This window comes from Lontra canadensis, unplaced genomic scaffold (assembly GCF_010015895.1).
Source record: "Lontra canadensis isolate GAN:19392208 unplaced genomic scaffold, GSC_riverotter_1.0 scaffold14, whole genome shotgun sequence".
Taxonomy (NCBI): Eukaryota; Metazoa; Chordata; class Mammalia; order Carnivora; family Mustelidae; genus Lontra; species Lontra canadensis.
The window spans coordinates 26,502,254-26,628,359 of NW_022631008.1; the positions used below are offsets into that span (position 1 = coordinate 26,502,254).

General features: G+C 43.6%; 4 protein-coding genes across 5 annotated transcripts in view; all 4 read right to left on the bottom strand.

Annotated features, from left to right (window-relative positions):
* The window catches only part of METTL24 (methyltransferase like 24), a 99,330-nt gene extending 87,853 nt beyond the window's left edge, over window positions 1-11,477 (bottom strand). The window contains exon 1 of the mRNA XM_032858311.1: window positions 11,126-11,477. Within this exon, the coding sequence (XP_032714202.1) occupies window positions 11,126-11,443 (318 nt within the window). The 5' untranslated portion in view covers window positions 11,444-11,477. The remainder of the gene's footprint in view (window positions 1-11,125) is intronic.
* Window positions 11,478-36,488: 25,011 nt separating this feature from the next.
* DDO (D-aspartate oxidase) lies at window positions 36,489-63,153 on the bottom strand. 2 transcript variants are annotated; one of them, XM_032858312.1, is made up of 5 exons: window positions 63,075-63,153; window positions 61,059-61,234; window positions 58,006-58,114; window positions 53,911-54,087; window positions 36,489-37,706 (listed from the first exon to the last, which is right to left on the bottom strand). In XM_032858312.1, the coding sequence occupies exons 2-5, from the start codon at window positions 61,228-61,230 to the stop codon at window positions 37,145-37,147; spliced, it is 1,020 nt and encodes a 339-aa protein (XP_032714203.1). In that variant the 5' UTR covers window positions 61,231-61,234; window positions 63,075-63,153; the 3' UTR covers window positions 36,489-37,144. The 2 variants fall into 2 exon arrangements, with proteins under 2 accessions (XP_032714203.1, XP_032714204.1); XM_032858313.1 differs by lacking the exons at window positions 58,006-58,114; window positions 61,059-61,234.
* Window positions 63,154-69,084: 5,931 nt separating this feature from the next.
* LOC116868188 (U6 snRNA-associated Sm-like protein LSm3) lies at window positions 69,085-69,393 on the bottom strand. Its single transcript, XM_032858356.1, has one exon. The coding sequence runs from the start codon at window positions 69,391-69,393 to the stop codon at window positions 69,085-69,087; it is 309 nt and encodes a 102-aa protein (XP_032714247.1).
* A 1,159-nt stretch (window positions 69,394-70,552) lies between these two features.
* On the bottom strand, window positions 70,553-112,855 carry SLC22A16 (solute carrier family 22 member 16). Its single transcript, XM_032858315.1, has 8 exons — window positions 112,728-112,855; window positions 99,181-99,660; window positions 89,150-89,267; window positions 83,852-84,383; window positions 80,464-80,591; window positions 77,620-77,729; window positions 76,475-76,574; window positions 70,553-70,918 (listed from the first exon to the last, which is right to left on the bottom strand). Exons 1-8 carry the CDS (start codon window positions 112,778-112,780, stop codon window positions 70,709-70,711), a joined length of 1,731 nt encoding a protein of 576 aa, XP_032714206.1. The 5' UTR covers window positions 112,781-112,855; the 3' UTR covers window positions 70,553-70,708.
* Window positions 112,856-126,106: the final 13,251 nt, after the last annotated feature.

Here is a 126,106-nt window from a genome sequence, read left to right on the forward strand (position 1 = left end):
AGAACTAGAACAAACAATCCTAAAATTTGAATGGAACCACAAAAGATCCCAAATAGCAAAAGCAACCTTGAAAAAAGAAAAACAAAATAGAAAGTATCACGACTGTAGACTTGAAGTTATATTACAAAGCTGTAGTAATCAAATATAGTATGGTTCTGACACACACACACACATACACACTAAAAAATGATGTTAGGAAAACTGAACAGCTACATGCAAAAGAATAAAACTGAACCATTTCCTTACACCAACACAAAAATAAATTCAAACTGGATCAAGGACCTAAACATGAGACCTGAAACCATAAAAATCCTAGAAGAGAACACAGGCAGCAATTTCTCTGACATTGCCATAGCAACATTTTTCTAGATATGTCTCCAGAGGCAAGGGAAACAAAAGCAAAAATAAACTATTAGGACTACATCAAAATAAAAAAAACTTGGGTACAGCAAAGGAAATAATCAACAAAACAAAAAGGCAACCTACTGAATGGGAGAAGATATTTGTGACAATTCCAATAAAGGGTTAGTATACAAAATATAAAGAACTGATATGGGACACCTAGGTGGCTCAGTCAGTTGGGTGTCTGCCTTCAGCTGAGGTCATGATCTCAGGGTTCTGGGGTCGAGCTCACATCAGGCTCCTTGCTCGGCAGGGAGTCTGCTTCTCCTTCTCACTCTGTCCCTCTGCTCATGCTCTCTTTCTCAAATGAATAAAATCTTTAAAAAAAAAAAGTACTGATACAATTCAATACCCAAATAAACAATCAATTTAAAAACAGGCAGAAGACATGAGCAGACATTTCTCCAAAGAAGACATCCAGATGGTCAGCAGACACACGAAAAGATGTTCAACATCACTCATCATCCAGGAACTGCAAATCAAAACCACAATGAGATACCACCTCATACCTGTCAGAATGGCTAAAACCAAAAATGCAAGAAACAAACAGCACTGGCAATGATATGGAGGAAAAGAAATACTCCTGCACCATTGGGAATGCAAGCTGGTGCAGCCACTGTGGAAAACAGTATGGAGTTTCCTCAAAAAGTTAAAAATAGAGTTCCTCTATGATCCAGTAATCACACTATTGGGTATTTACCAAAAAATACAAAAATACTAACTCAAAAGGATACATGCACCCTGACGTTTATAGCAGCATTATCTACAACAGCCAAATTACGGAAACAGCCCAAGTGTCCACCAACTGATGAATGGATAAAGAAGATCTGGCATATATACACAATGGAGTATCATTCAGCCATTAAAAAGAATGAAATCTCGACATTTGCCACAACATGGGATGAAACTACAGTGCATTATGCTAAGTGAAATAAGCTGGTCAGAGAAAGACAAACACCATAGGATTTCAATCATATGTGGAATTTAAGAAACAAAAGAAAGGAGCAAAGAAAAAAAAGAGAGACAAACTCTTAACTATAGAGAACATACTGATGGTGACCAGAGGGGAGGAAGGGGGAGAGGATGGGTGAAATATGGTTGGTGGGGATTAAGCAGAACACTTATCCTTGTGAGCACTGAGTACTATATGGAATTGCTGAATCACTGTATTCCATACCTGCAACTAATACAATATTGTATGTTCATAATACTGGAATTAAAATAAAGATGTAATAAAAATAAAATAAATTTTATTAATAATAATAATAATATAATAAATATAAAATTAATAAAAATAAACAATAAATATTTTATTTTTTATTTTTATGTTATATTTAGATATTATATTTAATTTTTATATTATTTATATTTGATTATTATAAAAATTAAAAAATGTCAAGAGTAAAAGAAATATTAAATATCCCAATGAATATTGGGCTAAATTTATACCCCACAGACATACATGCCTATAGCTTTCTGATGTCCAGGAGCCTGCTTCCCAGCCAGCAACACAACGGAGACCTTCTGCATTGAAGGAACTATTCCCACAGGCTAGGGGTTTCCACCTACATGTTCTAGTTTACTCTACACAACTACCTTGTGGGTTAAGCACCACTGCTCTTCACAGAGGAGGAACCTGAAGTTTAGACCAGGTATGCCACATCCAGTGAGCAGCTGAGCAGAATTTAAACTTCCAACGTCAAGTATAAAAAGGTGAGCCCATCTCACAGGGGAGGATTGATCATAACAAAGTATTTTCATGACATTTGCAAATCCGCATAAATAGGCCTCCGGGATCTCATGCGTTACCTTCACTGGCTTCCCATATTCTACCCCCAAATCTGCTGGGCGATGAGGCCTCCTTCCACATGTGATCTAATCCCTGGGCTCAAGAAGCATCTCATTAATTAGTACTTTTGAGTGATTTGTTGTGCTCCACTCAAAGTAGATGAAAAATAAAAACACTTGCTGTCATATTGTGCCCAACAGCCAACACTACACAACATGAGAATGGCCTCTGATTTGGGGCCAGTCCCGAAAACAAGTCTTTCAACTTGCTCCAACTAAAAGTAAGCGGTCTCCAAGAAGATGGCTTTAAACATGGAGTTTGAATCATCTCCCCAGAGGCTCATCTAGATGCATGGCTTCATTTACTCAAAACTTGCTTTTCTTTTCCCCAGGGGAAAAAAAAAAAAAAAAAAAAAAAAAACCCTGCAGACCGTGATCCCATCACTACCCTGTGCGAGGAATCTAACATAAACAATGTCAATGAGAACCATTATATTTAACAAACTCCAGGACGCGCCCCAGCACTGTTTATAAGATCTAAATCGAGTCTTGTTTTAGTTCTCTGTTCTGCTAAATTCGGATGTCTGCTTCATTTTAGATCCAAGGCCCCTTGAAGAGAGCTTCCCGGGCTTTATTCAACATTGTCAAATGTGCATATTCAGAGAGGCGTTCAGAACAGCGAACGAGAAACATGACCTCGACCATGCTCGTTCAGGTACAGATGACTGAAGGGCTCCCATACTGTGGTGGCGGAAGGGCTGCTACCCGGCTCCTCCAGCTCGCTGACTTCTGAGCCCATGGCAGGCCTCTGTCCTCCCCTACTGAGTCTCTGGCCCCTGGAGCATAAGCAGGAATGCTGGACATGGCTTCCAGCTGGGACATTTTACATTTACTAATGCCAGGCAAAATCCTCCAGAGTACTCAGCCCTCTGCCAAGGGGACCGGCAAGGTTCCAGATGGGGACTGTGCTGCCAGCCTGGGGTCCAAAAGGAGGATGACAATGGCATCGGGCGTCACCCCAACCCCACCCACCAGCAATGGACACACAGCACAAGCAAGAAACACACTTGTGTTAGTTGGAGCCCTGAGATCTGAAAGTTGTTTGTGATCTCAGCATAGACTCACCCCGCCTGCCCGATACCCCAGACAAAGGGAGCCATGAACAAGGGCTTGATGTCTCTCGTGATAAGTTAGCAGATCTGTGTAATTTAGTATCTGAAGCTAAATGTAATTATCTTGTCAGGGAAAGATCCCTTGGCCCATAGTTCACTTGAACCCCAATCACCATGTTCTAAAATCTGAATTAAACGGACCAAGCAAAACTGGAGAGAGAAAATTACAGTTGTAACCTTCCAAACCGCCAGTTCTAATTTATCGATCTGTCAAGGTTCTTAGTTGTAAACAACAGAAACCACTCCGGCCAGTTTAAGTAGAAAAGGAATTGATTAAAGATTTATTAGCTTGCAGAACCTCAAGGACAGGAGTATCACCCTCCTGCCAGCGTAGACTGCACTGGCCCACTGCTGGGCACGGACACTGTGGCTCCTTTCACCACCCTGGGCCCTGGATATCCCCACTGGAACCTCGGCCACCACGCCCCTCTGCCATCCTCAGGCCACTTGCTTCTTCAGATCCCTAAGGTACCAACCAACCTCTCATGCAGGTATATCACGAATGCCGTCCAGGTGCTGGTGGAGTGAGAAAATTATCGTCTGGCTTTTTTTCTTGGAAAGGTAGAGAATTCCTCAAACACAGGAGGGAAATTCAAAGGTGTGGTCAAAAGGAATGATCAATACCCAGTCCCTATGGGGTCACGAGTCATAGGAAAAAGGAAGGTCTTCAAGGCTCATTTCAGCCCATAATCAGGTGCCCGTAATCAGGTTCCCTGCCCCTTTCTGGTCTCTGCAGCTCTTCCCCAGAACCACTCAGGCCTTCTTCCAGTGAATCACCATTTTCACCAGTCTCAGTTGACTTCTGTCACTTGCAACCCAGAGACTCTGAATACAGAAGTAATTTCATGTTAAAAAGTCTCAAGCTAGCCAGTTGCAAACAGGGCTGTAAATATTCAGATGCACTGAAGAATTTTTCAGATTTTTTTTTTTTTTTTTTTTTTTTGCAAAGTAACTTCACATGGACAGGGAAAAAAATGAAAGAACATAAGACTCTAACTTTGGTTGGAGAACCCCAGTTGGGATAATGGGCTGCATAATGATTACATTTACTTTGTCTACTAAAAGTCCTCACAAATAACTTTTTACTTAAAAAAAAAAGGAAAATACTGCGTCTACAGAGTTCTTGTGCGCATGTACCCAACTGAATAAAAAAATGACAAATATGCAGAAGATGTCAACTTATTGCCAAATGCTACATGAAAATAAGGTTATCTATAAGAATATATCTAGAGTGATCTAGCTAACCAATAAATGAATAGCTAACCAATAAAGAAACACACACACAGAGGCACAGATGCTATTCACACAAACAAAAAACCTACACTCTGTTCCTAGGGGCTCAGGTTCAAGATCCCTGGACTGGACTAGTTAGAATAATAGAATAAAAAACGAGAAAAACAAAACCCTAAGGGCGAAACTGTACGATACTTACACTAAGTCGTTAAGCAATGTCAAGGACTTGGCTTCTTAGAGTAACTTACAGAAGGTTTCCTATTCTCTATGAATGGCTTCTGGGACAGGAAGGGGACTCCTGGGCTCTGTTTCTGGCTTGTGGCTAGAGCTGGCTGACCCAAGGTGAGTATCTGAAGACATCAAGCTGGAGTCTTATTACCGTAGCACTCTATCTAGGGAGAAGGTCAAGGAGAGCTGGGATTTCCCAAGCAGCCCTGCTCCTTCTCTGCCCAGAGCGGTCACTTAACGCTTCCTCTAATTCAGTGAGATATTCTAAGTTTTCCCAATATATTTCTTCATTTTTTTGTCTGTTTTGGCTTTTTTTGCTTAAGCTAGGTCACAGTCCATTCTTTCTTGTTTACAACCAAAAGAACATTACATTGACTAAGTATACTCCTCTACCATCTTACTCTCCCCATTAACCAACTCCAGCCTTAGGGAACTCAACTTTCTTTACTAGGAATGATGAAAAAGGACCTCTGTTCCTCTAATTTTTGTGTGCCCTGTGGACATTGCACTTAGCAGCATTGACCTCGCTTGTCACTTTTTAAGAAAAACAATTGTTAATTTCAACATCTGGCTAAGAGGTTGCAACTTCAAATGCCTTCTGAGATCAGATAGGTAAAGTAGATGGAGAAAGCGCTGAGCTGGATTCCGCTGGACACTATGCGTCCCATCTAACGACCCTTACACTCAAATACTTCAAACACTGTACCGTAAAGTTCAAAATGAAATTCCTCATGGGCCAAATCTACCTCCTGAGCCATCTACTAACAACCCAGCTGGCTATTAGTTTAAGTTACAGATGGTCCTACTCTGTAAGACTCCTACAACTCAATTTTGTTTCAGTCATTGGAATAGGATAAAAATGCTTCTTGCACAGCAAATTTTCCCACCCTCTCATAGAGAAAACTCCACAGGCGGGGTGCCTGGGTGGCTCAGTCATTAAGTGTCTGCCTTAGGCTCAGGTCATGATCCCAGGCTTCTGGGATCAAGCCCCACATCGGGCTCCCTGCTCAGCGGGAAGTCTGCTTCTCCCTCTCCCACTCCCCCTGCTTGTGTTCCCGCTCTTGTTATATCTCTCTCTATCAAAGAAATAAATAAAATCTTAGGAAGGAAGGCAGGCAGGCAAGCTCCACAGGCCAGTAAGGGGATCCAAGTGAGGTCTCCAGAGAACTCGAGCGCTGCTTTTGAAAGAAGTTTATCAATGCTGGTAGATTCCTGCTTTCATGGATCTCACGGCAAGTGAAGCAGGCTCTTGTTACTTTCTATGAATCACAGAATAAAGAGCCAAACTCCTTGGAAGCACAAGGACTCCAAAGGTGTCATAGCACAGATGGAAAAACCCAGATGCCGACCACCCTTGACAGTCTCCAGTTTAACTACACAGCTCTGATTCTCTTCACAGACTAAAAGGGAAATCCAATTTGAGAAAACGGATAGGGTTTTCTTTTCCTTGGAAAATGGACTGGACAAATGGCACACAAGAACCTAAAATTGTTGGAAAACAATGGCGCTTCCGTCAGCAGTTCCTTCCCCCACAGAATGCTCTCCGAGGAGCTGTGGGGTTTGGAAGGAGTGCAGAGGCCTACTCCCCGGTCTCAGGCACATCAAAGTTTTAATCAAAACCTGCTTTTCTTTCTGAAACCAAACAACTGCTATTTCACACCCACATATTGCTGGGGCTCATTCAATTACCCTGAACAACTTTGTTTAAAATGAAAATGCTTTCCCTCCTGAGGACAGTGTGAGAGGACTGATTAATGCTGTTCCCTGAGGGACAGAAATTTAAGTACACGGCAAAAATCCAGGTAGCTGGAAACTACTGCTGGGTCGTATTTTACAAGCCATTCAAACCTACCTCCCAAGTATTTGGTAAGAATAAGGACTTATAGAGCAGTTGGCTCTAGCAAGGGGATATACTGTGTATCTTCCTCTTCCCCCTTGATGAAAATCACAGAATTATAAAACTAAGATGTCGTGAAGTGAGGAAGAAAGACCGAATTTTTCCATATGGTTTTACAGAAGAGGAAACAGCTTTTTTTTTTTTTTTTTCTGACACATTGTTCCAAAGGATCTGTAACCAACAAACCAAACAGCACATCGCTGGGTTCTGTGGCTCTGTGACTCAGAGTCGCTTTTCTCCCCGACACATTAAATGTCAAGTAAAATACCTCCAATAAGAGAGAAGAAATTTCTTTGGGAAGCCTGGCTCCTGTGTTGAGTGCCTCTCCTGTGTAAAAAAGCCCTAGGTTGTGCTGCTGTCCATGGTTTGCTAACCTCTAAGACAAACATCTACCCAGGACTGTATAAAAAAGCATAAATCCGGGGGTGGGGGGGGCGCCAGGTGGCTCAGTGGGTTAAGCACCTGACTCTTGATTTTGGCTCAGGTCATCATCTCTTGGCCTGAGCCCCGCCTCAGGATCCACACTTAGCATGGAGTCTGCTTGAGATTCTCTTGTTCCCTCTCCCTCTACCCCTCCCCCCTCACTCTAAATAAATAAATAAATAAATAAATAAAATCTTAAAAAAAAAAAAAAAAGAAGAAAGCATAAATCATGGAGACCTATCTTAGTGCTCAAAAAATACCCCCCACAAAACACTTCACCCATGTGATCACAGCACATGTCTAAAACAGAGAAACCAGAAAGAAACAGAGAGGAGAAAAAGAAAAAGAATTACCGGAAAATGTTTATGCATGTGTGGTATGCAGATCTGGGAGCCTAAGAGCTCTGAGGGAAGGCTTCTGGTGTATGGGTTGCAGGGTAGTCCTAACCCAAAAAGGCAGTATTTGTGTGTCATTTGCCCCCATTTCACAATGCCCTAAGGTTACAACCTCTGCTGTGAAAGAAGATGTAATATTTAGAGCTAGTTCTTACATGGCTGGTGAAACAGGGATGGAGGAAAGAGGGGAAGAATTATATGAGGACTACACTTCTCTTTTTTATAGCAGATTATTTTCTGGAAGAGAAGCATAAACTGTGATTAAAGTGGCAATATAATTGCAGAATTTTTGTGCCTCCAACACCTGCAAAGGAAGCACGTGGACAAGAAACCCTCAGCAGCCAGATTATTTCATGCAGGTTTTCAACCACCCCAAAACCAAAAGGCGTCCTCAAAATAGAACTTTCTCTCCTTCACCAATCTGGTAGGTGACTTCCACAAAGTAACCAAGAACCTAAATCACATTGTTTACCATTATTCTCAACAAACAAAATTTAAATAAAGTGAGATCCAAGGTTTTTAAGCACAGAACTTTCAAACTTTCATTATACCAATTATTTAATGCCATATGGAGCTTACATTTCACATCTTGATAGGAGGCTAAAAAAGGAACAAGATTTTTCCCCAGGGAGATAAGAGACCTCAAACTCTATTCCCAGAAGTGGGAGAACAGATTAGATAACTGGTCTTCTCGGTTTTGAGGAACGTTTTAATTCAACTGAAAAAAAAAAATGGGGAAAATGAAACAAATTCCAGATTCCCACTATCTAGGAATGTGTGGAAGTTAGAATGTATATCTTGAAAAAAAGTAAATAAATAGATAGCTGGGAGAAAGGAAATCCAGGGACAATTCTTCCTTAGGAAGCTAAAAAATTAAACAGTATTTTAAAAATAACAATAAACTTAATTCTTTCTTACACATTTTTAACCAAAGACATTTAGTTACCATAATAGGCTGAGATACTAAGATTCTTTTATATATATATATATATATATATACATATACATATATATATATATATATATTTTTTTTTTTTTTTAACATATCGGGGTCTCGGGAGTAAGCATTTCCTAGGGGTCACTCTGGGAAATACAATCCTTTCCATCAAGCACAACTGTGGGAACAAAACACTCAATCTTAAATGGATTACCTGGTCGTAACACAGACAAAGCAACTCACAAATCAGAATGCATCTCTGTTGTCATTCCCAACTGGGGAAAGATCAGCATAGAAGGAAGTAGGACAGATAGGGGAAGGTTTCCAAGTGATGACCCCTGACCTGACCGTTCAAGGACCGAAAGGGCATGAATCATGGGACAGGAGTATGGCCCCACCCACAAGTAAGAGAATCCACGTAAGCCAAAGGAATGGAGATAGTTTACAACAAGCAACATTTGGGAAACGGCTGAGACTATAGACCGATGACTGAACGTTAAAGCTATGATTATTGAGTGCTTGTAACATACCAGACTCTAGACATATATTTCCTTTTGTTTTTTTCCAATTAATTTTAATAAAACAGAGCCCCAGGGATCAGACCCAGGTGACTCGGTTCTGGTAGCCACCCTCACTCCCTAGTTGATCTCTACTCTCATGGCTTTAGTCCCACTTGTACACTGATGACTCCCACATCTCTATCTTCAGCCTTGACGTTTCCTCCAACTCCAAACTCGTATGTCCAACTGCCTGTTTGACATTTCCACCTGGGTGTCGACTAGATATCTCAAACTCAACATGTTTAAAAACAACCTCCTGATTTCTGTCCAGCACCGCCCCCCCAAAAAAACAAGAGCTGAACAGTAACAAAAACTCTCCTCCCTCCTCCTCCCTCCCAAGCAGAATCAGACCACTCCTCACACCTCCATCTCTACCACCGCATGTAAGCCACAGTCATCTCCAGCCTGAATCACAGCAGCAGACTCCTCAAGGGGATGGACGTGAACTTTCCCTTGAGTGACCCTCTGAGTCTGTGCATTCCAACCCTTTCCATTTGCAGGACAGGCTCCAGTTACTGTTGTCTGAAGCGGAGAGAGACCAAGATTTAAGAGTGATTCTTGGACAGGTGACAACAGAAACAACAGAGGCTGAGGGTGGATATGAGAGGAAAACTACAGGGAAGGTTTGAAGGGACCCCTGAGGACATGGAGAGAAACAAAAGAACTTGAACTTTAAAGAAATATCAAGTCCTAGGTTAGACTTTTTTGACTCCTCAGCCAGAGTGCAAGACTTTAAGTAGTACAGTATTGGTCCCATTACTAGAGGACTAAGGTGAGTGCCTCCCTCAGCCGACTTTGAACTCATTCTGGGCCCCCAGCACCTGATGCAGCATCTGGGACCTGGGAAGCCCTTGGCAAAGGTGTGCTGGTGGCCTAAAGTGGTACCATGGTAATTTAAGTGCATGAGGAGCATGAAGAAGGGAGTCGAAGAGCAAATTAAGACTTTACTTGGGAAGTGAGGTTTCAGAAATAGAAAAAAGTATTTGAGTTGATCCAGGAAGATAACACTGATGGCCAGGTGGGTACAGCAGGGGTATTGTGCGTCAGAGGCAAGGCCTGGGGGAAAGGAAAACGGGAAGAAATGGTGGGCTGTGACACCGAAAGTAGGTTAGACTGGGAAGCTAAAGAAAGCAGCAGAGTGAAAGGAAGAGTTCTCCCTCTCCCCAAGAGGCGGGTGGTGGGGGACAGGAAGTGTTTAAAAGAAAAAAAGGATGCACCCGGGAACAGAGAGAAGTTGCGGGAGAGGATGCAGTTAGGGTTAATGGGCTATGAGGTCCAGGCCAGCTCAGCTCGGACCTGCCCTGCATTCTTAATCTTTTCATCCCGGAGTACCTAGTAAATGACTGAGCTCCAAAAGGAGGGTGAGAAGGCCAGAGGCTTACCAACCAACCAGAGGTTAAACTTGAACCACTCACTAAGGTGTGAGCCAAGAAGTTAACGTAGTAGGAAGAGTAACACTGTCGAGGGCTGTGAGACAAACCTAGGTTATTACTCAGTCCTTGAGGTTCCCACTCACTGGCCATCAGGAGGACCTGGAGCTCGGCTTCTCACCCTGCGCCGACCACCCTGCCAATGTCTTTCGCGCAACTGAAAGGAAATTAGGCTGGAAAGTGGATCTCCATCACCGCGACGAAGGTACAGTGGAAAAGCCACGCACAGTGGCTATGCAGCCGGCTTCGTCCGGGCCTCAAGGAGAAAACTGGTGGGAAGCACAGAATAGAAACGACACCCCAACACCTTGCTTTTCCTTCCGCTGCCCATCACTCACACCCTCTCCTCACTAAAATGTAAGCTCCTCGAGAGCAGGGGTTGGTCCTTCCTGTCTGGCTGCGCGCCTGGGGGGGGGGGAGGGTCTGGCACTCAATGGACGCTGTCAGATACTGGAGCACACTGGGCTCGGTCCTGCTGCGTTATATGTGGCATTGAAGGATGCCACCACTGGAGCCGCCAGAGAGGGCTGAGATGGGAGAAGCTAAGACTTCTCTGAAGGGCCCAGTGGGGCGGCCTGCCGGGGCCGAGCGGGGGCCTCTGGGCGCATCCAGGAGGAGGATTCGGGTATCAGGCCCAAGAATGCACCGTTTGCAACTGACCTTCCGGCGGGGACGCCCGCGCGGGGAGCAGCAGCCCGGCTCCGGCGTCCCGCTCCCGCCGCCCTCCGGAGGCGCTCGGCGCCCGCTGCGCACGTAGGTCACCTGCCTCCTGCTGGCGCCGCGGGGCGGGCCGGGCGCGGGCAGCAGGTGCGGCCCTGGCGGCCGGGGAGCCGGGCCCGGCGGGGTGCTGCGGGCCTGGGGTCGGGGCCCAGAGGGCCGCAGCTCCGCACACAGCCGCAGGCCGAACAGCAGCGCGGCGCCGAGCACACACCGACGCAGGGCGCCGCAGCCCCTCCCGGGAGGCCTCTCCCGCGCCATGGCGGGGGCACGGGCCCGGGGCTGCGATCAGCGTTCCGCGCGCCCTGCCAGGCGGGCCTCAGGGACGAGCCGCCCACGGTGGGAACTCCCCCGCGGGCCGGGGCGCGGGCTCGGACCCGCCTACCCCCTTCGGTCTAGCACAGCCTCGGCGTAATCTTATCCTGCCCAGCCCAGCGCGCAGGGCCGCTGGAAGGGGCGAGGGGCGCCCTGCCGGGCGGGGGCTTACCGGCGCAGGCGGCTCGGAAGAGCAGGAACCCAAGCCCCGGGGCTGGGGGGGGGGGGCTGTGTCTCTAGGGGGCGCCCTCCACCCCGGGCTCCAGAGCCTGGCGGAGTCGGAAAGCTACATGGCCAGAAAAAGCGCATTCCTAATAGGGTCCTTAATGGGTGGTAACTTCGTTTTCTAGCATTAGTATTGTTGGAGAAACACAGGAGGAGAGGTGAGCTGCCAGGTTTGCTACAAGGAGCGAGTTCTGATTGTCAAGCAGTTTGTGCCATTAAGCACAAGATAAAAATATATCGCACTTGAGCTCGGGTTTACAACTTCTCTCCCTCAAGAAAGAGGGGAGGGGGAGGAGAGAATAGCACCTGATACCGAATAATCAAATTAGAGTTATTCCATTTCTAAATTCTGCCTCAAGCCAATCCATGCTTTCTCTCCGTGTTATGAAATGTGTGGGGGTGAAGGAGAGGGAAAGAGCCAACGAAGACATCTGACAGCAGGGAGAAAGAACAGAAGTTACCATGGCATGATGTAAATCAAATTAATTTAGCTCCAAACACACCTCCCTGCTGTCTTGCAGAGATACAGAAGGACAAATTTATCTTTCGGCAAAATGCTCCCCAGCTGGTATTTCCATCACCACCTTGACCTTAATTAATCAGGTTGAATGCTCACAGCCTGGAGTCCGGTTTTGACTGTTCATTTTCAATTGTTAGGATTCTTTCGCACAACCTGTTTGAAGTTTGGGCTTGGGGTTTACGTTTGGATTTGGGTTTGTTTTCTTTAGCCGTGGCCACTTCTTTTTATGCTCTACACTTGTATTTTCTATACTTCTACAGGAAACTAGCCCCCCTGACCTAGCCTCTTCCCTAACAGCCTGCAGCTTAGACACAGAAACCAAATATGGAGCTCCCTTCCCCCACTCCCTGAATCTCAGGAATTTTCCTTAAGGAGCCCTCCTCTCTAAAATCTGTCTAGCTTCAGAAAGAGCCAATCTATTCTTTGTCATAGTACAAAGCACTTGGGCTATTTCTCTACATCTAACAGCCCAATCTAGTCCATTCCCTGGGCCACACAGTCCTCAGGCTCCTGAATGCTCCATTATGATGGACTTTTGTTTTTTCCTTAGATGCAGCCCTCAGGCTTTGTTTTAAAGAATCCAAGCAAGTATATTTCCCACACACACACCCAAATTTTTAGAGAAAACCTCACATCCTGTGACTATTTAATGAGTTTGGGTGTCAGACTTGAGCTATGTGCTGAATCAGGACTGTGCCTTTCAGAAGCTGTAAGACTCTGGACGAAGTATTTCACCTTTCTGAGCCTCCATTCTCTCGTGTGTAAATAGACCTACATACCTGGTAGGATACAGAGACTGCATAAAATAGTAAACCTTCAGTAACGTAAATAATACCTGTTTCACAGAAGGCATTCAGCTGATTACTTACCATTAAAGAAAACCCTGGATGTTTCCATGAAAAATGAAATTTAAGCACTGATTCCAAAGTAGATCTTAAGAATGTATAAGGAAGGGGCGCCTGGGTGGCTCAGTGGGTTAAAGCCTCTGCCTTCGGCTCAGGTCATGATCTCAGGGTCCTGGGATGGAGCCCCACATCGGGCTCTCTGCTCTGCAGGGAGCCTGCTTCCTCCTCTCTCTCTGTCTCTCTGCCTGCCTCTCTGCCTACTTGTGATCTCTATCTGTCAAATAAATAAATAAAATCTTTATAAAAAAAAAAAAGAATGTATAAGGAATTTGTATCTTATACCTTGTCTAGAATTAGGAGCTTCCAACAGTTGCAAAAACAACCATTAAGACTCCCAGACCTACCCCATTTAGTTGTATAATGATGTAAAACCATTAAAGACATGATGCTCATTATGTTTGATCAACCTGGATCGCCAAAGTCTGATGTAGACTTTGCTAGAGCTTTTATTTTCTGTGCAACCAGTAATAGTGCCACTAACTAAATAAGTAATCTTTTGAAGATTGTGATCTCACTAATTTATGCCCTCTGCTCACGTGCTGAGTTAGTCTCCAGGGGGGAAATATGAGAAGTATCCTGTATGATGAAAATGGGGATATTTAACAAGAGTCTGAACTGGAGATGGGAGGGGGCACACAGAACAGTGTCGCTCTTGTAGAAAATGGGCAAGATGACTTCATATTTTCCCTTATCTCATTTCTATGGTTCTCTAATAATGTTTCCATTATGAGGAAAAAATCCGAATAAAGTGCAATATTTAAATGCCCTTTTCCCTCACCTTTTACAACTGTCTCTATGCATTTATTACTAATAAAAAAGAACTGTTTATGTGTATGCAGCATCATTAATTTTCTAGGAAGAAATTTCCCATTTTTAACTTCCACACATTTCCGTGTGTCATGGAGGATAATGAATAGTGCAAGGGGTTAGTTGGTGGGCTGGAGAGGAAAATCTGATCACGGCAGTAGCTGACAAGCCATCCTTCATCCACAACATTTGCTTTTCTCATGAAATTGAACTTGTCATGTTTGTTTCTGGATATGTTTCAAAAATGCAGATAATCACTAGCCGCTGAATCATAGGTTGGTTACTTAAATGTGCAGGTCAGTAAACCACAAAAGCAGTTTTCATCAGATCACAAATTATATCCTTCTTGAGGTTTCAGCCAGCAAAATGAGTAAAACAGAACATTTTTACCGCTAATCTCCTAGACACCGAACATTTAAATGAACACACGTGCGGTAGTGTAGTGATTCTCAATCAGAGGTAATTTTGCCTCCCCGAGGACATTTGACAATTTCTGAAGACATTTTTGGTTGCTACCACGGGCGAGGGCAGGCGGAAGATGCAACTGACCATCTAATGGGGAAGAGACCGGGTATGCTGGAAGATAGCCTCAAACGCAAAGAATGGCATCCCGCAACAAAGAATTATCCAGCCCCAAATGTCAGTAGAGCTGAGTTGAGAAACCTTGCTGTCACGATAGACATTAATAGGGCAATTTTTAATGACAGACTGTCCAAAGAGAGAACAGAAGCTGAGACAAGGATCCTTACCTCTCCAAAGTGGTTGTTTCCCTTTCACTATGAAGTATCCTGCCTGAATTAAAGTAATAAAACTTAGAAAGGACTAGAACCCCGCCCCTACCCAATACATGTAATACATGTTCATTGAGGAAAATGTACACAAAGCAAAAGAAGATATCAACAATCATTCATATATAATGATTCAGAGATAGCTATCCCATGAGACCGTCTCCTATGCATATATGTGTATAGTTTACGAAAATGAAAACATATGCATATTTCATCATCTGCTCTTATATATGGTACAAATATTTACCTATTAAATCATACGATGTCTGGGATTTGGTTAGAAATAATCCAGTGGGAGAGGTGGGAAATAGCCTGGGGTATAAATGAAGCAACAAGAGCTTTGGGGTTATAATTGCTGTAACTGGATGATGGGGTTCACAGATCTCTATTATTGAGCATGTTTGAAGTTTTCCATAATAAAAAGGTCATTAAACAGTAATCTATTATTTTACAACATCACTTTTAATGGCCACACATGTTGTAATTAAACCAATCTTTGTTGGTTGAATAATTAGGTCATTTCCAAGTTTTCATTTTATAAACAGTGCTGAGATAGACATCTCTGTAGCTAAACTGTTGGATCTGAGATGGACTGAAAGGAAAAGAGGTCACAGATGATTCCGAAGATTTTCCAGAGTAATTAGAGGAGCGGAATTGCCATTAACTGATAAAGAAAAGACTTAAAAGTAAGAGTAGATTGGGGTGGAAATCAAGAGTTTAATCTTGATGGTCATGTTAAATTATGGAAGCCTATTAGACAGGTAAGTGGAGATGTCAAGTAGGCAGTCACATTTAAAAGACTGGAGGGGTGCCTAGGTGGCTCAGTGGGTTAAAGCCTCTGACCTCAGCTTGGGTCATGATCCCAAGGTCCTGGGATCGAGCCCTACATCAGGCTCTCTGCTCATCGGGGAGCCTGCTTCCTCCTCTCTCTCTGCCTGCCTCTCTGCCTACTTGTGATCTCTCTCTCTGTCAAATAAATAAATAAAATCTTTAAAAAATAAATAAAAAATAAAAGATTGGAATTCAGGGGAGCAGGGAGGGATGGAAATAGAAATTTTAGATCATGGGCGTATTGATGTTGAATAAGGGAGGGAAGAAATATTTGAAGGTTTAGCTCCGGGTCCACCAGTTTATGGTCAGGAAGATGAGGAGGAGTCAAGAAATGATACTGAAAGAGGTAGACAGTAAGGGAACAGAATGTGTTGTCCCAGAAACCAAGTGAAGAAAGTATTTCTAGAAAGAAGACACTGAGAGGTCTAATGAAATGTGGGCTGAAAACCATTCATGAGATTTGTCACCATGATGCCTTGTTTATTATCATCTTTCCCAACTAGAATGAAAGCATGAGTTCAGGAGCTTTGCTTTGGTTATTTCTACAATCCCAATTCCTAGAACTGTATTTGGCATGTGATATGCATTGAATAAATAACCATTGAAATAAAGAGGAAAAAGTGAATCAAATATGTATGCATTTGTAATTGGTGGTGATTCTTAAGAGTAGAATTGCTGAGTTAAAGCAAAATTGTAGGTCTTTGGATATGAAGTGCTATTACTAATTTTTCAATGCACCAAAAAAGCCCAGATCAATCCCATTGAAAGGCCATCAACTATTGCTTTGTTGGCATCAGTGGGAAACCTCAAAACATAGCTTGAGCCAGCCTCTGGCAAACAGATGGACCAATCTGTTTATTTTTAGTTCCCTCCCACTCTGCCATCACTGCACTTGAACCCACATTTGATTCCCCCTCAAATGCCCATCTCAAGCTGTATCCTACATAGGATTGTGTCAATCAGTTTCATCCTCCCCAGCCTAAGGATATAGCTACATGTTAAGATACCAGTTCAATATTAGAAGCATCCATGTTAAAGGAAGAACTCACCAAGATGGAAGTTTTCAATGTCTAGAAGAACGAAGTCATAATAGAACGACAGACACTGGAACTGATGCTTAGGGCCAGAAGCCCCGCCTAAAATCTCACCCCTGCTTAGCCCACAACCTAATAGAGCTGACTCTGAGCCAGCCTTATGGGAAATGCCTGGGGAATGGCTTAATGCCCTGGTCTGCTTGGGAGAGAGATCAGGAGCCTTTACTGCTTCTTTTGAATCTGCTAACACTGTGTTCTCCCAGGCCTGGTGTTTAACTTACTCCAGCATTTGTGGACTTGCTTAATCTTTCTTCTACCTAGGCTGTTTCTCAAACATACAGTGGAGTCTTACCTCCATACGCCTGCAGTGCCCTGCATGGGGTGGGTCTCAACCACAACCCTGGAATTGTCGACAGCCGGACATCACACCCAACCAGGTGGGACATTGCACCCAACCAAGATAGCACTTTTCTTCCAGTACCCGTTGCTCAGCCATCCTACCCAAAAGAAGAATCATACTCAAACCTATATTGGATGACTCAAAGGTACTACCTCCAATTCGGTGCATTTTTGACCCGAGTGTTGGAAAGAGTCAGGAAATGCTTCATGGAAACTGTTGGGAAAGAGGAACTAAAATGAAAAGTGTGGGTATGGGGAGAATGGAACATGGATGGGGTGGAAATTACGTGGGCTGATGGCTCTTAGGTAATAAGCCCTTCACCTGGACATGAAGTTCAAAACAGACACAGCACGCGCGCGCGCGCACACACACACACACACACACTGGATTCTGAAAACACATCTGAGATATCGTCAGATAGGTTTATTCACAGACATTAACTCCCACAATGAGACTGTCCTGGATTTTATGACAATAAAGAAGCTTAGGTTAAGAATTATCAAAACGTTGCCTCTTTCCTAGGACCACCTATGGAGCACTTCCCCTCCCTCACCCTTGGCTCATCTTATCATTATGACACATGCCAGAAATAATCTCCTGGCTACAGACCACTTTGAAGTCAGAAACATTCCGGGTTGAAATTTTCCCAAAGTCAAGGGCTTAAAAAAAACCCTCTGAGGGTCAGATAAGATCACCAGGGAACTGACAGGATAACGTGGAGCTCAGCAGACCCAAAGGCAAAAATCTCCAGGCTCTGTCATTTCAACTTAGCTTGTGAATATATTAAAAAATCCCGAGGTCAAAAGCCATTTTACTTTCTCATCACATTACCGCTCTAGCCCTGGAGAAAGCATAAAAACTCTATTATTTTCAGACCATGATGCAGGGATTCTCAGACTCATGCCTGCTGGAGAACCACCTGGGGAGCTGTTTAAATGTAGGTCAGAAGCCCCACCTCCGGAGATTAAGTCAGAGACGAGTCTCCAAATCTTTATTTTAACGTGTTTCAGGTGGTTCATGATTAAACTTTTTGAAGTCTTGGCACAGGGGTCCCCCTCCCCCACCATGGAAACCGTTGAGAGTCAAGGGTGGGATGTAAGGAGCCCTTTCTACAAGGTGTCAGTGTATCCACGCTTTCAAATGTTCCCCCTCAAGCCTCTAAGTACAGTTACTAAGAAAGTTTTAAGAATTAACAAAGGGTCTTCATATTCAAAAGTTCAGGAGCCCCTTTATAGCCCTTCTCTTCCTCCCCATGACTCGTTCCTGCCTGCCCTCACCCCTTTTTCTGTAGCACTTGGATATCTGCAGCACTAGCCAGACTGCAGCGCTGCTCAGCTCAGAGGACCCCAGCGAGCTGGAGAGACACGGTCTCAGGAAGGTAGATTAAGGAGCAAAGCCAAAAAGTCAGTGTGAAGCAGAAGACCCTACTCTAAGCTTAGCTTCCCTTAAACTACTCGCTGGCAGTGAAGCCTCAAACCAGTTAACCTTACCTCTTGACACCTCAGTTTTCCCATCTGTAAAATGGGGATAATAATAGTAACTTCCCGTGTGAGGAGTAAATAAATTGATCTTCTTAAAGAACGGACACTACTGCGCCTGCGCATAGTAAGTGCCATCACGTGTCTGTCATGTGTTACTATCGTTCCCTGAAAGTCGGAAGGACACACGTTCTCGTTTTGCGTTGGTTTATACTCCTCCTGCCTATGTGTTGAAGAGTCTGTTTGGGGCTTGGGCTCACGGAGCCTGGACTGACATAAGAGGGGAAATGAAAGCACATCTCTGCACCTGTTGTTCCTACCCAGCCCGCTGCCTCTTTACAACCATCGCATGCCAGGGAGTAGCTGACTGAGCTTGCCCCTATTTTCCGGGAAAGCACCTTGACCCAATTTAACTGGTGGGTCTTTTCCTTCCCACTTTGACCTGCAGTGCTCTAAAACGTGTCCTTTCTCCTTTGCGTTTCTGATTTCTAAGGGGTTTGTGTGCCCAGGAGCCTCTCACCGCACTTCTGAGTTTACCTTTGTCCTGTGCTGGCTTTTACACTTGGCCTTTCAGACCCTGTCAGGGCCATTACACTGATTGCCCGTCGCCCGCCTCTCAGGACCCTGCCAGTCCTGCGCGCGTGACCATGAGCTTGCACTGTCCTTGTTAGATACAGAGCTGACCTCAGAGCCTACGTCCCCAACACCTCCTTTAGGAATGTTCTGGGGGCAGAGGCCCGCTGAGAATTTGCACGGACGGAGCTGTTCTCCCTCCTCCCGTCCCCCAACCCCAGCTCCCCGGGTGACTTAGACGGTTGCTCAGAGAGGGGAGACAAACGCTGTCTGAAAGAATGTTGCTGTTGCCAGGAGAGGAAGCGGGAGAAATAGCTCCCCTCACAAAGGGCAGCCAAGAGAAAAGCGGCTCTAAGCCGGACGACAAAGAAGGGGGAATGAATTTCCGTGTCTTGCTAATATTGTGGGTGTGTAGCTACCATTAGCTGCTTCAACCGCAAAGTATGAGATCACTGGAACAGGTTTTTAATAGCCGTGGTTCTTATTTTAACATCTTTGTGGGTTTTTAAGTCAGCTTCTCATGTGGGGAAACTGTTATGTAAAAACCAGGGAACAAATTCCGGTTATTGCTCTAACTTTGGCCCCCAGGTAACCCATCCCTTAACTCCCTGCAGCAATTTTCACCAGCCCAGGTCCCACAGAAGATGCAGGGATGGGGATGTTGAATTATTTATTTCTCTCTCTCTGCAGTGACCAGTCTCTTGCACAGAGAGGAGCACAGTAAAAGGTAAGCAACCAAGGATTTCAAGAACCCTGCAATGCTGGATATGGTATATGTGAACACAGTCTTCACACACCCCCTCCCATCCAGCCAGGCACCCCCCCCCCCGCTATACCCCAAACATCCATTGCACTTTCCTGCCTCCAGACTTTGCTTATGTATTCTTAATATCTGAAAGGATCACCCTGTCCTGGAGATGGGAAGATCGTGGGCAGGCTTGGGAAAGGGCAAGCCAAGCTATGTGGATTTTATTTAACAGTTTTTGAGCAGAAAACACTAGTATGGATTCAAGGTAGAACCTGCTTAAGATCATTCTAGACCCAAAGAATGCAGATCTTGGCACTCCCCAAACTTCTCCTTATAGACTTCAAAATAAGAATAGTAGCAAATAGTAAAACACAAAACTTCAAGATATATGGACATTGAAAAAACTTGACTCTACATCTTCTGAATGCAAAATTCTGACTGCAAAAAGAGAACCCTTTTCCACCTTCTCTGCTTTTCCTTTCCACCCAAAACTGCAGTGATCTCTTCCTTCATTCTCCCAGAAACTGATAGAGTTTTATAAGGCTTGAACACAGAGATCTAACAAAATTAAGTGGCCATTGCCCACCTATGCATTTTCCTCACAAAAATTAGCCTGATTCAGAATAAATCCTCTTTCTTTGGCTGCAGTCTCACAGAATGCACTGAGAATAGCTTCAGAGCACTGCTTTAATATATCCAAAGTTGTCTCCCCCTTTTTTTTTTCAGATTTTATTTTTTATTTTTTTAATGTATTTTCTACCCCCAACATGGAGCTCAAACCCACAACCCCGAGATCAAGTCGTGCGCTCTACCAACTGAGCCAGCCAGGTGCCCCTAAAGTATCTTTCTTAAATCCCTTAAAAGCTGATGAAATTTTAAGGGAAACTTGATTTCATATATTGAATACATTAGATTAGAGTCCTCCTAAGTTTGGTGGACAGTAATGAAAAAAGTTTGCAAACCACAAAATACAATCTTATTCTAGCATTTGCTTTCAGAATAAGGTTGAGATTAGTCCTCTAACTGGTGAGCTCACATGTAACCAGTCAAATCCTTCATTTTGCCTAGTTCTGGTTAAAAGCAAAAGGGTGGATTTCCTTAAAGTCCTCCAGCCCTTAGCTTTTTTAACAATTAAATTAAATATAAAAAGGAGTTACCTTAAGGTTTCATTGATAAGAAAAATCAAAACTCAACAGGCAATCTGTCACCAAGATCTCTTTAAAACAGAGAGACCCCCTTTAATGTAAAAGTCTTTTTCTTGTTGACCACCATGCTTTAAGGAAACACGACTCTGTGTAGCCTGTTTCAAATCCCATGTTAAACAAAGGGGAGAAGTTCCATTATCTTTCAGGCTTTCACATCCCAGGATAAATGGGCTGTTCCTCTATTACTCATCCACCACCGTTAGAGATTGAGTCTTTGTTACTGACAGGGGTAAATCTCAGCTGGGCAGATCAATAGAATTATTTTTCTCCTCAGACAATAGAAGTTAGGAAGATAATGATTAGCAATATATCTCTCTCTCTCTTGTTTTTTTTTTTTTTTTTTAAATTCTGCCTTTCATTAGCAGTTCATGTTCCAGAAAAGGCTTTTTGAGCTGCCGGACAAAAGACAGCTCCCAAGGTTCAAGAGTGTCATGTATGAGGGAAATTTTCTGCAACTTCTGAAACCTCTCCCAGTGCCTGGAGAGAAAAGCATATTCTATACGCAGACTAGTCTCAGAACCATAGGAGAGCCCTCCTAATTAGCACTCTTTGAATCTGTTATCGGTCAGTGCTAAGTCTTGCATTACTGTGTGGAAGACAGTCCATAGCCGGAAGGTCAGAATAAAAAGAGGAAAGCACAGACCAAACAAAATGCGTCCGCAGTAAGAACAGCAGCTCTGCTCTCAGAAGACAGACTGCTCTGACTGGCTTCACACTTTGGCCCCACGTGGTTTCTTTGGAAACTACTTGTCATGAAATTTCATGATCTGTTAAAAAAAAAAAAAAAAGTGTAAGAATATATCTTCTTACCTACCTCACAAGGATATTGGAAAGATTAAAATTAGAGAGTTGTGAAAGTGTTTCTAACTCTCTGAGGAAAGACAGGAGAAATGCTTTGGGGATAAGCTTGTTCTTTGGAATTTGAAAATACTCCTAATGATCCATTATCTCAAAGCCTTCTCCCATTAAAAGCCCAGGATTCTGCTGACCACACAGGTAGCTCCCCTGTCTCTAATAGCTCTTTGCAATCATTCCAATGTGAAGCCCAGAACTATTTAATACATGAGTGACAATGAGAAGAAAGAATGGTACCACCCATCCAAACCGTTCCTGCATTAGTCAGAAGAGAAATTCCAGCAACCCTGCCAGGGAAAGCAGTGGAAATATACCCGTTACCTTCTCCCTTCCTCTCCTCAAAGCACATTCTCCTCTGTCTCCTTCCAAATGTAAGAACTAACAAATGCACTGCCCACTGTTCACACACCCCCTTCACATCTCTCCTCTCCTTACACCCTAACGGGAGAAGGCATGGCCCACCTTCAGGAAAATGTATCTTCAACATATACCATGCCCTTGTCAACAGACACCTCCAGCCCCAGCAGAGACCTACCAGATGTGGATTTCCAAAACATTTCCACCTTCTCCTCCATAGCGCTTCCCACCCAAATTCTACACGATCAAAACCAACTCTCAACTGGGATCCGCTTAACATTCCCATTAAGTTGTACGTCACTACTCTCTGCTTAGGGAGCTATACCTTCCTAAATATTCGTACCTCCTATTCCTCTCCTTCAGACTCTGATACGTCTTCTCTCGCCATCCTGCATGCACCGGTCTCCCCCACAGCCTATCGTCTCCAAGGAGCAGACCAGAGGGGAAATGCCATTACCGTTAAAAATCATTCTGTATTATAAGAGATGGTGCAACAGGGGTGTGATGCCCACAGAAACACTTTAGAGAGGGGCGAGGAAATTAAATCCTAAGAACAGAATTGCATGTGAAATTTGAGGGCTCAGGGAATAGAGGGCATCCCCTGAAGTCGCTCAGCCTGGGTGCTTCCTATTCTATCTCAGGCTAACTCAATCCTAATCCTTAATCTAATCTAATCTAATCTAATCCAGTGCCCAGGCACTGTGCGCTCCCAGGCACTGGGGATTGAGCGATGCAGAAAACATGGTGATGGCTTCTCAGGCACCATCCCAGTCGGCACGCAGCATTCAGGGGCAGACGACGGATGCTACCCTTGAGCTAATGGAAGCAGAAAGGTACTTATTCCTAAGTATTATGTGGCTTCCTAAATCATGCAAAAAGAGAGGAACAGGTGCAGACTGAGCTCCCGAGAACAATTCACAACTGCTGCCACCATTGCTGGGAGAGCGGCTGCCATTGCCGTTGGGCGCGGCGGAATCAGGAAGCGGCGCACGCTGGGCCGCGGCGCACGCTGGGCCGCGGCGCACGCTGGGCCGCGGCGCACGCTGGGCCGCGGCGCACGCTGGGCCGCGGCGCGTCTGCCGCCATCTGCTAGAGCAGGAGGGTCTGTTTCCGGCCCTGCCTCTTTCCACACTTTACTCGGTTCCAAATCCAAGTTTCCTAGAAATGCAGCAGTCCAAAAGAACCGAAATCACATAGGGAACGCTAAACTGTGAGAGAGTGTCGAGGAAACGGAGGTTTTAGCTCTCGAGACTCTACAGCACAGAAAGGCACATCGTAAGGACTAAGTGTTGAGCGATTGTCCGACATCGTGTTCTGAGTGAGTGAGGTTCCAGTAAGACGGAAGACCAGTCTTGAAGTATTAAACTACTCTTGGGAGATATTTTTTCTTCTTCTTCTTTTTTTTTTTTTTTTAAGATTTTATTTACTTGACAGGGAGAGACGGAACACAAGCAGGGGCAGAGGAGAGGGAGAAGCACGCTTCCCACTGAGCAGGGAGCCCCCTTGTGGGGCTTAATCCCAGGACCCTGGGATCCTGACCGGAGCTGAAGGCAGATGCTTGACGACCGAGCTACCCCGGCACCCCTGGGACGCTTTTTTCAAGTGCTTTCTACTTTTCCTAGCCTCAAGTAAAGAGAAAAAGGACCAAATTCAATTTTTTTTTTCTCTCAATGACCCAAAACCATAACCATAAACATTGCTCACTGTACTGCAAATAGCAATACACACACACACACACACACACACACACAATGTATTCATAACAACATAATAACATAAGGAGGAATACTCATGACTATTTCAGTCCTCATTTCTATAACTGGTCACATGGTTGAAGCTAGTATTTATAAAACTTCCTTCTTCCACTATCCATTCCATACTCCCTTTGCCTTCAGCAAGTGCCTCAGCTGGTTATGGTCCTTCACCTGGTGGGGTGACCCAAACCTTCATTCCTGCAGGGTCTGGACCAATCCTGCCTGGATTGGGTTGTCGTACGCTGACCTTAATCATAGGGAATCATAATAGTGAGATGCCCAAAGGATCTCCTATACTCCAAACATACTTTTCCTTCCATCCATGGTGGATGACTAGCCCAATTTCCCCTTGATAGTCAGGATCAATCATTGCAGGCAACACCATAACCCCCTTCTTTGCCTGTTAATTCAGAGGTATAAGGACCCCAAAGTAGTTGGGTGGCAGTCTTTACTTCCAGATCAAAAAGGTCATTGTGTCTCCTGATGGAAGTAGTCCTCCTTTTGGAATGACAAGACTTCTAGACCAGCAGAGGCTGAACTGTGGGAATAGGAAGCACAACTTTTGCTAGTAGGTCACTAGGGTTAATTGTGAGCCATGCCATGCCCATTTCCACACCTTGATTCCTGAATCTGTGAATCCTGACTATGAGAGAAACAGCACCATACACTGGATGATGATTCAGAAGACAGGACAGCCTTCTGGGAAACTTGCCCCAGCTCTGCGAGGTATTACCACCTACATAGCGCTATAACTGAGTCTTCAAAAGGCCATTCCTCTGCTGTTTCAGGATGAGTGGGAAACATGATAAGAACAGTGAGTCCCATAAGCATGGGCCTGTTGCCATGCTACTTTTGCTGGGAAGTGAGTTCCTTGATCAAAACCAATGCGGTGTAGAATAGTATGACAGTGGATAAAGCATTCTGGAAGTCCACAGATGGTAGTTTTGGCAGAAGCATTGCGTGCAGTGAAGGCAAATCCATACCCAGAGTGTCTATTTCAGTAAGAACAAAACATACCCCTTTCAAATGGAAGTAGTCCAATGTAATCAACCTGCTACCAGGTGGCTGGCTGATCACCCCCAGGCAATGGTGTCATACCAGGGACTTAGTGTTGGTCTCTGCTGCTGGCAGATTGGACTCGCAGCAGTCACCATGGTCAGGTTGGCCTGGGTGAGTGGAAGCCCAGGTTGCTGAGCCCATGCATAACCTCCATCCTTGCCACCGTGGCCGCTTTATTCATGAGCCCATTTAGAGATGACAGTGATGGCTGAAGAAAGAAGCACATTGGTATTCACAGAATGGGTCATCCTATCAACTCAGTTATTAAAATCTTTCTCTGCTGAGGTCATTCTTTGGTGAGCATTCACATGGGACACAAATACCTTCACATTTTCCGCCCATTCGGAGACGTCTATCCACATACCTCTTCCCCAAATTTCTTTGCCAGAAATCTTCCAATCATCTTCCAAGTCCCTGGCCATTCAACCAAACCATTAGCCATAAATCAGTGTATAATCACACACCTGGCCATTTCTCCTCCCAAACAAATTGAATAGCTATGTACATTTCTACCCAATGGGAGGATTTCTCTTCACCACTGTTCTTTAGGAATGTCCCAGGAAGGGACTGTAGGGTGGTAGCTGTTCACTTTCAGGGGGTTTCTGCATACTGTACAGAACCATCTGTAAACCAGGCCCAAATCTTCCAAATCTTCTCTTCCACTGATCATAAGGACCTCCCCATCAGTCCTTAGGTGCAGCCTGGGAAACAGAAGGCCATGTGGCAGGAGTGGGCACTCTAGGCATTTGGGCCACTTCTTCGTATAACTTAATTATGTCTTCTATACCCAATCACATCCATTCCACTCACATGTGATGATGGAGTACTGCTATGCATGCCCAACTTTATAGTTTTGTTGTTCATGTAACACCCAGTTCATGTGGGGCGGCTCAGGTCACATGGTAACTTGGTAGGCCATGATTAAGTCTTCAGTCTCTACTAAGGCTTAGTGGCAAGCCAAGAGCTGTTCCTCAAAAGGAGAGCCTTATCTTCAGAGAATGGCAGGGATTTGCTCCAAAATCCTAAGGACCTGTGCTGGGATTTACTTAGAAGAGCCTGTCAAAGGTTCTGAAGAGCATCCCTATGCCACTGACACTTCAAGTACCAATGGGTCTACTGGATCCTATGACCCAAGTGGCAGAGCCGCTTACACAGCAACCTGAACCTGTTGCAGAGCCTTCTCTTATTTTTAGACCCACTCAAAACTAGTAGATTTCCAGGTCACTCAGTAAATGGGCAAGAGTAACACACCTAAATGAGGAATGCATTGCCTCCGAACTCCAAAGAGACCTACTAGATGGGCCTCAGTTTTGGTTGTATGAGGGGCCAGATGCAGTCATCATCCTTCACCTCGAAGGGATATCTTGACATGCCATACTAATAGACACCCAAAAATTTCACTAAGGTAGAGGGTCCCTGAATTTTTGCCAGATTTATACTGCTCTCTGACCTGCAAAATTCTTACCAATAGATTTAGAGTAGTTGCTACTCCTTGATCACCAAGTCCAATCAGCATAATATCATCAATGTAATGGTCCAGTATGATGTCTAGTGGAAGGGAAAGGCTGTAAAGATCCCTGCAAACTAAATTATGACATAGGGCTGGAGAGCTTCTATACCTCTGAAGAAGGAAATTGAGGGTGTATTGTTGGCCTTGCCAGCAACAAGTAAATTGTTTCTAATAGACCTTGCAGACAGAGACAGAAAAAAGCATTTGCCAGTTCAAGAGTTGCATAACAAGTAGCAGGGCATGTACTAATTTGCTAAAACAATGAAACCACATCTGGTACAGCCACTGCAGTTGGAACCATCAACTGGATAAGCTTACAGCAGCCTACCACCATTCTCCAAGACCCATCCATCTTCTGCACGGGACAAACAGGGAAGTTAAATGAGGATGCGGTGGGAATCGCCATCTTTGCAAATTTCAAGTCCTTGATGGTGGCACTAATCTCTGAAATCCCTCCAGAAATGTGATATTTCCTTTGGTTTATTATTTTCCTAAGTCTATTTTCCACCCTAATAGCCCTCCATAGATCAGCTAACCAACGTGGGGATTCTGCCAGCTGCTGAGTGGATCTATTCCAAATACACATGCCAGAACTGGAGAGATGATCATGGGGTGGACTTAGGGATCTACTGGGCCCACTGTGAGACAGACCTGAGCTAATACTCCATTGATCTCCTGACTTCCATAAGCCCTGACTCTGACTGGTGGCTCATATGATTATGCAGGTTGAAACGTCCCACAGTCTGCATTCCGCAAGTTGAGGACCCAAGAAGGCCGGTGGTGTAGTTTGAAGGCTTAAGAGCCAATGGTGTAGATTCCAGTTTCATTCAGTCTGAAGGCCTGAGAACCAGAAGAACCAAGGGTATGAGAAGACTGATGTCCCAGCTCAAGCAGCCAGGCAGAGAGAGAGAGATGGAGGGCAATTCCTCCCTTCCTGTACCTTTTTTGTTCCTCTCAGGCCTCAGTGGATTGGATGCCCTTTGGGGAGGGCAATCTACTTCATTGAGACTGAATCACATGATAATCTCTTCCAGAAACACCTGTCACAGACATACCCAGATATAATGATTAACTAGGTATCTGGGCATCCCATGATGTTGGCTACTAAATTAACTATCACAAGTGGTTGGTTACCTTTGAAAGGATGTAAATTGAGAGGGGCAAGAGAGAGCCTTCTAGAGTATTATAAATATTCTATACCTTGAGCTGAGTGATAATTAAGTGTGTGTATAATTAAACTATACAAGTATGTTTTATACACTTTACTGTATATAAATTATATCTCAAAAAGGAAGGAAGGAAGGAAGGAAGGAAGGAAGGATGGACAATGAGCATGTATGGGTTTCAGAACCAGGCAGAACCAGTTCAAATTCTGGCCATTTGCTAATTGTGTGACCTTAGACATATTATTTAACCTTTGAACTGCAGTCCTCCAGGTGTAAAATGGGAAGTCTAATATCTCTAACTTAGGAAACGTTAAAGAGATAGTACAGGTAAAATGTACCTAGTCTATAGTAGGTGCTCAATAGATGTTAGTTTCTTTCTCTCCCCTCAGATACCTTCATTTCTTTTTTAAGTCTCTTCCTGAGAGATCTCATCAACTACCATAGTTTAAAATATGCTGGTAACTCCCAAATTTATACTTCCATTCTGGTCCTGTCCTTGAGCCCTAGGCTCATATATCTAACTGCACCCTCAACATCTCCCCTTGGGTGTCTAATAGGTGTCTCAAATTGAACACACCCAACATTTCTGTTTATTTGTACCTCCCACCCTCCAACTAAACCTTCTCCCCCATCAGTGTTCTCCTGAGCACAGAAGCTCCATTCATCCAGATGCTCAGACCACCAACCTTGGAGTCAGCTTTACCTCCTCTTTGATTTTCACATTCCACGTCAGATCCATTAGCCAATCCCATAGTTATCTACATGCAGAATCTATTATGTATAGAATCCAGCCACTTCTTACCCCTCCCATCACCCTCATCCAAGCCACCTCCTCTTTCTTCAGATCATTGCAATGCCCCCCTCAGTACGGTCTTCCTTTTTGCTTTCTTGGCCTTCTGTTCAGTTTCTTTTCCACACAGCAACCAGAATAAAATCAGATCATGTGATTCCCTTATTCTCAACTCTCTGATAGCTTCCCATTGCACTTAGTACAAAATTCGAAATCCTTATCATGGCCCCCAATCCTAAAGGATCTGACCTGGGTCTGTATCTGTGACCTAATCTTCTCCCAGTCTCCTTCTTGCTCATTGCACCCAGCCACACTGGCCCCCTTGCTTCTCTTTATGCAGACCAAGCACACTGCACTTCTTCCACACTCCGCTCAAGACTTTTGCTCTTCCCTCTGCCTAGAATATTCTTCCTCCAGAAATTTACATGGATTGTAATTCCCTCACTTTCCTCAGGTTTCTACTCAAGAGCCACCTGCTCAGAGAGGCCTAACCACACCACTGTGTATAAAATAGTAACCTCTGATCCTCTCTAAGAATATTTTTTTCAAAAAAATTAAAAGTTTAAAAAATAAATTAAGAAAATTTTTTTCTTCATAGCATGTAACACCTCTGTACATTAGGGTATGTATGTGTGTACTCTGTCTCTCCCAACTGAATATATAAGTTCCATGAAGACAAGACCTTTGTTTCATTCCCAACTCTTTCTCCTCATTTTGGGAATAGTAATAACATATTGTGGGCATTTAACAAATATGCCTTGAATCAATGAATGAATTGTATAGATTTGGGGCACCATCAATTCAGGGTCACTAACCTCCAAGCGTTATTTAGTGATCTGTTTCATACCCCCATGGTCAGATTTCTTCCAGATGCATCTTCTAACATCACACTCCCACCCCCACACCCCCTCCCCCCTCCCCCAGCTTCAAGCTCCTTCCCTGTCCTGCAGCTCCTCACTTGTTATCAGCAAAAGAATTTGCAGGTCACTTTATAGGGAACCAGCAAGGTCATCAAATGGAAATTCCATACCTACAAATGCTCCCACATCTGCTTGCCCCTGTTCTGGGTTGCCTTCCATCTCAGCAGAAGAGGTCTCCCTACCATCTCCCCACCCCCTGTGTTCCCCAAGGATCTTCTGCACCAATTAACTCTTGTGGTTGGCTCTTCAGTTTCTCCCACTCAAGGGCCAGTGTCTTCCAGCATTTGAACATTTTCAAATGTTCAAAAAGTCTCCCATTTTAAATATCCCAGGGCTTGGGTAAGGATGGGCCTCACACACACTATCAGCCTTGGCTTGGTTGGGGGACTGAGTCTGAAGGCCCAGGTCAGAGGTCTTTGGGACCTGACCAGTGTGGGCTGAATTACCATGAGCAGGCCAGAGCTCACCTCCATCTTTTGACCTAGTACAGTTCTCTGGCCTTCCCATAGGCTCAGACAGCTGAGGGGCTAGCATGTCTGTGCCCAGGCCCAGCCTGTCGTAATAGCATGGGCTTGTCAGGGTCTAAAGCCTGCCTCTCAGGCCTGGCCGTTCACCAAAAAGCTCCCAGAATAGTTCTCAAAAATATGCATTCCCAGGTCCCCCCACCCCCTCCCTTAAGATTCTGATTTATTAGGTCTGGAATCTGTATCTTTTTTAAAAAACTCCCCAGTGATTGTGAGGTATAGTCAGTATTGGAAATCTAGATCAGTGTGTCAATCCTGGATGCACATTAAAATCACCAAGATTAAAAAATAAAATAAAATCACCAAGATAAGGGTGGGGGTACTTTTAAAAAACATGAATGCTTACTATCCCCATCCAAGAGCTTCTAATTCTGTTGGTTTGTGGGTAGGCTTAGGTATTAAATTTTTGTTTTGTTTTGGTTTGGTTCCCATGCATAGTCAGGGCTGAAGACCTCTGATCCAGACAGTCAAATGGGATTTTAGTTCAGAGAAGTTAACTCACATCTGAGTGGGTGCAAAAGTGGGAGAAGTCCAGACATACTAAAGGGGCCATCAGTGGGCTATGCAGACAGCAGGACCGAGGGCCAATGTGGGATGGGCCAAGCTGAGATAAGGTATAAAGCTTACCCAGAAGGCTTTCTGCTGATGCAGTTTCCTGACACTAGGCCCATGTTTTTTTATTTTTCTCTCATTCCTCTTCTAGTAGGAACCAAATCCCAAGCACAACAGGCTGGAGACTGCAGAGACCACAAAAGCAGGGAAGAGACCTAGCTTTCATCTGTTCCCTTACCAGAGGACACTCTTATACTCCTTCTTAGTCCCAGCCTTATAAAATAATGCCAGTGGGATGTGCAGGCGTGGATGAGGGCACTGATGTAATGGCTCTGTTCCTAAGGATATTTTCTTTGTCCTATGCCTTCTGGCTGCTTAAAGCATTCAATTGCCTGAGAATCCAGGCCATGAATGTATTCTCTGTGGTATTTTCAAGCTGCGAGATATTAGTAGTAGATAGACTGTCACAGTTTTTAAGGAAAATCAATTAGGAAGCCAACAAAAGAGCTTATTGCATGAGGCTTAATAGTTTTTTTCAAATTTAAGCTGAGATAATCTGTCTTCTAATGGTACGTTGAGAGTTTACTCACTCAGTGATTCAACAAAGGTGTATTGAGTACGAGGCTTGGTGTTTAGAGTTGGGTAGAAAATGTTAAATGAATCAGCATGTTCATGCCCACATGGAAGTTATAGTTTAGGGCAGGGCAAACTGTAGCCCTGATACCAAATCTGGCCCTCTGTCTGTTTTTATAAATAAAGTTTTATTGGAACACAGGCATGAACATTTGTTTACAAATTACCTCACTGTTCTCCAATTATAGTGGCAGAGTTGAAGAGTTGAGTGGTTGCAACAGAGACTATATGGTCTGCAAACCTAAAATCTTTATTACTAGGCCCTTAACAGAAGCAGTTTGCCAACCCCTAGACTAGTGGATAGTTTCCCATCTCAAGAATCCACTTGTTTTTTATAAGCTGACTTAGTCGGGGATTTTTGGTTGCAAGGAGAGAATCTCCTTAAATGGGCTCAAGGAGAAAGGAGGATTATGATAAAGTATTTCCCTGTGGAATCCATGGACAGGAAATTAAATACAGGCATTACTCCTACAGCATGAGCTTTTGTCATACATATTGGCCATAACTAAGTCTAGTAATTAAAGAACATAATCTGCATTAATAAGAACACCATTGGTTACAACAAGATCTCGGCCAGGAACTAATAACATACTTGGGAGCTAGCACTCATATAAGAAAAACGGTTGCCTGAGCAGCACAGGGCTTTGTTCGGGTAGTTTTGACTTTGTTTATCCTAATAATAGGTGACAACAATGGTAAAGGAGATAAGGATATATAAAATGTACCCTACCGGTAGTAAGAAAAAAATGGGTAAGGTTTTTAAGCAAAAGGTGGATTTAGGCCAAATGCTGGATTTGCCCAGTGATGTTTAGATTTTACTCTTATAGCCATAAAAAGCAACCTTCCTATTAAAATTCCTGCTTGAAAAATAACTTCTTGGGGGGTGGATCTGAAACTCTCCAGCCCCCATCTGTTTTCCCTCCTTAATAAAGTGATTTTTTAAAAAGCAGTCTAAAAATGTAAAGTTTCCAAGGAATGAATGCAGAATTGACTGTCCATTCAAAACTCACGAGAAGTGGAACTGGGGCAGGACCTGAGGTCATTCTCAATGCTTCCCAGAAGTACATGGTTCCTTGGGTTTCCTCTGCTCTTCTCTACCTCCTCTCTAGCCTGGCTTCACCTGTAAAAACCTGAACAACCTGGACTGTGAGCCCAAGCCTGGACGTCTCCCAAGCCTGCCATTACCAGGAAACAGTTTTAGAATCCTGTAGTATAAATTCTGAAGGTCTGACTGGCTTAAATCAGTTTATAGTTGGACCCTTTTAGCAGAGCCTGCTAAAACCTTAACCTTTACATTGTCACCAAGCCAAAAGACTACATTTCCAGCTTCCCTTGAATCTCAGTGTTAGGCCTGAGGCTAAATCCTATGCAATGAGATAGAGTCTCCTGGGACGTTCCCTTGGGGGTAGAGGTGATGGTGTGATGGCCAAGAGCCCAAGAGCCACACCTTTGAGATAGCAGAGTGTGAGCAGGAAGAACTTGGGGTACTGACTGAAATTCCCATACCAGCCCTGAACGGCCTCCATAAGGCTTCTTTTATGCGAGAGAGAAATACACGCCTGTCTTGTTCGAGTAACTATTGGGGGAGTTTCTGTGACTTGCAACTGAACCTAAACTAACTGATCATTTCCTCTGATCCAATAAGCTCTGACCACAGAGGCAGGGTATCGGGGATACTGCCCAGATAGCGAACCCCAGAATGGGGCAGATTTGCCAGGGAAATGGGCTTGGGCAGAGCAGGCAAATAATCTGGAGTATTTCTAACACTGGCTGAGGTCCGCTGCCAGACCACTGGGGTCTGCAAGGAGGGAAATACTAGGATACATATAAAGTTTGAGGGTAGCCTGATATCCTAGAACTTGGCACCAAGGTAAAAATTATAATTTCAAGGGAAACGGGCTCTGAGGGGTTAAATTATGGGTAGCGTGGCTGCAGGCCAGGTTGGCAGGTGCCCTGAGCAGATGGAAGTCAATTGTTCTGCTAATAATTGAAGAAACGTTGGTTAAATTCTTTCAGAGATCTGGTTAACTCATTCCCTTTGGCTGCTAAGGGCTGTAATTTATAGGTAGCAAAGTCACTTAGGATAATAAAGCCCCCAGGCCTGGTAGCAAACTGCTGAGATTTTTCAAGAAGAAAGGGACCACTTAAACATCTCAATCCGGAGTGAATGATACCCGGAGGAAACAGGTTTCAAATGTGTCTCCATCATTCACAACCTCAAGAAGAAAGATGAGAGGAACCAAGCAATATACTAAAAGTGCTACATTCATTTCAAGTATCTGACAAGTGAGGAGAGACCTAGCAACAGGTTTTCCCTGCAAGACTAACTACAACTCCCAGAGGACACAGGTCCCACCGTTATTTTCTTCCTTTTCTCTAAACGCTCTTAATGGGTTGAGAAAAAATGGGTTCAAATATCGGTTGGTTTGAATGCATCTATTCAATAAAAAGAATAGATGTCACTGTTAAAAACAGCCTTTATTCTACACAGCCATGTCCTACTGGGCTATGGGCTTTCGCTTTAACTTCTTTCTAACTGAAGAAAAGCCTAAAAGCACGTACGTCGCCTCTGTTTGCTGGAGAAGCGCCTAGCTTGCGGTGTCCGTTCCCTCAAAGCCACCAGGTCCCCCTGGTCACAGGCACAGCAGGTCCAAGCTCACCACAAATGTCAGACCCTTGAAAGCAAAGATTTAAGAAGGAAATCCGTTGTTCTCCATGTTTGGGAAAAAACTTCAAATGGCCTGTAATAGAAAGTGGAGGGGCGGGGAGAAGAGAAGTACTCCATTCTCTGGCCTTAGCACAGCTCACCAAAGACAACAACTTACAGAAACAGGAAATCCTTGTGGAAATGAAGATGCTCCAAATGAGAAAACAACGAAGATTGATCCAGAGTTTGCTAGAACAAGGGAGTGGGCCACCATGGCTCCAAGGCTGGCAGAAGAGTGGGGAAGCTTTAGAGTAGCAAAGAGAAGACTTTAGGTATGCCCTAAGTGGGGTCCATCTGTCTGTCTCTCCGCATGAGGAAGCTGTAAGCGAGCTAACTAGAAGCAGGTGCGTGTGGGCTTTCCCTAGTTGCTCCTAAGTTGAACTCGGACCACCAATTAGGGCAGCTGTCAGTTATTAATCAAGTCCTGGCCATGTGGGGCCAATTGTTTCAGAATCCACTGTTCAGCTCTCTGGACTGCTACTAGAGACAGCGGTCTGGCTTTCTGCGCCTCTGACGGGGAGCAGGCAGGCACCCTGGGTGATGAGATGAGATGGAGATGAGAGGGTCGGTTTCCTGAGCCGGTTGCGGCGGGTTGTGGGTCAGAGTTGTATTTTTATATACGGTCTGGCCATCATCCGTTTGTCTCTTCAGTTTTTCATCTTTCAAAGACAGCTGACTCTAGGCAGCTGACCCAGAGCCAACAAGTAATTCCCAGCATTTCTAGGGAGCCACTGATGGAGATAGCTAATTCCCTAGGCCACCTTGCCCAGAAGTGCCTACATGAGCAGGTCCCTCCTAGCTCCATGTGCCAAGATGGCGAAGGACGAAGGGAGAGGTCACGGTTATGGTAGCTCTGGGGTTCTAGGCGAGAGGAGGGAAGAACGCTTCCTAGTTCTCAGCTGCCAACAGTTATAGGTTAGAATGCTGTGGGAAGGTTTGTGCAAATACTGATGGGGGCGGGGCGGGGGGTCCACACCACCCACCAAAGATTCTAATTTAACCTAGCAAGCCGGAAATGGGTCTTTTTTTTTTTCAAAACCTCCCAGGTGATTCTAGTTGATTTCTAGTGTACAGACCAGGCTGGTGGCTGTTGACCAAAACAAATAAACCTTTAAGAGACATGGGGAGCAAACATTTAGCAATCAGTGAACATGAAATCAGGGCATGGAGCCATGATCAAGAAGCCTTCAATCTTTCAGTCTTTCCATTGGACTAGGGGGGGGATAAAAAAGCAGACTGACCTAGAGTAGCAAACAGACAGCAGCACAGAGTGTGAGCCTACGTCCCCAAAATGGAAATGCTGCGGGATCTAAACCGTGGGCATAAGGGGCAAACCAGTGCACTTCAAACCGCTGTAAACACAACTGAACTGTTCCTACTTTGAGCGGCCGTCTGGATTTTCCCTGTAACCATTAAATGTTTTATTCCCTCTCTTTAAAATGCCGTTTGATCCCGACTTGGTATTTCTCCCAGACTGTGATGAGGACAGGCACGTGCACGTGGGGTCAGGCTTTCTGAGTTCGCACGTTTCTCAAATACCTTACGCAGAACAATTATGTTCGGGGCATATGAACTCCAAAACCTGGGAACAATCACACACTCACTCCACACAGCGGGTGTCCATTTTTTTTTTTTTAATTTCTAGTCATTTCTAAATTTCGGATTTCCCAATTTATCCGAATTTGATACAATACCACCCCCTGGTGGGAACCTATGGGGAAGATGCTCACGGGAGGAGTTTTAATTCGAGAAGAAAATTAAGAGCATCTAGTACACTACTTTTCTCTCTGTCTCTCTCATTCTCTTCTTTCTATCTCTCTTTCTCTCTCCCTCTTCCAGCCAAGTGTTCTCTTTTTAAAAAACCTTATGCAAAAACTCAGGGAACAAAACAGTAAAATGAAGCTATGCTGGGGGCCTTCTCTTTCCCACCTCCTCATTTCCAACATCACACCCTCCCCCACCCCGCCACAACCCCAGGATGTCCAAAATAGAACTTATTATCAGTAAACACAAGCCATCTCCTGCCAAAATTAAAACTAAAACTAAAATTAAAATTACAGCTAGTTCTGCAAAGCGTCCTTACCTCAGTGAATGGCATCTCCTTCACCCTTCACTAAAGGCAAAACCCTCCTGAGCATTCACGATACACAGGAAAGAATAACTCTGAGTAAACCTGAGTCAGGAAACCAGGTTAGATCAATTTATTTCAGCGATTCCCAAACTCCTTTTTACCATAACACATTTCTCCCTCATTCCCGGTAGGTGTTTTGTTTTATTTTGTTTTAACAGCTTGCGGAAAACTCTTTGGATATATTTCATTCGGAATGATTGTTCCATCCTAATCAGCAAATTAGCTCTTTGGCTGCACCTGCTTGCTACTCAATCTTCAAAAACACTTAGGCAAAGTCAATCACGCTACAAGCGAGTGCTAGTGGTAATGGAGAGTACCGCCCTTAGGGGACTGACCCCAGACAGTTACTGAGTTGACGCCCTGTCCATAGGCAACTTCATCCCTGTCTTCTTCTTCTTTTTTTTTTTTTAAGATTTTATTTATTTATTTGACAGAGAGAGAGATCACAAGTAGGCAGAGAGGCAGGCAGAGTGAGAGGGGGAAGCAGGCTCCCTGCTGAGCAGAGAGCCTGATGCGGGGCTTGATCCCAGGACCCTGAGATCATGACCCGAGCCAAAGGCAGCGGCTTAACCCACTGAGCCACCCAGCGCCCCCATCCCTGTCTTCTAACCACCATGACCAGCTGAGGGGAGGAAGAGGTTGCCACTAGTACTTGGAGGAATCATGCTTTGTCTTCTGTTAAGTGTAATAAGCCTGTGTTGCGTGATCACCGTGTATTTTATTTAAAGGGATTATAATGCTCCCTTGATCACAGCCCGCAAACATGGGCAGCTCCGTAACTAACAGTGAGTTAAGTGTTTCCCATACATCATCTCTCGCTGTGGATTTATTAGCCAAAAGATGTCAAAATCCTTATCGTTCCCAGCATCCATGTAAATTAGCACAGAGCTTTGAACACTGGATCTAGAAGAAATCTTACTCTCCCACAAGTATTTTTAACAAAAATAGTTTTGTGCCCTATGTCATTAGTACTGGACTTCAGCCTAGTTCTGCATCGGTCCTAGATTAGGTTAGAACTAGTCCTAAGGCTACCAGGGCTTCATATTGCATCATTTCTCATTTTGAAAAGAAGGATACCACTAACTAAACTTTCATGCAATGGAGAAGTTAGTGGAATCAGTTGTGCTGCTTAGATCGTATTTTGATCATAGTCTCCGGGGCCCTTTGCATATGACCTACAGCTTTGACTTGGGGCTCCTGAGGGCTTGGACACACTCGCCCACCAGCCTGGCGGCCTCCAGAGCAGTGCCCCAGTGCACGGAGATGCCCCCGCTCCCGTGGCCGTAGTGGTGGACCACGCGCAGCCTCCTACCATCCTGGGCTAGGAGCTCTGTCTGCAGCCGCAAGCCTGGCCGGAAGGGCCTTAAGCCCACCTTCTCCCTGATGTCGCAGGCTCCACGGAGGGATGGCTCAAGAGCACAACAACGGGAAAAAATATCTCTGCTAATTTCTGCATCTGGGGACAGATTCCAGTCTCCTTTCTGCCTCGTTCCTCCCAGGATTACGTTGGCTATGCCAGGATAAATATATGTCAGCCCATTCCCATCCCGGATGAAATGCTTCACCCAGGGAGCCTGAACTCTGAGCACTTGGCCCCGCACAGGGAATAGCTTCGAGTCTCCTGCTAGCTGTCTGCTTCCAAGGCCTGAGCAGTTGATCACGATGTCAAAGGATGGATGGAGCTCCCACAGGTCTCCTATTCGTCGGGTGAGTATCGGGACCCCACTTCCTTTTAACCTGGGAAGAATGAGAGAGACTGTTAGGGGAGGCTCAGTGGCTTCCTGTGCAAGCCCTCATGGGAAATGACGGACAAGACCACCGTGGCCAGGGTCCGAGCGGGCCAAATTCTAGCCATCAGCTGGCCCGTATCCTTGGAAACTAGAGATTCCTAAACTGGAAGCTAAATGGAAACCTGTTTCAAAGATTCAAAACAAAAGAAATGTCTTGTCCTTTTGGTGTTTTATAAAGTTCCTATATCATAGTAGCTGCTCAATAAACACTAAATCAATTTGTATTTTAAATCCCCTAACCTTTCTTATGCCCTCTATTTAGAACCTAAATTTGAAGCCTGAGACATGTTGTCCCGTGTTGTGAACTCGTGCATGTTCCTTTGCATTGTTCTGGTCTCCCTAACTAGATGTTTGGAACAGGAGTCACACCCACCATTTTATGTCTACCACAGGAATGTTTGCATGAGACAAATGCAAAGTATTTGCAGCTGATGGACTGACAGTTGCTGTTGATAACGATATTTTGGACCAAGTACATCCATAACAAAAAGAAATGGCTGGGGGCACCTGGGTGGCTCAGTAGGTTGGGTGTGGGACTCCTGGTTTCCACTGGGGTTGTGACCTCAGGGTCCTAGGATCGAGCCCCGCCCACCCCCACAGCTGCTATGCTACTCTAAAATGCAATCCAGGTTTGCCTGCTCCCCACACCCATCTATCACTCACATTCAATGGTTTAATAGCCTGTAAGAATGACATTTGGTCTTCAGAAAATGTTTTACATTGATTATTATTTGAACATTATCTTGGTTTTGCTTTTAACCGATTGTGGATTCCACATGTTGCTAGTTAACACTGTGCTCTGGGTTCCAACTCTTCTAATTAAAACTCAGAGTTATTCTCCTAATTCAGAGAAATAAAAGAATTTTACCAGCCTGAGGACTTGACTGAACTGAACTTGTTTCCTCAACTGTCACCTAAGGATAAGAATGTTTTAAGTCGGGGCACCTGGGTGGCTCAGTGGGTTAAAGCCTCTGCCTTCGGCTCAGGACATGATCCCAGGGTCCTGGGATCGAGCCCCACATCGGGCTCTCTGCTCAGCAGGGAGCCTGCTTCCTCCTCTCTCTCTCTCTGCCTGTCTCTCCGCCTACTTGTGCTCTCTGTCTGTCAAATAAATAAAATCTTAAAAAAAAAAAAAGGAATGTTGTAAGTCCACAGGGTTTTTGTAAAGATTATGCATGAATTCAACAAATGCAAATGTCCTTCTCAAGGGTCCCCCACTGGTTGCTACTGATGAAAGTCCACTCTCTCCCTGGAGACTTCTGAAATCATCAAAGTGACTGGAAACACCCCCCTCATCCCCCAGCACCCCCTTCTTCCCCCATAGCAGGCTTGGGGTGCTGAGTGCCTCCCTGGCCTTGACCCCAGGAGGGAACTTACTGAATATGCCAGGGACCTGTCGTCCTTTCACTGTTGCAATACAACCTCGTGTGATGCCCATGCACTCTTGTTATCCCACCGGCAGCGTGTCGGTGGGCAGCAGGGGTAAGAGGAAACCATACCGGAAGCTACATATTGGTTGACCAAGCACTTGTACAACCATATGAAGTAGTTATTTTATTCTGAGGGTTTTGAATGACATGGTTGGGGGTATAAGCTTGCTGACTTTCCCCATAAGGTTTCCTGCAACTGAGCAAGACCTCATTCTAGATAGGGAGAACGTGTTGTCCCAACCTCCCCTGAGGAAATGTGGGGACGGGAAACTCAAGAAGTTGAGTTCACTAAATAGCGCCAGACTAGTGTCTCCTGGTCATCACGTTAAAACCCAAGAGTGCCCATTTTCACCAAGCCTAAAAGTCAGCCCTCTGAAAGACCATGTCAGCCTGATGCATAAAATTGGGGTGTGTGGGGGGGGTGTTCAGCAAGAGGGAAATTGAGCAGGTGTGGCCCTGAGAGGGATGGAGTTCCATGAAGCACTTCTTTATACATACACACACACACACACACACACACACACACACTCCACATCCCAGAAGCAAAGGGGAGTCCCCTCATCCTCTCCCTTCTCATAGGACTAGAGGCATCCCTGTACCCCAACTCCCATCACACAGCACAGACTAAGCCATGTAAGAGAGGAATAATCCTGGACAGCATGAAATAAGGAGGTGAGTGGGGTGCCTGGGTGTCTCAGTCCATTGGGCGTCTGCCTTTGGATCAGGTCATGATCCCTGGGTCTTGGGATTGAGCCCTGCTTTGGGCTCCCAGCTTAGTGGGAAGCCTGCTTCTCTCTCTCCCTCTGCCTGCCCCTCTGCCTACTTGTACTCTCTCTCTCTCTCTGTCAAATAAATAAAATCTAAAAACAAACAAACAAAAAAGAGTAAAAAAAAAAAAAAAAGAAATAGGGAGGTGGGGGTTCAGTGTGGAGACCCCCTAGGGGAAAGGGGACACAGGGAAAGACAGGGCTCTGTGAGCTCTAGTAGGAGGGATGAGGCTGCTTTGACACTGAGTGTGGCTATACCTAAAATAGCTTATAATACTTAGATTTTAAATATACATATATACATTTACATATATATATGCATATTTTGCATGTGGTAAATAATTTGTATTCAGAAGGTCAATGGTGATATTTTCAAAATATATCGACAAATTCTTTGAACCCTTCCAAGGTGAAACCTAATTCCCCTCCCCTTGAATGTTGGCTGAACCTAGTCACTTGCTTCTAATGAATGTATATATCATATATACACACAGACACATATATATATACATAGATATAAATATATAAAACAAATATATATATTTGTTTTTGCAACATATGATATATGATCCTGGATTTTCTTTTGCTATAATGTATATTATTGGGACAATTGGCAAAATCTGAATAAGGTCTGTAGATTTCAGAAATGTACCCATGTTAATTTAATGCCCTAATTCTGACCTTAGTTATATAAGAGAATGGCCTTGGGTTTAAGAAATACATATTCAGTATTTGGGGGGCAATGGGGCATCACATCTGCAGCTTACTCTCAAATGGTTCAGAAAAAAAGACATTTGGAGAGAAAAGGATAAAGCAAATATGGTAAGTTTAAGAGTTGGGGAATCTGGGTGAAGAATACATGGGATTTCTTGCATTTTATATAAAGTCTAATTTTGTTCTGGCAACATGATCTCATCTTATGGCCATATTCCTCAGTCATTTCCTATTTGCATATTCTAATAAATCTAATGCATATTCTAATAAAATCAACTGCTTTCTATTTCCCACTTCTCAAAATATCCATCCCTGCTCTGACCACTCCAGGAACTTGTATTCAAGTTCATTGAACGTCTCTCAGTTCCATTCAGGGGCACAGGGTTCTCTGGTTCCTTGTGTGAATGAGGCTTAGGGTTTCTACGGGCTGGGTGGTCCTGGAGGGGAGCCCCTGGGCACCCCGAGTCAGACCAGTGGGTGGAGTTTCAAGGAACAGGTCACCAGTGGAGCTGCCTTGGGATAGCTACTGAAGCCCCAGGGGGAACCTCTAAGGCTACAACACTGCACAGAGTCAATCTGTCATGTTCCTGATGTACGATCCATATTTCCGTCCAACTCCTAAGGGAGCCACATGAGTTTTGGGTTTTTTTTTTGTTTTTTGGGTTTTTTTTGTTTGTTTGTTTTTTGAGGCACTGCTGTGAATGAGGCCTCATGGGAGAACAGAAGCTATAGGAGATGGGAGACAGGGAAAGTAACTGTGAGGCATTGTTGTACCAGTGGAAAGGAAATACAGAGAGCAGCTTAGTATGATCAGTGCTCTGGTCAGTGCAGACCTTATCAGGGCCACAGTATAAAGCATGGCTTCTGAAAGAAAACAATGCACCGAAGTTACAGGGTCCCTAGCACAGAAATGAGGCATCCAGGTTTCCGGATGTTGTCACAGGCAGGATGATTCTGATCCAGCCAGGATGATATATTTAGGTAGGATGTCTGGCAAAGAGACAGGCTCAGTTGACTTACTGCCTCTATGATTCATTTCCTGGACGGGGCAAGTGAAAAGCAGCAGAATATGACTCCACCGGCTGAGGATATAAAACATGATCTGTATGGCTGATCAAACCTCTGAGGGGTTTTTGTTCTTTTTCTTGTTCTGGTTATCATTGGGCATCGCTTTTTTTTTTTTTTTTTCTTTTTTGAGAGGGAGATGAGCCCTTCTGTTCTTTGAAAAAAGCTAAAGATCTCAATTGTGGTTAAAAACATTTTGGGGGGGGGGTCTTTTCTGGAAGTTTATATTATTTCAGAAGGTTAGAGCTGAGGTTGGAGACATTTTTGTGTGGCTTGCTGAATGAAAAGCCTGTTTTTGAGTCAGAACACTGTAGGCTGAACACTCACATTGTGTGGAAGGGGTGTAGGAGGCAACACAACGGACCCTGGGTGTGAGGAACAAGCAAAGATTGTGTGGCTTCCCAGCTGGGTTCGCCCTGGTGGAGAAGAGCAGGTGCAGCCCACAGAGTGAGCCCCATGGTTCCCACCCCCTCAGGACAATGCCACTCTGCCTCTCACTTGGCTTGAAATCCTTGCCTGAAAGGCTTGCCTTGGGCATGGAGGAGTCCCTGCCCTACAAAGCCTCCCTTAGGAGGAGAGGAGACATGTGGCTCTCTTCCTCTTCCATGTTGGCTTTCCCGCCAGATGTCAGGCCCTGAGGGAAGAGAAGAAGACAGCTAATGTCCACAGAGAGGAGGCCCTGTATGCTGTCTGTGTAGATCTCGCTTGGGTGGTGGGCAGGGAGTAGGAGGAAGAGGAAGGTATCAGGGGCACAAGACAGTGCTGAAAAGATGGAAGGGGGGTTGGTGGGACAAGGGTATGTGTACTCTCTGTCTGAAGCACCCATGTCCCAGCCCACTATCATGGCGGACATGTATATCAAACAAACAGACTGACGAAGACCTCCCCAGGACTCAAGGGGGGGAAAGAGCAGCCCCTCAGGCCTCTTCTCCCTAACTCTGTCGCCTAAAAACAGACAGGAAGCAGCGTGCTCCAAGGCATGAACCCTAGCTGACTGGTCATCAGGCCAATGGCACTGCTGTCAGGAGGTGGCTCCCACAGGCACAAAGTACCACTTGACTCCAGGTTATTTTAAGTAGACTGAAATGCTGACAGCAGGCTTCCGGCTAATGAAAAAGTAGCAGGAATTCCCCCAGGTCTTCATCCCACAGTTAGAGATTAGTCCTGAAAATAAGGTTATTTTGGAAATAAGGGGCCTGTTTTCCATAACGTGATACTTTAGAAGCAGGTAGAACAAATCATTCAGGTAATATTTGTTTCCGTAGGAAAGTGGTTGGGGGTGGCTCCCAGAGCTGACATTTATTCTTAGCCAGAGTGGGAGGGCAGCTGGGATTGGGGCCACACTGGGGATTGGCCCTCCCTCACTGTCAGCCTGGGGGTGCCCCTCCCCCACAGAGGGGGAAGCTTCCCACTGCCCAGGGCAGCCCCAGGCCAACTGGGAGGCTTAGGAAGACTCCTCAGAGAAGAGACACATATACTGTGGGTGACGCTGGCTTCCCTGCCCTGGCCCCCTCCCATAGCAATGTCACCTGTTCAGGTAGCCCGGGCCCTCATGCTTCCTCTGCCCTCCAAAACTCTTCATCTTCCAAGGGCCTTATTGACTATTCATCTCTTAAAACAAAATGAAGCGGAGTCAAGATGGCGGAGAAGTAGCAGCTGAGACTACTTCGGGTAGCGGGAGATCAGCTAGATAGCTTATCTAAAGATTGCAAACACCTACAAATCCAACGGGAGATCGAAGAGAAGAAGAACAGCAATTCTAGAAACAGAAAATCAACCACTTGCTGAAAGGTAGGACTGGCGGAGAAGTGAATCCAAAGCGACGGGAAGACAGACCGCGGGGGGAGGGGCCGGCTCCCGGCAAGCGGCGGAGCAACGGACACAAAATCGGGACTTTTAAAAGTCTGTTCCGCTGAGGGACATCGCTCCAGAGGCTTAACTGGGGTGAAGCTCACGCGGGGCCAGTGTGGCCTCAGGTCCCGCAGGGTCACAGAAGGATCGGGGTGTCTGAGTGTCGCAGAGCTCACAGGTATTAGAACAGGGAAGCCGGCTACAGAGACGGAGCCGAGGAGTGAGCTCACAGCTCGGGCTTACCTTGAACCGGTCGCAGGCTCGGTGAGCTCGGAGCGCGGCCGGAGGCCAGGCAGACGGGAGTAATTGGGCGCTGTTCTCTGAGGGCGCACTGAGGAGTGGGACCCCTAGCTCTCGGCTCCTCCGGGCCGGAGACTGGGAGGCCGCCATCTTCCTTCCCGTCCTCCGGACTCTACGGAAAGCGCTCAGGGAACAAAAGCTCCCGAAAGCAAACCCGAGCGGATTACTCAGCCGGGCCCCTGGTAAGGGCGGTGCGACTCCGCCTGGGGCAAAGACACTTGAGAATCACTACAACAGGCCCCTCCCCCAGAAGATCAACAAGAAATCCAGCCAGGACCAAGTTCACTTACGAGGAGTGCGGTTTCAATACCAAGGAGAGCAGCGGAATTCCAGAGGAGGAGAAAGCAAAGCACGGAACTCATGGCTTTCTCCCCATGATTCTTTAGCCTTGCAGTTAATTTAATTTTTTTTTCTTTTTCAATTTTTTTCTCTTCTTCTGCTAATTTTTTTTAAACTTTTACCCTTTTCTTTTTTAACGTCTTTTAACTAGTTTATCCAATATATATATATTTTTTCCTTTTTATATTTTTTTCATTATTGGTTTTCTTTTTTTTATTTGTTTCTTTTTTTCTTTTTTATTTTATTTTTTTTTTTTCTTTCTGAACCTCTTTTTATCCCCTTCCCCCCCCCCTCACGATTTGGGATCTCTTCTGATTTGGCTAAAGCATATTTTCCTGGGGTTGTTGCCACCCTTTTAGTATTTTACTTACTCCTTCATATACTCTTATCTGGACAAAATGACAAGGCGGAAAAATTCACCACAAAAAAAAGAACAAGAGGCAGTACCAAAGGCTAAGGACCTAATCAATACAGACATTGGTAATATGTCAGATTTAGAGTTCAGAATGACGATTCTCAAGGTTCTAGCTGGGCTCGAAAAAGGCATGGAAGATATTAGAGAAACCCTCTCGGGAGATATAAAAGCCCTTTCTGGAGAAATAAAAGAACTAAAATCTAATCAAGTTGAAATAAAAAAAGCTATTAATGAGGTGCAATCAAAAATGGAGGCTCTCACTGCTAGGATAAATGAGGCAGAAGAAAGAATTAGCGATATAGAAGACCAAATGACAGAGAATAAGGAAGCTGAACAAAAGAGGGACAAACAGCTACTGGACCACGAGGGCAGAATTCGAGAGATAAGTGACACCATAAGACGAAACAACATTAGAATAATTGGGATTCCAGAAGAAGAAGAAAGAGAGAGGGGAGCAGAAGGTATATTGGAGAGAATTATTGGAGAGAATTTCCCCAATATGGCAAAGGGAACAAGCATCAAAATCCAGGAGGTTCAGAGAACCCCACTCAAAATCAATAAGAATAGGTCCACACCCCGTCACCTAATAGTCAAATTTACAAGTCTTAGTGACAAAGTGAAAATCCTGAAAGCAGCCCGGGAGAAGAAGTCTGTAACATACAATGGTAAAAATATTAGATTGGCAGCAGACTTATCCACAGAGACCTGGCAGGCCAGAAAGAGCTGGCATGATATATTCAGAGTACTAAACGAGAAAAACATGCAGCCAAGAATACTATATCCAGCTAGGCTATCATTGAAAATAGAAGGAGAGATTAAAAGCTTCCAGGACAAACAAAAACTGAAAGAATTTGCAAACACCAAGCCAGCTCTACAGGAAATATTGAAAGGGGTCCTCTAAGCAAAGAGAGAACCTAAAAGTAGTAGATCAGAAAGGAACAGAAACAATATACAATAGCAGTCACCTTACAGGCAATACAATGGCACTAAATTCATATCTCTCAATAGTTACCCTGAATGTTAATGGGCTAAATGCCCCAATCAAAAGACACAGGGTATCAGAATGGATAAAAAACAAAACCCATCTATATGTTGCCTACAAGAAACTCATTTGAAACCCGAAGACACTTTCAGATTTAAAGTGAGGGGGTGGAAAAGAATTTACCATGCTAATGGACATCAGAAGAAAGCAGGAGTGGCAATCCTTATATCAGATCACTTAGATTTTAAACCAAAGACTATAATAAGAGATGAAGATGGACACTATATCATACTCAAAGGATCTGTCCAACAAGAAGATCTAACAATTGTAAATATCTATGCCCCTAACGTGGGAGCAGCCAACTATATAAACCAATTAATAACAAAATCAAAGAAACACATCGACAATCATACAATAATAGTAGGGGACTTTAACACTCCCCTCACTGAAATGGACAGATCATCCAAGCAAAAGATCAACAAGGAAATAAAGGCCTTAAATGACACACTGGACCAGATGGACATCACAGATATATTCAGAACATTTCATCCCAAAGCAACAGAATACACATTCTTCTCTAGTGCACATGGAACATTCTCCAGAATAGATCACATCCTTGGTTCTAAATCAGGTCTTAACTGTTATCAAAAAATTGGGATCATTCCCTGCATATTTTCAGACCACAATGCTCTGAAGCTAGAACTCAATCGCAAGAGGAAATTTGGAAAGAACCCAAATATATGGCGACTAAACAGCATCCTTCTAAAGAATGAATGGGCCAACCAGGAAATTAAAGAAGAATTGAAAAAATTCATGGAAACAAATGATAATGAAAATACAACAGTTCAAAATCTGTGGGACACAACAAAGGCAGTCCTGAGAGGAAAATATATAGCGGTACAAGCCTTTCTCAAGAAACAAGAAAGGTCTCAGGTACACAACCTAACCCTACACCTAAAGGAGCTGGAGAAAGAACAAGAAAGAAACCCTAAACCCAGCAGGAGAAGAGAAATCATAAAGATCAGAGCAGAAATCAATGAAATAGAAACCAAAAAAACAATAGAACAAATCAACGAAACTAGGAGCTGGTTCTTTGAAAGAATTAATAAGATTGATAAGCCCCTGGCCAGACTTATCAAAAAGAGAAGAGAAAGGACCCAAATAAATAAAATCATGAATGAAAGAGGAGAGATCACAACTAACACCAAAGAAATACAGACAATTATAAGAACATATTATGAGCAACTCTATGCCAACAAATTTGACAATCTGGAAGAAATGGATGCATTCCTAGAGACATATAAACTACCACAACTGAACCTGGAAGAAATAGAAAGCCTGAACAGACCCATAACCAGTAAGGAGATTGAAACAGTCATCAAAAATCTCCAAACAAACAAAAGCCCAGGGCCAGACGGCTTCCCGGGGGAATTCTACCAAACATTTAAAGAAGAACTAATTCCTATTCTCCTGAGACTGTTCCAAAAAATAGAAATGGAAGGAAAACTTCCAAACTCATTTTATGAGGCCAGCCTCACCTTGATCCCCAAACCAGACAAGGATCCCATCAAAAAAGAGAACTACAGACCAATATCCTTGATGAACACAGATGCAAAAATTCTCACCAAAATACTAGCCAATAGGATTCAACAGTACATTAAAAGGATTATTCACCACGACCAAGTGGGATTTATTCCAGGGCTGCAAGGTTGGTTCAACATCCGCAAATCAATCAATGTGATACAACACATTAATAAAAGAAAAAACAGGAACCATATGATACTCTCCATAGATGCTGAAAAAGCATTTGACAAAGTACAGCATCCCTTCCTGATCAAAACTCTTCAAAGTGTAGGGATAGAGGGCACATACCTCAATATTATCAAAGCCATCTATGAAAAACCCATCGCAAATATCATTCTCAATGGAGAAAAACTGAAAGCTTTTCCGCTAAGGTCAGGAACACGGCAGGGATGTCCGTTATCACCACTGCTATTCAACATAGTACTAGAAGTCCTAGCCTCAGCAATCAGACAACAAAAGGAAATTAAAGGCATCCAAATCGGCAAAGAAGAAGTCAAACTATCACTCTTCGCAGATGATATGATACTATATGTGGAAAACCCAAAAGACTCCACTCCAAAACTGCTAGAACTTGTACAGGAATTCAGTAATGTGTCAGGATATAAAATCAATGCACAGAAATCAGTCGCATTTCTCTACACCAACAATAAGACAGAAGAAAGAGAAATTAAGGAGTCCATCCCATTTACAATTGCACCCAAAACTATAAGATACCTAGGAATAAACCTAACCAAAGAGACTAAGAATCTATACACAGAAAACTATAAAGTACTCATGAAAGAAATTGAGGAAGACACAAAGAAATGGAAAAATGTTCCATGCTCCTGGATTGGAAGAATAAATATTGTGAAAATGTCTATGCTACCTAAAGCAATCTACACATTTAATGCAATTCCTATCAAAGTACCATCCATTTTTTTCAAAGAAATGGAACAAATAATCCTAAAATTTATATGGAACCAGAAAAGACCGCGAATAGCCAAAGGAATATTGAAAAAGAAAGCCAAAGTTGGTGGCATCACAATTCCGGACTTCAAGCTCTATTACAAAGCTGTCATCATCAAGACAGCATGGTACTGGCACAAAAACAGACACATAGATCAATGGAACAGAATAGAGAGCCCAGAAATAGACCCTCAACTCTATGGTCAACTAATCTTCGACAAAGCAGGAAAGAATGTCCAATGGAAAAAAGACAGCCTCTTCAATAAATGGTGTTGGGAAAATTGGACAGCCACATGCAGAAAAATGAAATTGGATCATTTCCTTACACCACACACGAAAATAGACTCAAAATGGATGAAGGACCTCAATGTGAGAAAGGAATCCATCAACATCCTTGAGGAGAACACAGGCAGCAACCTCTTCGACCTCAGCCGCAGCAACATCTTCCTAGGAACATCGCCAAAGGCAAGGGAAGCAAGGGCAAAAATGAACTATTGGGATTTTATCAAGATCAAAAGCTTTTGCACAGCAAAGGAAACAGTTAACAAAACCAAAAGACAACTGACAGAATGGGAGAAGATATTTGCAAACGACATATCAGATAAAGGGCTAGTGTCCAGAATCTATAAAGAACTTAGCAAACTCAACACCCAAAGAACAAATAATCCCATCAAGAAATGGGCAGAAGACATGAACAGACATTTCTGCAAAGAAGACATCCAGATGGCCAACAGACACATGAAAAAGTGCTCCATATCACTCGGCATCAGGGAAATACAAATCAAAACCACAATGAGATCCCACCTCACACCAGTAAGAATGGCTAAAATTAACAAGTCCGGAAATGACAGATGCTGGCGAGGATGCGGAGAGAGGGGAACCCTCCTACATTGTTGGTGGGAATGCAAGCTGGTGCAACCACTCTGGAAAACAGCATGGAGGTTCCTCAAAATGTTGAAAATAGAACTACCCTATGACCCAGCAATTGCACTGCTGGGTATTTACCCTAAAGATACAAACGTAGTGATCCGAAGGGGCACGTGCACCCGAATGTTTATAGCAGCAATGTCTACAATAGCCAAACTATGGAAAGAACCTAGATGTCCATCAACAGACGAATGGATAAAGAAGATGTGGTATATATATACAATGGAATACTATGCAGCCATCAAAAGAAATGAAATCTTGCCATTTGCGACAACATGGATGGAACTAGAGGGTATCATGCTTAGCGAAATAAGTCAATCGGAGAAAGACAACTATCATATGATCTCCCTGATATGAGGGAGAGGAGATGCAACATGGGGGGTTAATGTGGTAGGAGAAGAGTAAATGAAACAAGTTGGGATTGGGAGGGAGACAAACCATAAGTGACTCTTAATCTCACAAAACAAACTGAGGGTTGCTGGGCAGAGGGGGGTTGGGGGGGGTTATGGACATTGGGTAGGGTATGTGCTATGGTGAGTGCTGTGAAGTTTGTAAACGTGGAGATTCACAGACCTGTACCCCTGGGGGAAAAATATATATATATATATATGTTTATAAAAAATAAAATTATTAATAAAAAAAAATGAAGCAATGTGCCCTCTCTTCCAGGAAGAATTTCTGTTTAGGTTTTCTGTCTAGACTTTATATTCAATGCTTCATTGAAGTGTTAGGAGAAACTACACGGACATGCACACACACACATACACATACACACACGTGATTACCATAAGCTCAAAACTCTTTCTAGGACTTGGTACTTACCCTGGCTAATCTGAGCTGTGCCTCCCTTCCACTGGGCCACTTAGAAGACCCACTCTGGATATTCTCCAGCTGTGCATGAGAAATTAGAATGTGGGGCCAAGGGATGGACCCAGTGAGAGCCCCCCTCCTTCACATCCAGTCCATGAGCTGGGAACCCACGATCCCCATATTTTCCCCCTACTTCTAGGGCCTGCATTGTCTTCCTCTGAGAGGCAGATCATGTCATTTCATGCACCCTTGCCCAAGGGGTAGCCAAAGGACAGCTATTGGGGCAAAGTGAGCTTGAAAATATGGACTAGGGTGTCTCCTGGCATGCACCTAGTGTCCCCTGCCACCATGTTACTGTGCAGCACTCCTGAGAATCCAAGATGGCTATATGTAAACTTGACCTTTGGGTGGTTGCACATTAGTTGTTAAAATAAAGGGATAAATGATATTTTATTTAATGGTTTGTTAGCTTGATTTGGAACATTTAAATACGTACACATACCGTATGGGCTCCTATATGTTTTCTTGTCCCAGGCTGGATGTGGTAGAGGAAGGTCGGATGTTGGGTGTGTTCTCTACAGTCCAAAATCACAACAGAAGGAAACTTCAGGGTACAAAGGGAAGTAGAAGTGAGACAGAGTAAAGGCAGTTTATTTCTGCATTGAATATATAAATTTAAAATGTAGCATTGCATCAGGTTGGTTTTAAGGAAAAGATGTAAAGAAATATTCATGAAAAGAAATCGTTTTTCTTCTCAAAATTGGAATGTGTGGAATGCTGTTGTGCCCGAAAGTAAGAAAGTGCTAAAGAGAGAGAGAGAGAAGCAGAAATGTCAAAAAGACATAAGAGCTGCTTGAAGGGGCTCTCACTGGCCAAATCTTGGGCCATTTGAACATCAAAATAAATAATAAGAGTAATAGATTATAATTCATTGAATAAAATAGGAATCCCCGAGCCCATACTGACATAAATAAGTAACTGAATAAATATAGGGGGGAAAGTGTTTCCTTATAGGAGAAAGCAAACTAAATGTGGAAGGAGTTGGAAATTTATCACTTGGCAGGGCACCTGGGGTGGCTCAGTCTGTTAGGCCTCTGACTCTTGGTTTCATTCAGCTCAGGTCATGATCCCATGGGTCATGAGATCAAGCCCTGCATCCAGGGAGCCTGCTTAAGATTCTTTCCCCTTCCCTCTCCACACCCCCCTGCTTTCCCCTCCAGTTCCTCCTGCCTCGAGTAAATAAATGAAATCTTTTAAAAAAATGAAATGATCACTTGGCAAACATTATAGTAGTGATCAAGTCAAGAATCATGAATGAGAGCTAAAGCTAGTATGCACAAGTCTGATGAGGAGAAAGTTACTTACAACCTCAGGTGTACCTTGACAAAGCACTTAGTAATCACAAAGGGAAAATGTAGTGACTTCACACTGGAGATAACTGGCAGGCCAGGTGATCAGAGTTAACGTCCCCAGAAGGGAACAGACTGACACCATTTGCTTCCTAATATGACCTGCTAAGGAGTTAACATTCCTTCTGTGGGGCTCCACCAAAAACATATAATCTCAATTTGATCATGAAGAAATCTCTGACAAACCCCAAGTGAGAGACCGTCTAAAATGTAGCTGGTCTGGTTTGTACTCTTCAAAGTTATAAAGGTCATAAAGGTCACAAGGGACAGAGATAGACTACAGACTGAAGAGACATTACAAGTAAATGTAAGTGTGGCCATGGATTGGATTGGAGACCAGGTGTCTATATAAGCGACATTACTGGGTCCTTCTGGGGGCAACGTATGAATGAGGTCCATAGATTACAGTATCAACATAAATATCTAGATTTTTATCATAGTACTGTTTATGTAAGAATATCCTTGTTCCTACACAGCAATATTTAGAAATCATGGGGTATCACGCGTGCAATGCACTCTCAAATGGTTCTGGGAAAAACACATGTGTTTGTGTGTGTGAGTATATGTGTGTGTGTGTGTGTGTGTGTGTATGTGTATTATATATCTGCGTATAGATATGCATGAGAGAGTAAAAATGACAAAGAAACTGTTAGAAGTCTGGGCAAAGGGTTGTATGAGTTCATCCACTTCCTTTATCTCTGTGTCCTTTACCATCCCTGACCCCCTGCCATTTCCACACAGAGAAGCCAGCCCTTGCCAGTCTCTGTGCTGGGGAACCAACACTCTGAGGGACTCTCCCTTCCCTGCTTCTGCCTCATCTGCTGAAGACCACAGGGATCCAGTCAGGTTTTCTATTGACTTTCCTGAACATGGAGAAAAGAAGTCCAGGACCAGGGAGCCAAACAACAGACACAGGTGTAATCATGAAACTTCAGCTCCAAATTATAAAACTCTCTAATGACACCTCACTTCTTAGACTCAATGTTTTATATACGTTCTTCCATTTTTTATCATAATCAAACAAAATTTATGTACCATAATGACAGTAAAGCTCTGCCCCTTGTGGCATGCCCAATAATTTCCCCTTTATCTGAATGTGATTAAGATAAAGTAGATGATACCTTCAAATCAAATCACTGGCATTAACACTTCCAATTTTCTATTTCCAGTCATTTTTGTAATATAAGGACAAAAATGAAATCTGTACAACAATGCCATGGAGGGAAAGATGGTGATGTTGCTGAAACTTGACTGTTGACCGATGGGCAACTTGATCACGTGATGGCCCAAAATGTTCATTTATTGGCTGATGTCATGCAAATATGGTTTAAAGCCCAGTGAACAAGGCATGAAAGGGTGGGTTTAATGAAAACTGGAACTTACAAAGGAAAATGTCCCATATAAATTGCTAATAGGTAAAAATGAGAAGAGCACTTATAAAGCTGCAAAAATGTACTGTGATGCTGACATGAGGCTAACAGGTTCCCTCCTCTGTGCTCCCAACCTACCCTCAAAATCTGTACACCCTTTACCATGTGAGTTACTATAATTGTTAATTAATGTGTATAAACACACATGGGCACCCACACACACACACATACGTGCATACCATCACCCCCGTCAGACTCTGAATTCCTTAAGAAAAGTGATCATATTTTATCCTTTTTTTTTTTTTTTGGAATGGCTTCTAACACAGTGCCAGGTTCAGACACAGATGTTGAACACAAAATTGTGGGATTCATGAATGTGGGAATCAATTATCCTATAGACCACACCTGGGACCAGATCATCGTTGCCACTGCTTATCTTGAGTCATTTTTCCAACGTTTACACAATAATTTACCTTGCCCCTACTTATCTACCATATATACAGATTTGGGGACTGATAAGGCCAATGTTTCACAACCCTCGATACACTTAAAATTTCCAGACTAAACTAAGGGTGATTTATTGATGCGTCTCAAATAATGAAGCTCTTGATGTATTTCCTAAGTGGCATCAGGAAGTCCCGAAAACCAAGCCAAAATGCAAGTTCAAGGTATTTTGGACTGAACTTGGTAAGGAAGCAATTACCTAATCTAGATAAGATAAGACCTCTCAGGGGTAGAGGTCTTAATTATGACAGAGAGAATAAGAGAGTGATTTTCCTCATCACTAATGAGAACAAAAATTTCAAAAACAATTTATAATAAGCTTAAGATTCTCCATCTAAAGAACTGGAGCAAATCATCTAATTCTATAGCCGGAAGCTACTCTCCAAATGTTTCCATTTTACAAATGAGGAAATCTCAGATGTTGTGTCAGTGAGTGGGTTTTACTTACTGGTGGGCGGGGGATTAATAAATCATACGGCCTGAAGAATAATCAGGCACCATGAGCTAGAAGAAGATGAATGTGTTACTAGCAGCGTAGTGTCCCTTACTGCTCGTGACACACACACCGTCTTCGGATTGTTTGACCCAGCCCCGGCCACTGTGAGCAGCGAACAGGACACATGGCAGAAGAACTCTGGGGGCCCAACAGGGAATTTTTCCTATCTATTGTATGAGAAGCTATGAAATTATTTATGGCTAGGACAGATAAAGGAAGCAGCAAGGAGCCATTTCAACTGACCGCTTCTCCAACCACGGGAGGTAAGTAGGGCTTTCACATTTCAGAGTCGTGAAAGCGTGACCGAACACATGTTGGGGGAATTTCTTCAGTTCAGCCTTGGTCATCTTTCGAAATCCCAGAACCACATCAGCCCAGAATGGCACTTCCTCCGTAGGAACGCTCCGAAATATTTGCCAACTGAAACACAAAAGTGGAAAAATTCCCTGAAATTTTGTGAAATATGTTTCCCGTGAACCCCCACATGACATTCTCTAAAGCATTTTAAAAAACACACTTCCTGGGGCACCTGGGTGGTTCAGTCGGCTCTGGTCATGATCCCAGAGTCCTGGGATCGAGCCCTGCATCGGGCTCCCTGCTCAGCAGGGAGTCTGTTTCTCCTTCTACCCTTCTCCCCTGCTTGTGCTCTCTCTCAAATAAATAAATAAAATATTTAAAAATAAATACATAAATATAAAAACATACTTCCTATCCCCCTAAAAAGAAAAAGATCTACTCTTCCATTCTCTTGGGTTCAGATAATTCAGCAGTTACGTTTGAAATGTTCATGACTAGGGGGGAATAAGATGTTTAAAAAGTTGTGTTTTAAAAATTGGACTTAACTCTTTTTTTCTAAAAAGCTCCTCTCAGACTTTCTTCATTGACTTGTGACTATGCACTTTTGAGGAAAGGTTTTGGTGTCTTGTAGTACATTTTACGTAAGTTGCAAGCATCCATCAGAAGCTTAAAGGTTGCCCTCCATTCCTAACAAAATATCTAAATTGGAGCGAGCCATGATGGGTGAACGGGAGGCTGAGTGTGAATTATGGGGTAAGTTGTGGGTCATCCCCTCATGCTGAGTCGTCAGGAGGAGCCCGGTTACCGTCGGGCCACCAGCACAGCCAGGGTGGATGAGGCTGGAATGATACTGGTTGTTAACAAGCTGGCAAGAATGCTATTAAGAACTGCTAGGCATGTGTTTGGATTTGCAAGTCTTGGGTTGTTTTCATCAATAGATATAAGGGTTGTAAATCATGGCTACTCTAAAATAGCAAGGAAAATCACTTGAGTGCTGTACATAGTTGCTCATGATGTGGTCATTCACACGCCAGAATTAATACGTCTCTAAGTAGTTCATTCAAAGGGGCGCCCGGGGAAGGTGTGAACACTGTTTGCTGTAGGGCTCCATGCTGGGCCTTCTTGCTGTCTCATTCTGCACACTCTCCCTCGGCTAGATGGCCCCTTCATATCTTCACCATTGTCTACACACCAGATGCTCAGGGGGCTACAGCTCCAGCCCTCTCTTCTCTCCTGAGCTCCACAACCAGACCAAGACCCATGTTGACTTTCTCTCTCCCCCCATCCACATGCCATCAACTGCCAAGTCTCAAGTCCCATCAACTCTCTTTCTCAGCGTTTCTCAAATCCATCTACTCTCTGTCCCCATGGTCAACACCTAAAGGGTTGTACCACCGTCTTTCTCTCCACGCATCTGTTCTCCATACTACAGGTGGGATAGTTTTCACACATAAACATGATAAACATTTCAATGTGTAAGATCTCAATGGCTTCCAATTACCCTGGTGGTTTTTCAGTCCCTTTAACACACCACAGTTGTCCTAGACTCAGGTCTATGTGAATGCTGTTCCTTCTACCTGGAGTGACGCCCCTTGTGATCCAGACCCCGTCTCTGCCCTGCTCCCTTCACTTCTGCAGTGTCACCAGACTAACCTACACTCATCCAGATGGTCTCTGTTGAAACATCACTTTGTTCCAGGTGGCTTCTCAAACTTCCCAGAGCAAGTTTATTCTCCAGTGATACACTTCCATAGTACCCTATATTCTTCCCTTGGTAACTCGGGTCTTATTTGCAATTAGTTGGACTTAGGACAGACCATAAGCTATAGGAGGGCAGGACTGTGTCTTTTTTTTCTCAATAATTCATTCAACATACATTTATTGAGCGTTTACTATACGTCAAGCAGTGTGTATTAAATGGCTCCTTATTCTGTCACTAATACCGAAGAGAATGCCTATACTGGTGAATGCTGAAGAAATTGTTTTGAAGAAATACATAGATGAATAATGAACAAGGCTACACACTTATGCTAAAGATGCTCCAGACATTTGTGCCCTTATCTTCACTTGACTGATTCAAATCTTTATTTTTTTATTATTTTCTTTTTTTAGATAAGCAAGTGGGACAAGAATCACTCATGTGAGAGAAATAAATAACTCTCTTTTAGGCCAGGTAGACGTACATTCTTCTTAATACCGTCGACGGTGGCAAAATCTCAGTCTTGAAAGGACGCTTGAATTTTAGACGCAACTGTTTTCAAAAATTACTTAGAGACAAAGTTTGTGAGTTAAATATGGTCACATGGGTTTTGGACAAAAACAAATTGTGGCCATAAATCAAGGAGAACAATTTTTCTATATGATTCATCAGCTGGATTTGGAGTTACAGTATCAATACATCTTCAGGAGGTCAAAAAGAAGTAGAAGTTGCTGCTTGTGTAGACTGTGGGAAATCAGGGACATCAACACCAGTCATGATGGTGAGAGAGGGCAAGAAGAGGAAAGGGTAGAAATCTGCCCGAAGCGGGTGTGTTCACTGGCAGAAAATGTCAGCAACAGCCTGATCACAAAGGAGGAGAGAGGGCAGGCTTTTCTAAACTTCACAAAAGATGCAGCGGTTTTGAGAACTTAGTAAAAAGTAAGCATCCCTCTACTCTTCAGGAAGCTATGGGGTATTACTGTGTTATCACAAAGGACATCACAGATGACATATGTGTTATGTCATAAATTAAAGACATAAATTAGAAGTGAAAGAATGGTTAGTGATCTCTTTTTAAGAAGCTATAGCAAGATATTATCATACTCTAGGTGCTAATCCACACTAGTAATGCCAAGTAGGACTTTTTTAAGTTGTTCATTTAATTATGCATGTCTCCTGAATTATGCATATCCTGAAGATATTGAGAATCAAATAGAGGGCCGCCTGGGTGGCTCAGTCGGTTAAGTGTCCGACTCTTGATTTCAGCTCAGGTCATGATCTCAGGGTCATGAGATCAAGTCCTGCATCTGGCTCCACACTGGGTGTGGAGGCTGCTTAAAATTCTCTCTCTCACACTCTCTCTCTACCCCTCCCCAACCCACCCAACACTGTTCATGCACTCTCTCTCTCTAAAATAAAATAAAATAAAATAAAATAGAAATGTCCTAACCATTTCAAAAATATGCCTCCTAAATGCCACTTTAAAATATTGTGGGTAACTTTAGTTACCCCCAATATATCCTTTTTTGGGACATCTCATTCTCCAATATCACACCTGTTGGCTTTCCATCAGCCACATGATCCCCACATAGCCCAAGTTCACTATTTACTTGCTATAAGTTTTTTTTTTTTAAGATTTTATTTATTTATTTGACAGAGAGAGACACAGCGAGAGGGAGAACACGCAGAGGGAGTGGGAGAGTGAGAAGCAGGCTCCTCGCGGAGGAGGGAACCCAATGTGAGACTCGATCCCAGGACTCTGAGATCACGACCTGAGCCAAAGGCAGATGCCCAATGACTGAGCCACCCAGGCACCCCAAGTTTTTTTAGACATATTTGCAAATCACTGCATAATCCCTGAGGAAACCCAAAGTAGTATTCGTGACAAAACTGTAACGGTTGTTTAAAAGTCTAATACTATAAGGGGCCTGGGTGGCTCAGTTGGTTAGGCGACCAACTCTTGATTTCAGCTCGGGGGCGTGGGATCGGGTTTGGCATTCAACTCTATGCTCAGCGCGAAGTCTACTTGGGATCCTCTCTCTCCTTCTGCCTCTGTCCCTCCTCCTGCTCAGTCACTCACCCTCTCTCACTCTAAAAATAAATTTTAAAAATCTATTTTTAGAAGTCTAATACTATATATACTAATATATAATATATGATTAATGTACTAATAACTTGTCTTTCTTGAGTTCTTGGGAGTAAAGCCTAGAATGTTCTTCACAATCCTCCCACATCCAGTTCAGCCCTCCACTCAGCAGATGCTCAACAATATTTCATGATGAATTCTCAAGTCCGCTAAGATCATTCTGAATTCTAAAATAACTCCAGATTTCCTCTCTTACCCAGATACCAGGTGAACACCAGCATCTTCAGCTTCTTCAGAATTGGCAATTGCAAAGAGGTGGTCAAAGGTCTCTCTAAACCACTGCTTCTGCTTGGTAATGGGTGTGTCTGTAACCACGGGGGAAAGAAAAGCAGAACAGAAAGGAAGTGGTGATGATGACCATGCTTCCAACTAGCCCCTTCCTAGACACTGGGAGAAAATACAGAGGCAGGGAGGAACATTTAGATAAGGCACCACATTGGGGTAGAGAATCCATCAGCAACCAGAGTATCGAATGTTGATACCAGCTATTGACTCCTGTTCATGTAAAGATTAATCATCAGAGGGTAAATTGGCCGATCAGAACAAAATCTGACATAGGAGCCATCTGGAAGGTGGTCTTTGGGCCTAGATATATTCCAGACCTTGAGAGGTCCATAGCCAATCTGCAGAAGTTAGTTCAGGCTGAGGGAGGTATACCCAGATGGCCACACAGTTGAGACAATAGAAGAAAGAACCTAGAACCTCTTTCCTGGGGTCTGAAAACATGGTGGGTAAAAAGGGAAAAATCTGTGGGGCCCAAGGCAACCAGAACAGAGAACAGACTACACAACAATAGGAAGCCCAGGGTCCTTACATTCTGATGCAAGGAGACAAGGTCAGCATTATGGAGCTGAGCTCCTCAGGAAGGACTTGCTGCAGCCCCGTCCTAGGCTGCCATTGCCTCCATCCCCCTCCACTCCCTGGAATCACGTGATAGCTTAGGGTAGTGTTCCCCAGGTCAATAGGGCATGCAGGGAGCACACGAGGCACCACCTCTCTGGCAGAGTCCTGTGGATCAGTGCTCCCTGTCAGCCAGGCATCATCCCTGCCAGAACACAAGAGACTGGACCCAGATCCTAACAGAGAAGAAATAAGGGTCATGGTTCAAGCCCCAAAATAATAGGGTCCAGTGTAGGCATAGAGAGCGAGCACAATCTGGGGGTGCTGACAAATCCAAACGGGGTGAAGAATTGGGACATCTGATCCCTAGGGAAGGTTGTGAGGGAGAATCCAAGGTCAGGCTAGGGACTGGGGAACAATAATCCTGAGGGGCCGCTATGGCAGGAGCCACAGGGGAGGCTAGGGAACTGAGGCAGAGAGGACGCTGGATAGGCTCTGCTTGGAGAGATGTCCCTAGAGTTCACGGTAGAGATGAAAAGGCCTGCAGAGACATCCTACTCCCCCAAAGTCCCCAGGTCAATGCGGCCATTCCAGTTAGCAGAATTTTATAACAATTCTCTTGTCAGAGTGCCAATAAATATGTCTTTAATAGTAGATCTATGCCATCGTCTTTAAACACAGCCCATGTGAACTCAACACGGTCTTCCAAAGCAGCAGCCTGGTCCACTGGCTTGGAAATAAGAGAGGAATCATAAGCTGTAAAAAGAGCTAAACTAGGCCTTGCACAGATTATACCCCAACAGTCCAAGCCGGTGTCTGGGGCTGTATTGAAACACATCCCCTTGATCCCATTTCAAACCTTAACAACAAAACAGTGGCTGCACCTCACATGCTGTAGGAGTCATTCCCAAAGAATGGCCGATTCCAATTCAGCGGTGGACAGCACAGGCCAGCCTGGTGATCTAAGTCACGTTCAAGGGCTGGTAAGAAAACTGTAGCTGGCGCAGTGGTAATAATGGCGATCATTGCTACAGCACTTCCGGGCGCTGTTCTAACCGCTTTCCATGTAGGAAGTCATTAATCCCCCAGCAACCCTGTAGGACCGATGTGGTTCCCAGATGGAACTGACATTTATAAGCACAGAAGTATCGCTGGGGCTGGTCTGAAAGAAGCCCAAAGAGAAGACTGAGGTCCTTATCTGGAAGCACCAGGGAGAAGCACCCTCTGATCCAGGGGCCCCCAACCACCCAGCCAAGGGGTAAGCTCGGGCCTCCACGGCCCGCATGGACTCTTAGATGAGCCTCCTCTACTGATGATTCCAGACTCCCATTCAGCCTTCTGACCGCTCCCCCAGGCCTGGTGCAAGCCAAGGGGCTCCAGGACAATGGACACAAGAACTCTGGTGACAGGAAAGGTGCTCAGAAAGTGTGAACTCGCATTCTGCAAAACGCTCCAGGTTCCTGAGTGTATTCCCATGCACGTGTAACTCTGATTTTACAAAAAATAAATAAATAAAAGCTAAAATTAAAGGGGGGGTGGGGTAGAAATGAGGAAGTGGAGATGGTGAGTATAAACGTCATTGGCTGCAAAATGATTTTGGTTTTTATTTAATGCTGTTTCCCTTCTCCTTCTATTTCATGTGGAGAATACAGAATAGAAAGGATATGTGAATGTGTTTTTAAAAAATCAAGGCATCTGTAGGCCCGAATACATACAACAGACTGTTTGTATACTGGCTCAGAAGCGAGGGTAGTTTTAGGGGCAGTGTTCCTTCTCTCACTGTCTCTCTGTCAAATAAATAAATTGAAGAAGAGGAAGAGGAACAAGAACTGGGGATAGTTTTAGTCCCATTACAAATAAGCCTTGGAGTTACCAGTTGTGGTAGTCATGAGTACTCTTCTCCAAATACTTCTGGCTGGCTACTTCCTGGGAGCCTTAGAGAATTGGACTTCCTGGCCACCGTCAGAGAGGTAGGAGCAGGTGACTAGCGCTGGCCCATGACCTATCATCAGAAGGGATGAAAGTTGCTTCCTGTCCAGAGCCTTTCATTGCTAGGGTGAGACCCTGCCCCCCCGCAAAACTGCCTTCCCCCCAGACACAGGTTCTGACAACATCCAAGACAGCAGCTACCCAGCCACTTAGGTCCCGAGGTGATGAGCAGAGCCCTTGTTGATGCTCAGTAGACACAGTTTGAGCCAGAGACGAAGCTTTGTTTTTTAAGCTGCTACGACTTGGAGGTTATGTTTGTCCTGCAGTGTAACTCAAAAATTCCTAACAGAGGAACCAATAAGATGTTAAAATTGAGCATTATAGGGACATGCACATCCAGCTGTCCTTGTCCACAGAATTCCACTCAGAGCCTCCTAACGTCGATCATATCTGACAGAGGAGCTAAAATCCCTCTCTTACCTGCATAGACATGAGGGATAAGCATGCCGGCTGCCACATCGCTCGTGGTATCAGGAGAGAACTTGTCTGATATGACTGTAATGGAGCATCCTGGGACCAGCTTGGAAACGCACAGGGCGGTAGAGAGCCCCACCACGCCTGCCCCCACAACCGCGATCCGTACTGGGTCCATGGGCCTGGGAGGAGAGAGTGTGAGCTAGAAACCTCGGTTAAGTGTTCTTCCATCCAGTACAAAGCCTGGCCCTGATGACTCCTTCCTTAGGTCCACAGTTTCTCCAAATAAGGTCTTTCCCATCAGCAGTTCTCATGGGATAAAGAGAGCCCCCCCATAAGCTCTTTTTCTGGTAGATGTTGGGGTATTGGGCAACAAGGTCTCGATGGAGTTTTAGACATCAGCCTGAAGTTGCCTTTAGAGCACACTACGGGTAAATGGGTTTGCATCTGGGGGGAGATTTCTACTCCTTCGCCTCCCTTCCTAAGCCACTTTTCCTGTGGGCGCAGCCTAGGGAAGGCTGGTCAGGTTTGCAAGGTAGACAAGAGGAGTGGAGATACCCTCTCTACTCCCAGAAACCTCCTGAGGAGTGGCCACTGAGAGGACAGGACCCATGGGGCAAATTTAGAACTCAGCTCTTTACAAACTGGTTTTTAGTTACAATGACAAGACAAAAGTCTGAACAACTGAAACTCTCTTCTTCCCTCTCCCTGCCCCTCTAACTGGAAACCAATTCTCGTCTCCCCTTCCCTGCCTCTGGCACTGCTTTCCCACCCGCCGCCCGTCATCACCCCGCCCCCCAACCCCTGTGCCTGAAACCTCACCCTCTGAGAGCAGGCTTTCTCGAAAAGGAACCTGGATTTGTTCAGCGGGGGGCAACCCATGTCCTCCCAGCCTCAACTCCCTCATCAGCAAACCAGGCCATGTGAATTCTTTATTAGCTCCTTTGGGTTGGAAAAAAGAAAGACCCACAGAGGTTATCGCACAAAGGCAGCTCTGGCATGGAAATGCAGGAGGCAGACATCCAGGAGCCTGAGACAGGCACCCAGCGTGGGAACGAAAGGGTTGGTGAGGGCCCAACACCCACCTCCCTCCTTACCACTGAGCAGCAGGAGCCCACTTATCCTCTCTCTCAGCTGTCAGCCTCCCCAACCACTGCTGCTCTCCTGCTTGTCTTTCTACTTTCGTTCCCCACCCCCTCTCTCTGTAGGTCTTAGGCTAAAACTCCAGAGAGAGAAAATGCAGTCATTCCAGGTGCTCACTGTCATCGTTATCCATGTTCTAGCACCAGGGGAGCTCACTGGGCTAAGCCAGCCTAGAAACGTGCCTCTTGGCACATCTGCCTTTCCTGTCCAGTCAGCAATAGGCAGGGCATCAGTTCCCGTGGTTCAAATCATGGCCACCTGCCCATAAAATTCAGCTTTGCCCTGGAGGGTGTTGGGCAGTTGTCTCATGAGTGGGGCCAACATGGCGGGGCTCAGCTGTCAGTGGTTTCCTCCAGTTCTGACGAGCTCTGGCTCCAGGATCATATAAGGTCCTCCAATGAGGTTTAAGGTGTGTTATTTCTATTTCTCAGGCAGTACATGCATTTCCTCAGCCATTAGTTAATCTGCTTCCTCCCCAACAGGCGGGCTAGCTGAGAAGGAACAGGATTGCCAGGACAGAGGGAAGGGTCTGGGACAAGGGAGAGACCAGTGGAGGCAGGGCAAGCCGGAAGAGCATAGCCCCACTCATGTCCCCGGTGGGTCGAAGGCACCCGCATATCCCCTTGCTGACTTTCCTTTTTTGCAGGCTCCCCTGTCCAGCAACTTTCTCAAAATAGCTCTAATAAATTAAGTTGAAAGGGAAAGTAACGTGGCTGAGAACAGCCAGCTGCCAGAGAAGAGAAAAGTGAGCCAGTCAGGTGGGTACATCCTGGCCCAGTGACTTGTGAATCACAGTTACCTGATCCGATTAAGACAGTCCCAAACCCCCAGAGCACGTACAGAAAGCCCCCCAAGCTGCAAACAGAAGGATTCGAGTACCTGTCTGTGAGAAAGCGATCTTGGAGTCCACAGAAGGCCCTGGCACCAACACTTGTTTTCCCAGTGAGTGGTTGGTCTAGTGCCCGGAGAGACAGAGGGAAAGTAAAACTGCTTCCCATTGGGGAGTTTATTAAGGACATTCCCTCTAATCTTCCTCTCCATTGGCCCATAACCCCTCCCACCCCCGTGTCTCTGTAACTTATTTCCCTGGAAAAAGGAGGGATTAACTTCATTTTGTAAGCTCCGTGGAACTGTGGCTCTGCTGAACCCCTGGGGGCTGGTCCACTAGAAAGAGGCAGCTCTCCTCTTTCTAGTTTACAAACCCCTCTGTCTTGCCACCAGTCTGGGACTTCTCCAGCTGATTTGTAGGCATGGTAAATAACAGGTGAACCTGTCCAGCTTCCAGCAAGTTCTGGCCAGAAGCCACACTGGTTGCCTCATTTGTCTCTTCTGGGTCAGCGGGTTGGGGCAGGAGTGGGGGTAGGGTGAGGGTAGAATAATGTTGTGGATCGTCTAAGAAGATGACCCGATTGCAGTTGGAAAAATTACTCAGGAGATAATCAAGGATAAAAACCTTGGATAAAACCAAGGATAAAAATCCAAAAAAATGATTCTTTAGCCCACAGGATATTTGTTGAGTGTCCACCATGTGGTAGGCACTTGACAGTCAAGAAGTTGTTGACAAGGAAGCAGTCAGATGAACCAAAGTAATAATAATACCATAACTAATATGTATTTAGCATTAATCATGGGTTACGTGCATGTACGACACCATATAGCACAACTACCCTGCGAGGTAGTGAGATACTATGATTATCCCCATTCTATAGATGGGTAAGTTGAGGCTCCAAGAGCATAAGGAAGAGCCCAAGTTCTCCTACATAGCAAAGCCCAGTCTGAGTGTCAGACTCCAAGGCTCAAGGTCTTAACCAAAGTGCACACTTGGGCATCGAGACCTGTCTGTTTTACCTGAGCAAGTCACCTAATTTCTAAGTTTCAATTTCCCCCTTTGAAAATTGGGAGGGAGCTAATTCCTCTTACAAGTTATTGTAAGCATCTGCTGAGTTAAAATATGTAACATTCTTTGTGAGTGTAGCATATATATTTTATCGAGCACGTGCTATAAAATTAATGAACATTCATGGAGCACTCACTCTGTCCGAAGCATGCTGCAGGGACTACGAGAGATTTAAGGATTTCTAAACTGATGTTTTCTCCCTCAAGAAGGGAAACAAGGAAGAGTAAGACAGTCCTCTGATATGTAGCAGTTACTGTAGGTCCTGTGGGGGCTCAGAGAGAGGGAAGCATGCTGGACCCACATGGCCAGTCCAGGAGGGAGGATGGGAAATGAGGAAGGTTTCAAAGAATCAGAGGAATGTGGATGGACAAAGAAGAGGAGGGAGAGAATTATCTAGAGGGAGGAGAGGGTGAGCAAAGTCACAGAAGCAGGACGTTTCAAGAGAGCTGAGGAAACAGCGTGTGTGTCCACGGGGAGGTGTGCGAGAGCAGAGTGTGACGTGTGGTTAAGATGGAGGCCACCATTTTCAAAGCAATGGGAGCCATGGAGGATACCTGAGAAGACTCCTTAATCCCCGCCCAAGGCAGGACTCCATTTTCTTCTGAAAGCAAGAAGAAGAAACATTTAGAAACGAAACCAGGAACACAAGCTGTTGTGTGTAAAGGGCTAATCCGTCTTCTATTCTTTTGCTCCACAGAACTCTAGCCATGTTGCTTGAAAGAGGGGTCATTTAGAAAACTGAAAGGAGGGGTGCCTGTGTGGCTCAGTGGGTTAAAGCTTCTGCCTTCAGCTCAGGTCATGATCCCAGGGTCCTGGGATCGAGCCCTACATCGGGCTCTCTGCTCAGCAGGTAGCCTGCTTCCTCCTCTCTCTCTTCCTGCCTCTCTGCCTACTTGTGATCTCTGTCAAATAAATAAATAAAATCTTAAAAAAAAAAAAAAAAAGGAAAGAAAACTGAAAGGAAAACTGATTTAGGTGTCATTGAGGGTAGGAGTTAAAAGTGGCATCAGGGGTCCTCTAGTGGGGGGTCTTGTGTTATCATTTTATGGGCAAGTGGCTGAGGTCAAAAAAGGTGAAGAGACCCCCTGAGATTGCAGGTGAGCTCAGCGTCACCCTCCTCACCAGTGATTTTTCAGAGACTTTTTACCGCAGGCTCTGGGGACTTCCAGAGTGCTCCGTATCGGAGGCCTCCCGAGTCCCCCAGCGCCGCCTGCTCTGCTCTCCGTGGGCATCAGTGGCTTGGGATGTGTCAGCCTTGTTGGTGTGTTCGTCCGCCAGTAAATAAAGAGCCTCAAGCCAACAGAACTTGAATGTTTTAGGACACTGCTAAGGAAGCAAGGCTCTGGGAGGCGGGGATTCAGCCTCATGGGCTACAAACCGAGGTAAGGAAACAGGGAAGGAGGGAGTGCAGAGTGACTTGACTGATATATTGGCTAGCCCTGACTCGAGACACAGGATTAGGGCAGAATCTATAATTGAACCTTTCTTCTTTGTAAAATAATTTGACTTTCAAGATTCACTTACTGGAACATCCGTGAAAATCTCCTGATGGAGTAGGCAAATGTAAGGAGAAGCAAGGAATGGACGCAGAGGATGAATTTACTTGGGGACCTAGCAGTTGTCAGTAAATACGGCTGCAACGTGGACTTTAGAGATAAAACAAGCAGCTGTTACTGGCTTCTGGCAAATTCAGATAATTCATCTCTGTTGGGGTAAGTTACCCCAATGGACTCTGGCTTTCATAGTCCGCTGAAACAATCTTGAATAAGAAACTGTTCCTCTTCACCATCTATAGGAATTTATGAAGTGCCCCTTTTGGATATGTCATTTTAGAGAATGAACCCTTTGTGTTTGGCTTGCTTTCAGGAAGTATTTGATCGACGTGAGAGAAAGGCCACAGAATACATTCAGAGTAGATTTTCAATATGAGCTTCCCTAACAGCACAGCGATGGGAGGCGGGACAGACTCAGCTTTTGTGGGGGCTGAAGTTTTTACAGTTTTGTTTGTTTGTTTGTTTTGAAGCTTATACAGTTTTTAGAGTCCTCTATAAGATAAAAATCTATAAAATCATGAGAGAAGAAGTGCCTCTGGTCATTTTGATATCATCTGACAGGAAATATGACAGAAGGAAGGAGACAGTAGTCTTAATTGATTGCAATGAACTTATCTTAACTTTTGCAAAGTTTACAGAATTTTACAAAAACGTCTGGCCGAATGAACTCATCATGGAGGTCTCCCACGGGAGCCTGTGTGAGGGAGGGAAGCCAATCTGAAGTTCATGCTCTGTTGGCTTCACAGGAGGCATTCCCTACAGCGGTCATGGGCCAAAACCAGTCACAGGGGCAGGACACCTGCCACTCTCTCTGACAGAGCAATGGAATCATCTATGGAGTGGAGAGAGCACGCCCAGCATCAGAGCTGAATCACGGTGGATATGTGATGTAGATGTAGTAGCTTATCTTCCCGGTCCCATGAGGGACATCTTATTACCATTCTGAATTTTTCCATGAGAAGGCTGAGATGAAGAGAGGTTGATTTGCCCAAGCGGGAGGACCTTTGTCCCGCCACTAGCCTCCACCACTTCTCACAATAACTGCCTGTCGAAGTCAGCTGGACGCACAGACCTCCATTGAACGGATCTGTGACAAGGTCACCTGCCTCAAGGTCACCTACTTGTGTGTGGCTGGTTCTCTGAGCTTTCCCGCGCTGCGGTAAGGTACTCCTTGAAATACTTACAACTAGAGACAGACCTGACATGCCAGGACTCCGTTCCAACTATTAAAGATATCTAACATCACTGTTTTTCAGGTATAAAATCAGAAGGCTGTGCATATGGAGAAACGCTGGAGGAACAAAGTATGTTTGGCTTCCTGTATGACTCGTATTTGTAATCGTTATGATGAAAAGCCCAAATTTTCTCCCAAAACAGCTTTTTATCCCCCTACTGATTTAAAAACACTTGTTATCGAGGTTGAGGAATTTAACAACATACCAAAAACAATTACCTTCCTTGATGCCAGTAATAAGCAGTAGAAAATATATGAGAAACTCAGCACTGCTAGTAATAAATATATTTACCCAAGAATCAGTGGGACAAGAAATGTGCATGATTTGTGGAGACAATTACACTTCGTTGAAAGACATTAGAGATAACCCAAGTTGGGGCACCTGGATAGCTCAGTCATTAAGTGTCTGCTTCCGCTCAGGTCATGATCCCAGGGTCCAGAGATAGAGCCCCACATCGGGCTCCCTGCTGAGCAGGGAAGCCTGCTTCTCTCTCTCCCACTCCCCCTGCTTGTGTTCCCGCTCTCTCTGTGTCTCTCTGTCAAATAAATAAATAAATAAATAAATCCCAAGTAGAGGAAGACATAACTCATGATAATGGATGGAAGAGTCAATACTAGGAATAAGGTACATTTTCCCTAAATTAATCCAAAAATTCAATTCGATTCAAGTTGAAACCATGCCAGGCAGTTTCCGTAGCGTCAGTAGGAGTGTGGGCTCCTGGGTCCCTGGTCAGTGGCAGAAATGTGATACCTGTGAGCAGTGGAAGCCAAGGGTATAGGCGTGGGGGCTCCCAACCCAGTGGGGAACAGTGTCTTCTGGCCTCTAGCTAACTTCTCCTTCTCCATTTTGTTCCACCAGCCCTCCCCACGCTTTGGTAACTAATTCCCTGTATTAAATTTTTCTATGCCTGAAATAGCTCAGAGGGTTCCTGTTTTGCTGACTGGGCTCTTGCTAATACAAAAATACCTACATGAGTGCTAGACTGAACGTTTGTAGGGTCTGACGAGACAGAAAGAATGGGGCTCTCTAGATGGGATTAGTGCCCTTCTGAGACACCAGAGCACTCTCTCTCTCCCGGCAGAGATACACAGAGGAGGTCATGTGAGCACACAGTGAGACCCTGGCTGCCCGCAAGCCAAGAGAAGAGGCCTCAGGATAAAGTCTACTTTGCAGGCATCCTGATCCTGGACTTCAAGCTTCCAGAACGTGAGAAGTAAGTTTTATGTGGTGGAAGCCGCCCAGACTATGGTATCTTGTAATGGCCGCCTGAGCAAACCAAGAGTAAAAAGAAAGTCAAGAAAGTATCAAAGATTAACCAAGAGGAAAAACCTAAATACCTGTAGAAAAACAGGCTGAGGATAAAGGAAAAAAAAAGAAAAAGCAACACAGTAAGAGGTGAGAAGAAGGATAAAGAAATAACTCCCTCTCATATCCTCCTATTGTTTTGTTTTCTTTCACAAAGGGAGAGAGGTTTAGGGGGTTATGTTTTATTTGCCAAGTGAAGAACTGAGGACTTACCCAGGGAATGGAATTAATATAAAAAGCCTAAATAATTGAAATCAAATCCCTTTTTCCCTCTTAGTAATGTTTTTTTGTTTTTTATTTTTAAAAAGATTTCATTTATTTATTTGAGAGAGCGACAAAGAGCAGAAAGGGAGCACAAAGGGTGGGGGAAAGGCAGAGATAGAGGGAGAGGGAGAACCAGGACCCAAGCTCCCCACTGAGCAGGGAGCCTGATGGTGAGAGGGGGCTCAATCCCAGGACCCCATGATCATGACCTGAGCCAAAGGCAGACGCCTAACCAACTGAGCCACCCAGGCGCCCAGTAATGCTTTCTAAACAGTAGCATCTATGTAGTTGTCTTAATCCTCCTTTTATTTATTTTTTTAAGGAAATATCAAGTTTAATTTAAGGGAAAAAACCCAGATATTGTCTGAGGAAACAACAAAACAAATTAATTCCTGAAAAAAAGAGTTCTGCATCTTGGTGATCTCATTTATTGAAAGGGTTGCAAAAAAATTAAAATACCCGTTAGCTTAAGAATTTTTGAGCTATCTGCAAATCAACTCATTTCAGGAGTGGAAGAATCCTTGGTTATTTCTTACTATCAAAATTTATGCAGGTTTCTCTTTTGAATGTCTTCTACATTTAAAGAGGCAATCATACAAAAACTCCTATATTCCAAACACGATAAATTCTTTGTTTCAGCTGAATGTTAATGGAGGGGCAACTAGTACAACACCATCTCCCCAGACAAAAAGAATCGGAATATTCCGTTTTGTTGATTTATAGATCTCTTCGTATGTTTCCTCCTCAATTTCTACGGTAGTCACAGTTTCTTCCACATCTCCCAATATCATATTTAAATGCTGATCATAAGCATGTAATCTGCCTCGAAGCTCTCTGTCATTTCTCATTTTCACATAAATTCGCTCATCTAGGCTGAGGTTGATGAGATCCAAGGGCTCTTCTACGGTGTTGGTCGGTTGTTGCTGGTCCACGTCGTCTGTCATGTTTCAAACCCTGCGCCCTTTCCCCTTAATCCTCCTTCTACTTGCCTCTGCTGCTAATGTCACCAATTCTAATATATTAGACATAGGTATAGCCAATTGCTAAATTTCAAGAGCATAGAAAAAAATAATGATGAAGCGATAGGAAAGAGAAATCCCAAACCTATGGCAGACTTGTCTGAAATGTGTTCTTCTAACAGGTATTATTTTTTTCTGTTGAAATATTAAGGATATTAAACTGAACATACATGCAAAATATGGTGTTAGGTGAAGCTGGGGAAACAAAATTTAGTACTTAAAAAACAAGAGTGAAATCTTCCTGTAAAAAAGATTTTTCAAGGCAAAAGTACTTTTTTTTTTTTACATTGGTAACATCCAAATGGTACTTAAAGCCAATTTCCTGGATGATCAGCAAACAGAAATTTTGCAATGCACTACAATGCCACAGATTCTCTGTACTGTGCAGGAGACTTAGGGAGAGAATTTGGCAAATTTAGGAAAGATAAGAATGTCAGACTAGAAAACTTGCACCTGGCCCCAAGCAGACAGCTGTCCTTTAACTAGACCTGACACAAAACACCTTTGTCTGCTCATTCAAGCTCTCTTGCCTCAGGGTGCTGAGAAGCCAGACACCTTTTTCTGTAGCTATTGTTTTTATGGTTAAGTTAGGAAGACAACATTTTTTGACAGGGCATTTTTTAAAAGATTTATTTAATTGAGAGAGAGAGAATCTCAAGCAGACTCCCCATTGAGTGTGGAGCCCAAAGTGGGGCTCGATCCCACGACCCTGAGGTCATGACCTGTGCTGCAACAAAGAGTCAGAAGCTTAACGGACTGCACCACTCAGGTGCGCCCAGGGCATTTCTGAATCAAATCTGAATTTAGAGCTATGATTCTCCTAAGAGGAGAAGGAATATCAGAAATAGAATCTTCTAGGGGCTTTGTTGAAACCTCCCATGACCTCTCTTCCCGGTCCCCAGGGGGCAAGGGGACGCTGGTCCTGATGGGAGGGTGTGACATTCCCTCAGGCCCACATGGCTGGAGGCGGGGGGGGGGGGGGGACACGACGGTTGAGAATCAGTAACATATAAGAACAGGGAGAAGTATTTTATTGCAGTGATAAAGCAGTGTAAAAAAATGAGAATTCTCATCTTGGTTTTATTTCCTTTACTTTTACAAAACAATTGTTTTAAGATTTTCTTACAAAAAATTTTTAAAAGACATACAAATGACATTCGGGAGATGAGAATAATATTCCTCCTAATACAAAGTCATTAAAGTAAATAAGAGTTCAGGTGCCACACAGCACAAGGCACATTTATTCACCAAGACCAGAAGCCCCTGAATCAATGACTTCTACTTTTTCCAACGCAGTATTACTGGCTGTGGGAAATAATCTGCCTGAACTCTCTTTTTCTCTCTCCTGCTTGGCAGCCTCCTCCCAAGTCGTCGCCAGAGGCCTCCCCATGGTTTCTGGAAGCATTAGCGACAGCATGCCACTGACGAACGCCAAGATCCCAACAACCAGCTAGAGGGAATTAAAAGAACAATAGCAAGTGACATATCAAGAAAGAAATGTACCCTTCAGAGAGAACAGTAATTTCTGAACCTTTTACAGAGGGCAACAGCATTAAATTGGAGGGAAGAGTTGTCATTTTTACGCCCCGGGGAAACTTCGGTTACTTATGCGGTCCTCAGAGCTGGTCCAGTCACTGGTTTGTTCATTCGACCACCATGGAGACCTACTCAGCAAATCCCAGTTAATGTCTACATTAGTGCCCTTGCAGGCACTGTCCTAGGAGCTGCACAGAGAAAAAAGTCCCTGTCCCATCTTCTCCAATCCTAGAGAAACCCAGCAATTGAACCCTGGGTTGGGACTTCATGACCAGAGACTGTCTTAGTCAAAGTTGTCCCTGCCCCCCATATCGGTACATGATCAATATTCAATAGATGACGCAGAATGAATGAATGAATGAATGAATCCACAAATGAGTGTTTCAATGAACCCAAACCTACAGAATTTAGAGAGAACCAAACAAAGGCAAATGGAAACTAACTGGTACTTTGGGGGGTAAGGGTCCATGTGATTTCCTAAAAAAATTCAGTATTTCTTTACTTTCCAAATTTTCACACCCAAAAGGCAAGCTTTTAGATTAGCACCAAGGTGGTTTGCCTTTAAAAATGCAAATCACATTATACCCATTTCACCTCAATTTAAGAAACAGCAAATCGCATTAAGATTTAAAGACTGCCTATCTATTCTCAGTTGATCCTTATAGAGATCCTGGGTGGATTCTAGAACTAAATCTCTACACAGTCTATAAAAACGGGTCTCATCCTTACATAATTTAAATGCCTCCAGCCAAAATTACTGCCTGGGAAGAACTCACAAAAATAAAAGAAGGCATGGATTTCCTGACAGGTCCACGTCCTTGGAGGAGAAACTCGCAGTGCACAGTGCCTTGGTGGCATGAGGCAAGGCCCCATCAATAACAAGTGGGACCCAAGAAGGTGGGTTTTTATTTTGTTTTGCGGAACGCTGATAACCTAATTCTTCGAAGTCCTTGAGCAAGCCTAGAAGCAGTCACAGAATTTAACGTGACTTTCCGAAGGACGCTTTAAGGTATCTTCTGGTGCCTCCAGACATAGCAGGGGAACCCACTGGATAAGTCTAAAAAGAGTCACTGGAAGATCCAAACCACGACTGGATCTTTCTTTTTTGGCTTGGCCATGAGAAGGATCGCCAGGCAGGACACAAACACCATAACCTGTCACCTCCCTCCTCTTTCTCACATAAGACCTGGTCTCCTGCCACCTAGGCCAGCTCCCTCCGCCCCCTCAGGCGTCCTCATCACAAGCCCCCATCACTTGTTTCTCATCTCTCCCTCCCGCTTCACCCTCTCCAGACCCCACTGCCCTCTACCTCGGATGGCTGGGGGAGGGGGGACTGGTGGGGGTGGGGGAGGGTTCCTCTATCAACAGCCTCCCTCTTCTCTGCATGTTCTCAACCCTTTCCTTTCTCCCACTTACTTTCCTTCAGTAAAAATAACCGTTCTCAAGCCTCTTATAATCTCTGTGCCCGCTCTGCCTGGGAACTTGCTCCTGCTACCCGTGTGGTCTTGGTTACTTAAATCTCCTGCTCCTCAGTTTCCTCATCTGTAAGATGGAAATAAGAGTAGTACCTGCCTCAAAGGAGGGTTGAACGAATTAAATTAAATGACCCATCTAAGGCGCACTTAAAACAGTGCCTGTCCACGGTAAGCGGTCCGTAAATGGGATCACGTCATTCAAAGAAGCCAGAGAGGCCCCCAGCCTTGGCCCACACCACCCTAGCCCCTCAGTCTGCTCACCTCCCCTCACCTCTTCATAAACTGACTCCCACACCCACTCCTCTGGCTGACCTGTGGGGGCTTCCCACCCATCACACACAATTCCAGTGCACTGTCCTTCCCCATGTCAACCTGTCCCTCCTCCCGGGTTCCCTCCAGCCACCAAGAATGGCTCTGGCTTCCCTCCCACTCCCTACCTCCAGCACACCCAACCGTTCACCATGTCCTGTGGATGTGACTTTTTCATCCCATTGTCTCTAAGTCACCCTTAGCACAAATGCAGTTCCCTTCCGACCTCCTTTGATATCCCTGCCTGTTTGTCTAGAGGCTCTCCTGACTTCCATAACCCACCCTGGTGTTAGCAATAAGCATGACCCCAAACCCAAACTCATCATGTTCTATTTTCTCTGTAAGCCTTTGCCTTCCTGTTCCCCCTGCCTAGAATTCCCTTCTCTCTTTCTCCTCTGGCTGACTTCTACTGGCCCTTCCAGACATAGATTGGAGGACCCCTCCTCCAGGAAGCCTCCCCTCTGGCCCTAGCCTGGGTTGGTAGCCCTCTCCTGTATCCCATGACCCTGGCATTCTCCATGTTCAACCCTCATCTCTGGGGCCCAGGATGGTTTGTTCTTCTGCCTTCCCCAGGCACTGGACAGACAGACATCTCTCAGGACCAAGGCTGTTTCTTTCATCTCTGCTCCATAGCACCTAACAAGGAGGCTAGTTCAAATACAACACTCAACAAATCTTTACCAAACTAACTGAAGAATACAAAACTGATAGGAATTAGTGTCCCCTTATTTCTTAGACTACTAGAAAACAATGGTCTATAATAAAAGCATCAGAACAAGTGATTTTCACGTGCTTCTTTTTGGAAGAGAAAACACAAACTCATCTTCTAGATCAGCATTTCCATTCCTCCAAAGGAAAATATTGGCTCCCTAGGCACTTTGACACCCAAAAAGAAGCTTAATGAGAAATTTTATCATTTATTTTCTTACTCATTAAAAACAACCAGCAAGGGCACCTGGGTGGCTCAGTGGGTTAAAGCCTCTGCCTTCAGCTCAGGTCATGATCCCAGGGTCCTGGGATCAAGCCCCGCATAGGGCTCTCTGCTCAGCAGGAAGCCTGCTTCCCCCCACCCCACGCCTCTCTCTCTCTGCCTGCCTCTCTGCCTACTTGTGATCTAATAAATAAATAAAATCTTAAAAAAAAAACAAACAAACAGCAACAGCTGTTGCATCCAAAAGAAGCATATTCAGACTATCTCTGCCAGGAACACAAGACCCTCCTGACAGAGGTTGTCTTGGGGAAAGAGGACTGGGCACTGAGGGTTAGGGAGGAGGACTTGATTTCTTTGCATTCCCTTCTGCACTGTTTGTTTAACCTGTGTGAAAAGCAGAGTGTTTGGGTTTGAATCCAAGCTCTGTCACCCCCGTGACCTTGAGCTACCAATTATTTTCTAAACATCAGTCTCCTCATCTTTAAAATGCGGATAGCAACAAACAGTATCTGTAATCTATGAAGACCTGTTTTTTTTTTTGTTTTTGTTTTAGTTTTGCATAACAAGTGCTATTTAAGTACCCGGTAAACAAAATTTAAAGTCCCTTTTGACTCCATAGCCCCTAACGGACTATTATGGATGTCTTTTCTTTCTTTCTTTCATTTTTTTTTGAATCTTTATTTGGTTTTAGTATTTTTAGAGCAGTTTGCTTTCATAGATGTATCTTCTGTGTGTTTCAGCTTTTTTGTTTCAAAAATGCCTTTTCCGCTTTTATCTCCTATTTATTTAATGAGGAGCACAGAGTGCTAGCACAAAGAAGATGCTTCTAGAAAAGTCCATGCCCTAAAAAGGATGGTGGACTCTCCAAAACACTTCTCTATGCAGGCCAGACAGCACGTATCATTTCTCAACCTCAGAGTCAGCCCCTGAGAGATGCTGGCATCCCAAAACCACAATTAAGCAAACCTGACGAGTGCCCGTTATTGGGACGTGAGAGAGATCCAGGCTAAGCCAGTGATTCCCAAAGAGTAGGTGCACACCACCTCTGTGTGCAAGAGGATTTTAGGGAGCACCACACACTTTGTTCAATGGTTCAATGATAATGGTCCCGTTACTTTATTTTAAAAAAACATATGACTAGCCTAACACCCATGCTTTTGCTGATGATATTGCTGAAGACAAAGCTAATTTTAAAAAGCCAGTCTATTTGATTTAAAATACCAGTTAAGGGATAACATGAGTGGCACACAGAGAGAGGGAAATGCTTTGCTGGATACAGTCCTGGGGATCCAAAGTGCCCTGTCCAGCCAGAGTCCAGCGGTTTAACTAGAGGGACAAAAACACATGCACAGACCATAAAGCTGGACTTTGGCTCCCTGTGGGCGTGAAAAGCTACGCAGACTAGAGGAAGGGAGATGTGGGGTCGTGGGATCCAGGTGTCTTCCTCAGAGAAGTGGGGTTTGCTCTGCTTCTTCAAGGATACAGGCAAGTTTAGCAAGGGGAGATGGGAGGAGGCTTCCCTGCAGGGGGGTGTCTGCAGGGGGTCCATCTGGAAAGGACTTCAATACCCAGCAGAGCTCAGACTTTCTCCAACCCTGAAGGTGACGTGGCAGTCAGGAGTTGCTGTGGTGTGGCGGACTCTTCTGACGGGGTCTGGGGAAGCACAGGGAGAAGATCTAGGAGGCAGACGTCGGAGGCCATTGAACCGGAAGCAGACAAGCTGGGGTGGTTTCGAGAAGGAGGGTGATGGTTTGGTGTCATGGATGGGGACACGAGGGGGATAGAAGAACAGGGCCATTGAAATGCAGACGCTCAAGGGTCCTGCTGGAGGCTGCTGACTTCTCCCCCAAAGTGGGGAGCAGAGGAGAAGGACATTAAGGCACGGACCTGTCCTGTCCGGGAAAACCTGACTCCATTGTGAGACCCCCGGGAGAATATCCATGAGACCAGGCAAAGGATGGGTTTGCAGTGTGGAAGGGAAGTCTGAACGGAGAAGAGATTTTCCACACAGGGACTGGGGAGGATAGCCAGCATGGCTCTCAGAGGATGAGTCTATTTAAGGTGAAACCAGAAAATGAATGAGGAGCACTGAAGATGAGAGGGGCAGCCTAGAGTGAGCTGTGGCAAATAAGTTCAAGAGAGGGCATCTGGAGGAAGGGGGAGAGGGCCAGAGACCCAGGGCCCTCCCCTAAGTTTCACAGTGCCCCAGGCCACCTCCAACCCCCACTCCCAAGCTCTCCCCACCTCCCTAAGCCCCTACCCCACTTGTCTCCCATCTTCCTCCTGAGCAGAAGCCTCCCCCGTGAAGAACCTGTCAAGTTTCAGGTAAGCTGAAAACCAGACCCCTAAACCTCTCCATCAGGCACCACAGAACCTTCCAAGCAGCAGGCAGCCTCCAGAATTCACCTTGACCTTGGCCAGGCAGGCACCTGGTGGGAACCCAGAGGCAAGGGGGGGCGGTGGGCCAGGCCCTGGGAGGACTGAGAACAGAGCTCTCCCTACGCAGCTTCAGGAGACGGGTGGGGAGAGGTCCATCCACAGCGAACACAAATGCAATTATGGGCTCACCAGAGGCGGAAGGCAATCACGGAATATAAAACAGCAACCGCCACTCTCCTTGCCGACTCGTTAACAAGGTTTCTATAAACCTCCAGAACTGCATTATAAACTGGCTTCCAAGAAGTAAAAATACAGAAGGCAATTAGCGCCCGCTCCCCCCTGCTGTCCCAGCGAGGTTCTCTAAACTGATGCACACCTGAGGTAGGAAGGTCCAAGCGCTGGAGAGATAAACCCAGAACGGGGCCACGATGCTTCCCAAACGGCTCACCATGCTGCCGCTTCCCACGGCCAGCGACCTGCAAACAGGAGGAGCATCAGGACAGCAGCCGAAGTGCGGATGGGTGCTGGGAGGGCGGACCTCCTGCAGCGCCCCCTGCCCCCACCTGCCCTGCCACACTTCCAGCAGAGAACAAATGTAATAAAACTTCAGCTCGACCTAATATACTGGAAAATAATTCTACACTAAAGTTTCGAGAACCACTTGGGATTTAGATCCACATTCTGTGAAACAGTGGTATATACAGGCATACAGCAGATAATTCAAGACCCTTCAAGACCAAAAAAAATATATAATAATAAAAATAACCCATTCTTCCTTTGCTATGCAGATGAGGCCCTTAAGTATATTCATTCAGTCTAACATTAAGAATAACATTGGTCTTCTAGAGCAGGAATTTGGTTGGGGCAGCGAACGGACAGGAATGGGGAAGAACAGATTTATATCTGTGGAACATTCTATTTTAATTGTTTAAAGTCAAGTAGTATCTTAATGTGCTCCTCTTTAAAAGCTATTTAAGGTAGCCTTATAGAATGTGTAGTAAGAAGGAAAGAATGTGTTTTTAATGTGAGTAAGTATCTCTAATTAAGCCAAGAAGAAACACCCCACACAGGAGAAAGCAAATTGGCCAAACAGCTTGATCCTGGACCTCAAGCCTCCAGATACGTGAGAAAATAGATTTCTGCTGTTTCAGGCACCCAGCCTCTGGGGTTTTGTTAGGGAAGCCCTGAAAGTTAAGACAATGGACATCAGAACATCAAGAGACAAATCCTGAGAAAATTAGCCTTGAATCATACGGAGAGTCAGTGTAAGTCAATCGTATTTGAGATTTAAAATGGTTTTAGAATAATAGAGTGTGATTTCACAACAATTTCTTTAGTATCCTTGCTAATGAGGTATAGACAAAGCCTCAGATTCAAAATTTGCATCATCGTCTGACTTTCCCATGTCTCAGAGCTCCAGTAACTGCTAAAGAAAGCAAGCATTTCTTCTCAAAGGTCAAATATAATGAAATGACATGTAAGCAAAGGACAACAAAAAAACAAAAGAAAAATAATTCTTACCTTACCACGGTCGGATACAGCTCTGCTGTATAAAGGTAAATGAGGCCAAACGAGGCCCCTATGGCAAATTTTCCAGCCATAGTCACCACCACAGTATAAACAAAGTAATCCTGAAAAAACATATATTAGCAAAATAGACCATCAGAAGTAACATTTTTAAAAGAAAAATGTGAAATCTTAAAAATTATTATTTATTATTACTATTATTTCTAATTACCCAACACTGTTCAGAACAATGAAAAGTTTCATTTCTCTGTTTGAATTTATTTTGTAATCTCTACTCATGGTCTCTGAAAGCTTTTCATCTTCCCAAAATTTAGAGAAAGGTTTAATTGCACCTCCCCTCGGCCTTGGAGATGTCAAATGAACAAATGAGAAAACCCGTTTGCAAAGACTGCCCAGATGGTACCCGTTCCGTAGTAATTGACCCACTCCTGGAATTGAGCAGAGCAGAATGAATTAAAGAGCCATAAAAACAAATTGTGCCCTTTGCAACAGTAATCCTCTAGCTTATAAATTATCTTCAGAAAATAATCTGAGATGGATAACTGAATTATTAAAACAGATTCTTCTTTTTTTCTTTTCGTCGATGCATTTCTCAACAGCGACCCTTCTCAACAGAGCCTCCAACTCAGTTTCTGCTGTCCCTCCACTTCCAGCTGTGGTTTGCAAAACCCTCCCCCGTTCCATCTTTGCTCTCCTCTCCTGTCTGCCAGCTGGATGTGGAGACCCAGGGGACCCTGGAGTTCGTGTGTTGAGGATGGCGGTGCCTCGGTCAACCTCAATCCCTGAATGACCCGGTGAAGCCAAACATCCCCTCCCCTCCCAGCACCACTACCCAGGTATACCCACATCGGACTTTCTATGGGCAAGAATAAGTATCTATTCTGCGAAGTCCCTGGAACCTGATGGAACTCGCCTCTAATGAAGCAACGAATGTCACCTTGTCATCCTGATCCCTGCGTGTTTGCTGGATGACTCTGTTGACAGTATCTGTTGTAGATAGTGTTTACTGAATGAATTAATGTAACCTGGAAAACACTGATGGGTGCTGACACTGCCGTTTGGGGAGAAACTTCATCAGAAGGAAGAAATTTGTGGTTAAATGTTAGTGCCCTGTTTCTAGAAATCCCCATCAGCTACTCTCCTGTTTTCCCCATTATCGCAGGGGCGTAATCATTATAGGACTCAGAGGTTTTGGGGTTCCCCTAAATCTTCACCAGCCAGCTCAAAGGCAGCTGCCATCACCTCAACTACTGTACCTGTAAACTACTTGAAAAGACAAAACCAAAAAAAGTGTGAATGAAGTTCCCTCAAACTGGCAGCAACCCCCTGGTCCTGAGTAGTTTGACGGCATTCGTGTCAGTTGTGCGTCAATCAGTGGGAAACTTCAATTGTATAAGACATTTGATTCACCATCCTTCAGAATTAAGTGAAGTATTACTATAAAAAGTCACTGGTTAACTTAAAGAAAATTTCAAACAATATGCAAAACTTAAAATTCCTTGCTCTAAATGGTGAGATACTATTATAATCCTAGAGAAAATTATAGAAAGTATTTTTTTAAGGTTTTATTTATTCATTTGAGAGAGAGACAGAGAGAGCACATGCAGGCGGAGAGGCAGAGGGTGAGGAAGAAGCAGGCTCCCTACTGAGCAGGGAGCCCAAATTGGGGCTTGAGCCCAGGACCCTGGGATCATGACCTGAGCAGAAGGCAGATGACTGAGCCACCCAGGTGCCCATAGAAGGTATTTTAAAGTACTGTTAGAGTAACCATATTTTCCAAATCAAGAAGGAAAACACAAGTTCTGATAACATTTTGCAGGGGGAAGAGGAGGAGCACTTCTGGATGCAAGAATTATTCTCGGGGGGGCGGGTAGTGCCTGGGCAGCTCAGTCTTCCCAGCGTCCTGGGATAGAGCCCCGCATCGGGCTCCCTCCTCGGCAGGAAGCCTGCTTCTCCTTCTCCTTCTCCCCCTGCTCGTGTTCCCTCTCTCACTGTGTGTCTCTCCCTTAAATAAATAAATAAATAAAATCTTTTTAAAAAGAGAGTTCTTCTAGGGGATGGTGTTTGCCCAACCATAGAAATGGGAAAGTGGTTTCAGTAGTTTCTGGCAGTGTTTCTCAATAAGAAACTGCATTTTTAAGAACGAGCTCCTTGAGGGATTTAGGCACACTTGAAAGTGAAAACCACTAGACACCTGCAATGAAAAGCAAGACTGTTTAAATTGAAACAGTCCTGAATATAAAACTCATTATATCCTTCAGATATCTCTATTGGCTTCCTCCCTCCTTCTGGTTTCTAATTAGCTGTGACCTTCTCTGAGAAGCACACCATCCTCGATCACCCTGGATAAAATAAACACATACGTCACACACACACACACACACACACACACACACACACACACCACCCCTCATCCCCTTTTGGTTTTCTTTACACTTGTGGAAACTTGATTCACTGTGTGTCTTCAGCCCCTAGAACGACATAATAGATGCTGGATACACATTTGTTCAATGAATGAATGTTTATGACAACAATAATCTCTGGAAGACGTGATCAACTTCCCTCATTCAGGACCACTGTGTTTACAAAAAACAACACTGGTCATCCCTGGGAACTGGGATTATGGGCTTTTTTTTTTTTTTGGAAACATTTTTTTCCTTTTTTTTTTTTTTAAACCATGAACATGTATTACTTACATCACAGAGAAAGAATGGGTTTTTAAAAAAAATTTTTTTTAAATATTATATATCTTCTCTGTCCATGTGTCTGAATGGATCTTCGTCCTTACTGCCATGGTATAACTAACTGTGCCTTCAATAAAACATAAAAATAACTCACCTTGGGGATCACCATAATCACACCACAGAACAGTGCTCCGGAAATCAGCGAGCAGACCAGAACGTTTCTTCTCCCTAATCTGTCCATCCCCCAGCCTATGAAGATGTAGGCAGGAATTTCCACTGCACCTGTCATTGAGTGAAAGGGCTCTCTATAAGCCATGGCAACAACCACACAAGGGGACCTCGTCTTCTAACCACCACCCAAAAGGAAAGATCAGCTCTCTTCCCATTACCAGGGGCCCCTAAGGGCTACCCAATGCCTGCCCTGCAAGCCTGACCCCTTTGAAACACCCTGGCATGAAGAGGATGTATCCTCGGAAGTGCACTAACACCCCCACAGTCCTCCTGGCACTTATCACCTGTCCCAGGGATCTCGCCCCCTACTAGGCTGTAAGTTCTCCGGTACACAACATGGGACCCAGAGGCCAAGCGTATTGGACGACTACATGAGTAAATTCATAGACGACATTGATAATATCTGATCTTTGGTTTCTCACGATTGGCAGAACGAGGGAAAATTCTAGGTCAGTAACTTCCAAGTTAGGAACTAAAGCAGAGAATTCACGGTCGGCTAGGTACACAAACCAAAGATAACACACGAAGGATTTTTAAACCTGAAAGTAAACATCTAAACATCTAACATGAATCCCCGATGGCCTCTTTTTACTGCCCCACCTTGAAGGTGAAGTCTGGAGCTCTGAGTCCATAACTGACTGGAAAGCCCTTCTCTTGAAAAACCAAAGTTTGAACCTGAGATCCAGAGCCTAAAAGCTCTATGCCTACCAGCCAGAATGAAACAGGGCGCAAGCAGAACCTTTTGGCCAAACTGAGCAACCCCAACGATCTCCTTTAGGAAAACTGCCATCGTCTACCAGGCCAGATCTTCCATGTAATTCAGTCTTGGGGTTCTCCCCTCCCTCTGCAGCTTGCCTAATCTCAGGATGGGCCCCGCCCCCGCTGCTCAGGCGTAACCGGCCCTTGTCAACGCAACTGCAGAACATTGCAAGCACATGGAGGGGCAGGTCAGCCTCTCTGTCTCCCAAAGCTTCTGAACACACCTCGGGGGGTGCAGGGAGGGAGGTAGATACCTACACTCCAGGTGAACATTCTCAGTAGTACATCAGAAATTTACATAGCCGCCACTGCTCAAAAAAAAAAAAAAAAAAAAAAATGGCTCAGGCAAAGACAAGAAAGAACATTCCAAGCTGCCTTTGAGGCTGCCTTCCATCGACATGGAACATAGTCAGTTCTGAAGGAAATGCTCCCTTCCACAGACCTGCAGTGGCAAAGTCCATGCTTTTAGGCCAGATCAGGGTGTACATCTCTTACTCTACTCTTCTTTTTTTTAATTATTTTTAAGAGTTTATCAGGCACTTTTCAAGGTCAAATAAGATAATGACCCACAAAAGAGCCACATGGGAGTAAGACCAGCTTCGTGTCCCCTCTTTACAACCGGAAGTAAATGCTTTGAGCCAAATGAGTAAGGGACAGCTCAGGGACCGGAAGCAAGGTCTTCAGGAGCCAAGACTCCTTTCCTGCAGCCTCCCCCCCCCCACTGCCTCCCTCTGTGCCTCAGGCCAGGGTGCCCGGCCACCAACCAACTTCCCGGGGTCTAGCAAAGCAGACCTGCAACTGTGAAATGGCTGGAGGGACATTTAAAGTATCCTACAACTGGTTTTTCTTGAGTTGTCGCTTCAAGATACTGACACCACCTCTAGTTTTTGGTGTGACCGTGTCTGGGATAGACACGTACAAGCAATGAGGCCCAAGCCTCCTGGGATTCGGACGATCGGCCATTACTTTCTTCAGTCTATAATACAGAATCTCCTCATTCATCCAGACCCAGTTCTGCTCCTATCCCCACATGACCCCACGGGTATGTCTTGAAGCTGGACTGAAATCCCCACCAGCGCCGACCCATCTCCAGAGATAGAAACTCATTCCAAAATGTCACAGCACAGAAATGCTGCCTGGAAGCACCTGCCGGCAAGAGGACTTCCGGGAAGGGTAAAAACATGAAAAATCCAAGACAGTAGAGAATAGAAAACCATGTATATTTATCTTAGAAACATTTTTATATTTATGAGATGTCCCAGTTTCTTGGGAATTTATAACTCCATTAAAACAAAGAAACTGTATCATAGAGAACTAAGATTCCAACTTCCCTAAGCTTCCCCATGTCACACATATCCCCCTACCCCCTGCCCCGCCAGTCCCCCTGCCCCTTGCTACTCTGTTCGAGGAATTCTGCATCATTTCTCGAGCTGACATACAGAATGGGTTTTGAAGCCAACACGGACTCTGTCTGAAAGCTTGTTGGTTTCCAAAAAGAGAAGAATGGGTTTTTATTTTTTCTTAAAATGACTCCCCTGGTAATTCCTGCTGAGCTATAATAAACAAAAACAGATGCATCATCAGAGCCCCTTAATGAGAAGGGACACTGTCTTTGTGTAAAAATGTAAGAGCAAGATTTTTCTGAGGATAATAGCAAATGCAGGCAGCCTTCATGAAAATGACCAGGAGTTAAGACTAGATGGACACGTATCGACTTCTAAAGTTTCTCTCATGTCTGGTGTGAATTTGGTTGACCCTCGGAGTCATGCCTCAAGACGTCATGCTATCTGGGGCCATTTTAACCTGCTACTGAAATAAAGAAGCATGAAAATGAAATTATAGTTGCGTGTATTTAAGTGACCTTATGGACTACAATTTCTAAATTAAGGACTTTTGAAGGTAGAAAGATACCAGAAGAGCTCCAAGATGTATTAAATTTAAAAACAAAAACCACTTGCAAAGAACAGTAGTTAGTGAATGATCTCTTCATCTGCACAAATGTATGAAAATGCATAGAAAGAGGTCTAAAAGGGTACAAGCCAGATATTACAGACATCACCTCTCAAAGAGAGTTCTGAGATGGGGATGGGCTTATGGGAAGGAAGCAAGCAAGGAGTAGAGGCAGAAGAGGAAGGAGGGACTCAATTCTTTTAAGTGCTGGCATTGTTCTAAAAGAGAAATATAGGCATGCCTGGGTGGCTCAGTGGGTTAAAGCCTCTGCCTTCGGCTCAGGTCATGGTCCCAGGGTCCTGAGATCAAGCCCCACATGGGGCTCTCTGCTCAGTGGGGAGCCTGCTTCCTCCTCTCTCTCTCTCTCTCTGCCTGCCTCTCCACCTACTTGTGATCTATCTATCTCTCTCTCTGTCAAATAAATAAATAAAATCTTTAAAAGAGAAATATATACCTGTACTCCAGCATAATAACACTAAAAGAGACCATAATAATATAGTTGGCAATATTGTTCCTGGTAGAGAAAAGACAATAAAAACATACTAAAAACATGGTGGAAACATCACTTCATTGCCACACTTAAATATACTTTAACTACTTACCCATGAGGAAGAGGTTTAAATATTCATTGCCTCCTAAATTAACAGAATTCAAGGAGAAGAAGTAGAATCCCAAACACCCAGTGAACCAAATCAGCCAAACAATAAGTGTCCTTGTTCCAACATTCCAGTCAGAAAACAGATCTATCAGGTTGTGCTTCTTAACTTCAGAGGGTTCATTACCAACAGGACCATTTAGATCCAGTGACAAAAGTTCTGACAGTTTACAGGAGCTCACCCTATTCCACTTCGCCATCGTATCAACTAATCTCTGTGCTTCTTCATGTCTTCCCTGTGAGAGAAGCCAAAAAGGTGTCTCTGGGAGTATCCAACAGCACAGGACAAAGGGGACAGTCACTGTGGAGAGGATTATCTGATAGATCCACCAGGTCCTGACAAAGTAGGCTGTCAAAGCCACCACCATTGTTCCAATGGCAAAAAAGGAATGCATCTGGATGCATGCCCACGTCCGAGACTTCATGCCAATAAATTCCATCACATAGACAAACACCACCACGAGATAGCCACTTCCAGACTGAAAAACAAAGCAGGGAGGGTGGTCCAGATTTAAGGTCACATTTATTAACTTCTAAGGGGTCTGATCTCTCTGCATATCACACATAGGCAAGAAGGAAAATGACAAAAATTGTTTTCTGAGACCCTTACCACATTTGTAAAATGGTGGTTAAGTCAATCCATCCTTCTTTAAATGGTTCTTTCCACCCATCCCCCACACTCACCACCCCAAAAGGCCAAACTTGAGAGGCTACGTATGATAGAGATGACAGGATATGTATGATATATGTTAGACTCTGCCTTGGGTTTCATGTAAGGATTCCTCTGTAGCGTGCGTTTCTCAGTTAATGTAACTGTAAACGTGCATATCAATTACTCTACATACAAGAGGTCCTTATTATTAAACCCTAAACTGTTAAATGTGGGCAAAAAATTTGACAACTAATGTGAAGAAAAAGATTTGGCTGAAACTTTAACAAGCAACAAAAGAGAAAATAAACTGGGCTTCATGAAAATTAGAATTCTGTGCATCAAAGGAGGCTACCAACAGAGTGAAAAGACAACTTATGGAATGACATATTTACAAATCATGTATCTGGTAAGAAATTAATAACCAGCATATATAGAAGACTCCTAAAACTCAGCAACAAAACAAGCAATCCAATTCAAAATGAGCAAAGAAATTTGGATTTTTCCAAAAAGATATATGAATGGCCTATAAGCACATGAAAAGATGTTCAACATCACTAACCATTAGGGAAATGTAAATCAAAACCACATTGAGATACCACCTCATAACCATTAGGATGGCTATTAATTAAAAAAAAAAAAAAACCACCCCAAAAATAACAAGTGTTGAACAAGGATATGGAGAAATTGGACCTCTTGTGCACTATTGGTGGGAATATAAAATGATACAGCTCTTATGGGAAACTGCATGGGGATTCCCCCAAAAAAACTAAAAATAGAATTACCATATGACCCAGCAGTCCCACTTTGGATATATACCCAAAATAATTGAAAGCTAGGTCTCAAAGAAATATTTGTATACCCATGTTTGTAACAGCATTATTCACAATGGCTAAAATGTGGAAGCAACACAAACATCCATGGACAGATGGACAGACAAGCAAAATGTGGTCTACCTAGATAATGGATTATTATTAAGCCTTAAAATCGAAGGAAATTCTGACACATGTTACAACAGGCTTGAACTTTAAGGACATTATACTAAGCGAAATAAGCCAATCACAAAAAAATAAAATACTGTATGATTCCACTTGTATGAGGTACACAGTGTAGCTGAAATCATAGAGATAGAATGCAGAATGTGGTTGCTCAGGGCTGAGGGGAAGAGGAAATGAGAGTTAGTGTTTAATGGGTACAGGGTTCCAGTTTTGCAAGATGAAAAGTGTTCTGGAGACAGATAGTGATTACGGCTGCACAACAATATGAATGTGCTTAGTATCACTAAAATGTATACTTAAAAGTGGCTAAGATGGTAAATTTTATGTTATGTGTATTTCACCACAATTCTTAAAATTGGGGAAAATAACTTTATTTTGAAAACAAGCCTATCTTTAACAAAATTTAGACTATAATGGCAATAGGTGATCATTCTTGGAATAAACAAAGAATGAATCAAATGATGGATTTTTGTGTGTGGGGGTGGTGGATGATGAGGGGATTAGAATTTTTCCTTCCAGAGTATTTCACATTTGACTTCTATAGCGCAAATCAGAAAGTTAATTTTTACAAAATTATTTAAGAGCCAAAGTCCTCTCTTAATCCTTTGATATTCAAATCATAATCTTTTGAAGGCTCATCGTGTCATTATCCTTGTGGATGTTAATTTCTTCAAAAGTTAACTGGTCTAGCTCTGCCACATCCCAACAGGCCAAGGGATTTTGGTAGGTTGATTTGGTTTTCCCCATTGCTCTCAAAGACATTTGTAATCAAACATCTTTTGTAAGACCTGCAATTTCTCCTTGCATCAGAGAGTCAGAAAGAGGCTAACCTACAAGCAATTTCCTGGGCCAGAGAGGCTGACACTAGCAGTAAGTAGGGATGTGCGTGGTGGGGCCTCTCCTGCATGAATGCTTGGTTTAATATTTTTGTGACAACAGCTTCCATTTCTTCATACAACCTTGTAATTGCAAGACTCAGATTGCGAACCCTGATCACGAGGACTCCCACACCCAAAAATCTAGATGTTTGGTAACTGCTGCTGTTACAGTACACAAAGATGGTGATTACTGTCAAATACTAAAAATTTCCCCCAGTAAGTTAATAGGTAACACCAGTGCCCAGCAGGGTTTTTTTTCCATATTAATTCTGAGTCCACTCCCACTTCTTAGTGGTTACTTCTGTCACTGGGTTCAGACAAACCATACAACTATGTAATCCCAAAACACTCTTTGGATCCATTCACACCCGTCACCTCCACTGATAACACTCTGCTCTTCCCATCTCCCCGGACACCACCCCCCTCCCCCAACAGAGCAGGCAGAGTAGCCACTTGGCCCCACCTGAGCCCATTCAGGAATTCCCATTGCCTCTAGGAAATGACACAAACTCTTGATCATCCTCTGAGGCCCTGGCTAATCATCCCCGACACCTTCAGCCTCATCAAGGTATTTTATCTCCTCTCTATTCTCCAGACATCTGGACTTTCAATTCCTTCTCAACTTAGGGCCTTCTTACTTGCTGACTCTGCCTAGAACATTCTCTTACCCATCCCTCAGAACTAAAAAGCCTGTGACTCTGCAGACTCTCCACCTTTCCAGCTTAAGACCCCACACTGTCATGCCTCCATTGTCAACATTGTATCTTCCAGGATGGCCCATGAGTGTCTCACCTTTCCACTACGCTGTAGGGTCATTGAAACAGTCTGGTCCAGCTTACTCGGAGGACAGATTCTAATAAATATGTTGACTAAATGAGTCTGTCTGCATCTTCCCTACTCAGAATTCAACCCCAAGTACATTTCTCATGAAAATCGAAGACAGAAATTTAAGGCTACATTTACAAATGCATTCAATGAGTGGCTGTCTCATTTTCTCAGTTCCGGAAATAAACACATGGTTTTTGCAAGACTGAAACAGCTATTTTCAGAACGCATCCTCTTAAGCCTTCCAAAAGAGGACCTTCACAGTCTCTCCATACCTGTGCTTCCACTGAGCCATCATTCCCACCAAAGTTCTCATCAAATCTCACTCTGGAAGCCCAGAGCCATCTCCTCTCATTCTGTCCTTAATGGACACAGACTGCTGGTTGTTAACTTTTGTGTTAAAAACTCTTTACATTCCTAAATATATATAAGTACTTTTTTAAAAGGGGCTATGCGGGGCGCCTGGGTGGCTCAGTGGGTTAAAGCCTCTGCCTTCGGCTCAGGTCATGATCCCAGGGTCCTGGTATCAAGCCCCACATTGGGCTCTGTGCTCTGCAGGGAGCCTGCTTCCTCCTCTGTCTCTCTCTGCCTGCCTATCTGCTTACTTGTGATCTCTGCCTGTCAAATAAATAAATAAAATCTTTAAAAAAAAAATAAAATAAAATAAAAAAATAAAAGGGGCTACGCCTCCAATTCTCCTAAATTTTTTTCTTTTTATGCATCGTCCCCATCCTTGGGCATGCACGTGGCTTCCTAGGAACCCTGTCCAGCCATTAGGGAAGACTCCAAAACTGAACGCACCCACCTGCTTTGTGAGGGCCAGGACCTCTCCTGAGATCGCAGTCCTTGGCCTCTACCCAGAATCTTGGCTCATACGTCCCAGTGAGAGGGGATGCTTGCCCGTCCCTGGGTTTAGCAAGGTCACAAGCTCCTCCCACAGTAGAAACTTCACTCCACTCTCCTTGACCGGTGACCTCCCACAGGACTCACTGCTTCTGCCATTTGGCCATTTGGACCCTGTCTGGATGCCTCACCAAGTGTGGGGATGCTTTGTCACTGGCCAATCCACTTCCGGTAACAGTCCCCACCAGAAGGACGGCATATGCTGTTTCAGGCGCCCTACCGTGCATTTAACTTTAATCTCACGGACTCCTGAAAACAACCCAGTGAAGCAGGGAGTATTTTCTACAGTTTACAGCTTAGAAACTAAGGCCCAAAGAGTGTTTGCCCAAGGCCACACAGTGAAACAGCCAAAATATCTGTTTGCCCAAGGCCACACAGTGAGAAAGCCAAAATTTGACAAAGTTGGTGTGCAAACTCATGCCCTTTTCCCTATATTTCCCTGTTCCTTGTAACAGAAGAGCCTGAGGCCTTCTAGTGTTCATTCCTACCACACAGTACACAAAAGACTTTCTTAACAGTACACCTTAAGCATCTGTTTGGCTCCTGCCTACAGGGCCTGATTCGACCAATAGAATTGCTCAGAAATGAAATTATGCCTCAGTGATTGTGGAATATGGATCACGTGCCAGGCCTGCCGTCAGATAAGAAGTCTGCCTAGGAAGCAACCACTTTTCATGTTAATGAATTTCACTATAAACATAGGGCACTACTATTGCACAGAAAAGGTCCCACTGGAGTGAACAAAGACAAGTCCTTGCTCTCTCTCACCACATTCTAAATGACCCAAACTGAGACAGGCTTGAGATGAAAATACAGCAGAAGAATTAATGAGATGTTTTTTGTTTGTTTGTTTGTTTGTTTGTTTGTTTTAAAAAGCACACACACTGTAAACCTGGAGATTCACAGACCTGTACCCCTGGGGAAAAAAATATATATGTTTATAAAAAATAAAATTAAATTAAAAAAAAAAAAAAAGCACACACACAACTCACCATAGCAAGAAGAAAGCGTGTGATCATGAAAGTATAAAAATCAGATGAGAACGCCACAGCGACGCCAAAGAAAAATATTCCAGTGCTTGTGATCCACAAGACAAACCGCCTTCCTATCCTGAAAAATAAGAATCGCACAGCGGGAAAACCAAGGTATGGTTAGTAACAGTTCAAACATCCTCTCCAATTCACGAAAGGTGAGTACTACCTGTGTATTTAATAGCTTATGTATTGGGGCACCTGGGGTGCTCAGTGGTTAAGCGTCTGCCTTCGGCTCAGGTCATGAACCCAGGGTCTTGGCATGAGCCCACTGGGCTCCGTGCTCAGTGGGAAGCCTGCTTCTCCCTCTCCCTCTCCTGATGCTTGTGTTCCCTCTCTTGCTGTCTCTCTCTGTCAAATAAATAAATACAATCTTTAAAACAAACAAACAAAAAAAAACAGGTCTTGCTACATTCTGCTCCTGGAACAAGGTGCTTAGTTGCCGCATATTTTCCTAACGAGGAGGGGACATTTCTTTGTCTAAAAAGCAAACAAACAAATTGCATTCCTAACGGATTTTTAAAATTGAGATATAATTCGCAGACCATGAAATTCAACTTTTTTTTTTTTTAAAGGCTACACTACAGTGGCTTGTAGTATATTTACAAAGTTGCACCACGCTCATGACGAATTAATTCCAGGACATTTTCATCACTGCAAAAAAGATACATGCACCCAGGAGCCATCATTCTGCCTTTTCTGCTCCCTCCGGTTCCTGGCAACCACAGTTCTGTCTCTAGAGATTTGCCTGTTCTGGAGATTTTATGCGAACGGAGTCACAGGACATCTGACCGACTGCGTCTGGCTTCTATCACTTAGCATTGCGTCTTCAAGTCTCGTCTTGGAGCGTCTATGGCTGTGGCGTGTATGCTGTCTGTACCTGGGTGCTAAAAGTGTACAGCAGCACTTCCTTCCTTTTTGGATCTAAATAACACTCCGACGTATGGCTATTCCACTTTTGTTTGCATAGTCATCACTTGATGTAAATTTGGATTGTTTCTACTTTTTGGCTCTTGAAAATAATGCTGCTGTGAACACCTTGTAAGCAAAATTTTGTGTGAATTTATGTTTTCAGTTCTCTTGGGTGTATACCCAGGAGTGGAATGGCTGGGTCATACGGTAACTCGATGTTTAACCATTTGGACGAACTGCCAAACTGTCTTCCCAAAGTGGCTGCCCCATTTTTATAATCTCGCTCACAACGTATGAGGGGACCAACTTCTCTACATCCTTGGCAACACTTGTCTGTTGTTGTCTGTCTTTTTGAGGATGGTCATCCTAGTGAATGTGCCGGGGTATCTCATTGTGGTTTTGATTTACATTTCCTTAATGATTAATGATGGTGAACATTTTCGTATGTGCTTATTGGCCATTTGTATACATTCTTTAAAGAAATATCTATCCAAATCCTTTTCCCATTTTTGAGTTGGGTTCTTTGTCTTTTCATTGTTGACTTGTAAGAGTTCTTTATATATTCAGGATACTGAACCCTTATTAGATATGTGGTTCTCAAAGATTTTCTCCCTGTGAGTTATCCCTGAGAGATCATTTCAAGGCAAAAGAACATAGTTTTGAGATTCCAACCAAGACATCTGCCTGGTAAAGCAGAGGATATGGAAGCAAATTTTAAGAAACCATCCTCTGCACACCATCAGCCTTCTATGCTCCCACACATACTAGCAGGGATGGTTGGCCCTACACACCCACATTCTCCAAACTCATCTGAGTCCTGAATGCCATTTCATGTTTTACCCATCCCCCATCAACCCTATCTACCACCACAATGTTTCTACCACCCATCTCCTGCACAGAACAGAGACCATCAGAGACCACGACTTTCTGCTCTGTCCACTTGCCAACACAACCTACGTCTGCACTCAGCTCTCTCTTCCTCCCTCCGCTCTAGAGACACACACCCTTTCCTCTCCAAATACCAGTCCGCCATCTTTGTATTGGATCATGCCTCTTCCCACCTCCCCTGAAAACTTCCTCTAACAAATACTTCGTTTACCCCTCTCTTTCTCTCTCCTCTGACTCCTTCCTTTCAGTTTAAGTCTTTTCCAGTCAATGACAAGAACCTTCTCTGGACCCCATCCCTCTTTCAGCCACATTACATCCTGCCTTTCTTCCACTGATGGCTTCTCCCTAAGAAATCCCTACTTCCTCAACTCCTACATTTCCTTAGCCACTGACCACCAGGTCACCACTGGCTTTTCTGAGATCACTCTCCAGTCCCCACAGACCTCCAGGCTGCCTCCCTCAGTCTTCACATGTTTCTCTCTAGTGTCACTGACCCTCTTGCTCCTGAAGGCCCACTCCCTGTATCAGTTTGTAGAACTCCACTTTCCACATTTGCTGTGAGGGCCCACCTGCCTCAATGCTGGCATTTCCTCAAGTCCTCTCCTGCACGCTCTCTGCCCTTGCTTGTCATCCACTGGCCTGGTTTGGATTCCTAAAGACACGAGATTAACTTCCCCCTTGCCTTCTGCTCCTACTGGTTCTTCTCCATTTGCATGTCCTGCACAGCTGCCACCTTTTATTATTGCTGGTGGTGATGTTTTGATTCTCTCTTTTTTTCTTAATCTAGGGATCGGACATGCTCATTGGAAAACATACTCAAACATGTTTCCCTTTCGTCTAAAGTGGCTCTTTCCCTCATGTTTCCTGAATTGGTTGGTATTCTCCCCAAATCCTCTCCCTCCTGCATAGTGGTCACCAAATTATGTCTGTTTAAAAATGCCTCCTTTGGTCACTGGGTTGTCTCCGTCAATTTAAGCATCTGCCTTCGGCTTGGGTCAAGATACTGGGGTCCTGAGATTGAGTCCCACGTGGGGCTCCTTACTCAGTGGGGAGACTGATTCTCCCTCTGCCTGCTGCTCCCCCTGCTTGTGCTTTCTCTCTCTCTCCCTCTCTTTTTGAAATAAATAAGTAAAATCTTAAAAAAAAAAATGCCTCTTCAATATGTGTCCATCTTACCCTCTCTGTCTCCCCTGCCTTCATCCTTCACCATTTCCTACCTCTTTCATTCCAAAGGCCTCCCAACTAGCCCTCCTAATGTCAAACGAGCACACTCCCCAATCACACTTCCAAGAAATAAAAGCAAACCTGGGTGTAGTTTGACTTCACTACCTTTATCCATCCTATGCTTCTGCCAAATGGGCCTCCCCACAATTCCCTGAATGTGCTAGGCTATCTTGTGACATAAAATTGTTCCCTCCCCCTTAGAAAGCATTCCCAGTGAGCATCTAAAACCCAGGTCAAACGTGCAGGCTGGGGTCTTGCAGCAGAAATGAAGAGACAACGCACTGTAGTAATCAGGTGTTCAGGCCTAGGTTCAAATCCCAGTTCCACTGCTTACCCTCCAAATAAACTTTCTGAACCTCCTTTTCTACACCGCTACTTAATATAGGGCCAATACTGCCTACCTCCCAGACTTCTTTAAATAATTAAATGAGATAATACACAAGACATTTAAAATAGCACCTAGTGCATAGTAAATGGTACGTAAATGTGAGTTATTATTTTAAAAGCATTTGTCACATTTCATTGAAATTATCTACTTAAAAGTCTTTCTCCTCCACTGTTAGCTCTATAACGATCTTATTTCCTTGCCTTTTTATTACATCATACATACAAAAGAATGCCTACAAAAACATATGTACAATTTGGAGAATAATAAAGACTCAAACATCTATGATTTCACAACCCAAAGTAAGAAAGGGACCATTGCCACCCTCCCAATAGCTTCTCACATCTCTCTTGGTGTTTCCAAACCCAACTCCTTGCCCTCTTTTTGGAGGGACCATTATCCTAATTTCAGCAACCATTAATTCCTTGTTTTTCATTCCATTTTACCATGTTTATAGACAGCCCAAAACAAGAGAGGTTACTTTTGCTAGTTTTTGAACTTTCCATCATCAAACAGTACTGTACATCTTATTTTATGTCTTGCTTCTTTCACTCAATACCATTTTTGGAGATTCCTCTCTGAGCAATGTTTCATCCATTGCATGGCCGCACAACCCACAGCAAGAAATACTGCCATACGTGTGTCTACAACATGGCTGAAGCATATCTGGGTTCCTTGCATGGCCAGGCTGGTAGCAACAATGCTGTAAGAGACTTCTGATGCACATACCCATGTGGACACGTGCAAGGGCATCTCCAAGGCCCAACCCCTGGGACATGTGAGTTGCGCACATCTCCAAATTTTCTGTATAATGAGAAACGATTCTTCAAAGTTTTCCTGATTGGTAGTCTTAATTTGCCTTCACACCAGCAGGGCGAGATAGCCTATTACCCATTATCCTCACCAACACTTGGCATTACAAGACTTTCTACTTTTGACAACTGGTCAAAAATAAACAGTATGGTTATAGATCATTGACACCCTTTTCATCTTTCCATTAGCTGTCTGGATTTTCTCTTCAAATCTTTTTCCCAGTTTTCTATTGGGTTTGTCTATCTATAAAGTCTATATAAAGTCCTCTAAGTATCCTGGATTCTAATCTTTTAGTTATATGTAAAGCAAATATTCTCTTTTTCTCTCTAGCTTGTCTTTCTTCCCTTAATGGTGTCTTTTCATGGACATAAATTCTAGTGAAGTCAAATTTATTCATTTTTTCCTTCATGGTTAGTGCTTTTTGTGTCTTAAAAAAGATCTTCCCTTCCTTCAATTAGGTTCCGAAAATATTCTTCCCTATTATCTTTCTAAAGTTATATAGTTTTTCCTTTACATATGGACCTTTAACTCTGGATTTTAATCCTTCTGATGTTTGTACTGTAAGGTGTGAGGAAGGGACACCAGCTCTATTTTCTTCTATGTGGCTATACAGTTGTCCCAGCACCATTTACTAATCCTTTTCCTGCTGATGTGCGATGCCTCATTTGTTCCATAGTTACATCTATAATTGCACTGCTCTGTTTGGGGCCCCCTAAGGAACTATCAACTGTTTGTCTAATGATTTATCTATGTATCTTAATGATTTGATTCTTGACGTTTGTCATTTTCTCCATAAAGAGTTTATACACTTTTTGATTTATCAAAAAAAGATTTATCCATATATATTTTATATTTTTAGGTTTTTGCAATGGCATTTTTTAAACTTTTTAAAAATTGAAGCATAGTTGACATCTGTTACATTAGTTTCAATTGTACAACATAGTGATTCAGCAACCCTATACATCATGCTCTGCTCATCGCAAGGGTAGCTACCACCTGTCCCCACACAAGGCTATTACAATACCATTGATTATATTCCCTGTGCTGTACCTTTTGTCCCCATGACTTACTCATTCCATAACTGGAAGCCTGTATCTCCCACTCGTTCACTTCACCCACTGCCAGCACCGTCTCCCCTCTGGCAACCAACAGTTTGTTTTCTGTACTTATGGGTCTGGTCCTGCTTTTTGTTTGTTTGTTCATCTGTTCTGTTTTTTAGATTCCACCTGTAAGTGAAATCATCTGATATTTGACTTTCTATGACTTATTTCACTTGGCACGATGCCCTCCAGGTCCATCCATGTTGTCGCAAATGGCAGTTCTTGTTCTTTTTTATGGATGGAATATTATTCACCCATGTAGCATTATATATTTTATGTATTATATTACAGGTTCTATTATTACATTTTATTATAATTAATATTACTTTTATTAATATTTATTATTTTATTTTTGTATTATTATTAATTATATAATATTTATTATATATTTATATTTCTATAATAATTATATAATTATTAATATTAGGTCATATTATGTATTCTATGTTATTAGCATATTGATACATTTTGTTTCAATTTAATATAGAATACATTGATAAATAATATATTATATATATTATTTATAATATAATATATAATATATTATATATTATATATATTATATATGTCAATATTATATATGTATTGTATATGTATTTATATTTATGTATTTATGTGTTATATAAATATATTATGTTTTATGTATTATATAAATATTATATTATAAAAATATAAATATTATATAATATATAAGTATTATATTATTAAAAATAAAAATATAATATATAATATATAATATATAGATATTATATTATAAAATATATTTATGTATTTATATAAGTATATATATTTATGTATATTCTATATATAGAATATATATTACATATCTATATATATCATATATCTATAGATAGATATATAATAGATATATAATATCTATATATAGATGTATAATATCTATCTATATCTATATCTATATATATCTCTAGATATATATAGATATATAATATATATAACATATATATTATATATATAACATGTATATAACAATATATGACATATATATAACAATAACATAATATATATTATGTATTATATAAATATTATATTATAAAAATATAAATATTATATATATAAAGTATATATATAACATATATATACTTTATGATATTTTATCCATTTTATATATCTATTATATATTTATATATAATAGATATAGATATATATAATATCTATTTATATCTATATCTAGATATAGATATATAGATATAGATATAGATAGATAATATATAGATATATAATATATATATTCTATATATTCTATATATAGAATATATAGAATAGATATATAATAGATATATAGATATATAATATATTCTACATATATAGAATATATAATATATTCTATTAATATACTATTTATATATCACAACTTTTTTATCCCTTCATCTATCAATGGACACTTAAGTTGCTTCCATATCTTGACTATTGTAAATAATGCTACAGTAAACAGAAGAATACATATATCTTTTCAAATTAGTGTTTCCATTTTCTTTGGGTAAATACTCAGTAGTAGAATTACTGGATCATATGATATTCCTATTTTTAATTTTTTGAGAAACTTCCATACTATTTTTCCACAGTGATTGCACCAATTTACATTCCCACTAATAGTGCATAAGGGTGCCTTTTCTCCACAACTTCACCAACACTTGTTATTTCTTGTGGTTTTTTTTTTTATTTATTTTAGCCATTCTGACCGGTGTAAGGTGGTATCTCATTGTGGTTCTGATTTGCATTTACTGATGTTGAGCACCTTCTCATGTCTGTTGGCCACCTGCACGTCTTCTGCCCAGTTTTTTTCTTCTGCCCGTTTTTTAATCAGATTGTTTTTCTGATGTTGAGTTGTGTAAGTTCTTTGTAGCTTTTGAATACTAACCCCTTATGTATATATCATTTGCAAATATCTTCTCCCATTCCATAGGCTGCCTTTTCATTCTGTTGATCGTTTCCTTCACTATGCAAAAGCTTTTTATTCTTGGGTAGCCCCGATAATTTATTTTTGTTTTTTATTTCCCTCTCCTGAGGAGATACTGCTAGAAAAATGTTGCTAAGGCCAATGTCAAAGAGATTACTCCCTATGTTTTCTTCTATGCATTTCATGGTTTCAGGTCTCATATTTAGGTTTTTTAAGTCGTTTTGAATTTATTTTCGTGTATGATGTAAGAAGGTAGTCCAGTTCCATTTTTTTGCATGCAGCTGTTCAGTTTTCCCCGCACTATTTATTGAAAAGAGTGTCTTTTCCCCTTCATATATTCTTGCCTCCTTTATTATAGATTAATTGACTGTGTAAGTATGACTTCATTTCTGGATGCTGCAATGGCATTTAAAATTTTTTCTATTTACTACTAGTACATATAAACATAATTAATTTATATGTATTGATAACATATCGAGCAATCTCATTAAATGTTCATTAATTCTAACAATTCATCTGCTGGATTTTCTTCATACACAATTGTATGCTAAAAATAATGGCTTTTTTCCTTCTTTTTGCTTAGGCATTTCTCTCTCCTGTTTCTCCCTCTTTTTTCCTTCACTGTTTTGCTTTATAGACTAGAATCTCTAGCACAAAACTAGGCAGAAGCAGTGTTTCATATATCTTTGTAGGTTCCTGATTCCAAAGCAAAAGCTTTTGACATTTTACATTAAGATGTTCATGGTAGATCTTTTTGTAGATACCTGTTATCAGGTTAAGGACATTCTTCTACTTTTAGTTTTTGTCATGAATTCATTTTGAAATTTATCAAATGTTTTTCCTGTATTTATTGAGTTGCAAATATGAGTTTTGTCCTCTACTCTGTTAATGTAGTAAATTCCATTGAATAGTTTCTTTAAGATTTTTTTTTTAATTTATTCATCAGAGGGAGAGGGAGAGAGAGCGAGCACAGGCAGACAGAATGGCAGGCAGAGGCAGAGGGAGAAGCAGGCTCCCCGCCGAGCAAGGAGCCGAATGTGGGACTCGATCCCAGGACACTGGGATCATGACCCAAGCCGAAGGCAGCCGCTTAACCAACTGAGCCACCCAGGCGTCCCACCATTGAATAGTTTCTAATACTAAGTATATTTCAGACGTTACCCCTCCACCGTCATGAATTTTTTAACCTCTCATATTTTCCATCTGGCTCTCTGATGTTTATTATTAATAATTTTTTTCTGAGCTCTCATCCATTTTATTCATTCTTTCTTTATTTGTATATAACAGGTTGTCACAACTACCAGGAATTTGTCAGTCACTTATTTTGGTCTGCATTTCTAGATGTTCCAGGCTGTTATTCTTCAATTTTATAACATTTTAAAATACAATTTCCAGGGGGTGCCTAGCTGGCTCCGTTGGTGGAGCATGTGATTCTTGATCTTGAGGTCATGAGTTCAAGCCCCATGTTGGGCAAAGAGCTTACTTTAAATAAATAAATAAATAAATAAATAAATAAATAAATAAATAAACAAATTTAGTTAATTTTTCTCATTTTGTTAAAATACAATGTCCAGGTTTTTATCAATAATTTTAAGCTTGTCATCTATTCCTTTAAGAGCAGTGAATATAGTGGATTTTTGACTTACCCCTGACAATTCTAGTATTTGAAGTCTTTGTGCAGAAGGGCTGCTTTTGCTGCCTACTGCTTCTGCTGACTCTCACTCATGGTGCCTTCTGACCATAGGTTTTGGCTTTGACTGGCCTCATTTCCACACCTTCCACACAACTACCAGGAAGGCAGTTACGGAACAGAAGATTTTTAATCATAGAAACATAACTTCAGCCACCAAATAATAACTAGACTCCACTTCCCCAATTTCATTATTCAAACAGCACCTCACGGGATGTGAATGAGAAGTGGGGAGACCTGGGCACTCTTCCCTTTAGGCTTCCATAGACTCTGCCTCCATTGGCTTTCACTTCTAGTATGACCCCGGCTACAACAAAGCCTATACTTTTATTCTGGACATGTTTGTTGGCCCCATTAGACTAGTTCACCCCAATGGCAGGGATTTTGATCTAAGCTGCTGCCTTCAGGTTCCCAGGACCCAGCACATGCCTATAGAATTCACAACTATGGGACCAAATAAATTCATCTCTGTGTATTAGCACAGGTACTTTAAGTGTAGTCCACGTCCATAGGGAGGAACTTTGCTTTATGTAAATGTTATGTACCCATTTTTGTGTGTTTTTTTTTAAATATGGCTAGTGTATCAAATCCACAATTTCACAGATATTACTCCTTAGAACCAGCTATATCTATTAAAAAGCAAGTCTATTTAAAAAAATATATATATATATATTCAAGTAATAACAAGTATTTATTGAGTTGCTATATGTTCAAGGTAATTTTTCTGCATTAATTTTGCAATAACCCTTTGAAGTGAGTGCTATTATTTTCATCACCAGCTTAAAAACTAGTTTCTGAAACACAGGTCATACAATTTTCCCAGGGCTCATGGCTAGTAAGGTAGAACCAGGATCTGAACCCAGGTCGGCTATCATCAGAACGCGTGCTCTAACTACTAGGTTTTTTGTGTGTCCCTAAATAACAGATCAGCAAAGAGGTAGGTATCTAGATAGGAGGTGTGAATATGACTAAAATTTTCAACATAATTTCCTGACATCTAAGAAAATCAGATAGGAAAATGAGCCTTACACTGATGAAACAAACCAAAATACTTCATTTTACCTGTCAGAAAAGTGGCCAAAAATCATCGCTCCCAGCAGGACTCCCACCATAAATACGGGCTGGACCATCCTTGCATACCATTCTCGGTTACAGACCAGATCCCACTGAGTCACCACGGTGCTGTCCCACTTGCTCTTGTCATAGATGTAGCCATCCAAACAAGGAAAGCTACTCTTCTGGCCATTATAATCAGAGTTCAAAACAGACTTGTCATCCCTCCGGAATCGGTGACAACTTGTCAGCTCCCAGACCTCACCATTCTGCAGCTGCACTATAATCTGATCTTTATGGCCTGTGAAAAACAGGATCCAGATGTCCTCCAACCTCCAAATAGAGATATTGCCGAAAAGAACCTGACTCACGTTGCCTGGAGGCCTGCAAGTATGGTATGGGGACACTGTCAGGAACACAGATGCCAAGTAGTGGATACCACAAGAGATGTTCTGGAAGGCACATATAAAATAGAGGAATTTCTGAAATCTGCAAAGAGGAAAAAAAGCAAGTTACTATATCTGGCCTACAGGTGCAAAAAGACTATAAGTAAATATGAAGGGTATTCATCACATTTAGCTTAATATATATACAGATGGATAAATACAGAAATAATTAGGTGTTTCCATACATATATGTGTTATTTGTTATCATATATATAAAACTCTGTTAGGTGAACCCACAAGCAATGACATTAAGACGGGGAACTAAAGGGACCCCATGAAAAACTACTTTTCCTGCTTCTAGTCTTCCTAGGACCTACACCCCACCCCTTACACATGCCTTACAGAACAGATAATGTAAGTCCTCCTTATAAAGGCCAAGGAGTTCATGATTTCTTTGGAGACTTCCAGTATAGTAGATAGTGTCTAAGGAGTGACCAGGTGGGGTCATCAAGAATGTTTTCCAAGACCACGAACTCATCAAGACCCCTGGCTGCAAGGCATAAATGACTTATGGGGGACACCTAAACACTCATCTTTGTCCCCAGATACCTGAGAACATGCTGCACCAGACCTCCATCCCCAATAAAAACCCCAGACTCCAAGCAAAGATGAAACTCATTCTCCTTTCCTTTCCGACTTTCCCAGAGACTCAGTCTATATCTGCTCTCTCTATGTCTTCAATAAACCTTGCTCTCATTTCCTCTTGGCTCACATTTGGTTTCTAGCCTGCGTAAAGCCAAGGACTCTCCTGGTTGATCCTACAGGACATCCTCCGGGTTCTCAAACCTGGCCAACCTGCATCAACATCCCAATAGCAGCACGCACACCCAGTGCCCAGATTTTGTTTTCTAAATACCATTTCTTCATTAAAAGGAACTAGGAAGGGGCACCTGGATGGCTCAGTGGGTTAAACCTCTGCCTTCGGGTCAGGTCATGATCTTAGGGTCCTGGGATCAAGCCCCACATCGTGCTCTCTGCTCAGTGGGGAGCCTGCTTCCTCCTCCTCTCTCTCTCTCTCTGCCTGCCTCTCCACCTACTTGAGATCTCTGTCTGCCAAATAAATAAATAATATCTTTAAGAAAAAAAAAGGAACCAGGAAAAATGGCTGATTTGAGGACAGAACAGGAAAAAATTAAAAGTATGGCTAAAAGCATCTTGTAGAATCAGAAAGTAAAGAGGCATGTAAAAATACAAAAGGTTGGATCACCTGGATGGCTCAGTGGGTTAAAACCTCTGCCTTTGGCTCTGGTCATGATCCCAGGGTCCTGGGATCAAGCCCCACATCAGGCTCTCTGCACAGCAGAGAGCCTGCTTCCTCCTCTCTCTCTCTCTGCCTGCCTCTCTGTCTACTTGTGATCTCTATCTGTCAAATAAATAAATAAAATCTTTAAAAAAATTACAAAAGGTTGGGGGCATGTCACAGGGACACAGGAATCAATCTGAAAAAGCTCACAATTTGAGCAACGAAATAAATAGCATGGTATATCCCAAGGTATAAAATAAATCTACAAGTCTATGATGTTTTGTTTAATTTTAGAATGGGCTAAGCCCAGGTAGCTGGTAAACATTATTTCTGGATGTGTCTGTGAGATTAACATTTGAATGGGTAGATGGAGTAAAGGAGATTACTCTCCCTGGTGGGTGGGCATGCTGATCCCACTGAGGGCCTGACTACAGCAAAAGGTGGAGGAAGGGCAAATTCATTCTCTCTGCTGGAGCTGAGACATCCATCTTCTCCTACCCTTGAACATTGGAATTCCTCGTTCTCAGGGCTTTGGACTCAGACCCAAACAGGGAAAGTAAAGGACTCCATAAAAACCTGCCTTTTGCTCCTTTTCCTGCGTCTATTCTTTTTTTTTTTTTTTTTAAGATTTTATTCACTTATTTGACAGAGGGAGAGAGATCACAAGTAGGCACAGACGCAGTTGGACGGGGGGAGGGGGGGGCGGAAGCAGTCTCCCAGCCAAGCAGAAAGCCTGATGCGGGGCTCCATCTCAGGACCTGAGATCATGACCTGAGTCGAAGGCAGAGGCCCAACCCACTGAGCCACCCAGGTGCCTCCTTGCTTCTATTCTTGCTAGGCCTTCACCCCCACTTTACACATGCCTCAGAAGGCAAACAGTAGGTCCTCCTTATAAGGAACACAGAGTTAATGGTTTCTTTAGAATAGATAATATCCAAGGAAGAACCTGGTGAGAACAACCAACCGGATGAAGCTGTTATAGGCATATTTTAGACCACCAGTGCTAGACATCCATCTCAACGCCAAAGTCCCTGCCTCTAAGGAATAACATCTGGGCTTCCATCTCCTTACTAACTTGTTCCTGGATGCCTAAGAGGACACGTACACCAGACCACGAGACTCAGTAAAAACCCCCAAACCCTGACCAAAGACGAGATTTCCTCCTTTCCTTTCTGAGTCTCCCAGAAGTTCTGTCTATACTCTCTCTATACTTTCAATAAATAAACTCTGCTTTCCCCTCCCACTGGCTCAGGTTTGATTTCTATCCTGTGCATAGTCAGGGACTCTCTTGGCTGGTCCTGCGGGACTCCTTCTGGGTCCTCAGACCCAGCCTGGTAGCAACTAGACCACGACTTACATCATCAGCCCCCCGATTTTCAGGTCTTCAGTTGGACCTCACAAGTACTATCCTGGATCCCAGCCTCCAGACAGCACATTGTGTGACTCCATAACTGTGTAAGTCAATTCCTATAATACATCTCTCATCTGTATCTCTCTATATATCCTATTTGTCCTGTTTCTCTAGGGGACCTTGATGAATACAGATTTTGGTACTAAACATAGTTCTAAACAGAACAAAATTTAAAGAATGAACTTTCTGGGGACAACCTGGGTAGCTCAGTTGGTTAAGCAACTGCCTTTGGCTCAGGTCATGATCCTGGAGACCCAGGATTGAGTCCTGGATCAAGCTCCCTGCTCTGCAGGGAGTCTGCTTTTCCCTTTGCCTCTCCCCCTTCTCATGCTCTCTCTCTCTCTCTTTCAACTAACTAACTAACTAAATAAATAAATAAATATTTTTTTATATGAATTTTACTATCTTAGATGCCTCCTATGACTGGAGTCATGCAATAGTTATTATTTTTGTGTCTGGCTTATTTTACTTAGCAAAATATCCTCAAGCTTCATCCATATTACTGTGTATTACAGAATTTCCTTCTTTCTTTTAAGGCTGAATAGTATTCCACTGTAGGGTACACACCACATTTTCCTTACCCACTCATTTGTGGATACACACAGAGGTTGTTTCCGCATCTTAGCTATTGTGACTAGGGCTGCCTATGGGATACCCATAACCATGGAAGGGCTAATATCTCTTTGAGATCCTGTTTTCAATTCTTTTACACATATACCCAGAAGTGGGACCGCTGGATCATGTGGTGGTTCTATTTTTTAATTTTTTGTGGAACCTCCATACTGTTTTCCTTGGCGGCTACACCAGTTTGCATTCCCACTGGCAGCACGCAAGTGTTCCAACTTCTCCACATCCTCACCAACACACGTTGTCCTTTGTTTGTTTGTTTTTTAATAATAGCCACCCTGACAGGTATAAGGTGATATCTCATTATGCTTTTGATTTGCATTTCCCTGGTGATTAATGATAAAGGAAGCTTTTTCATACACCTACTGACTATTTGCATATTTTCCTTGGAGAAGTGTCTATTCAAGTCACAGGCCCATTTTTTTAAATCAGGTTATTAATTATTTGGTTAGGAGTTGTATCCATTCCTTATTTTTTGGAAATTTGCTCCCTATCAGATATACGGTTTGCAAATATTTTCTCCCATTTTGTATGTGGCCTTTTTACTCTGTTGACTGTTTGCTTTGCTGTGAGAAAGCTTTTTGGTTTGATTTAGCCCCATTGGTTTATTTTTGGTTTTTGTTGCCTGTGCTTTTGATGTCATACCTATGAAATCAGTGCCAACATCATGTCAGGAAGCTTTCCCATCTTCTACTAGGAGCTTTACTGCTTCAGGTCTCATTCTTAAGTCTTTAAACATGGCCTTCTCTCTCCCAGCTTGCGCCAATGGTGCAACTCATGGGAGTTCCTAAAGTCAGAGGATGGAGTAAAAGACTTGGGCCTGATTTTACAGATGGTTCCACACCATATGCAGGCACTGCCCGAAAGTGGACAGCTGAAGCACAATAGCCCCTCCCTGATACAGGCCTGAAGGACAGTCATGAAGGGAAACCCTCCCAGTGAACAGAACTTCAAGCAATGCACCTAGTTACACTTCGCTTGGAAGGAGAAATAGCCAGACATGTGATCATATATCAACATGTAAGCTGTGGCAGATGGTTTGGCTGGATGGTCAGGACTTGGAGGCACACGATCAGAAAATGGGCGTCAAAGAAATTTGAAGAGGAGGTATATGGGCAGACCTCTAGGAAGAGGCAAGAAATGTGAAGATATTGGTGTCCCATGTGAATGCTCACCAAAGGGATTATTAAAATCCTCCTCAGCAGATAGCATGATCCATCCTGCGGGTACTAGCTGGCCTCTTTCCCAAGCCACCCTGTCATTGCCCATTGGGCTCATGAACAAAGTGGTTATGGTGGCAGGGACACAGGTCATGCATGGGCTCCGCATCTCGGTGAGCTGATCTGGCTCAGACACCACTGAGAACCACATCTGCCAGCAGCAGAGAGCAACACTGAGCCCCAGTATGGCACCACGGCTGGGGTGAGTGTCTGCTTACTGTGCAGAACCATGTGGGCAACACTTTGTCCTGACTAGAACAGACACTGGGTATAGACTTGCCTTCCCTGCACAATGCTTCGGCCAAAACTACGAGACTTACAGAATGCTCTGTCTACCACTGGGGTATCCCACACAGCACTGCTTATGATGAAGAAACTCACTTCACAGCAGAAGAAATATGGCAGCGGGCCCCTGCTCATACCACTTACTGATGTCACCACATTCCCTACTATCCTGAAGCAGTTGATTTGAGAGAATGGTGGACTAGCCTTTTGAAGACTCAATTACAAAGCCAGCTAGGTGGCAATAACATGCAGGGCTAGGATGAGATTCTCTAGAAAGCTGTGTATGCTCTGAATCAGGCTCCAATATATGGTGCTATTTCTCGCACTCATGAGTCTAGGAATCAAGGGGTGGAAATGGGAGTTATACCACTCACTGTCACACCTAAGGACCCGTTAACAAAATTGTTGCTTTCTGTTCCCACATCCTTATGCTCTGCTAGCCAAAGATCTTGGCTCCAGAGGGAAGAATGTTTCCACCAGGAGACACAACAATGATTCCACTGAACTGGAAACAAAGACTGCTGCCGTCAGAGCACATCGATGCCAAATGGCGCTGTTGACATCCATGATCTTCATCTCCCTGCCTACTTCTCAGAGCTGCCCACCCACCTGGTCCTGGAGCTCCCCCTCCCTGGAAGGCACTTCCGACCATCCTTTAGCTCCCTTGTTCTCAAACTTTTTGTTCTCAGGAGGCCTTATATTCTTAGAAATCTTGAGGATCCCAAGGGCTTTGTCTTTATGTGAGTTGCCAGTATGTATTAGAAATTAAAATGGAGAACACTTTAAATATTTATTCATCCGCTCAAACATATTAATAAGCCCATTGCATGTTAACATTAAAGAACATACAGCTATAGTTTTCAAAACAAAATGAAACAACATTAGTAAGAATGGTGGCATTTTGCATTTAAAACTTATAAAAATGGGGCACCTGGCTGGCTTAGTCGGTGGAACGTGTGACTCTGGATCTTGGGGTTGTGAGTTTGAGCCCCACATTGGGTGTGGAAGTTGCTTAAAAATAAAATCTTCAATACCCCCCTACACACACACACCACTTAGATTAAAAGAAGACCCCTAGTTTCTCCAGTCAGTGTCTGCATTCCATCTGATACATTTTTACACTTCAGCTAGCCTCTGGAAGTCTATTGTATCTTCATGAAAAATGAGAGTAAAGATGGCAACTAATGTCTCTGTGTTACCATGACAGTGATTTGGACCTTGCAGACCCTGAGATGGCACAGGGCACATTGTGAGAATTGCTGGCCTTGCCTGTTCCCCCTGTGGTATTTTCTCTCCACTCTTCTCATCCCCCCAAAACGAAACACCGGTCATTTACTCATGTTCTCTCCCATTGCTTTCTCTTCTCTGGCCACGACAGACGGCTTAAGTGCACTCCTGTTCTTTATGTTGAGTTTTTAGAGAACACCAGGTGAACGTTTTCTATTTCTCTACCAAATCAATAACAATAAAAGGCCCATAATAGGTTGAAAGAAAGTCCCATAAAGGTAGAAACTGTAATGCAGCCACTTTTGACTCTCCTATAGCACCTTGCCTGGTGTGTAGTGTGGTGTCTGTAGAATGTCCCAGAATCCCTCGGGGTTCAAGTGAACAGCACTGAGGTTAATGTGTCCTCAATGCCTCTGGTAAAGAGAGGTGCTCAAGAGGCCAGTGTATAAAGAATTTTGAGAAAGTATTTTTTTGGCTGGGTTCTCCATCAGCAAAAAAAAAAAAAAAGAGTGTGTGTATGTGTGTGCAGAGATGTATAAAATGAACATATATGGATATATAATATTTATATACTAAATTAACACCTTGTGCATATTGAAATAAAAATTCACATATATATTTACTTGTATACACACGTTCATATGTAAAATGGGTGTTTTCTGTGGTTCTCCAAAAGACCATCTTGGCCCACCACGAGATGGACACACCCCACTCTGAAGGCTATCACAAGTTGGCAAGGCTTAGCAAAGTCGCAGAAGTGGTGATGTGAAGTCAGCAAGCAGGCAACCCCCCAAGTCCTCAGGGACCACTGCCAAGATGGTACGTGGCATCCTCACTTCTCATAGAACCTTGCGTAGATTTAAAAAAAAAAAAAAAAAAAAAGTAAAATGGAATCAACTTAGTGGGCTGTAGCTATCAGGACGCCACATGCTGGAGCTGGCCACAATTTCAAAATTCAACTCTGGATCTGGCACTGGCCCCAGCAGCTAGTTCAGAAGAGAAAAACACAAAGCTAAAGGTAAGCCAGAATCAAGTGACTTTTTTCTAGCAGCAGAAAGGGAGGGAGAACACACAGATACTATTCTCAGGGTCTCTGGAGGATGGGCAACCAAGAGAAGAGCTCACCGAGTCCACACAGAGGGACTGGATAGGAACAGCAGGCTGGAAAGACAAGCCTGACCTGTTGAGACTCAAAAGATCCCGAGAGGCTAAGACCATAGCTTGAAAGGGTAGTGTGGGAGCCCCCCAGCCCTCCAGGTCACTAACCCCCAGGCACAGGTTCCTAGATGTCACGTAGAGTCCCAGGGTCAAGGCTCTGCCCTTGGCCTGCACACACTGAGCTACCTATAAGCACCTGGCAATGTTGGTGGGTTACCGGCCCCCAGGCAACAGGCTGATGAATTCAGGAGGTTTTTCTTCCCTCCCTGGCAATCTCTCAGGAAGCATTTCCCAGCCTGTTAAGGATGATCACTAGCTAGAAGGGGCCTATTCGAGAATCCCATCTGAGTGGTTCTGCTTCTGTCAGGCAGATTCTAGATGGGCCTGTTCTTGCACAGCAGAGGTTTCCTGTTTCCCTCCCCCCGTTTACACCTGTAGCTTGCTATATGCATAACTTTATTCGGCCTTGTCCTGGTCACTGGGTTTTGGCTCACGCACTTTAGCACCTGGGTTGGTACCTAAATAGTTTCATCCCCTAGAATGGTTCCACCATTGAAAAGTTCACATTCCACTGACCATCACCTCCCCCCTTCCCAGCTCCTCTAGTCCTTCCCGTTGACCCCATTCCCAGCACCAACCAGGTACCCGGTCTTCGGATCCCACCAGCTTCTCTAGTTCATTGCTGCCTTCCTGGTTTGAACTCCTTCCCCTGGCAGCCTGAACCCCACAGTCAACACTCAAACTCCCTACACACACACACACACACACACACACACACACACACACACCACCCACCCTGGCAGGCCTCTGAAGTTAGGATTTGTCTTCTCCCACCCCTAGTGACTGTATTTCAGGAGGTCTGAGGTAGGATCCAGAACTCTATATAAGATTTAAAAGTTTCCTAAGAGATCCTGATATGGATGAGAAACACTACCCTAGGAAATCAAATTCTCTGGCTGAACAATCTGTCGATCCAAGGTTTGACATCTGAAATACTTAACAACTGTCGTGGAGCCACTGGAACTCTCACAAACAGCCTGTGAGGCATAATGTGTTACAACTACTTTGCGATTCTGTTTGGCAGCTGACCACAGGCACACTCAGCAACAGAGTGATTCCTCTCCCCAGTAGGCATCCAACAGAATGTGGGTACAAACTCCTGCCCTTACAACGCACCTTCTGTTCTGCAGAGTGACCCCCCTAATATCTGAACTCCTTAGCATGCCATAAAAAAACGTTCTTGGGGATGATTGTGAGCTTATGTCTCCCCTTCCTTCTCTCACCCTCATACTACACCTTAAACGATGTAGACAAGACAAACTACATGTGATAAGCCAAACCTGGAGACGATCTAGATGTCTATTAACAGCAGATGAATAAATCATGGAATATCCGTGCCACGACACACTGTCCACCAGTGGAAATCAACAAAGTACTGTGACATACGGTATGGGTGAATCTCCCATATATGATGTTGAACAAAAGAAGCCAGACCAAAAGTACCTGATTTTTTACTCTATTTATATACAATTTGGAAACAGGTAAAACTAGGGGTACCTGGGTGCCTCAGCTGGTTAAGTATCTGCCTTCAGCTCAGGTCATGAACCCAGGGTTCTGGGATTGAGCCTCACATCAGGCTCCCTGCCTCTCCCTCTCCATCTGTGCTCATGCTCTCTCTCTCTCTCTCTCTCTCTCTCTCTCTTTCTCTCTCTCTCTCTCTCAAGTAAATAAATAAAATCTTTAGAATCAGGCAAAACTCGCCTATGGCAGCAGATATGAGGACAGTAGTGAGTGGGGGTGGGGGAAGTGCTTGGGAGAGGGTGTGAGAATGGGTGGTCTGGCAGTGGTACTTCATGGTAATTCATCAGGTTGCAGATTACAGTGTATACTTTTCTGTGTATATGTAATATATCAACTTAAACATTTTATATCTACAAGCCCCAGAGAGCAGGAAAAGGAGTCACCAATACCCTGCCGAGGCACGATTGGAATGGGTACCAAGTCACACCCAGTCTGTCCACCTGGTGCCTACCAGTTGGATTTCAGCCCTGAATGGCCACCCAATCCATGCTGACAAGGAGGCCTCTTGTTGAGCAATATATTATTTATCCAAATGCCGATTAAATGTCTCAACCCAGAAATCCCATGTGGAACTCAGAACACTCTCAAATAGATCCCAGCCCCAAGCCTGCCCCAGCTGGAGTGTGTAACTGTTTCTGAGTTTCAGACACCATCATCTACACAAAGCAGAAATATGGGGCATGGGGTGGAAGGCCGAGAGGGCCTTCCCACTTCTCCTCCATAAGCAGGAGGTCCTGTCAATTCCACCTGTTAAAACTGTCTAGTCCTCCCTGTTCACATTCCCCCCTCCCCTGCCTCGATCCAGACCCTCCTTATCTCCCCTGGGCTCTTCCCTAGGTCTTCTCTGGGCTCTGCCCAAACTCCCACCCTTCCAACGTCCATTCTGCAAGGTGACCTTCCTAACACCTGAACTCCATAGCATGCCACACAAAAACGTTCTTGGGGATGATTGTGAGCTTACCTCTCCCCTTCCTTCTCTCAGCCTCATACTTCCTAATCCAGAAATAATAAACCACCTAGGAGTCTCTGAACAGTCCAAGCTAGTTCACATAACTATGCATTGTATGTGCCAGAAAGATCCAGAGTATCCTTTCAATTCAAACTTCCCTTTCCCTGTTGCAAGAAGAACTTCTTAAAAAAAAAACAAGACCCTACTTCCCTAGGCATCTAGCATTGTGACATATCACTGTCACCCTTACAAAGACTGTTGTGCATCAGGTCTTACCCATGGGCCCAACCTAAGGCCCCTGCAGGATAATACTAACAGGTACAACACACCACCGTGTTCGCAGCTAGAGAGACAGACTAATGGAAAAACAATCATACAGACACAATGGGCAGAAAACCCAGAAGCAAAGGAAAACAAAGATGACCAGAACCCCTAGAAAATGGACCTCTATAACTTGGGTGACAGGTGAAGAAATGACTGTCAGTCCTAGATTTATATTATTCTGTACAAAGAAGCCTAATGGGTGCCAGCCCAGCGTTAAGAGCGTTAAGGTTAAGAGTAGGGACTCCAGAGCCAGACTGCCAAGATTTGAATCTTGTGTCTGTTACTTACAAACTCCTTAAGCTTACTCATTAAACTTTCTCTGCCTCAGTTTCCTTATCTGAAAATAGGGTTGTTCTGGGACTGAAGACAGTTAATACATGTACAGCATTATGGCATGCTGTCAGTGCATAGAAGAGCTAACTATGATGTTCCTAAGGCAAAGTCAAAAGGGAAGAACGTAAACAGCTTCAGATACTGAAAAAGAAAAAGAAAAAAAAAAAAAAGGCAAAACAAAACTACCTGTGTCCATAGATGTAAATCAGCTATAGGCTCCACATTCCCACTCTGATATTTCAAATCCTTTCTCTCCTTAAATCAAGACGACTTGGGCGTCCACGTTCTCTGTCTATCCCAGCATAGATGCCTGAGTGTGATTCCTCAATTCCCTCTCACAGGGGCCATAAGTCAAAATTTATGCAACTTCAGTTAACGGCTGCAGGACAAGACCTGGAATGGCTTTTTAATTCTTAAGTGCCCTGCTTTCCTCTCTTAAAGGTGATTAGGATAGTGCTTCCTCACCCTAGAAATGACTAATGAGAAATGAAAGATAATTAGGGTTCTCTACTTAACATTGTCACTAGGTTTCCTTAAAAGAAGGCTAATAACAAAACACAATGACTTCCCTTTCTATTTATAAACAATAAAGAGTACAATTAGAGCAAATATCAGAGAAAACGGGATGTCCTGTGCTCTGGTCACACTGTTTGTTTGTTTGTTTGTTTGTTTTACCTTCTTCTGTAAGCTTGTTACCCTTACCTTGCTACATGCTGCTTTCATAAGCCAACTGTTCCCACAGCTTGAGGACCCAGGTAACAGTACCAGCCATGCCTTACTGAGAACATACTGAATGTTAAAACTTTGATGTACATGTCCATGGCTGGCTAAGAGTTGTCTCCCCCAATCCATTCTCCTCTTCTCCCACCATGCAGACCTTCATCTGACCCATGTGGGTGAGGACAACGAGGGCAGATGCTTCAAGCACAGAGGGAGAGCCCCCATGCTGTGGACGACAGACCTGCCTCAGCCACTTGGGTCCCTGGATGATCCCACAGGACAGAACCTCCCCTGAACAGTTACTGGAGAGGGACAAACTTCCAACTGAGGGGTCTCTTTGGTAGCCAAACACCAACTGATATAATGACCCAAGTGAATCCCTAAAATACAGAGGGAGAGAATGGTATTACTCCCTCTTACCTCATAGGGCTACTACAAGGATGAATGAGAGGCTGCCCGTGGAACCCTTGAAATTAATACCTAGAGTGCTATTATTATCCCCATTCTACAGGTGAGGACATAGTTAGTAAAACGCTCACAGCCAGAGAGTTAGCATGTGGTAGAGCCAGGCCTGGAATTCAGACCTCCAACCCCAGAGCCGATCTCGTAACCCCCATGCTGTTCTGCTTCAAGAAAGATAAAACAAGATAATGTATAAATACCCTGTAGAGCCCTGGGGTTGGTATCTGTAGTGCTCAGGAGAGCATCACAGTTGACAGCGTGGGCTGTGGAAGCTGATGGATATCTGGTGACATCCAACCCTACCCTCGGATTACTAGATCCAAGAGGGAGGCACAAGCCCCAGCTTTCTCCTGTGTAAAATGAGGGATGCCACCAATCTTGGGGAGCTGTAGTGAAGACTGCAGGTAACAGGTGCAAAGAGCTTCTGACACAGCAGAACAGGAGGAAGGGGAGGACAACTGGGGCCTCTTTCCCCTCCGCTCACCGCTTAACCCCCTTTCTGGGGGCTGGACACAGAAGAATAACCAACTTCTGTGCAGCATCCAACTTAGAGAGCAGCACTGCGTCATCTCCTCACTACAAGCCCGGGAGAGAGGTAAGGCAGGAATGACTGTGATTCCTGTTCTGGGGATAGGAAACTGAGGCACAGTATTCCCAGAATCATATTAGAAGTAAGAGGCAGGCCAGGATTCGGACTCCGCTCCAATTTCGGATGATCATGCTGTATGGCCGCGGACCCGGCTGCCTCTCCTCCCCAAAACTTTCTGGGTCAGACAGAGGAGCGTTTCTCCATGAACAAGTGAATGAAATATTTTAATGTCTTAATTAATTTTACAAATGAAAGGAGGTTGTCAAGTGGCTCCATGTGGGTCCCAGTGTAGGGTGTCTGTGGGTCCCTTGCTGGACCAGCCTCAGTTTCCCAATCATTAAGGATGCAAACACTTTCTCTGCAAGGACATCAGACGAAGCACTGTGTGCAACCACTCGACACAATGTACGTGGCACTTGTTAGGTTTCTATAAATGGCAAGAAAATCTGACTAACGGTTGTTCCTGGGGCACTCCCTGCCAGGCACAGAGGGAGACCCTATAGGGCTGAGCTGGACAGCCACTTGTCTGGGAAAGTGAAAGAGGAGCCGGTTTGGCGGACCAGAGAAACCGGCCGCCAGGGACAGGCAGGCACTCCTCTACTAGGGTGACCGGGCGTCTCCGGCCGGGCCTGGGGACTCCGGCTCCCGCAGAGGACGCGCCCCAGGTCCCACCTGTCGCAGCAGGCGGGCCGGCCGGGGCCCGCACTCACCACCCGCAGGGCCAGCCCCGGGGCCCCTCTGCTCACTGTAGAGGAGGTCCCGGTGCCAGACCCGAGAGGACAAGGCCAGGTCAGAGTCAGCAGTCTGGACGCGGGTCTCCCGTCTTCCCCACGAGAGCAGCGGGACAGGTTTTCGGATCGCTAGCGCCGCGCGAGAACCCCACCGCAACGGAAAGAAACAGACCCCACCGGCGCCTCCTCCACGTGGCTCCCGCTCCCCTCCGCCAGTCGTCCCTCCTCCTCCCCAACCCCAGCTCCCTACCTGCCGAAGTGCCCCACGCGGTCAAAAATCGGCTCCAAATTGTGGGACCGCATGGTGCCGCCGTGCACTGCGCTCCCAAGTTGGACACTCCGAGCTCGCCGAGCGCCCGGGGCCGGAGGCACCGCGCCCCGCCCCGCCCCTCTCCTCCCCGCCCCAGCCAGCCGCACCCCGGGGGGCCAGCAGGGCAGTCTGTGTCCCCCGCGCGCCACAGGGTGCGGGCAGCGCGCACGGGCCGGGCTGGCTTGCTCGCTCCTCGGCGCCGGCTCTCCCCGCCGCGGCGGCCTCGTCCCGGGAGCGCTGTGGTCCCGAGAGCACACCGTCGCACCCGCTTCCTCCCCGCCTCCCAGTCCGACCCTCCGCACACACCCCATCCTACTGGTCGCCTCTCTTTCGAGGTCCACGTAGTGCCAAGGCAGGAAGACAGTCCAAGGCAGGAATGCCCAGGCCTGGGTTAGGTTTGGGGGCTGCAAAGACCTGGCATATTTGAAAAGAGGCGCCTTCCAAGCTTGGCTCTCAAACTTGAGGGCGAAATGGTGTACTGCAGAACTTGGCTTTTCTATGAACTTTTCTGGACTACACTCTTGACCAGGACAAACACCGCTTTCTCTGAGAAGGCCAACCGTTTGGGCGCCAGGACAGAGTCCCCAAGAGCAGAGCCTGAAGAATGGATTGTGATGACCCCAAGAAGTGACAGGATTTGGCAGACCATGTTCAAGCTTTTATGTTTCCCAAAGAGCAAAGGAACTCTCTGGGTAGAGACTCAAGCAGAATAGTAGCAATAAGAAACCTGTACTCGAACAGGATTTGAAAAACAGGAAAGCCCACTCCCAAATTACTTCCCTCACCTACTAGTATATTCTAGATAACTCTCCTCTGACAGTTGCGGGTTATGAGAAATTGTATTTTCAACCTATTTATGTTTTTCAGTGATCAGAAGGGGTATTTCTTATTTTAATGAAATCAAATTCATAAATATTTTCCTTTAGAACTTGTGATTTTGTAATTTGCTTAAAAATTTTTGCTTTATCATGAGGTTACAAAAATATTGTTATATTTTCTTCTAAAAATTTTAGCTTTCAGCTTTTCTCATTTAGGTCTTAAATGCACCAGAAGAGATTGTTTGGTTTAAGATGGCAATCCAGTTGGTTAAGTGACTGCCTTTGGCTCAGGTCATGATCCTGGAGTCCCAGGATCAAGTCCTGCATCAGGTTCCCAGCTCAGCCAGGAGTCTGCTTCTCCCTCCGACCTTCCTCCTCTTGTATTCTCTCTCTTTCAAATAAATAAATGAATAGGTCTTTAAAAAAAAAAAAAAAGGGAGATCCAATTTTGGGTTTTTTCTATGCATATAAAAAATTGTCCCAGCCCCATTTATTGAATATGCTACCCTTTTCTCTGCATTGCCACCTCAACATCTATAGTTTCTTTATAGTGTGGGTTTGTTCTGGGCTCTCTGAATCTGTTTTATTGATCTATTTCCTTTTCCCTGTGCCCAAGTGTCTTTATTATTATAGTTTTATACAATCTGCTCCAATCAATCTTTTACTACTACTCCAAAAGAGCTCTAACCAAAACACCATAATCTCCATGTTGCCAAACCCAATGGTCAATTCTCAGTCCTTGTTTTATTTAATGCTCATTGTAAAGAAAAATTTTAAAAGGTATTTTTAAAAGGTATCATCATGACTCACATAAAAATATAAAATGAACAAGTCAGTAACTTTATTCATTAATTAGCAAGGGAACCAATAAGATATTACATTCTGTTCAAAGAAGAATTCAACAACCCTGCCATATAAACACAGCAAGAAATGCTAGTACAAATCTACAAATAGATGCAGAAATGGTCTATCCACCAGGCAACTGTATCTAACCAATTCCACCAATACATCAATTGCATTCCACTAAACACAATTCATTTCTATGGACAAGAATCATTTGCATTATTGTCATTTTTCTACAACTTACAGAGTCGCAAAATAGTTCAAAAATAATGAAACATGAGAATAACCCCAAAGAGCAAACACTTGATCTTAGTCAAAAGGCCAAGAATGATCCAAAGAGCATTCAAAAAAAATTTTTTTTCCCCATCTCAAAGTGTTTCACAATGTTTCCTGGTACCACAATATCAGTTTGTCTTTCTTAAAACATCTTCTTTGTCACCTGTACTTCCCCAGTCTCGAAATTTCCCTCTTATTTTCCTGCTTGCTATTATCTTAAGTCGCTTTGATCCTCCTCCTTTTCCCAGTTTCTCTAAATGTTAGAGGGTCCCAGGGCTCTGAGCTCTTCTATTTTTACATTCTCTCTCCATATCATAATGTAGTCCAAGAGTTGGCCAACTACAGTCCATGGGCCAAATCTGGTCTGCTACTGCTCTAGCAAATAAAGTTTTATTGGAACACAGTCACACTCATTCCTTCATATATTGTCTGTGGCTTGCCTTCATACCACAATGCCAGACTTGAATAGTTGTGGCAGACTCTATGGTCTACAAAGCCTCAAATATTTACTATCTGGCCCTTTACAGAAAAAGCCTGCCAACCCATGATCTACTCTTACGGCTTTCATAGATTAATGACTCCCAGATCCACATGTCCAAGCTGACCTCAGCCCAGAACTCCAGACTTGCAAATACCACCATCTTCTCCATACCTCGTCTGCAGGTCTAAAAGCCACCTCAAACTTACCATGGCCACCTTCATTCCCACTCATCTCGGGCATTTCCCATCTCAGTAAATGGCACTTCTTGCAGCAGTTGCTTTGGGCCAAAACCCCTGGTATCTTCTTTCATTCCCCTCATGTTTTCACACTCCACACCCTTTTCCATTAGAAAATTCTGGTTGCTCTGTCTCAATGATAAAACCTGATTCTGAACACTTCTCTCTACCTCCACTGCTAACCTTCTTGTCCAAATCATTACCTCCAGCTGGATTATGCAACATCCTTCTAAGTGGTCTCCATGCTTCCCCCCTTGGCCCACAGAGCTCCTTATAACAATTCAGAGCAAGACACTCCCTTGCTTGGCAGCTTTCTGTCACTATTAGAATAAAACCCAAAGTCCTGGCATGGCCCTGTCTGCTCGTCTGATTCACTTCCCACCTTCTTCTCAACTACTCTGTTGCAGCCTCCTTGCTCATCCTAAACCACATTCCGGTCCCCACACTTTCACACTAACTGTCCCCTCTACTTGAAACTTTTTTTTTTCCACTTTGACTTTCTATTTATTTTTCACCTTAAAAACACTCCCTCTCCCAACTAAAACAGCCACAACAATAAAAACAAACCAATCATCCCCACCAACAATCTGGGCAGAACATTGTGGTATTTTAAGGTGTACAATTCACCTTATCACTGGAAGTCTAAACCCTTTGACCATCTTCATCCATTTCTCCCAACCCCACCCTCCCTGCTGGAAAACACCAATCTACTCTCTGTTTCTAAGAGTTCAGTTTCCTCTGCTTAACACTTAAGACTTCCCTGTCTCTGGGGAGGTCCAGAGCTCATTTTCTTACTTCAGTCAGGTTACTGTTCAAATGTTGAGTCTTCTGGAATATTTCTCTGCTTCTCCTACAGCATCAGTCACTCTCTAGCCCCTTACTATACTACCCTGCTTTATTTTTCTTCAACCTGAAATGTATATATATGTATACATATATATACACACATACACACACACACACACATATACATATATAAAATGTTATATCACTGCTATAAAATATGTACTCCATGAGGGCAAGGACTTTGGCATATAGTAGGTGCTCAGTAAGTACGTATTGAGTGAATGAATGAACATAATCCAAACGGGGATTAATGAAACAAAATTTAAGCAATTTCCTAAGAGCACCAGTTTCTCTACACATGAATGGAAGAAGACAAAGGGCTTAGCTCCAAACCCTACCAACAGCTTAGGCAAGTCTTGGGATTTCCTAAAGAGGAGCCCGCTAACAACACACATATCCTCTTGGAAATCCAGTGAGATCATTTTAACACAAATACAGGGCAGGTGTATTTCTTCAAGTAAGCAGAAAGGGGAAGGTAGAATAGGGAGGGGAGAGAGGCAGGGGCCCAAGAAAAAACAATGTTTGTGCATCCTTCTAAATCTAGATGGATTGGTTGTTGAATTGGGTGACTTGAAATCCCTGGCATGGAAATAAATATTCTGATGTCCTGTGGCCTCGTGGCTTCCAGGTCTCAACCCTCATCTCAGCCTGGACTTTGTTCAAAGTTTCCTTGGAGCTACATCTAGGTCCCTAAGAGGTATCCACAAACTGGAGAGAGAAATCAATGAGCAAACGGTGATTAAGTTAACTGATGGGCAAAGAGTGACCCACAGTGGTGCCCGGGTGGCTCAGTCAGTTAGGCGCCTGACTCTTTATTTTGGCTCAGGTCATGATCTTAAGCCCCGATCTCAGGCTCCTTGCTGGACGTGGAGCCTGCCTAAGATTCTCTCCCTCTCTCTCTGTCCCTCACCAACCCCCCTAAGCTTGTGTGGACATGTGCATGTACTCTTTCTCTTTTGCTCTCTCAAAAACAAAGAAAAAAAAGACTGACCAAGAGTCTTCTTATAAAATGCTAAGTATGCATCTGATTATAAGGTTAGTAATAAATGTATGAAAACAGATTTTCTGCCCATGGTTAAGAAATCACCAACAGAGCAGGAAGGGGATTTGGTGTGGTGGGGGACAGGCAGCTGCCCACAGAGTTCCTGCCAGAGGAGGTTTGCAAGGCAATTCTCACAGGCTCTGTCACACCTGTTCCTGCCCATGCTCTAGACAGACTGCCACATGCTACGGAACTGAAGTCCCTCCGCGGCAGAAGCCCGGCAGAGCATGCTGAGGGGAAATTCTGGAGTAAAGCTTGCTTTGGCACCCTCTCATTTCCATGACCGCACTTCCCTCCAACTTCAGGGACCCCATCGCCTCTGTCCCCAGGGGCTCCGCTGGGACTGGTCTCCAAGTGCACCCCCACTCGCACCCCCACCTCATTCTGGGTCCCCCCACACGAAGCGTCCCAGGGAGAACTTCCTCCTCTTCCTTTGTCAAAGCCCTACAGCCCAGGGAGCTCACTCACACCACTATACCTCTTCCCACGCCACTACTTTAGACTGGAAATCCGTCGCCACCTCACTGACTGGATAAATCCACTAATTCGTTTTTGTTTTTAAGATTTTATGTATTTATTTGACACAGAGAAAGACAGCAAGAAAGGGAACACAAGCAGGGGGAGAGGGAGAAGCAGGCCTCCCACTGAGCAGGGAGCCCAAGGCAGGGCTCAATCTCAGGACCCTGGAATCATGACCTGAGAGGAAGGCAGATGCTCAATGACTGAGCCACCCAGGCGCCCCTAAATCCACTAATTCTTCAGGACCCAGCTCAGGTGCTGCTTCATGCCTTATCCTTGTTGACAACCAAATGAAGTTCCAACACCTTTCTCCAATTTAAAAAGGTGGAGTCAGAACCACCACTTACCATCTACGTGATCTAGGGCAAGTTATTTCACCTAAGTTTTCTTTTAACCGCTCAAGTTTTCTCTTGAAGGTCATAATAGTGCCTACCTGGCCAAGCATATTAAATGAGATCAGTATATCCCCAACTTTAGCATCTAGCCATTGGGGACCACCTTCATGATAATTCCAATATCTATACACATTCATGAACGCATTTTTATTTTTTTTTAAAGATTTTTTTATTAATTTATTCAACAGATGGAGATCACAAGTAGGCAGAGAAGCAGGCAGAGAAAGAGGAGGAAGCAGGCTCCCCGCTGAGCAGAGAGCCCGATGCGGGGCTCGATCCCAGGACCCTGGGATCATGACCTGAGCCGAAGACAGAGGCTTTCACCCACTGAGCCACCCAGATGCCCCCCAAAACGCATTTTTAAATGAAGTTCAAATCAACTCACATTTTTTGAAAAAGATTTTATTACTTATTTGAGAGATAGAAAGAACACAGGTGAGCATGAGCAGGGCTGGGAGAAGAAGAGGGAGAGGGACAAGCAGACTCCATGCTGAACACAGAGCCTGATGGAATTCTCCAAGAGAATAAGCAATCTGCTTAAGGTTGCCCACACTGGGGCTGCAGAGCCAGATTCCAAGCCAGCTCTGTCTGACTCCAAAATTATTGCTTATAACCATGACACTGGCACTGCTTGTTACAAAAAAAAAAAAAAAAAAAAAGTGCAGAATTGTGCAGTTACCCTTAAAATGACTGGTGTGGAAATCTGGTGACTTCAAACCACCAGTTGCCCCAACCTCCTTAAGAACGCCTAACGTTAGTATGCCATTAGCCCTCAGAGACACCCATCCGGCAGGGTGTTCAAGCCAAAGACCTTAAAGCTCAAAGAAGGAAGTAACTGCTCCAGGATGAGGTAACCTCGAAGGCTTCCAGAAGAATCTGATAGTTGACTCAAGACTTGAAGGGTAAGTGAATATTGCCAGGCAGAGGCAAGATAGAAAGCATGTTTGGGTGGAGAAAATAGCCTGAGTAAAAGTCCAGAAATAAAAATCCAGGCACGTGTGAGGCCACAGTGTGCGGCAGTGCAGCTGACAGGCTGAGAGCAGGCGTGTTTGGTGCTCCGCCTCGTGCCTGGCACACAGAAAATAATGGGTACATTTCGAGGAACGGCCTTGGAAGGCACCGTTAAGAGCTCACGCTCTGCAACTGACAACCTGGTTGTAAATTCCACCTTCATCACTTAAAAACCTGGAAGCCCCGCCCAACTCACAGGTCTCTGGGATCACTACCTGATCAAAATGGTTGAATTCAGCGGTGAGGTCAAATGAGCCGCAAGCGCTCTAGTCACCTTTTCAGTTGCAAAGAGCAGCAGGCCACATTCAAACCAACTAAAGTAAGAAAGGGGCTTTTTTTTTGACTCACTGTGGGAGAAGTCCAGAGCTAGAGCTAGCTGAAGGTGCCATGGGATATGGAAGAACAATGTCTCGGGTTTCCCTTTCTCTCATTCTCCATCTCTTCCCTGTGTTCTTCTCTGGTTCTTTGCGTAGATCTAGATCCCAGATGAGAGAAATCCACTCCTTCCTACCTACAAGTCAAATTTTCAAAGCCAAGGGTGGAGGTGGGGGAAACGAGAGTGCTCTGCTCCCCTGGCGGGGGGGTGGGGGGGCGGCACAGGGAATTCTATGATTGGCTGGCCTGTGGCAGGGCAGGGAATCCTCTGATTGGCTGGCCTATGTCACAGGTTCGATTCTCATTAGAAACAGCTAGACAGTACCCCAGGAAAAAGGAGGCACAGCTTCCTGGAAAGGGATTCCAGATGAATAACATTTAGAAACTCTTAACAGTGTGCTTAACCCGTGGTAAGTGCTTAATAAAAGCTAATGTTATGAAGACAGGCCAGAAGGATAGGTAAATTAAGTCCACAATGCTTAGAGCCTTGAATTCCAGGCGGCGACTATTGAGCTTTAGTTAACGGGCAGTGAGGAGCCAAGGAAGGCTTTGTCCCGTGTGGTGAACAAGGTACGTTTGGTGAAAATTGGTCTGATAATGGGGTGTGACAGGAAGAGGAGGAAGATGGGGAAGGTGGTGGTAGAAAAGTCCATTGGGAGGGTGATACGCTTGGAGCCCAGTGCTGAGGATGCAAATTAAAGAGGTGATAGTAGAAACAGCATGAAGGGGATTCCCATTCAAGTGGCGGAGAAGGCAGGACGGCCGGCTCTGGCGACTGGCTGTCTGGAGAGGGCACGAACACAGAGGAGATGAGGAGTCCCGGCGCTTACAAGCCTGAGTGACTGAGGATGATGGCCTGGCCGTTTAGACTCCTCTCTTTCCTCCCTCTTTTCCATCCTCCTCCTCCTTCCCTACTCTTTTGGGAAAGATGCAAGTCTCTCTCACCCTAGAAAGCTGAGACTTTGGTGCATTTCACTGGCATACCCACTGAGGGCTCCAGCGGGAACAGCTTTGAAAGGTTTGGTTCATAAACAGATGCAATATGTTGACAAAGATTCGAGTGAGTGAAATATTTTCCCTCTCGCCATAAAAGATAAACAAACGGGATCTGCAGGATGTGCAAAAGATTTGGAGTAACCGTTGTAGGTTCCTTTTAAGAGCATGAAATGAATAAACGTTATGGCTAAGAACCTTGAGTGTTATATCTGTGTTAGAAACATAGGTGTGCCTGGTGGCTCAGTCGGTTAAGCATGCATGAGACTCTTCAGTTTGGCTCAGGTCAGGATCTCAAGGTGGTGAGATCCAGCCTCCCATGGGCTGGCGCTCAGGGCGCAGTGTGAGATTCTCTTACCGGCTACCTCTGTCTCTCCCCCTCTCTCTAAAATAAATAAATAAATAAATCGATTTTTTTTAAAAAAGATATTTTTTAAAAAGAAATGGGGAGCATAGCAGAAGATAGATTTCTCCAACTTCAGGAGAAAGTTGCAAGGGGTGTGTGTGTGTGTGTGTGTGTGTGTGTGTGTTGTTTCTGTGTTTGTATTTCCAAGTCTGAGTGAGCTGAAGAACAACGGACATGCTGGAAGCAGCTACATGTCACAGTGATACTGACCAAAGTATTCAGAAAGTGAGGAGCAAGTCTGAGGAAGGAAAGAGAGAGATTTTCTTAGTCCTACATCTAAACTGTGTTCCTTATGGGCCCAGAACGCTAAGAGGAGGGTTACAGGGTAAGGTGCACTGGAACCATCTGGAAGAACCTGTTACTTAAGCCACCCAGTCTATGGTATTTTGTTGTGGCAGACCAATACTTGGGTATCTTTCCAGAAATTGTTTATGCATAAACAAGCAAAAAATAAATATATTGGTTTCCATCCTTTTTTTCACAGATGATTCTGCAACTTACCATACTGTATCTTGGAGAACAGTGCAAGTCACTATATTTTATTTTAAATAGCTGCATGATATTTTTCCACTTATCCAAACTTCTGTTGTTGAACATGATGCTACAATGAACACAGAGGTCCATATAGCTTTTCAAGTTAATGTTTTCCAGTTAGTGGAATTGCTGGATCATATGGTATTTCTATTTTTAATTTTTTAAGAAACCTCCATATTATTTTCCATAGTGGTTACACCAATTTACATTCCCACCAACAGTGCACAAATGTTCCCTTTTCTCCACATCGTCACCAACACTTATTATTTTTTTGATACCAGCCATTCTAACAAGTATGAGGTGATATCTCATTACGGTTTTAATTTGCATTTCCCTGATGATAAGCAGTGTCAGACATCTTTTCATGTAGCTGTTTGCCTTAAGCTTTTCTTTAATTAGAACTTCCATATTTTGTTTATTTTTTTCAGTTACAGTGTAGTCTTCCATTGCATCTTCTGATTATTTTTCTCATCAGTAACCAATAATTTTATATTAAAAGGCTGCTTATTCTGTGTGTGTGTGTATTTTTTTCAACCAAGCCAAATCACTTTCCATACTGTTTGACATCATTTTTCAGGTGATTCCCTTAAACTTTCAAAGGATAACATTACCTCGTTTTCAAGTAGTGGTTATGCTATCCTCTTCTTTTTTTTTTTAAATATACCTCTAATTCTTCTCTTTTATTTAATTGAATTAGCTAATACCTGCGGAATGATGTTAAATAATTGTACTGTTACTAGACATCCTTGCCTCTGACTTTAATGGGAACATATTATTTCTCCATTAAACTCAATGCTGGCTTTAGAGATAGATCTAGTTAATTGTGTTAAGAAAGTTTCCAACTATTGCTAAGGTTACTACATCTTACCAGGAATAGATACTGAATTTTATCAAATGCTTATCTAGTACCAATTGGACAGATAATACTAATTTTCTCCTATCATAATAATAGATCTCCTAATATTGAATAGCCCTTGCATTCTTGGAATTCCTAATTGTTAATGTTGGTATTCTTTTAATATGCTACTAAAGTTTTATTTTTAATGTTTATGTTGGATTGTTGGATTGATATTTGTAAGTGAGATTACTCTATGGTTTTCTTTTATAATCATCATTGCATATTATCAGTATTATGTTGGCTTCATATGAAATAATTTGGATGTTTGGGGAACCTGGGTGGCTCATTCAGTTAAGTGTCTGCCTTCATCTCAGGTCATGATCTCAGGGTCCTGGAATTGAGCCCCGAGCCCCACACTGGGTGCTTCGTCACCTCCCTCTGCCCACCCCCAACTCATGCTCACTCTGTCTCAAATAAATAAATAAAAACTAAAAATAATAACACTAATTTAGGTGATTTAGTTCTCTTTCTATGCTCTGGAGTGGTTTAAATAGCATTAGAATAATCTTTGTCTTTCATGAAATTCCTCTTTTTTTGAAACCTTGCTCTACCAACTTTTTCAGTGAACCATCTACTTGTCCTAACTGCCTTAGATAAGAATATTTTTATTATTTCCAAACTTGATAAACCTTATCCTTATAACCATAGGACTTTAAAATATCATGAAAACGAGGAAACAATCAGAGGAATGTACAAATGTCTATATGCAAAGTATTTTAATACAGTGTTTATAATAAAAGCAAAAAAGAAAGTAACTTAAGGACTAACTATTCACAGGGGACTGGTTAAATTATAATGTTTTCTATATAATAAAATACCATGCAGCTATTGAAAGTATTGTTTTGGGGCGCCTGGGTGGCTCAGTGGGTTAAGCCGCTGCCTTCAGCTCAGGTCAGGATCTCAGGGTCCTGGGATCGAGTCCCTCACCGGGCTCTCTGCTCAGCAGGGAGCCTGCTTCCCTCTCTCTCTCTCTCTGCCTGCCTCTCTGTCTACTTGTGATCTCTCTCTGTCAAATTTAAAAAAAAAAAAGTATTGTTTTGGTATGGGAAAATAAGTCTTTCAGTTTTAATACATTCCTGAATCATCTGTAGCTTTTACACTAGGAAATTGTTACTTTTATAATAAATAATATATAATTTTAAAATAAAAATTAAATGATGGTATTGTTGTATATTTATTCAGATGGAAAGATGTTCACAACAGATGACAGTGGATGTTTCAGAGTGATATGATCCCATTTTTTTTTAAGATTTTATTTATTTGACAGAGAGAGATCACAAGTAGGCAGAGAGGCAGGCAGAGAGAGAGGGGGAAGCAGGCTCCCTGCTGAGCAGAGAGCCCGATGTGGGGCTCAATCCCAGGACCCTGAGATCATGACCTGAGCTGAAGGCAGAGGCTTAAACCACTGAGCCACCCAGGTGCCCCATGATCCCATTTTTTAATGTGTGTTTCTTTAGTTATAGAAAAGTTTGGAGGTAATTTTCTTTTTTTTTTTTTTTTTTTTAAGATTTCATTTATTTATTTGACAGAGAGAGAGACAACAAGAGAGGGAACACAAGCAGGGGAACTGGGAGAGGGAAAAGCAGGCTGTCCACTGAGCAGGGGGCCAGACACGGGGCTTGATCCCAGAACTCTGGAATCATGACCTGAGCTGAAGGCAGATGCTTAATGACTGAGCCACCCAGGTGCCCCTGGAGGTGATTTTCTTGAGCTAATTGAATTCTGATTTTTTATGTTTTTATTTTTTTAAAGATTTTATTTGTTTGAGAGGGAATCTCTGTGTGCAAGTGGGGGGTGTGCAGAGAGAGAGAGAGAGAGAGGCAAAGACTCTCCAGCAGACTCCACAATGAGTGGGGAGACCCACATGGGGCTTAATCTCACAGCCCCGAGATCATGACCTGAGATGAAACCAGGAGTCAGTCACTTAATGGACTGAGCCACCCAGGCACCCGTTTTTTATTTACATGTAGTTTCCATTTTCCTAGGGTGATTATAAATTAGTTGGGTGAATGGGCAAATAGATAAATAGATGGATGAAACACAGTATTTCAGGACTGAATAAGAACCGTTATAGAATTAACCAGATGAAAGGTCAGAATGCTGGCTGGCTCTAGTCTACCCAAATAAAACTCCCAGTACCAACCACTGGTGAAAGTAGAAAGTATTTTCTAGTCCCACCCCCAACCCCCCGCTTTGGAAATTGAGTACCCACCATCTGCTGGGCTGCCTAGTGCAGCTGCTGCTCTGAATTTCCAGGACTTGTGTTAATCAAGCCTTTAACATTTGTCTGAGAATATCTATATACTATATAGAGTACTATAGAATATACATATATATCTCCTATAGTAGGATATATATATCCTATAGTAGGATCTAGAATAACAGACTATCACAGCTGCTTGGACCTTGGAGATCATTCTGGAATAACCCATGCTTTTTACTAATAAAAACACTGTGCTGAGAGAGGCAACTTGGCAAACAGCAAAGTACAAACAAGGTGGGAGCTCATTTGTTTCAATTTGTTCCCATTAGACCACAAGAAGCCCCAAACTATGGATACTTGTACCAAAGTGTCACCCACACTGCCAAATGGAGAAGTTCTGGAAGAAGCCAAAGATTCTATGAGAGTAAGATCTTCACCTTTCCAGACCAATGACAACTACTTTGCTGATCACTGGGGGTACAATCAGAAAAGTTTAACACATAGTTCCTGCCTTAAATAGCTTCATTACCAACAAAACTATTCATCAGTCCCATACAGGCAGAACTGAAAGCTAAGAAAATTCAAAATAAGTTTGAAACCTAGTGGTCATGTCTCGTTTGTGTCACTAGATGTCCTTTCACCCTCATTTTTAAAAAATGTTTTCTTCTGGGAGCAACCTTCTCACCCTTCCTTCAGCAGGGATAGATACAGGTTTTGTGAAATTTGAAGTTTATGCAATTTGGAGAAACCACTCTAGAGAATAAAAAAATTATTTAGAATGAGAAGAAAATTCAATGCATCTTGCATTACAAATTTCAAAAAACTGACAAATACAAAAAAACAAGATCTCAAAAACTAACCTAATATTTTTATTACTGAATGCTCTGACACTCTTTATAATCCTTTTATCCTCCATAACATTGTGTGCTGGATCAAACCTTACCTGAACGTAACCACATCTGGACTTTTCTGTTACATAAGCCAATATTTCTCTTTGTTGTCTAAGCTATTTGGAATTATTTGCAACACAGGATGCTAACTGATACAGAGATAATGAAAAACTCATAATAAACCTTAAGGATAAATAGATCTCCACGTACAAGGAAAAGCACTTGCAAAGCACAGCTTACAAAATATAGAATGATTTGTGCAATCATACAATTGCCTCCACTAGCAGAAAGAACTTAGAATCACTTAATTTTTAGTACTGTGCAATAAATATAATTAAATCACACAAAGATATATGAGAGAATAAAAACACTTGTAAGGCCAGAACAATAAAACAAAAAGATTGTTATTGCCTTTACTAAGTACTTATTAATTAGCACTTAATGAGAAATGGTTAAATGGCACCTTTGATGTGGTTGCCTAGAATTAATCGTTGCCTAATACTGTTTTATTTCCAACGGAATAAAGAAATAATTGATCCGTGTAAAGATGAAA

Coding starts and splice junctions, on each gene's coding strand:
- DDO (XM_032858312.1), bottom strand. CDS start 61,230: ATGGACCCAGTACGGATCGCGGTTGTGGGGGCAGGCGTGGTGGGGCTC. Junction 58,115..61,058: donor TATCCCTCATGTCTATGCAG/GTAAGAGAGGGA, acceptor CCGTGGTTACAG/ACACACCCATTACCAAGCAG. Junction 54,088..58,005: donor GGTGTTCACCTGGTATCTGG/GTAAGAGAGGAA, acceptor TTTGTGTTTCAG/TTGGCAAATATTTCGGAGCG.
- LOC116868188 (XM_032858356.1), bottom strand. CDS start 69,393: ATGACAGACGACGTGGACCAGCAACAACCGACCAACACCGTAGAAGAG.
- SLC22A16 (XM_032858315.1), bottom strand. CDS start 112,780: ATGCGGTCCCACAATTTGGAGCCGATTTTTGACCGCGTGGGGCACTTC. Junction 99,661..112,727: donor CGCGTGGGGCACTTCGGCAG/GTAGGGAGCTGG, acceptor TCCTCTTTGCAG/ATTTCAGAAATTCCTCTATT. Junction 89,268..99,180: donor TTTGGCCACTTTTCTGACAG/GTAAAATGAAGT, acceptor CTTATTTTTCAG/GATAGGAAGGCGGTTTGTCT.